The 144179-nt window shown below is 46.5% G+C and overlaps 1 protein-coding gene, 1 long non-coding RNA gene and 1 pseudogene across 8 annotated transcripts in view; 2 read left to right on the plus strand and 1 right to left on the minus strand.

Moving 5' to 3' along the window:
• The window catches only part of LOC100357271 (ret finger protein-like 3), a 9262-nt gene extending 5515 nt beyond the window's left edge, over positions 1 to 3747 (plus strand). The window contains exons 1-3 of one of the 2 annotated variants that reach the window (XM_089323492.1): positions 1114 to 1231; positions 1767 to 2057; positions 2816 to 3747. In XM_089323492.1, the coding sequence (XP_089179618.1) occupies positions 1772 to 2057; positions 2816 to 3396 (867 nt within the window). In that variant the 5' untranslated portion in view covers positions 1114 to 1231; positions 1767 to 1771 and the 3' untranslated portion in view covers positions 3397 to 3747. Of the gene's footprint in view, positions 1 to 1113; positions 1232 to 1766; positions 2058 to 2815 lie in introns of those variants that run through there. The other variant, XM_051835845.3, reaches the window with a different exon arrangement.
• A 5021-nt stretch (positions 3748 to 8768) lies between these two features.
• LOC138847421 (uncharacterized) lies at positions 8769 to 94677 on the plus strand. 6 transcript variants are annotated; one of them, XR_011385232.2, is made up of 5 exons: positions 8769 to 8920; positions 13064 to 13242; positions 59773 to 59873; positions 75042 to 75169; positions 94489 to 94677. It is a non-coding gene; the product is annotated as an uncharacterized LOC138847421 (long non-coding RNA). The 6 variants fall into 6 exon arrangements; XR_016227269.1 differs by lacking the exon at positions 59773 to 59873 and having other exon boundaries at positions 8771 to 8920; XR_016227271.1 differs by lacking the exons at positions 59773 to 59873; positions 75042 to 75169; positions 94489 to 94677 and adding an exon at positions 41513 to 41880 and having other exon boundaries at positions 8776 to 8920.
• A 4440-nt stretch (positions 94678 to 99117) lies between these two features.
• On the minus strand, positions 99118 to 99196 carry LOC127488130 (U2 spliceosomal RNA; annotated as a pseudogene).
• Between the last annotated feature and the right edge of the window lie 44983 nt (positions 99197 to 144179).

A 144179-nucleotide genomic window follows, 5' to 3' on the forward strand; every position in this document is an offset into this window, starting at 1 on the left:
TAAGCCTCCGCTTACGATGCTGGCATCCCATATGGGCATCAGTTCAAGATCTGGGTGCTCCATTTGTGATCCAGCTCCCTGCTGATGTGCCTGGGAAAGCAGCAGAGGATGGCCCAAATGCTTGGGCCCCTGTACCCATGTGAGAGACCCAGAAGAAGCTCCTGGCTTCAGCTTGGCCCAGCCCCAGCTGTTACGGCCATCTGGGGAGTGAACCAGTAGATGGAAGATCGCTCCCCTCTCTTTCCTCCTCTCTTTGTAACTCTGCCTTTCAAATTGAAAACATAGTAAATCTTTAAAAATAAAAGTTCTTGGGTCTCTGTCACTAGTTTGGGAGATCTTGATTTAATTCCCAGCTCCTAGCTTCAGCCCTGGTCCAGTCCTGGCCATTGTGGGCATTTGGTGAGTGAAGCAGCAGATGAAAATTTTCTCTCTCACAAATGAAATTATTATTTTTTAACATTCATGAAAAATAGAGTTAACAGATTTATTGTGGCACTTTTTTTTGAAATCCATGCATTCAAGTGGTTTTCAAAAAGTTCATGAAAATATATGAGAAAACCATGCATGAATTTCAAAAAATTCTTGTATGAAAATTACTTAATTCCATTTTCCACAAATGCTTTGAAGCTCCCTTGTATAAAACCATGGCAATTTAATCTTTTTTAAAAATATTTATTTATTTGAAAGACAGTTATAGAGAGAGGTAGAAACAGAGGTCTTCCATCCGCTGGTTCACTCCCCAGATGGCTGCAACAGCCGGAGCTGAGCCGATCCGAAGCCAGGAGCCAGGAGTTTCTTCCAGATCTCCCACATGGGTGCAGGGGCTCAAGGACTTGGGCCATCTTCTACTGCTATCCCAGGCCATAGCAGAGAGCTGGATCAGAAGAGGAGCAGCCAGGACTAGAACCGGCTCCCATATGGGATACCGGTGCTTCAGGCCAGGGCTCTGTGCCACAGCGCTGGCCCAGCAATTTAATCTTAATTTCATAGTAAAGAAATACCATACCATCAAGGTCAAGGATTTTATCAAGGTCACTGTCATCTCTTGGAGATAAAAGCCCCCTCCCTTCCATAACCAAATCAAAGTTGATGGGATTAACGGGAAGCTATCTGGGTGTGGCTAGGGAGGGGCGAGGGCTCCTACGCTTAAAAGGCACCGGTGCCTCCTTTCCCACCAGACCTGAGTCACTGTGGGAGCAGCAGAGGACGAGGTGAACCCAAAGCCCAGCAGGTGAGCCCATGCCTGTGCCGTGTGTCCGTCTGTCCTCCCTTGTCTGCAGGTGGCAGTCAGCCCAGGGGCTGGGGGGAGTCTGGTGACTGAGGAATTCAACAAGGGCTGTGAGTGCCCAGCCAGGGTTTGCCAATCCCTCAGCCCGGATTCTCCCAGCCCAGGAGTGGTGGGTGGGAGACCCGGTGTTCAGGGCCAAGGCTGCAGACAGGGTGCACTTTTGTTCATCCATCAGACGGTTGCTAGGGTCACTCTGGGGACAGCGCGATGACCTCCTCTGCGGCGTCTCACATAGATGCCGCCCTGTGAGGCGTCCAGGCACACAGGTGGTCCCTGCGGCGGGGTCCGGGTGAGCGGGGGCCCTGCCTCCTTCTCAGTGCAATGCCAGTGACGATCTGTGACGTCAGCTCTCTGATGACAGGCATCAAGGCCGCCGTCTCCTGGTCTTGCTCCAGGGTCACGATAACTCTGTGGCTGGACAGCTTGTCACTGCTGTCGGCCAGCAGTCACTCACTCCCGTGTGTGTTTCCCCCTGCAGCGGACATGGCTGAACTATTGCAAAAGATGTGCAGATGTCTCACCTGCCCGGCCTACCTTGAGCAACCCCTGAGCCTGGAGTGCGGCTGCAGCTTCTGCCCCGACTGCGTCCGCTCATTGCCGCAGGAGCCCCACGGGGAGGGCTTGGTCTGCAGCTTCTGCTCCAAGGTCTCGCGGAAGAACCACCTCAGGCCCAATCGGCATCTGGGGCAGCTGGTGTCGAAGGTGAAGGAGCTGGAGCCCCAGCTGAGAGCCGTCCTGCAGATGAATCCCCGGATGCGGAGGTTCCGAGGTAAGGCCCTGCCCACGCTGCCTCCCTCCCGCTAGGGGCTGGGAAATCCCCTGTGCACCCGGCGCTCCACTCCACACGCGGAGGAGCCGCTGTCTGCAGCCAAGAACTGCTCTCGGGCCTTGGCGGTTCTCAGCCCCCGCACCAAGTGGAATCACCTGGTGACTTCTGACAAAAAATACCGGCGTCTATGGCGCGGCTTAGACCGGGGCTCGCAAAACCCACGGAGCTCACGCAACCTGGGGACTTAGTTAGGACGCAGGTTCTGGGAGATTCGGCGTGCTGACATCGCTGGCGTGGGGTCTGGGCTCAGATTAGCGGGAATTTAGAGCAACTGTGTCTGAACCTGGAAAAAACATCCTGAAATTAGGCCCTAGATACCTAGAACTGGCGCAGGGAAACAATGAAACAGAAATGTAGCATTTACTGCGCCAGCTTGCATCGTCTTCACTGTTAATTTGTCTTCCTGGGTCCGTAGAGGAGGGGCCTGGCGGCTGCCTTGGGAGACCCTCTGGTCACCTGGGAGGAAGGTTCCAGGCTGTCGCCATAGTCTGTAATGTAACGTGACAGTGGGTTCCTGCTGGGAACCAGGGCCTCCAAACATTGGAGCCAGGGAGGAAGCCTGGGAAAGTTGCTTTATGAAAAGTTACAGGTTTGGGGAAAAGCAAAATGAGAGGGAGGGAAGGAAATGTGACATTTGGGGCAGGAAGTGCGGGCCTAGAACCTGTCTGTTAGCTGAGGTGCTTGCTTTTATTTCCCAGTGGACGTGACCTTGGACGCAGACACGGCCAACAACTTCCTCATCCTCTCAGATGACCTCAGGAGTGTCTGGTGCGGGCCCATCAGGCAGAATCGGCCAGCGCTCCCTTCGAGGTTCGACTTGTCCGTCTGCGTCCTGGGCACCCCTCAGTTCGTCTCCGGCCACCACTACTGGGAGGTGGACGTGGGGTCGAGCACAGAGTGGGACCTGGGGGTTTGCAGGGATTCTGTTTGCCGACAAGGGCGGATCCAGCTCTCCTCGGAGCAGGGCTTCTGGACTCTGAGTCGGAGGATCAGGTGCTGTTTCTCTGCCAGCACCCAGCCTCAGACGCCCCTCTGCCCAGACCCCATCGTACGCCGAGTGGGGATCTTCCTGGACGTGGACGTGGGGAACGTCTCCTTTTACTGCATCGAAAACGAAGCCCACATCTTTACCTTCACGGGACTTCCTGCGGGGGAGCCGCTGCGCCCGTTCTTTGCTCCCTCAATCCCACCTAATGGGGATCAGGGCGCCCTGAGCATCTGCCCTGCCATGCACCTGGGAGATGCCGGCCCCTCCGACCAGCAGAGGGAGGACAGATAAACCCCCACTGCGAAGGAGCCTGGATGGGGAAACCCTTGGCGGCTGGACCTCAGAACTTTCTGCTTGGTGCAAATTTCCCCAAGGTCACGGCAGAAAAGTATCGAGCTTTTCATGGCCATGACTAAGGTGATGAGATGAGATTCGTTAGCATATAATTAGTGACTACTGTCACCCCCAACTGGTTGGGTTTTATGTTTTGATTGCTAAATAAGTCCTGTATTCTCAGATCGATTTCCAATCTTTAACTTTTATTGCTGTTAAGTTCCACCTATGGTGTTATGGGGATTCTGAATTAAACAAACCTTTGTAGTTGATCGAATGGATTATGTTTTCCTAAATAAAGGTGTCAAACTCAGAAGTGGGAAAATGCCTTTACACTAGTCAGGACTGGAAAGACCATTTTTGACACTGCTACTCAGTGTGGCTAAGGGTTTTTTGGATGACAGCTCATCTGCACTAGTGGCAGTAACTTACCCACGGCCGAACGCACCGTTCTGTCTCAAATGGGAGTGTCAACAGCTGCAGCCATTGTGGAAGCCAGCATGGAAGTTCTTAAATAAATAGAAGGTGGAGGCTGGCACTGCAGCACCGTGACTTAGGCCACTGCTTGTGACAATGGCATGCTGTATCCATATTACATTGTGGCTGTTCTGCTTCCTAACCAGCTCCCTGCCAATGCCCTTGGAAGAGTAGCTGGTGATGGCCCATATGTTTGAACCCCTGACACTCGCATGGGAGACCTGGTCCCTTGGCTTCCACCTGGGCCAGCCCGAGCCATTGCAGCCATTTGGGGAGTGAACTAAGTGGCTGGAAGATTTCTCTGTCTGTCCCTCTCTTTCTGTCACCCTGACTTTCAAATAAATAAGTACATAAATAAATCTTCAGAAAATGGCACCACCCGTGTTCCAGAAACCCCACTGCTAGGTATATATATCCTAAAGGAAATGGAATCTGTGTTAAAGAGACATCTACACTCACATTCATTGCAGCACTACCCACAGTAGCCAAGATGCAGACACAAGCTAAGTGCCAGGCCACAGATGAGAGGATAGGGAAAGGGCGTTCTATGCACATGGGGAAATACCACTCACCCTTCAAACAAAAGAGGGAGTCCTGCCGTTGAAAACAACATGGGTGGGGCTGGTGCTGTGGTTCAGTAGGTTAATCCTCCGCCTTCGGCGCTGGCATCCCATATGGGCGCCAGTTCTAGTCACAGCTGCTCCTCTTCCAGTCGAGCTCTGCTGTGGCCCAGGAAGGCAGTGGAGGATGGCCCAACTCCTTGGGCCCCTGCACCCGCATGGGAGACCAGGAGAAGCACCTGGCTCCTGCCTTCGGATTGGCGTAGCTCTGGCTGCAGCGACCATTTGCAGAGTGAACCAATGGAAGGAAGACCTTTCTCTCTGTCTCTCTCTCTCTCACTGTCTGTAGCTCTACCTGTCAAATAAATAAAAAAGAAAAAAGAGACAACATGGGTGAACCTGGAGGACGCTATGCTACGAGCCACACCGCAGACAGAGAGAAATACTGCACCACTCCCTGTGTGGCCAAATTCAGAGGAGCAGAGAGTGGAAGGATGGGTGCCGGTGCTGGGGTGGGGTGGGGTGGTGGAGACGAGATGTTCAGCTCTGTGGGTTCTGAGTGTCAAGTGTAGAGGGTGGCGAGGTTCTGGAGGTGTAAGGGACACAGGTGACCATACTGTCCTACCCTTGACATTCTCAAGAGAGCAATCTTCAGTGTCTTAATCCCCCTCTCCCACCAATAAGAAAGCAGTAATTGTACAGGTGATGGACATGTGAGTTAGTTGCACCTTGGCCATCAATTCGCAATGCATGCTGCTATCAAAATGTCTCATGATATACCTTAAACAGAAGCCTTTTTTTTATTGGCTGACAGTAACCCACGAGCAGCATTTCCGGGGGGCGTGCTCGCAGTGTCGGGGGCGTGACTCCATTCGTGCCAAGGCCCCCCAAGCTGGCAGGCAGGAGAAGGGCATGCTGCGCCCCCTGCCGGCTGTCAAGGCGAACAACCCGGGACAGTCGCCCTCGAGTGCCCTCCTGGTACAAGGGCCAGGACACCGAGGCCAGCCGCAGGCGACCCTCCCCGCCACACTCATCCTGACCCCCCGGGTCAGGAACGCAGCCCGGGTCCCAGCCCAGCAGGACACAGCCGCCGTCGGTGGAACAAAGCCAGGCGCCCACAGCTGGGATCAGCGCCACGCAGTCCGTGAGCCGGCTCTGCCTCCGCACGCGCGGGGCCGTGGGCTGGCGCGGGCCTTCTCCGCAGGGCCCTGTGAGCTGGAGAGCCGCAGAGCAGACGACGCCCTGTCCGCCCTCTGGCTCCGCGTCCTGCCGTCTTCGTGGGCGGTTATTTCCGTCGTCCATCCTGGACTCCAGCTGACCTCTCTGGTCTCCCACGTGGTGGCAGGGACCCAGCTCTCTGAGCCCTGGCCTGCTGCTTCCAAGGGCATGTTTTATCAGAAAGCCGGAGTCAGCGGCCACAGCACACAATCCAGCTGATATGGGACCTGGGCATCTTAACTGCATGCCAAACACCTGCCCCTTCTGTTTCTCTGAAGGCTCAGACACATCGAATCAGGGAAACTGAGGGCCTGACAGATAAATAACCAGCGAGTTGCGGAAGATCCCGATCTGAGAGGGAGGCGTTCATCGGCCCATCTCTGGGGAGCTGAGACCCCTTTGCCTACCCTGGGCTGTGCTTTATCCCAGCTCCTCACGCTGTTGGGGCCCTGCCTACAAGCATCTGGACAAGTGTCACACGCAAGGGCCCCTAACAAAGTAGTTTTCACAGTGCTGATTACAGGTGTATTTATTTCAGTTTTCCTTTATCAGAATAGGACTTGAGAGTTGATGATCTGTCTTTGCTTTCATTGGAAACAATCAGTCAGCAGCATTTCTTGGCTACCAGGAAATGCAAAATGCAAAAGAATATAACCCAATCACAGAATTGCATAATCCAATCTCCTCCCCCCAACCACCACTTTCGATTTAAATTTTTCCTTTTCTTGAAACTCCAATCACCTGTGAATCATCTAAACTCATAAGAGAACTCTTTTGAAGATTTAAAAAGACAAAACAGAAATACATCTCCTTTTATATAAGTTGTGATTTAAGGAAATTAGTAAGAATGTAAAAATGATCATTCACTTTTTTTAAAAAAAAGATTTTATTTATTTATTTGAAAGTCAGAGTTATACAGAGAGGAGAGGCAGAGAGAGAGAGAGAGAGGTCTTCCATCTTCTGGTTCACTCCTCAATTGGCTGCAACAGCCAGAGCTGTGCTGATCTGAAGCCAGGAGCCAGGAGCTTCTTCAGGGTTTCCCATGTGAGTGCAGAGGCCCAAGGACTTGGGCCATCTTCTACTGCTTTCCCAGGCCACAGCAGAGAGCTGGATGGGAACTGGCACCCATATGGGATGCCGGCGCTTCAGGCCAGGGTGTTAACCCGCTGTGCCACTGTGCCGGCCCCGATCATTCACTTTTTTTTTTTTTTGACAGGCAGAGTGGACCATGAGAGAGAGAGACAGAGAGAAAGGTCTTCCTTTGCCGTTGGTTCACCCTCCAATGGCCGCTGTGGCCGGCGCACCGCGCCGATGGGATGGCAGGAGCCAGGTGCTTCTCCTGGTCTCCCATGCGGGTGCAGGGCCCAAGCACTTGGGCCATCCTCCACTGCACTCCCGGGCCACAGCAGAGAGCTGGCCTGGAAGAGGGGCAACCGGGACAGAATCCGGCGCCCTGACCGGGACTAGAACCCGGGGTGCCGGCGCCGCAATCGTTCACTTTTGATATGAAGACTCACAAGGAAGAACAATGAGGGCCTTGGATGGCTGACTGCAACAGGGCTTGGATCTGTTTACAGAAGTGCTCAATACCAGCCTCACAGCTGTGGAGGAAACCTCTTATGAAGGAGCAGCTGTGGGCTGGTGAGGGCGCGTCTTGAAAATCCATCAGGTTCAGTAATGTCCTTGATCTAATGATGAGGTTGTTTTTACATTGTGAGCAAAAGGTGTTTGAAGCACAAACATTAATATTTCCACCAAATATTTTGTTTCAAATGTTTCTGCCCAAATTCCAGGTCTTGTCCTACACGGACATGATATTGGAGAGCTAGGCTAGAATCACAAAGCGCAACTATCTACCATGCGCTCTGCCTTGCATGTGGAACTTCCCTCTTATCAGCAAAACAGTCCTTTATCGGATTGGATCAAAAGGGTGTGAATCAGGAGGGAGGCGGGGCCTTCTGTGCACTAAAGCCACTCAGGAGGAGCTCACTCCATGTCTGATTCCTGGAATTAACATTCCCGGAATTAAAATTCACAATATATAAAGAATTCCTACAACTCAACAACTACAAAATCCAACAACTCAATTTAAACATGGGCAAAGGTATTGAACAAGGAAGATACACGGGTGGCCAAAAAGCCCATGAAAAAGGTGCTTAACATAAGTGATTAAATACAAATCAAATCCACTAGGAGACATCACTTTATAGCCATTTGGATGTCTACTACATTAAAAAAAAAAAGCACAGAGAAGTGTTGGGATATGCGCAGTGGGCTGGGCTCTGAGAAACAGCATAGGATTCTGGGTCCCTGAGCAGGCCTTCTGGAAATGGAGTGCATGGTTTTGTGGTGCAGGGGGCAAGTTTTTTTTTTTTTTTTTTTTTTTTTTCCTTTTAAAGATTCATTTATTTGAAAGTCAGAGTTACACAGAGAGAGGAGAGGAAGAGAGAGGTCTTCCATCCGATGGTTCACTCCCCAGTTGGCTGCAACAGCTGGAGCTGTGTGGATCCGAAGCCAGGAGCCTCTTCCTGGTCTCCCACGTGGGTGCAGGGGCCCAAGGACTTGGGCCATCTTCCACTGCTTTCCCAGGCCATAGCAGAGAGCTGGATCGGAAGTGGAGCAGGCGGGTCTCGAACTGGTGCCCATATGGGATGCCGGCGCCTCAGGCCAGGGCTTTAACCCCTTGCGCCACAGCGCTGGCCCTGGGGCGGGGGCAAGTTTTAAGTGGAGCCAGGGGGCTGGATAAAGAGCTGGAGGGGCAGTGATTGGGCTCGGAATGGGCGAAGTTCCGGTAATTAGGTCTTCTGGGGAAATCTTCACGCAGCGAGGGGACGCGCCCCTGTAGAGCCTAGGGGTTCCGCGTGCAAAGCTCTAAGAACACGTCAAGAACACATCCAGAAGGGGTGGCATGGTTCCTTCCCTCCCGCGAATGACTTAAACCAATCACCAGATTGCAAGTGCTTGAGTACGGCTCACCTGGATCCCCTACCTGCATCACTCACCGCAGCCAGAGGGGGCGCTAGGGAGCGCGCAGCACAGGGTGGAGGGCGGGCTCACCCTCCCGGAAGTGGGCGTGGCTACTCCCTCCCTCCGGCCCTGGTTGGGCCCCGTGGAGCCGAGGGGCGGAGCCTGCCCTTCAGGCGCAGCTGGCGGCTTTCCTCACGGCTTCCCTTGGCAGGGGGCCCGGGTCTTCTCAGCCATGACGTCGCCTCAGACGCCTCGGCCCGGTAAGCTGGGCCGTCGCTGGAGGAGTTCGCGGGACGCGCTGGGGGAACAGTTTTCTTGAGTTTCCAGTCCCTCGAGGCCTTACTGACTAGAAAGTGCTGTGGCCCGGCCCTTGTGGCGGAGGACTGTCCGTGTGTGCGGGCAGCGTCCACCGGGCGTGTGGGTGTGTAGTCCCGCGCCGCGCGCTGGGATGCGCGGTGACACACGCGGTGGAGCGTAGTGACAGGTACAGCGACAGAGCAATGGTGGTGAGGTAGGAGGTGTAGTGGCGTGTTGACGACTGGTGACGGATACAGCGATACGATCGTTACCGGCCCACCGTGGACAGCCAGGTCACCGGGGGCGAGAGCTGTATGTATGGCATTGCATGTGTAGACATGTGTATCACTGTATGTTACTGTAGCCCTCTCCATATATGCGTGTGTGTGCATGTGTGTATATATGTGTGTATATATCATATATATAGTGTTTTGTGTGTGGTGTTTCCTGTTCTTTTTTTTTTTTTTTTGACAGAGTTAGTGAGAGAGAGAGAGAAAGGTCTTTTTTCCTTTGGTTCACCCCCAAAATGGCCGCTATGGCTGGTGCATTGCACCGATCCGAAGGCAGGAGCCAGGTGCTTCCTCCAGGTCTCCCATGCGGGTGCAGGGCCCAAGCACTTGGGCCATCCTCCACTGCACTCCCAGGCCACAGCAGAGAGCTGGCTTGGAAGAGGAGCAACTGGGACTAGAACCCAGGGTGCCAGCGCTGCAGGCGGAGGATTAGCCTAGTGAGCCGCGGTGCCGGCCCTCCTGTTCTTGAGCACATAATTCTCCATCTTACCCCTAAGAGTTTTTTTTTTTTTTTTTTTTTTTGACAGGCAGAGTGGACAGTGAGAGAGAGAGACAGAGAGAAAGGTCTTCCTTTTCCATTGGTTCACCCCCACAATGGCCGCTGCGGCAGGCTCATCACGCCGATCCGAAGCCAGGAGCCAGGTGCTTCTCCTGGTTTCCCACGCCGGTGCAGGGCCCAAGGACTTGGGCCATCCTCCACTGCCCTCCCGGGCCACAGCAGAGACCTGGATAGGAAGAGGGGCAACCAGGACAGAATCCAGTGCCCCAACTGGGACTAAAACCCGGGGTGCTGGTGCCACAGGCGGAGGATTAGCCTAGTGAGCCGCGGTGCCAGCCTAAGAGTTTTCAATCGGGAGTAAAGCTTGGGGATGAGCCATGCTTTCTGAGATTTGGCTCAGTATACTTCAATATTCACAATTGCTTTCTGTCTTTTTTTTTTTTTTTTTTTAATCCAGGCCTGGTGTCTGGGACAGCATTTAAGCTACCACTTGGGACACTCATATCTCATATCAGAGGGCCTGGGTTCAAGTCCTGCTTTCATTTTTAATTCCAGCTTCCTGCTAACGTGTGTGCCCTGGGAGGCAGCAGGTGATGGCTCAACTATTTGGATCCGTGCCAGTCAGTTCTGAAAGTTATTGGAACCATGGAAGTGTAACTGCCAGGCTTTTTAGTATAGAATTTCTCAGTAAACAGGAAAATGACCAAAATTGGCAACATTTCTAAGATTGAATCGAAATAGCTGGGGGAAAAATAAAGGACACGTAGCAACATTTATTCAGAATTATTTGGAGTCTGTTTTCCTTGGTGTTGTTATGCTCTGCAATAATCAGGCTCTGCTGCTCACTCCTGGACAGCCAGCTCACCAGAGAGGAGAGGCCGTAAGAGGAAGGCTTTATGTCAAGAAGCCAATAGTCTGGGGGAGAGAGTGATTTCCAGATCCAAAATGTGTTCTTTCCCTCCCAACAAGCCAGCAAAAAAGGGTTTTTCAAGGGAAAGGGTAGCTTCAGGTGGAGGTGAGGAAAAAATGAGGCCGATCGATAATTAAGCAGCTCTTCAGGCTTTGTTCTGGTGTTGGTCAGTCCAGGGGACCCAGGGCATTAGCCAGGTTCTTGATAAGGAGCTCGGCCATCTGTAGTTGATGGTTGTATCCTTCTCCTCAGCTGGGTGTGAGGTCGGCCATTCCTAGTCATTCCTTTCAGCAGGCTCCTGGAATTCTTATGCAAATATGATTTTTTAAAAATTATTTATTTGAAAGGCAGAGTTACAGAGAGGGAGAGAGAAGGAGAGAGAGGCCTTCCATATGCTGGTTCACTCCCCAGGTGGCCTCAACTGCTGGAGTTTTGCTGATTCGAAGCCAGGAGCTTCTTCTGGGTCTCCCACATGGGTGCAGGGGCCCAAGGACTTGGACCATCTTCTGCTGCTTTCCCAGGCCATAGCAGAGAGCTGGATCGGAAGAGGAGCAGCGGGGACTAGAATCGGCACCCACATAGGATGCTGGCACTGCAGGCGGCAGCTTTGCCTACTACACCATTGTGTCAGCCCTAACAAACATCATTTTTTAAAGTTGTTTTTTTTTTTTTTTTTTTTAGTTTTCAAAGATTTATTTGAAAGGCGGGTGGGGGAGGGGGAGAGGGATAGAGGGATGGAGGGATAGAGAGAGAGAGAAGAGATCTTGCATTTGCTGATTCACTTCTCAAATGGCTGCAATAGCTGGGGCTGGGCCAGGAGCCTGGCCAGGTCTCCCATGTGGATGGCAGTGGCCCAAGTACTTGGGCCATCTGCTGTTCTCCCAGGTGCATTAGTAGGAAGCTGGATAGAAGTGGAGCAGCTGGGACTCCAGTGGGTGCTCATATGGGATGCCAGTGTTACAAGTGCTATAATGCTAGCCCTGCAAATATTATTTACAAGATTAATCACAGGTAATTCACAATGTCAGTAATGGGTTTCTGTTATACTCTGAGATGGATTTTAGCAAGCCTTTTTCTTTTACTTCTGAAACAAGTTCATAAATCAAATCCAAGGGTACTTTTAAACATTCATGGAAAATGTAATTAAAAGATTATAAGTTTCGGGGCCAGCGCTGTGGAGCAGTGGGTTAATGCCCTAGCCTGAAGTGCCGGCATCCCATATGGGCGCCGATCGAGACCCGGCTGCTCCACTTCCAATCCAGCTCTCTGCTTTGGCCTGGGAAAGCAGCAGAAGATGGCCCAAGTCCTTGGGTCCCTGCACCCATGTGGGAGACCCGGAATAAGTTCCTGGCTTCAGATCGGCGCAGCTCTGGCTGTTGCGGCCAACTGGGGAGTGAACCATCTGATGGAAGACCTATCTCTCTCTTTCTCTCTCTTTGCCTCTCCTCTCTCTGTGTAACTCTGACTTGCAAATAAATAAATAAATCTTTAAAAAAAGATAATAAGTTTGCTTTATTTTGAAAAATCGGAAATCCATGCCTATGAGGGGGCTTCAAAAAGTTGATGAAACATGTATATTAAGAAAAAAAGTATACATGGATTTCAAATCATTTTTTTTCAAAGATTTTATTTATTTCAGAGGTCGAGTTACAGACAGTGAGAGGGAGAAACAGAGAGAAAGGTCTTCCTTCCGTTGGTTCACTCTGCAAATGGCCGCAAGCCAGGATCCAGGAGCTTCCTCTGGGTCTCCCACACGGGTGCAGGTCCCCAAGGAGTTGGGCCATCCTCCACTGCTTTCCCAGGCCACAGCAGAGAGCTGGACTGGAAGAGGAGCAGCTGTGACTAGAACTGGTGCCCATATGGGATGCCAGCGCCACAGGTGGAGGATTAACCTACTGAATCACAGCGCCAGCTGCTCAAATCGTTTTGCACCAAAATAAACATCCTTAAGTTTCTTGGGGAAAGGTTTAGAAACTTAAAAAACTTACCTCGTCAGGCTTAGGAAAAAGCCACGAAGCTGTGACCTGTAGGGGGTTTTCCTTAGCTTCTCATCTACCAGGGAACTTCCTGTTTTCCAGTTTTCTTATCTGTCAAAGGAAAGCTTTGGGGTTTGCTATCTTTGTTTTTCCCAAACTCTGGAGCACTAATTTGCGTTTATCCTTTCCTTTCATTTTCTCTGAAATGCAAAATGACACGGAGCTGACTTGGGAATTCGTCCTTTCTTTGTACCGCTTTCCCTGATGTACTTTGCAGGGTTCTCGGGGTATGTGCTGCTGATTTGGCTGCATTTTAGGGGAGCGGACAGAAGGCCAGGCCATTCGGTTTTCCCTCCTTGGAGCTTTCCATTTGTAAAGGTGAGTCTTTGAGCTTGGTGCATAATTCTAACGTACTTCCTGCCCTCCTGCAGACACGGTGAGGTGAGTGGTACCACAGAGCCAGTTTGGGCCCGTGTTTGGACAAGCGGTGAAAAATGAGCAGAGTTGTGATGACCTGTGTGCTTCTTACATGACCTGGGACGGTGGCTTTTGTGTTGCCACAATCAGAGAGGCGAGTGGAGGAGGCGCATTCCTTGTGCACTTTGCAAAGGTGAGTGGTTATCCTGCCAGACACCCCCTGAGAACCCGGTCTGCTCTCAGCAAACAGTTATCTTTAGAGATGGATCATTCACTAGAACTTTCTAGACTTTGACGTGGCTAAAGCTCAGTTCCACGCTCCTAGGTGCCCCCAGGGGTTTCCACGAGCGGTGACTCTGGGTAGGCCTGCCTGCCAAAGATTCCTGCAATTGTCTGAGTCCAAGCAGATCCAGGACTTCCATGATTTGGTTCACAGTCATCTACTTTTCACACAACTTTTAGAGGGTAGTTTTTAGAACTATCCTGTTTTAAAATGGGTAGAAATTTGTAAGATATATTTTTTGGAGAAGTCATGAGGGCTGTGGTTTAATTAATGTTTTTTTTTTTTTTTTTTGAAACACAAATGGCATAAGAGCTCAAGAAAGTGTCCCCAAACAGTACAAATAGTCAAGGTTGGACATCAGTAAACTTTGGCATAGGCTGTAAATGGTGTTAAGAAGTGGGAGACATAGAGGGTCTTTACAGAGAGTGAATCTCTGCAAACCCCAACTTGTGTGGCCTTTTCTTCTCCCAGACTTGCTCCAAGGCGGTGGAGAAGGTAGGAGATTTGTTCTTTGCTGACTGCAGTTGAATCCTGTAGATGGAAATCCTTACTTGCTTTAGCAGGAAGCCCACCCCTTCCTTCCCCGAAGGCTTGCAAAGCATTGTGACTAGGAACAGTTGTGTGCTGGTTGGCTTTTAGGAGGAGCCTGAGGTTGTGCGTCCTGACCTCCAAGACCAGGGCTTAGTGGTGATGAGAATGCAGGTGTTGAACTTCCATTCAGTGGAGGAGTGGATGCCCCTGTGTCTGAGCCATGCATATCAGGGGTACATCTTGCCATTGTGGCCCATGGGATTCTGAAAGTAGACACAATAAAGTGATATTTTTTGGGTCCAATTATGGGTTCCCACTTTACTTTGATGTGTTTTCCTGGGGAAATTTTCTTTTTAAAAATTTAATTGGAGAGTCAGGGAGATAGAGAGATAAAGAGAGAGAGATACAGAGAGAGAGAGAGAGAGAGAGAGAGAGAGGCAGGCAGGCAGGCAGGCAGAGAGCTTGTTCCCATCCACTGATTCACTCCTCAAGTGCCTACAACAGCCAGAGTTGAGCTGGGTACAGAGCCAGGAACTGAATCCAGGTCTTCCATGTGGGTGGAAGTGACTCAACTACCCAAGCCTCCTCTATGTCTCATAGGGTCTCCATTAACTTCTTTTTTTTTTTTTTTTTTTTTTTTTTTTGACAGGCAGAGTGGACAGTGAGAGAGAGAGACAGAGAGAAAGGTCTTCCTTTTGCCGTTGGTTCACCCTCCAATGGCCACTGCGGCCGGCGCACTGCGGCCGGCGCACTGTGCTGATCCAAAGGCAGGAGCCAGGTGCTTCTCTTGGTCTCCCATGTGGGTGCAGGGCCCAAGCACTTGGGCCATCCTCCACTGCACTCCCAGGCCACAGCAGAGAGCTGGCCTGGAAGAGGAGCAACTGGGACAGAATCTGGTGCCCCGACCGGGACTAGAACCCGGTGTGCCGCTGCTGCTAGGTGGAGGATTGGCCTATTGAGCCGCGGTGCCGGCCTCCATTAACTTCTAATTCTCCAATATTTTTCTGTCAAAGGCACTCATGACTGATTTTTCATAAAACGAAAATCTCTTATTTTTAGTTCAGGGACTGCATTGATAGAATATTACAAAATAAGACCATTTTGTTATTTAAGTTGGGAGAGGAACTTATTTGGGGAAGAGATTTGCTATGTGTTTCCAATGTACTTTAGTACTGGCAATGTTGATCAAACTATAATCACAGGGAGCGCACTTAGCCTCGTGTTTAAGGTGCCCATTGAGATGCATCCCATCAGAATACCTTGGTTCAATCCTGGCTCCAGCTCCTGATTCCAGCTTCCTGCTGATGCAGACCCTGGGAGACACTGGTGGTGACACAAGTAATTCAGTTCCTTCCACCCACATAGAAGACCTCAGTTATGCTCCTAGCTCCTGGTTTCAGCCCTGGCCCAGCCCCAGTTGACTGTGGGTGTTTGAAGAGTGAGTCAAATAAATAAAAAATAAAAATTGCATAAATAAAAATTTATGCCTGCTTGCCAGACGCACAGAGCAGACTGCCCCCTGCCAAGTTCCCACTCCCCAGCAGGGGGCACTATGGAGCAAAGCCTGCTCAGGTGATTGCCAAATTGGGCGAGGTCAGGTCTTTGCGGAAAGAAGCAAGGCTGGAGTTCTTGTCTGCTGACTCAGCCAAAGGCAGATCCCACAGATCGACTCGTTACTGGGAGATATTTGTGGAACATGAGATTCTCTGTGCTCAAAGATGGAGCAAGGGACGTAGCCTGGGGAGGAAGGGGTGGGTGTGGCGGGCACTCAGGGATGTATGCACAAGCCTGCGGCTTGGTTCTGGAACTCTCTGCTGCTGCTCGTGGTTGAAAGTGTTTGGCATGAGGGAGACAGGCTTATTGGGAGATTCAGCCGGCCTTCCCTCACGGGGGCCACTGCAGGATGGGGTCCCTTGAGGCAGAAGGGCAGGAAGTGCTGAGATGTCAGGCTAAGTTCCACAGGGCCTGCCCAAGGTGGCAGCTTTGGGGTCAGTGCCTGTCAGTCTTCTGCCCTTTGCCCAGGGTGCTGGGGAGGCCTCTTAGAAATAAAGCCCAGGGTGTTGAGGACCTTACAGGGTGGGGTCTCCAGTGAGGAGAGAGCAGCCTGGGACAAACCAACCATGGGACCCGGCAATCCTCTCACTAGGTCTTTACCCAAGAGAAATGAAACCTTGTGCATCAGTCGTCATTCACCCCAAACCTGTGAGTGTTCTTGGCTGCTCTGTCCCTGTCTCCTGGACTTAAGGTTTCCCAGTTGATCCATCTTGTCCTGATGTGTTTGGAACTGTTTTCAGGTAGTAGCTCTGAGAATAACAGTCTGTAAACCACACTTTTCAGTGTAATTAGAGTTGAGCCTTACCAACCACGTAACGTGTGGAAGCCTTGCACCTACATAAATCCACTTGCCTGGTGCTCTTAGGCTTGTCCAGTGTGCTCTCTCTGCGTGCTCTGATGCCCTCTCTCCAACAATGGTATGCTTTCTGTTTTCAAAAGTCATCGTCCAGAACCAGCTCACCATGGAAACAGAACCCACAGTGCTGCTGGATTCTCTGCGAGGGGACACGCACCTCGTCCTCCCAGTCCTCTTGGAGCTGGGAGTTGTGTCTCACAAAGGCATCCAGCCTTCCCCAGGGGTCTCACCAGGTCCTGATGGGCTCCATCTCTGCAAGGCCAGCTTGCACCTTGGAATAAATCCTTTCTGCTCTGCCCCACCCTGTAGCGGACACCTTCTCTTTCTCTAAGGGGCTGAAGTGCTGGAGAGAGGGACAGGGACAGAGAGAGACTCGTCCTCCTCTGCTCGGGGTGAGGGGGGCTGAAGCCCTTGTAGCAGCTTCTCACGTTGCTTCTCACTCCTGGGCTTCCTTATGTGGTCTGCAATCTGTGTTCATGGTAGATCATGTAGAAAATGCAGATAAATGAGAAGGACTCCATAAGTAGCATCCCGTAAAATACAATTCCAGACACAGGAACTCTTGCTGTTTATGTGTGGGTGCATGCCCCTCCAAGTGTTATTTCCGGGTGGGCCCTGCTCCCCATAATCTCATAGGAAAGAGGGAATGAATTCATCAAGGGCTGGAGGTTTCTTGCAACAACTTCATGGTGAAGCACAGTTTAGGGAAGACACATGGGATTTAAAATATCTCCCAGAGTGTGAGGACTGGGGCCTAAAGTGGTGACCCTGTGAAATCAAGAAAAGAAGAGTCAAACTGAACTCTGACTTCCTGGTTATGCCTTAGAAGACGGCCTTAACCTTGCATGCACAGATGGCGTTAGGCTTGAGTGTTTCCGCCACTGGAAAGAGTCACACGTGGCTATTTGGGAGGTCACAGATACACACCGATGAGATTAATAATAATAATAAAAAAAATCCCAATGCCGATGAATTCCTCACTGCAGTTTGTCAGGAACTTCATGGTTCAAAGAGTCCAGTCTCTCTGTCTACTGAGATGGAGAAGATGCTGAACCCCGGACACATGGCTTTGAAGATTCCAAACCTGCTTTGGAGATGAGAGAAACACCGGTGGGGGGGAAGCCTGGGGAGGTTGGAGGAGAACAAAAAGGGTTTCTATGCGTGAACTGGAAGCCTGCAGTGCTTGTGCGTCACTCGTACACATAAACAGATGCTCCTGTCTCAACCTGGAAGTCGACTATTGCAAGGCCACGCTTTCTTTAACAGTCTATACCGGCAGGATCACTCCAGCATTCTGGGAGGTAGTTTTTATCATGACGTTGGGGAAAGTGACTTTGATTTGGGCTCAGCTTGTATTTCACTGTTGTGCATATATTCATATTTTTCAAAATCTGGAGTGCTTTATACATATCCTGTAATCAACCTTTAAAATCCAATGTTTTATGTATGTGTATCTCAAACATCATAATTTGGGGATCCACATAATATACTACAGTATTGTTTTGCTGTGTTTTTATCCTTGTGAGTGTGTGTGTGTGTGTCTCTGTTCATGCATGCTTTGCTTCCTCTTCTCCATCCTCTCTGTCTCTTTCCACAACCTCCATGTCACAGATATGGCTGCCTGGGCTTGGGGACCTTTTTCAGAGGAGAGATCCAGAGAGAAGCTGCCTTAGGGTCCTGGCTTGTTTGGTCCTAATGGTGCCTGCTGGGCCAGTCGCTCCTCCTGTTGTGTTTTCTGTCATACCTGGAACATCACAGTTGCTGCCTCCTGTGTCTACACTTTGGCCCAGGTACATCTCTGCTCCAGCCTGGGAGAATCTTCCATCCCTGCACCAGGAGTGGCATGGCCAGGGGAGGGTTGGGGCCTGTGGCCAGGTCCTTCGTCCAGCCTGGGCCCAGCCCATGCTTGGTGCTGTAGGGAATGCAGCGGAACCCACACGATTGTGACTTCCGGGGCCCAGTAGATACTGTCCAAGGGGATCAGGACATTTAGAAGTTGCCTTAGGGGAAGGATTTTCTCCATCCCTGACTTTATTCCCACAAGTAAGTCCTCTGATCAGTGGTGGGTTGTTTATTTGCTTTGTGTTCTTGAGAGGCAGCATTGTGATTTGGGAAGAGCTGATTTCTGAGATACCTGAGTCCGAATTTTAGCTGTGTGACTCTGGGCAAGTCACTTTGATTCTTTGAGCCTCTGTCCAACAATCGGACTAGCAGTCCTTGCCTTAGAAGGCTGTGGCGATGAAGGCCGTGGATGGCGAGCTCTGGGAGACAGTAGGCATTCAATAAATGATGATGCTGTCAGAAAAGTGTGAGGCCTGGCTGCTGATGTGTGGCCCACAGCTGGGGAGGATGCCTTGGCTGTGCCCTGGGACAGAGCCCCTGACTGCCCTGGGGAGGACGCCTTGGCTGTGCCCTGGGACAGAGCCCCTGACTGCCCTGGGATCTGGAAGCAGCAGAGGCAGTACTCTTGGCTGAACCCAGGCAAATGAAGTACAACATGAGTGATGTGCCTCTGCACCCACAGGAGCTAGAGACCCAGCACCCAGGGAGGCAACAGAGAGGGAGCGAGACCCCTCTAACCCCCATTAGCACATGGGGGTCCTTGTTGTTGCCCTTGGAGCTCTTCTACCTCTTTATGGAGGCACCCAGCACCTGCAGCTCACCTTCCTGGCTTCTGTGCTAACCTGTGTCCCAGGCTTAACACTTTCTGCTACCAATGCCATTGTGTCACTTTGTCAATTTCCCTTCTCCTCCACTAGGTGCTGCTGTGCACCCACCCATGTCACTGCCATTTCTCATTGCTGAGAGCCTAGTGTGGTAGAGACAGACACGGGAGCAAGAAGTCCTGGGAACTGGGGCCAGCCAGTTCTGGAGAGTTCCCAGAAGGTGGAGTGCAGGCCACACTGTCCACCAGGGCTCTCTGACACTGATGCCAATGCCATCCCCTGTTGAACACCTACCATGCACCTGGCTCTTTTCACAAATTAACTGCTGTGACCCCCACAGGCCCCGATGATGTAGGTTCCTTTCCCGCATACAAGGAAACCAAGTTTGGAAGAGGTGATATGACCTGCTATGTGTCACACAGCATATACCTGGACAGGATGTGAACAAACAGAGACTTTTGTCTAATTCTAGATGCCAGAATAGATCCTGTGAGTGTTGTCATGTTACCCATAGAAGTTGCTGTTTGTTGAGCTCCTCCTGTGTGCTGGGCACTGGACACAACTTGGAGAAGACAGATGGGGCAACTCCATAGGTGGCTTGACCTGGACCCACTATCTGGGAACTCTGGGGCAGCTCTGGTCCCCAGCCCCCAGCACAGAGTAGGGCCTCAGTTAATGTTGGCTGGTTGAGTGATTGGCAACAGGTAATAAAAGGAGTCCTTTGTCCTGTGTCTTTTGAGTTCCACAAAAGATAGCTGGAGGACAAATACTGCTCCTTGTCCCATCATTGGCCCCACCTCTGTGTATGTTGGTCCAGCCACACTGAGCTGTCCCACAGGTCCCTTCTGCTGCTGCCTTGCTGTCATCTGTAGGTGGTGGTATAGGGTTATTGTTCCCAGGACTACTGCCTCTTCATTGACCTCAGTATTTCCTGGCGCCTTCAACATTGTGGAGAATGTGACGAATTCTACAGCAGACTGCTCCAGAGGAACACATCCATGCCTGTATTTCAGGGGCTTCCTTGACCCTAAGTTAAGAATCTCTGCTGTAGAGGAGTCTGTAAGACCCAAGAATTCAATCTCACCTGTGGAATCAAGGAAACAGTTTTTTTTTTTTTTTAAAGATTTATTTATTCATTTGAGAGGCAGAGAGAGAGGTCTTCCATTCACTGGTTCAATCCCCAAATGGCTGCAGTGACCGGAGCTGGGCTGATCTGAAGCCAGGAGCTTCTTCCAGGTCTCCCACGTGGGTGCAGGGATGCAAGCACCATCTTCCACTGCTTTCCCAGGCCATCAGCAAGAAGCTATATCAGAAGTGGAGCAGCCGATCTTCTGTATATTAAGATAATCGAAAATGAATCTTGATGTGAATGGAAGGGGAGAGGGAGTGGGAAAGGGGAGGGTAGTGGGTGGGAGGGACGGTATGTGGGGGAAGCCATTGTAATCCATAAATCATACTTTGGAAATTTATATTCATTAAATAAAAGTTAAAAAAAAAAAAAAAGAAGTGGAGCAGCCAAGACTCAAACCAGCACCCATATGGGATGCTGGCGCCACAGACGGAGGCTTAACTTACTATGCCACAGTTCTGGCCCCTCAAAGAAACAGTTCTTACTGAAATGCTACCAAGTACCACGTACAACCACAGCTTCCAGATGACTCAAGAGGGAGCCTGGGCAGCAGCAGGTCCAGTCAATGGCCTGGCAGCTCTCTGGCCACACCTGCTGACTGGGTGCTGGGTCCTCGGTGCACCTGCAACATTTTCTCCCTTCTGGTCGTCCTCTTGAGCACTGTTTTCAAGTTTATTTAAGAAAGTTATGGGTAATCCTTGTCTCTGACTAGCAGCCACATTATTTAAAAAAATAATTAATTTGAAAGGCAAGTTAGAGCAAGAGGGAGAGAGGTTTTTTTTTCTTTGTTTTGTTTTTTTTTTTTTTTACCAGGAGCTTCCTCCGGGTCTCCCATATGGGCGCAGGAACCCAAGGACCCAGGCCACCCTCCACTGCCCTCCCAGGCCACAGCAAAGAGCCGGACCGGAAGCGGGGCAGCTGGGACCTGAACCAGCACCTACATGGGATGCCAGCACCCCAGGCCAGGGCGTCAACCTGTTGCACCACAGCGCCAGCCCCCTCCTCCCCTTTTTTTAACCGAGAGAGAGATTTTTCATCTATTGGTTCACTCTCCAAATGGCCACAACAGCCAGGACTAGGCCAGGCTGAAGTCAGGAGCCCAGAACTCCATCCTTGTATCACACATGGGTGGCAGATACTCAACACTTGAGCCATCATCTGCTGGTTTCCCAGGTGTTCTAGCAGGGAGCTGGATTGGCAGTGGAGCAACCGGAGCTCAAGCCCTAGTGCCCATGTGGGATACTTAATGGCTTAACCTGCTGTGCCACGATGCTAGCCCCTGTGGCCACATGCTTTAGTGCTCGTGGTTTCCAGAATATAGCCTAGGGATGTACAGAACTGTGTGCTTTCATGGTTATACCCTTGGCACAAATTCACCCACAAACTGCCAGAAACATTATCTTCTCCCTTCTGGTAATAAATTTAAAAGATTGACCCATTCATTGGGAGCATACGTGTTGAGTGTTTGAGGGCTCCTGGGCCAATGGGGTGGAGAGAGAATTTCTTTGCAAGGAGTGTGGTGAGGGAGCAGGAGGATCTGAGAGCATGGGTCTAAGTATCAATCCCTGTTTTATGGGGTCTGCAACATCTGCAGGTTTATGACCTGCTTTAAGTGAAAAAATACAAATTATAAGAAAGTTTCAGTTCAAAAGTCAATGTTTATGTAGAATTAGAAAAGAAACTTCCCCAAACCAATTTAAGAAATCCAAGAAATATCACACTCACTGGCATCACAGGGCCAGATAATGAAACTCATATTAAATATGAGTTGTGCAGTTGGCCCTTCGTATCCCCATGACCTGCATCCACTCAGAGCCAACCTCAGATTAAAAATATTTGAAAAATAATTGCAACTGCATCAACATGTACAGACTGCTTTGCTATTATTCCCTAAACCAGAGGTGGGAAAGTCCGGCCCGGGGGCCATGTAAGGGCCACAGAATCACTGAGTTTGGTCCTGCCTAGGCAACTGCTGGCAGGGACTCAAAATTCGGTACATCTGTAGCAGACTAATTTTTAAGCTGGCAGTTCTGTATGGCCTGTGCATGACGTCATAACTGTCCAGATGGCCCTGAGCAGAAACAAGGTTCCCCACTCCCACACAGCATTCGCCTCGCACTGGGTGCAGTGGGGAATCCAGAGGTGATGTGTGCAGCTCGTCTGCCCGTGTGCCCTGGTGTGGGAGTGGCTTGAGCGTGTTCAGATTTGGTATCCTTGGGGAGTGCTGGAACTCTTGCTTCAGACACTAAGGGGCGATACTGTGTTTTCTTTCCAAGTTCATTATTTTTGTCTGTATAGGCTTCGATCATTTAGCTACGACAATAGTTGTATAATCTTTTGTATAGAAAGAGAAAAAAATATATTGCAATCTTTCCTCCATCCTAGTAGATGGAAATCTGTCACTCTTGATCACAGTTTAGGAAAAAACACCACAGTATTACCTGTTATTATTTGTAGTATGATGTCAGTTTTTGGGATTGTTTCAAATTTGACCAAGTCTTTATGAAGATTCCGACATATGTGAGCTGTGAGGTTTCTGGGGATTTTGTTTTGTGTGTTTACTGATTAAATACTTTTGGAAATGACACTCATTAACCAATTTGTTACTAATATGAATTTGTAGAGTTTTATGTTAAATTTTCATTTGATGTTAGAACTTTTTATAATCCTGCAATATGTCGATAAGATTTGTTTCCCTTCGTTAATTTAATTATTGAGCAATTCAAGAGCCTAATTTTTCTCTCTTTGAAATGAATCTCTTCATCTTTATGAATTTCTGCTTCAGATAGGAGACTTTTTGTTATAGTTCTCATTGTTTGGTGCATTGATCATTACATCCACTATGTTTTCAAATATATGGCAATAGGGAGAACTTCCGTTTGGACTGGGCACTGATGAGGTTAAAATCTGCCTTTTAGAATGTTTTTATACGAATTATGGGGGAAGCAAAAATGGAGCTGCTGGTGCTATTTGTTTCCAAATAGCTTTACTCCTCCACTGCACACACCTCTGGTGCCAGCGACACAGGCTGTGCTCATGTCAGGGGACAAAGCCCGGCCATGCAGCTTTGTGTCATGGTGTGGAAAAAGGCAGCATAGTCAATCGGGCTCCTGGAAGTTGTGACTGCTCTGGGAGAAGGAATAAGGACTGTTACAGAAGTGACTGATAACCACATCATCACAACGCACACAACACAATCTGTGCCTAACTCGGCTTCCTGTTACCACATAACACATGGAAAAGGAGTAAGGACTGTTACAGAAGTGACTGATAACCACATCATCACAACGCACACAACACAATCTGTGCCTAACTCGGCTTTCTCTTACCACATAACACATGGAGAATTAATCCACGGGAAATGTCAGAGTGCCAAGAAATAGATGATTGTGGGTGTTTGGGGGCACCTTCCAGCCTTGGGATGAGGACTTCAGTGGGAAGGGGCAGGGCATGCTTTCCATCTCTGTCTCTTGGTCCATGCACATAGCACTGCTGTGAATACACAAGGATCCTAATGTCTCTGGGGCTCAGTCTTCTCATCCATGAAATGGGGACAATTCCAGTATTCATGGGCAGGACTGAGTGAGAACATGCATCTGACTTGTTTATCCCATCATCTGGCAAACAGTAGGTACTCGTTCATGCCTACGTCCCTTCATTCTGTGAAGTTAGCCCACAATTTGCATGCAACTGTTATTGGTTCATTCCCAGTGCTGGGACCTTTTCTTACTTTTGAAAATTAAAACCAAGACCGTTTCTGGCCATGATTTTCAGGAAACGATGCTCAGTCTGTTTCCCATATGGAAATCTCCAACCTGGCCCTACAATTCTATCCACATATCAGTTCTTGATTTATTGTGGATCTCATTCTGCAAGGCAGAACAATAAGCCTCATTTTAGGACAAAATAAAGGAGAATATTTCATGATTGTATGGATGGGCAAACATTATGTAGCTGAGATAAAAGATGCTAACCACGCAGGAAAAACGTCTGGTTAAAACAAAGAACTTGTGTCCATCGGAAAACACCATTACTAGTTACATGGTAAGCCACAGAATGGAAAAGGCTTTAAAAATGCTCATATCCAACAGATGTATGTTGTTTCCTAGATATATATGTATATGTAGATATACATATATGCATATAGCACCAGCAGCTCCATTTATGCTTCCCCCATATATACATATATGTATATCTAGATATACATATATATCTAGGAAAAATCAGGAGAAAGTGGGCAAAAATGTGAATAGGTGCTTCGCAACAGCATGCTTCTCAAAAGCAAATGAAAGGTGCCCAGCCTCAGTCGTCTTCCGTGAATGTGACTCAAAAGCCCAACATCATGCAACTGCACTTTCACCAGGACTGCTGAAAATGCAAGTTATCAGTATCTAGTGTGGGGGATGTGGAGGCAGTGGTCGGATAAGTTGATCCCAGACTCTGACAGCCTGTGGCTTGATATCTCCCACCCTTTGGATTGATTACACCCACCCTTTGGATTTCACAGTTTATCTCTTCTGTGTAGTCCTGACATTGATGTGTACTGATGTCCATAACTACACAGGGACTGGAACGTTCAGAGCACCGTGTCTACAATAGTGGCCGATGTGAAACTGCTCAGTCATAGAACACTGAGCGATGTGTTCCCAGTGTGGAACACATTCCCAGCACTGGGAATGAACCAATAGCAGCTGCGTGCAAACTGTGGGCTAACTTCACAGAATGAAGGGACGTAGGCATGAACGAGTACCTACTGTTTGCCAGATGATGGGATAAACAAGTCAGATGCATGTTCTCACTCAGTCCTGCCCATGAATACTGGAATTGTCCCCATTTCATGGATGAGAAGACTGAGCCCCAGAGACATTAGGATCCTTGTGTATTCACAGCAGTGCTATGTGCATGGACCAAGAGACAGAGATGGAAAGCATGCCCTGCCCCTTCCCACTGAAGTCCTCATCTCAAGGCTGGAAGGTGCCCCCAAACTCTGGGGGGTCCCACTTCCTTCTCTCTAAATTTAGAAAAGGAAATCCCCTACCTCCTTGGGTTCAGAGCAAAAATTGGATTATGTCTGTGAAAGGGTACTTTTCTTTCTTCTTCTTCTTCTTCTTCTTCTTCTTTTTTTTTTTTTTTTTAGCAAAAAAATCTGTAGTTACCACCAAGTAGTAGAGAAAATTCTGTTCTCCATGGTGTTGTTCACTCTGATTTCCCTTTCCTGACTAGCATTCTAGAAAGAAATTGAAACGTGAACATGGGATAATTTGATATTTCTTGTTCTGAATGGGCAGGTGCAATCGCAATGCACAGGTTTACATCAGTAGACTGTGAGCAGTGAAGGCTTGGGGCTTCCTGAGGGGGCATTTAAGAGTGCGGTCACATCTCCCCTCCCCTCCCCTCCCGTTCCCTCTCCTCCTCTTCCCTCTCCTCCCCTCACCTCCCCTCTCCTCCTCTTCCCTCTTCTCCCCTCCCCTCCCCAGCACTGCAGGCAGAGGATTAAACTAGTGAGCCACAGTGCCGGCCCCTAAAATAAATATGATTTAACACCTGAACAGTAAGAAGGAAGTAACTTTGGGAAGAAAAAAACACAGTGACCTGGCCGTCTCCAGGTGGGTGGGTGATTGCCTTACAGAGATACTTTTGGCCCAGAAACCTTCTGACACTGGTGTATGGACTTGAATCTCATCTCCAGTACTCATCTCCAGTACTCCTGGCTGTACGATCTTGGATGAGCAACTTCACTTCCTTTCTGTCCCCTCGATGAGGTGGTTTTCGGGTGAAATGAAGCACTGACAGTGTCTGACCCCTTAGCACCTAACAAGGGTATTTCATCATGGTTGTCATTAGTGAGACAACAGTGCTGCTGCCCCGTGGCGACAGCGGAGCTGAGCCCTGCAGCGGTCAGAGCCATGGCAGGTGGTGAGGGGGAACTGCAGGCTGCAGTCCTGGCTGAGGCAGGCACGGGGAGCACAGCTGGATATACTCCTGGGGCTGTACCTGAGAGCAAAGCTTGTTTTTGGGGGAGATTCCATGACCTCTGGCCCTGGGCCTTGCTGGCTGCAGAGCTGCTTCCTGGGGCAGGGTGGGCAGTGGGATCCGGGTACAGGCATCTAATGAGCTGGGCTGAGGGTACAGTCACCGCTGATCTTGGCACTCCCTGAAAGAAGATCGGAATTGGGGGACTGTGGGTGATGGCAAAGCAGGGACAAAGCCAGCTCTGGGCTGTCCACAGCTCCGGCGGTGCCCTGGAGGAGCCAGGCCTCTGCTAAGGCGTGGTGGTGTTGAGGACGGAAGGTCCCCTTGCCCGAGAGATGCACTGGGAGCCTGTGAGGGACTCCGGGCTCTGGGGCTTTATCATTTGCTGAGAGTGTGACCTAGAGCAAGTCGTTATCTCCTTGACCTTGTTTCTGTGTCTAAACTGGGGGGAGAAAATTGTACCTGCCCATGGATCGGTTATGACTGTTCTGCAGCCTGAGATGCCCGCAGGGTCAGGCTGGCATCAGCAATGAGAGGAGTGGGCAGAGCAGGAGCCAGTGGTGATAGGAGCTGCAGTACCACCGGAGAGAAGCAGGGGTAGCTGCTGTCGGCCTCCTGGGACCCAGGGCACCCGGACTTCCAGTCCACGCTTGGACAGCCTCAGAGTCTTAGAGCCTGCTTCTTTGCGCAAGAGTCTGTGACTGGGGGGCTGTGGCACTGTTTGGCTCAGCTCTTCCAGGAGACTAGAAACAATTTGCAGTAAGGACAGTAGAAAGAAATGGCAAACCCAGTGTGTTTTCAGATATGCAAGAGAAGCAGGAAATTAGCTCTATCCCAAAATGCTGGCAATTAGGCAACATTTTAAAATCAGCATGTTGAAATCCAAACACAACTCCATGTTAGCTGTGTGACTTTTATTTATTTATGTATTTATTTTTTATTTTTAAATTTTTTTTGGCAGCCAGAGTAGACAGTGAGAGAGAGAGAGACAGAGAGAAACATCTTCCTTTACTGTTGGTTCACTCTCCAATGGCCGCTGTGGCTGGCGCGCTGTGCTGATCCAAAGCCAGGAGCCAGGTGCTTCCTCCTGGTCTCCCATGGGCTGCAGGGCCCAAGCACTTGGGCCATCCTCCCCTGCCTTCCCGGGCCACAGCAGAGAGCTGGCCTGGAAGAGGGGCAATCGGGACAGAATCCAGCGCCCCGACCGGGACTAGAACCCGGTGTGCCGGCGCCGCAGGCGGAGGATTAGCCTACTGAGCTGCGGCGCTGGCCAGCTGTGTGACTTTTAATCTCCCTGAGTTTCTTTCTTCCTGAGTAAGGTGGGTAGGAATACAAGTACGTTTGATCTCTGTGATTTCGATAAATTGCTTCGTGGAACGTTGATCTTTTTGTGATGATACCTATTATTCCCCACTCTACAGAGGAGGAAACCGAGGCACAGAATAGCTAAGCATCATGCCCCGTGTCTCTCAGCTCAGGGCAATGGCTGCTGTGAGGCTTTAGAATGGGGTAATGCCTGCACAGTGGTTACCCAGCGTTCATCATTACCATGAGTATTAGTTTTTTAAAAGATCTTATTTATTCAGTTGAGAAGTGGGGTTACAGAGAGAGGGATAGACCACTGGTGTGCCCCCCAAATTGCCATGTCTGCCAGAGCTGAGCTGATCTGAAGCCAGGAGCTTCCTCTGGGTCTCCCATGTGGGTGCAGGAGTCCAAGCACTTGGGCCATCCTCTAGTGCTTTCCCAGGCCATAGCAGGGAGCTGGATTGGAAGTGGAGCAGCTGGGACTGGAACCGGCACCCATACGGGATGCCAGCATCTCAGGTGGAGGCTTAGCCCACTACGCCACAGTGCTGGCCCCTATCATGAGTATTATTGAGAACAGAAATGGCTCAAGGCCACTCCTCTCAATTCTCTGGGCAGAGGAAACCACTGGACTTTGTCAGATACAGACCACGTGCCTCTCTCATCGATGTTGTTATGTGGCTTTGCAGGTAGCTCTTGGCTATTTAATATTTTTTCAGAAAGCCTTTTATATTCAAGATAATGATATTAAGAAGTAATTGGATATTACTTATTCTGGTTTCTGAACGCTTAACTGAGTTATGAGAAGAGAGGTCTGTGGTGACTCCCAGATGCTATCATGGCAGCAACACACAAAATCAAGCCTGTCCAAGATCAAGCATCACTGATGTTCCTCTTCTTTAAGCTCCCTGCCCCTCTGCTCTACACAGAGGAAGACTGACGACAATAACATCCTCTCACAAGTTTATCCTGTCACCTAGGGCACAGATACACCAACAGCTTCCTCTGTTTGCTAACAGACCCCACGGCAGCTAGCATCCCAGCCTCACAAAACATAAGGAACGACACGAAGGCTGCGGAACACCTGCTCTGTTGTTGTGCTCGGTTTTCTAATGACTTCACCTCAGAATGGCATAGCTAACACCCTCCAACCCTAGCGACAGTCTGGTGAGTCTGTTCAAGCAAGCAGCACTGAAATGTGGAAAAAATGAAGAAAGCTCCCTGGCCCTTCTCACAGCACTGACGGAGCAGGCTTCCCCTAAGTACCGTAGCACATGCACAGTCTCTACCCACTTCTTCTGAAGGCGAAGGCTTTCCCAGGTATCAGCTTCTACCCATTCTGGATGCTTGGGGGCCAGTTCTGCTGTGACAACTCAGTGGTGGGCAGGATGAGTCCTTTCTTCTTCTTTTTTAAAGATTTATTTATTTATTTGAAAGGCAGAGTTACATTATACAGAAGGAGAGGCAGAGAAAGAGAGAGGTCTTCCATCCACTGGTTCACTCCCCAACTGGCTGCAATGGCCGGAGCTGTGCCAATCCAAAGCCAGGACCCTGGAGCTTCCTCTGAGTCTCCCACATGGGTACAGGGGCCCAAGGACTTGGCCATCTTCTACTGCTTTCCCAGGCCATAACAGAGAGCTGGATCAGCAGTGGAGCATCCAAGATTCGAACCGGCATCCATATGGGATGCAGGCACTGCAGGCCATGGCTTTACCACTATGCCACAGCGCTGGCCCCAAGTCCTTTCTTCTTATACACATTGCCTACCAGAGAAATGATGCCTTTGACAACTTTATATTTTCCTGTCCCACTTATGTATTCCTTGGCCAGCTGAAACAGTCTGAGGCACATGTTGGTGATGGAGTTAAAAGAACCAGGAGAACCAGTTTTTTCTTCTCTGAGTTGGCCAAGGTAAGAACTTGAAGTTGTCGATCTAAATGGAAGACTCCATAACCTCCTGTGTTGTGTCTCTCCTGAGTTAGAGCCCTTTTTTTTTTTTAAGATTTATTTTTTATTTGAATGGCAGAGTTACAGAGAGCAGAGGCGAGGTAGGGGGTGGTCTTCCATCCACTAACTCACTCCCCAAATGGCCTCAATGGCCAGAGCTGAGCCAATCTGAAGCCAGGAGTCAGGAGCTTCTTCCAGGTCTCCAACATGGGTGCAGGGTCCCAAGGACCTGGACCATCTTCCACTGCTTTCCCAGGCCACAGCAGAGAGTTAGATTGGAAGTGGAGCAGCTGGGGCTCCAGTCGGCAGCCATATGCAGGCTGTGGCTTTACCCACCACAGCACAGTGCTGGGCCCAGATCCCATGTTTCTTGCTTTCCTTCCTAATTCCTCTGAAGCACTTCCTTAAGGAGCTTCATAATAAAGGGGATACGGGAGAGAAAGTCTGATTATGTCTTCATTCTTCCCTCAGTGATGACTAGCTTGAGGGAATCCTTTTCAATTCAATAATTTCCAATAGTTTTTGAAGTTATTTTCTCTTACAGTTATAGAGGTACTTCTTCATTGCTTCCTAGAACTCAACACTACTGTTGAAAAGTCTGACGCCATTCTGATTCTATTTCCTTTGTATGTAACCTGCATTTCCTTTCTGAAAGATATATAGAACGTTCTCTTATCCTTAGTGTTTGTAACAAAGGAAATTCTTCATATTGGAAATGTTTTGCAAGACAGGCTCCTGGAACCATTGCATCAGTTGTGTCAACAGTCTTCTCTAAGGTGGGCTAGAAAAGTAGCTTCATGTCCAAATTGTATTTCACACACTCACCTGTGGCCAGAGGCCACTTGTGGCCTGGAGACCAGTGAGGAGGAGTCGCTCTTGGCTGTTTTAAAAATCCCTTTCACATAGGCAGTGGGCAGCCTAGCCACTGGCTTTCCTGGGACTATAATTAGATTTAGGCTCCCAGTCCAGTCAATAGATTTTCATCTTAGGGGGACCAAGCTGATCATGACCAGTAATTTACAGCTTGAGTTGGTCTGAAATCAATACAGATTTGCTCTTCATTGAGAGGACTGTAAAACAAGGTGACAGGAGGCCCCCAAAAGCAGTTGACATGGGAGTAGAGAGCTTGGGGAGCCTGGAGAGAGGCCAGGCAATTAGAGAGATGAATCAGAGGGCAGGAGAGGCCAACTTCTGTCTTGTGGGCTGTGGTCAGAGCTGGCCAGAGCTCCCACTGGGGCCTGCTCAAGACAGAGTGGTGGTGAGAGAGTAGATTTGATTGACAGGTGTGGTAGAAAGGCAAGAGGTTTGGAGTCAGGTAAAACGGGATTTGTATTTCAGCTGTGTGATTTTCTACTCTGGGGAACTGAACTAAATTCCTTGAGACTTGATTTTCTCATCTATAAGATGGGCAAATATTAGAACATGTTACCCATATGGGGATGAAATGAGGCTGTATTTGCAAAGTGTTTGTTTCACTGTGATGTGGGGCTCTCAGGAGGAATTATTAAGGGGAAAAGCCTGTGGAATCAAGTGGACCTGGAGTCTAATCCTGCCTCTTTCACCTCTTAGCTGAGCAATCTTTGGCAAGTCAGTTTATCATTTTGAGCTTCAGTTTCCTTATATTGGCACACTAATAAAGCCCTGGTCCAGGGTGATGGTAATAATTAAATGATGCACACAAGGGTAAGTTAGCACAGTGCACAGCTCGTAGTGTGAGTTCAGCAGGAAGGCAGCAATATTTTGTCAATCCAGTTGTCATCTATCCTAAGCTGGGCACCCAAGAGGCTTTCACTGAACATGAACTCAATTGAAGAAGGAGTTAATGGGTTTCAGAAAAGAGACAACACCACCAGATTGAGCAGTTGTGCTGAGTTAAATTAAAAAAAAAGATACCCAAACATATTTAAATAATAAAAGAACCATTAAGATTATACATACAGAGGCTACTCGTGGATATGTGGATGGGGCATTGGAAATCCAGTGTGGGATCATGCTGGTTGCCAGGGCCATGCCTGTGGGGAGCCATTACCCTCATAGTGTAGATGTTCCTACACTTTTGTTTCTGAACCGTGTGACCTTGCAGTGGTTCCCAGTCGAGTAGGAAGAAAGAACATCCCCACTCATTTGTTTTGGTCTTGATCACGTGACTTGCATAGGTCAGAGGAATATGAAGTGGGAAGTGATGTGAGTAGAGGCAGGACTTGCCCTCTTATGCTTCTGTCTTGTTCCATGAGAGGAACGTGCTCTAGGTTTCTGATGTGCTTGAATGAGGATTCTTATAGAGCAGACTTGAACCCACCCAGCAGCCTGGACCTAGATCAGCCAAAGCAAACACTCAGCGATCCACTGAGATTTTGAAGTTGTTTGTAATGTCCTAAGAACTGCTTGCTACCCACCTCTAGATAAGAAGGGGCACAGGGAGGTGCAGTTCTTGTGTTGGGCTGCCTGACAGGAGTCGTGGTCTGCTATCTCCTGATGGTGTCACTCATTGGCTAAACTCAGCTGAAGCTGGAGGAGGAGGGAACCACTGATAGAGCCACTAAAGATTAGCCCCCAGGGCACAGCACTTGGTAAAGAGCGGAGAGGATGTAGGACAAATAGAAGCTACTCTGCACAATTCAGAAGGAAGGGTATGTGGGGTTCCTGTGTGTACAACATACTGTGCTTAGCTTTCTGCCCAAGGCATTGTATTGGCAGCCCTTCGGGCATCTTCTTTTGATCTCCTTGGTTTTCCTTTATTCTGGCTGGTGATTGGGAGCATTCTTTGGGACGTAAAGCTCAGTGGAGGTGGATAGCAGCACCCCCCCCACCCCACACACCTTGAACAACCCTATGTTGTTTGAAAAAACGTTGCCCCCTCCAATCCATCAGTCAAACCGGAGGTGTTCCCCAAATTACCATGGTTGATGGGATATTTGGGACTATCTTCTTTATTCTGTTCCCTTTGCTTTCTCCTTTTGCTGCATCCAATGTCCTGCAGAGGTTCTAGGATGTCACTCCAAGAGTCTCAGCTCCTTCTCGTCAAGAATACTGGACCTCTTTATCCTCCATCAGGAGCAATTTAGCAAAAAAAAGTGCACTGCAAGACTTCAAGTCAGATTGATGTAGTTGTAAAGCTCCTCTTTTTCTTCTAGCAGCTGGGTGACCTTGGGAGATGACCTCACCTAACTCCTGAACCAGTGGAGATAATATCAGCCCCAGGTCCTAGAGCCACTTTTAGAATGAAATGGAGCACACATTAATGCCTTTAACACAGGGCTCTGTTAATGCTCAATTAACTATTATTGTTGCTATACATGTCCTGAATTAAGTCAGAGGGAAGACTGACTCTGGAATGGCACTGGGGTGACCCAGAATGCTCCATGTGGTGCTGCAGCTCTCAGTGACCCACATCTGGTGTTGGGGGCAGGTTTGGTGCGGTTCTCTTGCCAGCAGGATTCCATCAATTCTTGCACAAGCAAAATTCTTCCTTCCCACAGCTCAGGCATCTTCTGCCTTTCTGGGCTCCTTGGCCTTCCAGGGTCTGGGCTGCAGCCTGTTGGTAGTCCTTGTTCTGGTACTGTCCACCCAGTAAGTATCCATCCTGCTCACTCCATTCTGGAGAAACAGATATTTTCCAATCCCTGTAATATTCTGGGATTTTTGAATTTTTAAATTTGAAAATACATCTAATAGGTAACAATTCATTGGTGAATTTTGGTCAACCTGATTCATAAATGAATGATATGTGTAATAAAGATGATTGCAGAAGCTACTCAGACTGGGAAGAAGATGTTTTCTTTCTACCCATTTTTCTTCAACACAGCCCAGCCACCTACTCATCCCACCAACCAATATCCATCCTATTTCTTTCCTACTACCCACCCTATCCTTCATCCATTCATTCTTCCATTCACCCTCTCCCACTTTGAACTCACATACCTGTTCCATTCATCCCCCCACCTACCCATCCATCAGCCTTGGAAGCTCCAGTCCATGTATCTATCCACCTATCTCACCTTCCACTTTCCTGTTCACTATACACCACCCAATCCACACAGCCCTTACACATTCATCCACATCCCACCCACATAGCTATCCACTAACCACACACTTTAGCCACAGCCTCATGCATTTGCCTCCATCCACCAACCCCCTACATAGGCACCTATTCTGTCCATCTACTCATCAAAACATTCACAACCCCCTTACTCCACCCATCCATTGAGAAGTTTATTCGTTACTCATTATGTGTCGCTTGTGCTATTGAGCTGGCACATACATGACTAGGAAGTGGTTCCTTTCCCCCAAAAGCCTCCATACCCAGTTTGGAAGAGATATGCTCTAAAATAAAAAAGATAAAATCGTTGTTTTAATAAGACATGACAAAAGGAGGCAGCATGTAAGCTTTAGGCCAGATCACTTTGACTTGATTCGGGCCCTGCCTCTTGCTAGAAGGAGCCCTCGTAGTCATCACAACACTTGGTTAGGACTCCGCTTCCTCATCTGCTGAGTAGGAACGGTAACTCCTGTACTGAAGAGGATCCTGGTAACACTAAGCAAGCTTGCATTAAGGAAGTTAACATGTGAGAGGAACACACAGCTCAGTACTGTGGAGAGCACTCTTAACTGACAAGAAAATGGGAACCTCAGTTCCACAATGACAAGGATCTGAATTCTGCTCATAACCAGGTGAGCTTTGAGGGGACCCCAAGCTCAGGAAGGAGCCTACTGACACCTCTATTGTGGGTCCTGAGAAGATCCAGCTAAGCAAGGCTTGTACTTCTGACTCACAGAAACACAGATACTGTGTGCTATTTGTGTACTAATTTTGAGACACCTTGTTAGGTGACAATAGACAACGAAGACATTAAGTTGCCCAAGGCTAAATCACTTGCTGACAGCAGAGGCTGGGTATAGAACAAGAGTGACCTACTGCACTGACCATAAGAAGGCCCATCGGAGGGCTTAAGAAGCCAGATTTTCTGATCAGCATTTAATTGACTGGAAAATCCAATTAATCAGAATCTCAAATTCCTGGACCTCATGATTAGTCAAGGTTTTCTGGATTTGAAATCAAGTTTTCCATGGCAGTTGTGGCGAATACCATGGCTGCCTTGATGCTGCTGGAGAAGTGTGGCGACCACAGGGCTGGGGTGTAAGACGAAGGCTTGATTCAGGTCATCTTGGTGCTGCTTTTTTGACAATATAAGGAAGGTTGTGTATTGAGAAACAACACTCTGATTTCATGCCTCTGCCACGTCCCTTCCTGCTGGACCCCATGGACTAAAGAAATTGGATCTGTAGACATAGGACTCACTCTTTTTAAAGAGAGGGAATGACTCCATGGGGACAGTGGTCTATTATCTTAGCCTGTTTCTGTGGCTGTCGAATTCTTGAGCCTGGATATATTTATAAAGAAAAGAACTGTATTTTGGCTCAAGGTTCTAAAGTTTAAGAGCATTGTGCTTGCATCTCCTTGGCCTCTGGGGAGGGCCATGTGCTGTGTCACCTCATGACAGAAAGCAGAAATGGCAGGCGAGCACGTGCAAAGAGAGACACGTGCAATTGCTAATCCGTCTCTGAGAGACCAGTGTTAGTCTGCTCATGAGGGCTCCATTCTTGGCCCAGACACTCCCCACTAGGCCCTTCCTCCCAACATTGCTACATTGAGGAATTAACCCTCAATGTGGGTTCTGGTGAGGGCAAACCATATTCAAACCCCTAGCATCCTTCAGTCAGACAGCTGCCACCACCACTACCAAGTAACAGTAGCACTACCGCCATCACCGTTGCCAAGTTAACATGGTGTTTCCGAATTTACAGCATTGAGGCCCCTGAGACCTGTGGTTTTCCTAGGCAGACTCATAATTTCCTAGGCAGACTCCTTTTTTTTTTTTTAAAAAGATTTATTTATTTATTTGAAAGGCAGAGGTAGAGAGAGGGAGATAGTCTATCTGCTGGTTCACTCCCCAAGTGGCCACAACGGCCGGAGCTGGGCTGATCTGAAGTCAGGAGCCAGCAGCTTCTTCCAGGTCTCCCACACGGGTTCAGGGGCCCAAGGACTTGGGACATCTTCCACTGCTTTCCCAGGCCATAGCAGAGAGCTGGATTGGAAGTGGAGCAGCTGGGACTTTAACCAGCACTCATATGGGATGCCAGGACCACAGGTGGTAGCTTTACCTGCTATACCACAGTGCTGGCCCCAGGCAGATTCTTTAATGTTTATTTATCACCTATTTGCTGGAGGTCAGGAAAACTAAGTTTCTGTGAGTAAAATGGCACCATTGCTTCAAATCTAGATGCTTCACTCAGCCACAGTAGAAATGGAAAGGCACGTCTACTCATCCTCACCCTGGGGCCAGCATGGATTCAGAGACCTGAAAATTTGGGTGAAAGAGCTCTCCCTTGTCTCTTCACCTTTATCACATCAGGTTCCCTTCGTGGCTTCTGAGGAGATGCATGATAAGGAGTGACATTTAGGTCATGGAGTAAATCTTCTTTCCCAGAAAGAGCTCTGTGCCATGCACACAGGCAGTTCAGGGTCCTCTGTGGGGCAGAGTTGAGGGCGGTGACCAGAGGCCTATACTTTTCACTTGCGTGAACCATCTGCTCCAAAGTGAGGGTGCAGAGTTGCTCTTTGCCAACTGTGAGTGTGTGCAAACCCAAGCTGACCAGCACCACCTCCTCCGTCTCCTCCAAGGGTGTGTTGGTGCACCTTGCATGACTGACTTGCTCTTTAACTTGTTAGTCTCTATGGAGTGTTTTCCAGGAAGCACCTCATCTTTTCTTCCTGAAGAAACTGAGGCTTGGAGAGGTGAGCAGTTTTGCTCAAGCTTAGACAGTTGTGAGATGGCAGAGCCTGGATTCGTACCCGGGACACTCTTCCTTCGGGCTGCCAGCTTCTATTCGTCATACTGTGTGTTCAGATTGAGCACTTGCTAGGTGCACCTGTGTTTCTATTGTTGGATGTCTATGAAGGGTCAGTCCCAGTGAAGCCAGCATGATTGCAGATGTGGCCTGCTTTGTTGGAATAAGCCGTACATGGGAAGTGGACACTCTCTACAGGCGACACACTTGCAGTTGATGAACTTGACTGTAACCCACCTGAGTTGGTTGATAGTTTTTTGTTTTCATACTATTCTTTCCTTCATCTAAATTTATTGAGAACTCACAATGACAAATGCTGTTTTGAGCACTGGGTGGTAAATCAGGCAAAGTCCCTACTCTCATGGCTTTCATTCTATAACAGAGGTAAAAAAATAAGAAAATCAATAGGTAAAATACTTTAATAAAATAGTAAGTAATGTGAAGATAACAATGGTGACATGACAGAGAACGCCACACTCAGGGAGGGGGCCAGTCTTGTGGCCTAACAGGTTGAGCTGCCATTAGCAATGCTGGAATGCCATTTTGGAGTGCTGGTTCAAGTCCTGGCTGCTCTACTTCCGATCCATCTCCCTGCTGTTGTGCATGGAAAGGCAGCAGATGATGGCCCAATTGCTTTGGCCTCTGCCACTCATGGGGGAGACCCAGATGGAGTTCCAGGCTCCTGGCTTTGGTCTGGCCCAGCCCTAGTTGTTGTAGCCATTTGAGGAGTGAATCAGTAGATGGAAGATCTCTCTCTCTCTCTGTCTCTTCCCCTCTCTGTCATTCCACCTTTCAAATAAATAAATCTTGAAAAATCACTCAGGGAGGACCCATCTAAGGAGGTGATGGCAGAACTGAGATGCAAATAGTAAAAAAAGAGGCAGCAAGACCTGGGCTTGGAGGAACAGCTTCCAGGCACACAGAAGGGCAGATGCAGAGCACCTGGGGTGAGGATAAACGTGGCACACATGAGGAAGTGAAAGGGTGCAGCTAGGTGGAAGCCCAGTGTGACTGTGTGGTGGAACCTGATGTGGCATGAGGCTGGAGATGTCAGCAGGGGTCAGTAGGGCATTTTATGAGAGGCAAGGAACTTGTACTTTATACTGATGGCAGTAGGGAGCCATTAAAGGGGCAGTAGGATCCAAGTTATGTTTTTCAATGATCTCTTTCATCACTGTGTAGAGAATGGAAAGAGAGGTCCATGAGTGGTTTTAAAGAGAATGGTAGATCGTTTCCTTCAGTTATTTAATAATGTTTATAAGATTTTTGCTATATCTTATTGATTTTTAAAGTTTAAGATTTATTCTAATAGTTAATCCTGAGCCGGCGCCGTGGCTCAATAGGCTAATCCTCCACCTTGCGGCGCCGGCACACCGGGTTCTAGTCCCGGTCGGGGTGCCGGATTCTGTCCCGGTTGCCCCTCTTCCAGGCCAGCTCTCTGCTATGGCCAGGGAGTGCAGTGGAGGATGGCCCAGGTGCTTGGGCCCTGCACCCCATGGGAGACCAGGAAAAGCACCTGGATCCTGGCTCCTGCCATCGGATCAGCGCGGTGCGCCGGCTGCAGCGGCAGCCATTGGAGGGTGAACCAACGGCAAAGGAAGACCTTTCTCTCTCTGTCTCTCTCTCTGACTGTCCACTCTGCCTGTCAAAAATTAAAAAAAAAAATAGTTAATCCTCTTTAGCCTTGTCCTAAGCCGTCATAGTTATGAAATAAATGGATTGAAGTGTTTTTTATTCTCTCCAAAGACACAATCCTAGCCTACCGACATCCAAGGACTTCCTTCCTTCCTTAAAAGATTATTCATTTATTTGAAAGGTAGAATTACAGACACACACAAAGAGAGGTCTTTCATCCTCTGTTTCACTCCCCAAGTGGCTACAATGGTCAGAGCTGGTCCAGTCCGGAGCCAGGAGCCTCATTCCAGGTCTCCTTCATGGGTGCAGGGGCCTAAGCACTTGGGCCATCTTTTACTGCTTTCTCAGGCCATAGCAGAGAGCTGGATCAGAAGAGGAACAGCTGGGACTTGAACCTGCACCCATATGGGATGCTGGTGCCACAGGTGGTGCCTTTACCCACAATGCCACAGCACTGACCCCCTGAGGGATTTCTTGTCTCATTGTACTCCAGCCACACTGAGGTCTTTGCTGGTCCCTTTCCATCTCTAGGCTTTTCCTGCTTCGGGATTTCTCACCTATGTTCCCTCAGCTGAAGTACTCTTTCAGCCCTTGTCTTTAGCAAACTCTCTCTTTCTTTCTTTAGTTCATCTTATCCCATGTCTCTTGGTAGAGGAAGCCTTCTCTGACCCCGCCTGGGCCAGGTGAGCGCTTCCTGATATTCACTCCTGTAGCATCTAGCTCTTTCTCTTGATAGCACCCAATGCACCCAGTGAGCTTGCAACCATTTGAACAAAGTCTGCCTTCTCATGCCTCCCTCTTTGTGAGCACAGAGGCCAGAATTGGTCATCACAGACCCATGCAGAAACCACGTGGAAGGCTCTTGGCGAATACTTCCCTCCTGACATGGTATTTTGTTGAGGTTGGTGGCAATGTGAGATTTATGATGCTGACCCTGAATAATTTTTAAGCAATTAAATAAGAGTCAGTCTTTCAAAGAAATGGTTTTTTGGAGCAATAATTATGATTGGCTGCATGCCTTTTATATGCTGGAAACAGCAATGAGCACAAGAAAAGCACTGGATCACTTAATCATCTCAGGAGTCATGTAAGATGGGAACATTCCTACCTGTTTTCAGATGGGAAACTGAGGACTTGCCCAAGGAGACATTCTCACTATGTGATGGAGATAGCAACCTGGATCTGTTTTGGATGCACATTCTGTTTGGGTTCATCAAACACCTGTGGTTTGGTACAATCATTCCTCTGACAAGTGTTGACCCAGCGTGAGCGTGGGTGGAGGGAGAGGGTAGTTCCCTGAATTAGCCAGAGTTCCTGCCCTTGTGGACATTGGCGTCTGGTAGCAGAGCTGAGACCTGGAGGGAAGTTTCTGTGTGATATTCACAGCTCAGGGATCCCTGCCACCCAGTCTGGAGAGCTGTTGACTTAAAAAAAAGTCTAAAAATCCCGGGAACAATGTCGTTGCAATTCACGCCCACGTTGTGTAGTTCTGCATGAAGGGGACTTAGAGCCTGTAGAGAGATTTCCTAAGCCTCCTTTCCCTCTGCCGCAGCTTCCCTCACGCAGCACAGCTGCTCCCAAGCCCAGGGACGATCCCTGCTTCACCCTCCAACCTCTTCTTGCACTCTTACCTGGTGCGCTTCTTTACCTTCGCCTTTCCTTCTCCCTTAGGACTCTGTGTCACAGGCACTCCAACCAGGTGACAAAATCCAAACCAGCCCTTTTGACAGTCTGATGAAAGTTCTGGACTTCCTCTCCAGCAATTGCTGAAGTATATGTGTATGGAGACAGACAGACAGATACACACACACACACACACACACACACACACACACACTGATTTCACTCGTCGCTCTATAATTCCAAGGATCTATAGACTTCCTAAATCTTACCCTGAGTTTCAGGATGAGAACACTTGCCACTGTTAATCTGAAAAGCCTTCAGTCTCTCAACATTTGCAAAATAAAATAGCTTTTCCTCTTTCTTTCAGTAGAGAAGTTCAGAAATTTAGTAAAAATAGATGTACCCCGAACCAACCAGAACCCATGTTCGCTGCTTCAGAAGCTTGTCTTTCTGCAGAGTTGCTAACCTGAGATGGCTTCATCTTCCAGGGAACAGGGAGTTCTGTCATCAGGGTAGCAGATGACAAAGGCCTTAGCACCCAACTCTTCCTGTGTAGAATCTGGGTTCAGGCTCCTGGTGCCCAGGGTGGTTTTAATTTAACCACATGGCACTGTTCTGAGGAAAACCTGTTCCTGGCCACTGCATTGTGTCACTGCTCAGTGGCCACCAGGTACCAGGGATATTAGAAAATAATTGGAACCATTCATTAGCTGCCAGAGTTGGAGAATTATAAAAAAAGGAATTTGGGGGCTTTCAGATTGATTCAGATTATCTGTATAGTGATGCTGTTTCCACACCCTTTTTTCAGATGTTTTTCTGTAGGTGGTGATGGGAGGAAGTAGACAGAGAAGGCCAACTGGGGAGTTCTGTATAACCCTAAGATGCTCACATGGCCCAATCTTACCTTCATAGTTCCTGATTCCTAAAAACCTTTAAAAATACTTTTTGTTAAACATTCCCCCTCATGTGTTTTATGTCATCATTTTCCTCTAATTATCAATAACATCTTCAAGATTTTTGCTGTATCTTTACTTACATTTCATTTTTTAAAGTTTAAGATTTGTTCTAATAGTCCATCCTCTTTAGCCTTGTCCTACGCAATAATGATCACAAAATCGATGGTTTGAAGTGTTTTTTTTTTTATCCCCCCCAGCCAAGACACATTAAAATAAGTGCAGAGGAGTAGGTGTTTCAGTGCAGTGAGTGAAGCTGCCCCTCAGGACGCCTGCATCCCATAATACATACCTGGCCACCCTGAGCTTCTGGTCCTGCTTCTTGCCAATGCATGTGGGAGGCAGCAGATGATGGCCCAGGTACTTCCATCCCATCCACTCGTGTGGGAGACCTGGATGAAGTTTCTGGCTCCTGGCTTTGGCCTGGCCCAGTCCTGGCTGTTGTGGGCATTTAGGGAGTGAACCAGTATGTGGAAGATCTCTGTGTCTGTCTCCCTCTCTGTCACTCTGTATTTCAAATAAATAAATCTTAAAAATAACAATCACTATCAACGTACCATCAACAATGATTCCCTATTCTCCCAGTGTTCTGCCTACCACACTTGGGGGATGCACTGTTCTATGACATGCCTTTATGAGGTGAACAAATTAACTTTGATCTGTTCATTCACTAGTAAATTCTGTTTGAAATCATCTATTAGGTGCTTGCTGTGTGCCAGGCACTGGCTGTGGCAGCTGCATGCTCATCATTGCATGTAACTCTTTTTTCTTTTTTCTTTTTTGACAGGCAGAGTGGACAGTGAGAGAGAGAGAGACAGAGAGAAAGGTCTTCCTTTGCCATTGGTTTACCCTCCAATGGCCGCCGCGGCCGGCGCACTGCGCTGATCCGAAGGCAGGAGCCAGGTGCTTCTCCTGGTCTCCCATGGGGTGCAGGGCCCAAGCACCTGGGCCATCCTCCCCTGCCTTCCCGGGCCACAGCAGAGAGCTGGCTTGGAAGAGGGGCAACCGGGACAGAATCTGGTGCCCCGACCAGGACTAGAACCCAGTGTGCTGGTGCTGTAGGCGGAGGATTAGCATATTGAGCCACGGCGCCGGCCTGCATGTAATTCTTCTAACAAATAAACCTTTGCAGCTGCTAATTGCTGTTCCCATTTTGCAGCTGGAGAAAAGGAGGCCCCGAGAAGTCTGACGGTCTTGCTGAAGGTCACACAGCCTGTGCTTGTTTACAGGAGAGAATCAGTTGTCTGCTTGTGGTGATGAGAAACTGTCCGTCCTGATGGGACATAGCTTGACCCCTTCAAGTACACAGGCACCAGGATTCTAAGGCAGCCTCATCTCCTCTAAACAGTGGAGCCACAGAGGGGACATTTGTTGGTGAAATATGTTGCTGTGTTCCAGCAGCCTAGGTTCTTTCCAAGAGTTTCTCAAAATCCAGTAGAATAAATATCAGATTTTTTATTGCCCACCACATAATAGGAATATAACTTATTACCATTGGAGCGCCAGGCTCTTGGCAGCCTCCATCAATCTGGCACTCCAATTGACTCCATATGCATTTAAGCAAAACCCAGCCCACGTAGGGGAACAGTGGATGTAATTGGAATATGGAATGGGGCTTTTGGATTAATCACATTCCGAATATTAACCATGCATTATGCTGATTTCCTTGTAAATATATTCAGGAGTCCCAGCATGTGTACCTGACTCGGGTTTATGCCATCAGAATAGCAAATGCCCTGAGTGTGGGTTTGAAAATGGTCCCAACTGCAGAGTATGAGGCCAAGCCTCGTTTCCTCTGAGGATAAGAGTATTTCCACGCTCCTGGAGCCCTTGAAACGCACTCTGTGGTTTTCTGACACCGGGAAGAAGCAGTGTTTGTTTTCGACTGCCTGGTTCAGAATGGATCTAGCCATTCTGTAGTGAATTCCTGGAGGATTTTCTGGCCCACAAATGTTTTAAGGAATGAGCCACTCTGTGGGGTTGTCTGTAGTGGGTGGAGGAGGTAGCAGGATCAGAAGGCAGTAGAGGAAGGAATAGGTTGTGAACAGTGTGATGAGGATTAAGGTTTAGAGGGGAAAATCGTGAATGACTCCAAGGGCATTGCTGGGGCTACCTTGCTGCATAGGCAGAGATAACATCCCAAATGAGTCACGTGATTCACCACTCAGAAGGCAAGGCTGGAACCTGCCAAATCTCATCCCACGCCACAGCAGCTCAGAGAGGTGGGCGTACCGACTCCCATCTCGCAGATGTAGAAACTGGGCTTGGATGGTTTTTTTCTTGAGCAAATGCGAATAAAGAAGCTGTGGGAGAAGGGTGTGTGCTGGGGGTGGGGAGGGGCGGGAGCACAAGCAAGACATTTGCTTTGGGCACTGTCTTGGCCTGTTTTTATGATGCTATGACAAAATACCTGGGTGGGTGGGTGGGTGGGGTTCTTTCTTTCTTTCTTTCTTTCTTTCTTTCTTTCTTTCTTTCTTTCTTTCTTTCTTTCTTTCTTTCTTTCTTTCTTTCTTTCTTTCTTTCTTTCTTTCTTTCTTTCTTTCTTTCTTTCTTTCTTTCTTTCTTTCTTTCTTTCTTTCTTTCTTTCTTTCTTTCTTTCTTTCTTTCTTTCTTTCTTTCTTTCTTTCTTTCTTTCTTTCTTTCTTTCTTTCTTTCTTTCTTTCTTTCTTTCTTTCTTTCTTTCTTTCTTTCTTTCTTTCTTTCTTTCTTTCTTTCTTTCTTTCTTTCTTTCTTTCTTTCTTTCTTTCTTTCTTTCTTTCTTTCTTTCTTTCTTTCTTTCTTTCTTTCTTTCTTTCTTTCTTTCTTTCTTTCTTTCTTTCTTTCTTTCTTTCTTTCTTTCTTTCTTTCTTTCTTTCTTTCTTTCTTTCTTTCTTTCTTTCTTTCTTTCTTTCTTTCTTTCTTTCTTTCTTTCTTTCTTTCTTTCTTTCTTTCTTTCTTTCTTTCTTTCTTTCTTTCTTTCTTTCTTTCTTTCTTTCTTTCTTTCTTTCTTTCTTTCTTTCTCTCACTTCCTCCCTCCCTCCCTCCCTTCCTTCCTTCCTTCCTTCCTTCCTTTTTTTACTTGAGAGGCAGACCGTCAGAGAGAGGGAGAGATAGTTAGATGGGGACAGAGAAAACTTCCACGATGGCCAGAGCTAACTCCATCCAGGTCTCCCATGTGGGCCGTCTTCTGCTGCCTTCCCAGGTGCATTAGCAGGGAGCTGAACAGGAGCAGAGCAGCTGGGACTCCAACCAGCACCCCAATGGTGCCAACTTCTGGCGAGTACCCCCTGGCTGTGTCACAGCATGGCAGATAAGTGAGGAGGTGCAGAAGGAGCACATGTAAGGGCCGGTGTTGTGGTACAGCAGGTTAAGCTGTTGCCTGTGGTGCTGGCATCCCATATGAGTGCAGGTTCAAGTGCGGCTGCTCCCCTTCTGATCTAGCTCCTTGCTAATGCACCTGGGAAAGCAGCTTGGGCTGCTGGTGTCCTTGGGCCCCTGTGATGGAACAAATAAATAAGCCTTAGCTATCCTCAGTCATTGCCCAAAAGATAGATAAATGTGGGAATTTATCCCTTGCCCTTGAATCTCAGTTGAGTCACACCCTATTGTCTTCACCCCCCCCCCCCCGTGGCCACCTGAAAGACCAGTTCTAGGAATTCCCCTCTGCCTGCTGCCCCCCACCTCTACCCCCACCCCTAGCCCTCCTAAAATATAAAAAGACTGGGCCCCTGGGGGCCATCATTATGCATGCTGGCAGTTGGTCACTACCTCTGTGAATTTATTTTCTCTGAATAAATTCGGTCTGGCTGTGAAGTTCATATGCTATCTCCTCTCTATTCTGCACCTCTTTTCCTAACAGCCTGTACCCATGTGGGAGACTTGGATGAAAATCTTGGCTCCTGGCTTTGGCCTGGTTCAGCTCTGGCTGATGTGGTCATTTGGGGAATGAATCAGCAGATGGAATCTCTCTCTCTCTCTTTCTGTCTCTGTTTCTCTCTCTCTCTTTAACTCTGCCTTCAAATAAATGGATAATTTTTTTTTTTTTTGACAGGCAGAGTGGATAGTGAGAGAGAGAGACAGAGAGAAAGGTCTTCCTTTGCCGTTGGTTCACCCTCCAATGGCTGCCGCGGCTGGCGTGCTGCGGCCGGCGCACCGCACTGATCCGAAGGCAGGAGCCAGGTGCTTCTCCTGGTCTCCCATAGGGTGCAGGGCCCAAGCACTTGGGCCATCCTCCACTGCCTTCCCAGGCCACAGCAGAGAGCTGGCCTGGAAGAGGGGCAACCAGGACAGAATCCGGCGCCCCGACCAGGACTAGAACCCAGTGTGCCGGCGCCGCTAGGTGGAGGATGATTAGCCTATTGAGCCGCGGCGCCAGCCAATCTTTTTTTTTTTTTTTTTTTTTTTTTTAATAGGGAGCACATGTAGGAGACAGCTGAAGTGAGGGAGCAGGATGAGAACATCAACCTCACTTTATTTAGAATAGCCCATTCTCCTGGGAATGAGTCTGTGAGCCCTGGCCTGACCATCATCCTTTCTGAGGATGGTGTCCCTACGACCCAGTCACCTTCCACGAGGCCCTACCCATCACCTCTCAATACTGTTCCAATACTGAGGACCAAGCTTTCTAGCATGTGAAACTTTGGGGGATCAACCATCACCCAACCACAGCAGGCAAAACCCTAAGGGGGTGCCAAAAACTCAGTGATCAAGAAGAATACTATTGTAGTACAATATATTCTTTTAATTATTGTAAAACATTCATAGGAACAGAATGTAAGTTTTTAAAGTAAAGGTTGGATTAGTTACCAGTGCTTGACCTATATTTTGCTTGAGGCAAAGAGAAAAATGAATAATACTGATCCTGTCTTGGTTTATCTGGATGATTGAGGGTTTTTTTTCTCACTTCCTTAAATTTTGTGTCTGATGTGAGTATCTCACCTAGCTTAACCCTGATTCTGGCCCTGCATGGGAGCCAAAATCATCTCCCTAAAACACCTATCTGTTCTTGCCAGGCTCTGTCACTTCCTGGAAAGAGCCCAGATATTCAGTCCTGGCTCCCAGAGTCCTCTGAAATTGAGAGAGCACAGATTGTGTGCCTGGTCTCTGGGGTTCACACACATCAGGTGGGCTCAGGCTTCAGGCTGCCTGGATTTGGGTCCTCCTCTAACGCACCTGTAACGTGACCTCGGGTGGTGAGCTTAAAGCTGCTGAACCTTATCTTCTCACTGAGTACAAGGAGATGGCAATCACACCCACCTTGTGGAGTTTCTGAGGTTGAATAACAGAAACAGAATAATAACACTGTTTATTAATTTTTTAACTTTTATTTAATAACTATAAATTTCCAAAGTACAGCTTTTGGATTACAGTGGCTCCCCCCGCCCCGTAACTTCCCTCCCACCCACAACCCTCCCATCCCCCGCTCCCTCTCCCATTCCATTCGCATCAAGATTCATTTTCAATTATCTTTATATATAGAAGATCAATTTAAGTAAAGATTTCAACAGTTTGCACCCACACAGAAACACAAAGTGTAAAATACTGTTTGAAGGCCGGTGCTGCGGCTCACTAGGCTAATCCTCTGCCTAGTGGCGCTGGCACACCGGGTTCTAGTCCCGGTTGGGGCGCCGGATTCTGTCCCGGTTGCCTCTCTTCCAGGCCAGCTCTCTGCTGCGGCCAGGGAGTGCAGTGGAGGATGGCCCAGGTGTTTGGGCCCTGCACCCCGTGGGAGACCAGGAAAAGCACCTGGATCCTGGCTCCTGCCATCGGATCAGCGCGGTGCGCTGGCCGCAGCACGCCGGCCGCGGCGGCCATTGGAGGGTGAGCCAACGGCAAAGGAAGACCTTTCTCTCTGTCTCTCTCTCTCACTGTCCACTCTGCCTGTCAAAAAAAAAAAATACTGTTTGAGTACTAGTTATAGCATTAATTCGCATTGTACAACACATTAAGGACAGAGATCCTACATGAGGAGTAAGTGCGCAGTGACTCCTGTTGTTGACTTAACAAGTTGACACTCTTGTTTATGGCATCAGTAATCACCCTAGGCTCTTGTTATGAGTTGCCAAGGCTATGGAAGCCTTTTGAGTTCGCCGACTCTGATCTTATTTAGACAAAGTCATAGTCAAAGTGGAAGTCCTCTCCTCCCTTCAGAGAAAGGTACCTCCTTCTTTGATGGCCTGAAGAACACTGTTTATTAAGTGCACATTTCCACAGCATCTAGTACACAGTAAGTGCTCAGCCCATTTGCTCAACAAATATTTATTGAGTACCTACTGTGTGCCAGGTTCACAGAGCTGGAGCTTTGATACTAAATAAATGCTAGCTGCTGTTAGTATTATTTAATCCTCACAGCAGCTTCTTGAAGTTGGATCACTGTTTTCATCCTTATTTTACAGAGGAAACTGAGGATCAAAGGGATTGGGCAACACGTCCCAGGTAAGACAACAGTTAAAGGCTCAGGACCCTCATAAGGGCTGGCTCCAAAATCAACAGAGGGGTTTGTGTGGTCTAATGAAGCCTTGCCTGAGCCCATGAGGCTGTGAGGGCTGTGAGGGCTGTGAGGGCTGACCTCTCACAGTGTGTGTGTCTCAGGCCTAGCAAGGAGCTTTGTACACAGTGAGTGCTCAACAGATTGCCAATAACATAAGCTGCTCACGATCTTGAAGACTTCTGTTTTATTTGAGAGGTAGAGAGAGGGAAAGAGAGAGCAAGAGTGAGAGAGAACACATCCCCGAACACTCCACTCCCTACATGCCTGTGATGGTCAGGGCTGGGCCTGGGCTGAAGCTGGGAGGTGGGAACTTAATCCCAGTCTCCCCTATGGGTGGCAGGAATTATTGGAGCCATTACGGCTACCTCCTGGAGTATGCCTTAGGAAGTTGGAATCAGAAGCCAGAGCCTGGGACAAGCCTAGGCACTCTGATGCGACACAGGCATCCTAACTATTGTCTTGACTGCTAGGCTAAACACCTGCCCCTGGAAGCTGCCTTGAATATGATATGTGGTTTGTGTCTGGGCATTTACCCCCAAAATGTGGCATGCATTTGGTGCTTCTCTGTACTAGTTCTTTTTGAGGAAAAGGAACTTGGCTTGGGTGGTAGAGGCAAGTGGGTGTCCAAAATGAAATTCATCTTTCTCCACCTACCTGCTCTTCCTGGAGGTTTCTGTCTCAGTAAACGGCACATTCCACTCACTGCTCACACAACACATGGCTTCCCTCCACCTCTGCTCCTTCCTGTACCTCTTCCCAACAGCCTTTCAGCTGCCACACGCAGGGGTTCCCTTCCCTTAAATGTTCTCCCCACCCTCCTTGCCACCAACTTGTCCACGCTGCTACCAGCTCTTGTTTGGATCCTCACTGCTCTGCCTTCTCCCCTACCAGTCCCTTGTCCCGTTCTGTTCTCTGCTGGAACCATCTTTTCAGACCACCTTCCTTATCTCAAACCTTGCATGGCTCTGATGAGCGATAGGCGTGTGCTCCAAAGTGAGGCATCCACAAACCAAGGTCAGTGAAGGTTGATCCTCATGGGTGTGTGCGGGAGAAAGTATTAGAAGTCCGATTTCTGTTTGGGATGTTGTCCTTTTACAGTCATGTCTCTGCATGTTTCATGATGTAGTGTCAGCTCGGGGTCCTCAGAGCCTAAGGCAGGGAGGTACAAGGGGCTTATAAGGGCATTCACTCAGGTGGAAGCCATGGGAGAATAGGGAAGCAGGATGGAGGTGAGGGAAGAGGTTAAGCAAGAACATGGCCTTTGGTGGAGTCCAGACTCAGCCTGGTTCAAAGGGAAGCTGTGGAGGGTGAACTGTACCACACACTGTCTGCCTGTGTCAGCAACGCAGCCCTAGGGGAGCAGGGAGTATTGACTCCCAAGCAAGCAGCTCCCTTTGGCCAAGGGCAAGTGTTCAAATCAGGGCAGCTGTGAGCCGTGAGCAGCAATGCTCCTGCAATGTGTGTGGCTGTGTGGGATGGGTGGTGGCTTGTTGGATGGCTTTACCTGTTCTTTGGGAAAAGATTTCCAAATTACAGGAGTCAATGCTTATTTTTTTTAAAGATTTATTTTATTTATTTGAAAGAGTTACAGAGAGGTCTTCCATCCACTGATTCACTCTCCAAATGGCTGTTATGGCTGGAGTGGAGCTGAGCCAATCTGAAGCCAGGAGCCAGGAGCTTCTTCTGGGTCTCCCATGTGGGTGCAGGGGCCCAAGCTCTTTGGCCATCCTCCACTCCTTTCCCAGGTACATTATCAGGGAGCTGGATCAGAAGTGGAACAGCTGGGATGGGAGCCAGCGCTGGTATGGGATGCCGCCAACACTGCAGGCCAGGATTTTAGCCTGCCGCACCACAGTGCTGGCCCATCAATGCTTATTTGATACTATTATTTGTACCAGTATTTTATCTTTTGGGGATGGCAATTGTGTGTCTACTGGATTTTATTTTTTTCCCTCTTCCGTATCTATCATTTTCCTTTTTATTCTTTATTTACTTCACTATTGTTTTTGCAAGTTTTCTTCTGTGTCTCTGGCTGCATGTTTAACTTTGCTTCCATTTTCACTGAACTTCTCCTGTTCAAATTAGACTCTCTGAGGATATATTTGATCTTTTGTGTCTTATAGTGTCCTCCTTACATGTGTTTGCTCTAGGTATTTAACTCTTTTTTAAAAAATATGTATTTACTTATTTGAAAGTTGTAGTTACACAGAGAGAAGGAGGGGCAGAGAGAGAGAGAGAGAGAGAGAGAGAGAGAGAGAGAGAGAGGTCTTCCATCCACTGGTTCACTCCCCAGTTGGCCGCAATGGCTGGAGCTGCGCCGATCTGAAGCCAGGAGCCAGGAGCTTCTCCCAAGTCTCCTGTGCAGGTGCAGGGGCCCAAGGACTTGGGCCATCTTCCCCTGCTTTCCCAGGCCATAGCAGAGAGCTGGATTGGAAGTGGAGCAGCCGGGACTCGAACTGGCACCCACGTGGGATGCTGGCACTGCAGGCAGCAGCTTTACCCGTTACGCCACAGCGTCGGCCCCAGGTGTTTAACTCCTGAGAGAAAGGCCTCATTAAGCATTTTAAATATTCTTTTTTTTTTTTTGACAGGAAGAGTGGACAGTGAGAGAGAGAGAGAGAAAGAGAGAAAGGCCTTCCTTTTGCCGTTGGTTCACCCTGCAGTGGCCGCTGCAGCTGATGTACTGCGGCCGGCGCACAGCGCCAATCCGATGGCAGGAGCCAGGTGCTTCTCCTGGTCTCCCATGGGGTGCAGCACCCACGGACTTGGGCCATCCTCCATTGCACTCCCAGGCCACAGCAGAGAGCTGGCCTGGAAGAGGAGCAACCGGGATAGAATCCAGCGCCCTGACTGGGACTAGAACCCAGTGTGCTGGCGCTGCAGGCGCCGGCTTAAATATTCTTTGTGACATATCTTGCCACAGTTATCTTAACTTTTTATTGTCAACATACATGAATATAGGCAGAGGTGGGCAGAATTGTATGCTGGAGGCCCAGGTTTGCATCCCACAGCTTTCACACACAGTTCCTCCTGGCTCAGGCCAAGTCTAGAAGCCAGAGGAAGGCAGGGAGGGATCAGGATGGGAGCTTCCATAGGCTGTTAATGGCAGGGATGTTAGGAGACATATTCTGGACGACTGGTGCTTCATGCTCAGACCGTGGAGGGAGCCTTGTCAGTCTTGTGCTCCAAAGCCCAGCCCAATAAATATTTGTAAATCTTGTGACCCATCTCAGCCCCTTCTTCCTCATGATGTCTTATTATTGGTGAAATTGCATGTAGTACTTAAAGCATACCCATTAACCCTTGCAAAAGCCTTGTGAATTAGATATTATCCTTAGTTCCAGGAAATCAGGGCACAGAGTGGTTAAGCCTCTTGCCTCAGGCTAGCCAAATGGTACCTGGCAGAGTGAGGATTCATACCCAGGCTGGGCCTGCTGGTATGCAAACCCTGCCTGAGCATGCCCCTGAGTTGCCTTGTCCGAAGGCAGAAGCTGGCAGAAGGAGTTGGGCAGTCCCTGTGGACGGCATCAGTGTCCAGACAGGAGAAGAACATCCGGGGGAATCAAGAGCAGGACTAGGGAGTGGCCAAGAGGCCAGCGTATGTGGCGAGGGAGGTGGGGAGGAGAGTGGTCCCTAAGCAGACGGGAATGGGGTGAAGCCCAGCTGCCTCTTCAGTGGAACTGCAGCCTTCTAATTTGTGAAAACGGGTCTTTCAGCCTAATCTGAGGGTTTCTGGTTGGCCTCTGGTTCCCCTCAATGGCTCCTCTCACCCACACACCGTTCCCTGGACAAGAGGAGCAGTGTTGCTTCTGGAACTTTGTTTAAACCTCTTGCAGTCAGAAGGTTTGGGCAGAATCAGGATATTTTTGTTTGAGAGAGGTTTGCTTAAGGATTCTGGGGTGCAGTGCAGGTGTTTGGGGGTTCATCTCTCAATGGGTGAAAGGGACATGAGGTTTGCTTCTCGTCAGCTTCCTGCGGGCGGGCAGCCAGTCTGATCTGCAGCAGGCAGGAGAGCATCGTGGCTGGCAGTGTCAGCTCTAGGTGCAGACTGGTCTGGATTAGAGCTTCAAGCCACCTACACACCTTGGTCAAGTGACTTCACCTCCCAGGGCCTCAGTTTTTTGTCTGTGAAATGGGGACAAACCTCTAGTCTAAGGGTTGAGGAAACACAGGTTGTGCAGCTTGCACAGTTCCCAGCACATGGTGGCATCTAATAAATGCACGCACACCAAATCCATCTGTGCATCAGGAAATGATTGTGAACGTTGCCAGTGTGTCCCTATCCTCACACAAATGGATGCAAATTTCCGCAGAGCTCTGCCCACAGCTGGGAGCTGCCTCTGGTCACGTAGGATAAGGTTTCCAGACACTGGCTAGGAATTTTACTTATGTTACCTAATTTCATTGTTACAACAATCCTGTGAGGTAGGTATCATGTTATTGCATTTTTCAGATGAAGAAACTGAGGCCTAGGGAGGTCAGGTGACTTTCCGGAAGTCACAAAGCTTGTAAGTCTCAGAGCGGAGCTTTAGATCCAGACCACTCAGCTCCAAAGCCAGTGCACGTAACCAAAATCTTATCCTGCCTTTCCAAAGCCAGTGAAACTCCGAGAGAGAAGGATGCAGTAGTTTCCCATCCTTTCATATTCCTCAAATAGCAGCTTGCTCAGCTGTGGGCTCAGGAGGGAGGAAAGGGCCCCTCAAGGGGTAGGAATTCTGAGCAGACTCAGAGATGTGTCGGCTACTGAGACTGCACTTCAGGCCTGAACTGATGTCTCTGGAGCGAGATGCAGAGGCAGCGAGATGTGCAGAGCTGGAGAGAACCCCCTGTGTCTTCAGCACAGCTGGGCATGCTTGGCTGGTTCAATTCTAAAGAATGAAATTTCCGGTGGTTTACTTCTCAGCACAATTTAAAAACATAAGCAGAATAGAAGAATGGCAGACATGCCAAGATTGTTAAACGGGAGAGTGGAGGGTGAATGAGGACAACCGGTGGAAACTGGGCAGGAAGTTGAAGGTGGGACCCATTAGAGTGGCAGTGGTGAAAGGGCAGGTGGATGAACTAGCCAGAGTAGCACCATTTTGCCTAACTCTGTAGTGTTATTTGGGGGAAGGAACTGGGATTCAGAATCAGAAAGTTTTGAACTTGACCTTTGCCACTACCTAGGTGAGTGACCTTGGCTAAATCCCCTTCCTTAGACGTCAGTTTTCCCTTCTGGGAGGAGGTAGTTTGCTAATCTTTGAGCCTCCTGATTTAACTCTTGTACTGTGGATGTCACCACAAAGATGCTAAGAGGACCCCCCTTAAGCCCTCTAGAACTAGACCAGACTGTGTCAATTCTGTGTCTATTAAATGTCCTTGCTTCTGCCAGCAATGCCTGAGATCAGTCCTCCTGGCATTGGATCCTGCTGGATAGCAGGTACCTGAACTAATGGGAGGCTTCCAAGATGCCTTGAGGTCTTGAGCCTGGGGCAGTGTATACAACAGACAAACTGTAGAAAGAGCAGGGGCAGCATCAGATCATGGACATGCCATAGAGCCCTGTGTCAGGTGTTGTGAAAGGTGCCCAAGTGCTGAGACCAGGCAAAGGCACCCATGGACAGCTCCCAGGGGACCATGTCTGCTGACGAGTTGTATCTGAAGCTTTGTCTAAGAGCAGCCAGCAAGCACCCAGAGCCTCTGTTTGTGCAAGTAAAAATTCCAGATAAATAGAGAGAAGATGGGTGCCTTGAGTCAGGCTAATATCCAAATGGCAACACCACTCTATGAAGCTGGAGGCCCACTTCTGCTTTGGAAGCTCTGGAATCCAGAGGAGAGATGTTCTCTGCTTGTAAGTCTTGCAGTAACTGCCCTTATCAACGATAAGAATCAATGAGAATAAATGACTTGTCTAGAGCTGTACAACTAGTAAGTGGTAGAGGTGGATTTCAGACTCAGCATCATCTCCTCAGCCTGTGCGTATTACTACTCTGCTAAGTTATGCTCTTGCTATTCATTCCTTCATTCACTCCTCCTTTCTACCCTCCTTCCTTAAATCTGTTGAGCATCCTACAATGTATGCCCAAATACTGATTCTTTCTTATAGTCACAAAAGCCTGACTTCTTTTATCCTTCTTTCTATCTTTTCTTCCATCTTCCCATCCATCTACTCATCCATTCATCCATCACAATTACTGAGCTCCATGCTGGGTTGCAGGTGTTGTGCTTGGCTTTGAGGCTATGACGATGAGCAACACAGCTGTGGCCTGCTCTGGTGAGTTTGCAGTCTACTGGGGAGAGACAAAAACCAAGGGAAGAAATGATTACAAATCATAACCCACGGGGCATGGATTGAGAAGAAAGACCTCTCTCTCCATGGAGGACATGCACATAAATGAAAAGCAGGGAGGAATTTGCGTGGCAACATGGGGGGAAGAAGGCTCTGGGTGGAGATGGCTGAGTCCCTGAGATGGAGAAGAGTGGAGGCCAGTGTGGCTGGAGCAGGAAAATTGGTGGGAGCAGAGGGTCCAGGAATGACATCAGAGAAGTGTACAGGGCCAGATGTGCAGGCCTGGGAGAAAAGGAAGCGTGGCAGGCAGTCAGAAGATGTTTTACCCAGGCAGAGTGATGTGAACTAAGTCGGAGGCTACTGTGCCATTCTCTTCTCACCTCAAGCTGTTCCACTTCGGGATTGGACACAGTCCAGTTGCCTTCAAGGGTGACACAGGAAATAAATACATGTTAGCCATCAGTTATTAAATGCTAACTATGTGTTTTATGTGGTTTCCTGCGGTAGTGCATTTACCCTTACAAGATCCTATAGGGCACGTACCATTATTATTTCCATCTACCAGGAAGGTTAATGAATTTGATCAGCGTTACACAGGTAGGAGGAGGATGAGGACCAAAGCTCCTGTTTATTTGACTTCCTTAGGAATACAGGTGAACTTGAATCCACATCCTGGTCCCCCAAACTATACAGCTGGATTCAAATCATCCGGGAAAACCAGAGTGGGCAGAGCAGGGATGCAGCTGAAGCAGCCACAGTGTAGACACTGGAAGGGCCTGGGCTTACTTAGCTTGGATTCCAGCGCTAGAATGCCGGGGCTTAGACTCTCCCGGCTGTCTCATGATTCGCTGTGAGTGTGAGGAGGGAAGTTTCACCAGAGGAGCCATTGCAGATGTTCTTAGAGGCTCTGATGATTAGGATCTTTTCCCTCTTCTGCTTTTGTCTCAGCCCTCAGTGGCTCTTCTGGATGCGGTGAGATTTACAGTCCATCTCATCTTTGGCCAAGCACAGCAGCCAGAGTGGAAAGTCCTTGGGACAAGGGGCCTAGAGGATGAAGGTGATTTGCCTCATTACACCAAGAGCCTTTTGCTTTGTGTCTTTGACACAAGTTACTGTGATCTGAGCAGCAGGGCCGGATGCTGGGAGATCTGAATTCAGCTCACATCTGGACTAGAGGTCAGTGAGAAAGGAGGGACTCAACCTCGACTAATTTGGCCAAGTACCAAACCTGACTAGTGGTGCGGCCTTGGACCACTTATGTGCTTTGTCTGCAGTCAAGGTCCTTATAAAATCTAGGTAGTTTCTCAAAGTTAAACCCCAGGCAGTGAGCTATGAACAGAAAGCTAATAATTGGTAATGATAATTGAGTCCTTGCTATATGGCCAGAACTGTGCTAAATTATACACACACACGCATCTGCAGTGTGTGTGTGTGTGTGTGTGTGTATATATATATATATATATATATGCATTCCAATTTAGTAAGCTGTTGGCTAATGGGGCACGGTGCCCTTATTTTACAGGTGAGGAAACAGGGTAAGAGAGGTTGAGGAGCCCACGCATCAAGTAGGTGATGGCAGTGAGGTTCTGTATCAGGACAGCGTAACTCTTCAGCACCCTGGTTCACTACCTCCTTACCCTCCTTTTCTTTTTTTTTTTTTTTTTTAACAGCCTAGGAATAATAGTCTACTATTTTATTTTTTTTTTATTTTTTGACAAGCAGAGTGGACAGTGAGAGAGAGAGACAGAGAGAAAGGTCTTCCTTTGCCGTTGGTTCACCCTCCAATGGCTGCCGCGGCTGCGAGCTGTGGCCGGCGCACCATGCTGATCTGATGGCAGGAGCCAGGTGCTTCTCCTGGTCTCCCATGGGGTGCAGGGCCCAAGCACTTGGGCCATCCTCCACTGCACTCCCTGGCCACAGCAGAGAGCTGGCCTGGAAGAGGGGCAACCGGGACAGAATCCGGTGCCCCAACCGGAACTAGAACCCAGTGTGCCGGCGCCGCAAGGCAGAGGATTAGCCTAGTGAGCCGCGGCGCCGGCTCCTTACCCTCCTTTTTTTAAGTCTCTGAGTTCAGACTCCTAACCCTTCTGAGATATCAGAGGCCCCACTTGCAGGCGTTTAGAAGTCATAATTAGAAGGCAGAAGTCATCTTTATTAAATTCCACGTTGTGGTCTGTTGGGGGCAGAAACCACACAATTCCAATGGTTTGAATATCTTCTTTATCCCTGTTGGTGCCTACCCTAAATTAAAATCCCCTGAAGGTATTGCTCTCTTAATTAACAGTTTGCCTTGTTAACACCATAAGCGTTTTCCTTGCTGTGGAACAGGTCGTGCCAATTAGAGGCAGAGATGCTGTTGAGCAGGAGGGCAGTGCACAGGAACCTGCCAAGGGGTGGAGCCTTCTCTTGCCTGCTGTGATCCCCACACTTGCCGGGAGGTCACTCGAGGCACAGGGTGCTGGAATGACAGCTCCTTCCATACAGAGGTCAGGAGCATGGGTTTGGGAGAGACTATGGAGACCTGGGTGTGCGTTCTCACCCTTCCCTGCCTCAGCTTCCTAGCAGGAACCTGGGGTGGTATAGTGCCTATCTCATGAGCCAAGCTGAGGCCTGAATGAAGGGATGCACGCAGAGCTACTCTGCACAGGGCTTGGCACTTAGTAATGAACTTCTCCTCTACCCATTCCATCTGCTCCAGTGAACATTGTCTATGCTTCCTGGCCAGCCAGAATCAATGCTCTTCATAAGCAGGAATATTTTCTCTTGCTGAGATTCCCACCTTCCCAAGGACAAAGCCAGATGCTCACTCTACCATCTCCCTTAAAATCTTGTGGGCCAATTCTAGGACCCAATCCAGAAGGCTTGCATTTTTATTTATTTATAAAAATATATTTATATAAAAATATATTTATAAATATAAATATTTATATATAAATGTAGTGAAGAATAGCACACAGGTAGAAGGAAAACACATAAAGTATACTGCTTAGCAAACATTGACAAATGACCACATTCCTGTTACCAATGCCTGAAACAAGAAACAGAACATTCCCAGCTCCCCCAAAGAACTCATTGAACCCCACTTGTCATTGTCCAACAAGAGTGTCTGCCACCTTGACTTTTCTTTTTTCTTATTTATTTTTTATTTTTTTGACAGGCAGAGTGGACAGTGAGAGAGACAGACAGAGAGAAAGGTCTTCCTTTGCTGTTGGTTCACCCTCCAATGGCTGCTGCGGCCGGTGCACTGCGCTGATCCTAAGCCAGGAGCCAGGTACTTATCCTGGTCTCCCATGGGGTGCAGGTCCCAAGGACTTGGGCCATCCTCCACTGCACTCCCTGGCCACAGCAGAGAGCTGGCTTGGAAGAGGGGCAACCAGGACAGAATCCGGCGCCCCGACCAGGACTAGAACCTGGTGTGCCGGTGCCACAAGGCAGAGGATTAGCCTAGTGAGCCACGGCGCCGGCCCATCTTGACTTTTAAGTCATAGTCTAGTTTTGTGAATTTTTGAACTTTGCATAAATGGAGCAAACAATTTCATCTGACTTCTTTCATTGCACATTTTGTGTCATGATTCGTGGCAAGTGTTGCATGCGGTTATGGCTCATTCATTCTGATTGTAGTGCAGCACTATTCCACTGTGTGAATCTACCAAAGTTTACTTTACCTCTTTTTTAAAAAAAAGATTTATTTATTTATTTGAAAGTCAGAGTTACACAGAGAAGGAGAGGCAGAGAGAGAGAGAGAGAGAGATCTTCTATCTACTGGTTCACTCCCCAAATGACTGCAATGGCCAGAGCTGAGCTGATCCAAAGCCAGGAGCCAGGAACTTCTTCCAGTCTCCCACTTGGGTGCAGGGGCCCAAGGACTTGGGCCATCCTCTCCTGCTCTCTTAGGCCAAAGCAGAGAGCTGGATTGGAAGTAGAGCAGCTGGATTTTGAACCAGCACCTTTATGGGATGCTGGCACTGCAGGCGCTGGCTTAACCTGCTACACCACAGCACCGACCCCTTTTACCTCTTTTTAAAAAAATATTTTTCTGGGCCGGTGCTGTGGTGTAATAGGCAAAGCTGCTAGCTGCAGTTCCAGCATCCCATATGGGTGCTGGTTCGATTCCCAGCTGCTTCACTTACTACCCAGCTCTCTGTTATGGCCTGGGAAAGCAGTAACAGATGGCCCAAGTCCTTGGACCCCTGCACCCATGTGGGAGACCTGGAAGAAGCTCCAGGCTTCTGGCTTCAGATTGGCCTGGCTCTAGCTATTGTGACCATCTGAGGAGTGAACCAGTGGATGGAAGACCTCTCTCTCTCTCTGCCTCTGCCTCTTTGTAACTCTGCCTTTCAAATAAATAAATAAATCTTAAATAAATTAAAAATTTACATTTAACTGTTGAAGAATATTTGGATTATTTTTAGTTTTCAGCTAATACAAGTAGGACTATATGAATGTTCTTATGCATGTTTATCAGTGAGCACATGTATGCATTTCTTTGGGTCATTTCTGTGGGAGTAGAATTGTTGAGTCATAGCTTACGTACATTATTGGCTTTAGCAGATACCATGAAGCCATTTTATAACAATTTATACTGTGTTTATACCAATTTATACTGTCACTTATAATATATGACAGATCTAGTTGTTGGTGTTGACTGCCGTACTAATTTTAGCCTATTATGGCAATGACAGGTATTCCTGGTAGTTTTAATTTGCATTTTCCTGATATCTAAGATATCACATGTGTATTATTAGCTGGTTGGATACCAACTCTTGCAAACATTTTCTCTTGGATTATCTCTTATTAATTTGTAGAGGTTCTTTTTATGCTTTGGATAAAAATCCTTTTTGATTTTGCAAATATTTATTTTACTGGTTTTCTTTTCATTCCCTTCATGATATCTTTTACTATCAACAGTTGTAGTTGAGTTTCAATTGTTACAGAATATATTCCTTTTATTTAGCATTTTTGACCTGTTTAGACTCTTATGAAACTGTAGTCTTCCTATTTTTTCCTTGTTGAATATTATGATAGTGGTGAATTAAATCTGTGAATATAGAATGGATTAAAATTATGGCTTTGCAAAAACTGGTGGAGAGAGGAGGGAGGGAAAGGGATTGGTGGGGAGCAGCGGAGTGAGGGAAGTGTGGTTGTCTTCTTGGAACTGTACCTATGGAATGCAAAAGTCTATTCTCTTTATATCAATAAAATTTTTTTAAAAGACAGAATTAAAAAATATTCAAAGAAAAGAAAAGTCTTTGCCTTCCCTAAGGTTATGAAGATATCTCATTTTTTGTCTAAAATTTTCATTGTCTTGCATTTAGAAGGTTCACCCACCTGGAACTGCTTTTTGTGTATGGTGCGAGGTAGGATTCAAAGTGATTTTACCCCTGTGGATATCCAGTTGACCTAGCACTGGTATTTGAAAGTAACATCGTTTCCTTTCTGCCTGCAGTGATATCTTTGTTATAAGTCAGGTGATTATATAAATGTGAGTCTATTTCTGGATTCCGATTGTGTTCCAATTGGTCTATATGTCTAACCTTTAGGAAATTTTCACTGGAGGTGAGGTTTATGAAGAAGGTGGGACCCCAAGGAACCCGTGTTTGGTCATGACTGTGAGAGAAGCAGGGAGAAGCCCACCCAGCTTCTGGAGGCAGCCAAGGCCGGGTTCCAGAGCCTCACCGTGTGTGTGTTACAGGGCCCAGTGCCTCGGTGGCACTGGCCATAGAGTCTCCCCTGGAGAAGTCCAGGGTATAAAATGGACACTGCCCTTGACCTTGTGGATGTGACACTTTAATTCTCTGCTCCTTCCGTAGGGCTGAAATATTTGAAATCTCTGTGTTTGCTTTCTCTGAAACCAATTTGCCTCTGCGTGCTCCTTCCCCAGTATGCTGTGAAATACAAGGTCTCCTTGTAATACTTTCATACACTGCTTACTGTAGTTTAATATATGAGCCACTGCATCATAGTCTGGAGGTTCAGAATTACCTCGAAGTAATCATTTCCTAGAGGGCTGGTAGTAAACATTCTGTCACACAGCTATAGATTGTCACCTGCCACCATCAGTCAGCCCCCAGGGAGATATTAGTGGGGGAAGATACAGGAGCAAATTGAGAACTAGTGAGTGTCTGCATGCGGCAGCCAGGTCTCTGAAGAGGGAAGCAGACTTGGTGGCCTGTGACAGGCTGGCTTTGTGGGGGGTGAGTTCCTTCTGCACCAAAGGGTCGGAGACTATGGATCTGAGCCCTCAGTGGTTTGTTGGCTCAATTGAGCTCCAGGTTCATGGCATCCTTGAACCATAACCTTGGCTCTCAGATGTCCCTCCTAAATGCTGTTCTTCAGCCCAAAGCCTTCACCTGCATTTGCAAAATAATAATTGCCATTTTTCAGCACTCTGCCCCAGGGAGTCTGCTGATCCTTTTCATGGATCATCTTACTAATCCTCAGAGTGACCCCATGTTAGCCCTTATTTAATAGCTGAGGAGGCTGAGGCTTGGAGATGCTGGGAAACTTGCAAAGGCCCACCACTGGTCAGTGGTGAGCCAGGCTTTGCACCCCAGGTGTCCTGCGTCCAGAGGCCAAGTGCTAGGTCACCAGGTACTGCCTCTGTCACACGGCTAGCTCTACACTAGGCGGGTTAGCTCATGTCCCCACTAAGCACTGAGATGCTGTTTTCCTTATCACGCAGATGGAGAAACTGAGGCTCCGACAAAGCAGCTGCTCATCTAGGTTCAGTGGCTTCACTCCAGGGCTCTCAGGAGACACAGAGCTTCTTCCTCGAAGAAGAATGTGAGTGAAATACATGCAAGATGTGAGCAACTTCATGAAGTAGACCTAATGGCTTGGTGAGCTTTGGCCTCATTCTCCAACAGGGGCAGATCAGGGTTTAGGGGGTCGGACCCTTATACAGTTTAGATGATCCCCTTAAAGATACAAAATTATTAATAAAACTTAGGTATAGAAGTATACATTTATTTACCAGATGTTTTCAAATGAGGAGTCCTGAAACTTATATTCCGTAAACTTCATGGTAAATTCTGCTGGTTCCTAGCCTCTTGTGGGTCTCACGTTGGATGTCAATCTTCAATGATCAGAAACCTTTTCCCACCCCAACTGGACTTAGGGAAATCTGAAATGGAAAGAAGCTGGGTGTGGCTGACTTGGGGATATGCAGCACCTCAGCATGTCTGTGGGTCCAGCCCGGCACTGGAGCAGGGGAGTCAGAGGGCCCTGCTTGACCCTAAGCTGGTGTTACTCAAAGTGTGGTCTCTGAGTTGTTCACCTGTGAGTAGTTTGCTGTCAGTCCAGGGCAAGGTCAATTAGATGCCTGGAACTGGGAATTGGAAACATTCATGGCAGTTTAGCACTGTGCTTTCCTGAGGGTGCAGGCTGGTTTGAGTATTGCTGAAACTTTGATGAGTTCCATGTGCTGCCAGCTGGTGATATCTAATCACGCACAGTAGAATGATTCATCAGTCCACGATGTCTTAGGAAAATGCAAGTCTGAGCCTCCATCATTGACAGTTTGAGAAGAGCTGGCTTAAGGCTTATTAAGAATGTTGCTGTTTTGAACACACCCAGGTATCAACATTTCATTTCACAAATGAGCAAACCTCAAACCAAACCAAGACAACAGCAGCAACAACAAACTTCCAAACTTAATCTGGTAATATTTTACTTGGGGTCTAGTTTGGCTTTTAACTGGTTAATCACATTGGTTTCCAATTTCACTCAGCCTTAGAGGAGATGATTCTGGTGTTTCTCAAAGAGTGGCTCTAGGGTACTCACTTATATTCCAATTGCCTGGGAATCTGCGTTATTTTTTTTTTTTTCAAAGATTTATTTATTTATTTGAAAGGCAGAGCTACTGAGAGGCAGAGGCAGAGGCAGAGAGAGAGAGAGAGTGAGAGGTCTTCCATTGCTGGTTCCCTCCCCAGGTGGCTGCAACAGCTGGAACTCAGCCAATCCAAAGCCAGGAGCCAGGAGCTTCTTCTAGGTCTCCCACTTGGGTGCAGGGGCCCAAGGACTTGGGCCATCTTCTACCGCTTTCCCAGGCTTTAGTAGAGAGCTGGATTGGAAGTGGAACAGCTGGGGCTCAAAGTGGCCCCATATGGGGCCACATGGCATGCTGGCACTGCAGGCAGTGGCTTTCCCTGCTATGCCACAGTGTTGGCCCCTCTGTGTTAGTTTCTATCTGTGTAACAAATCACCATGCACTCAATTAGTAAATTTTTTTTAAACTTTTATTTAATGCATATAAATTTCCAAAGTACAACTTATGGATTACAATGGCTTACCCCCCATACCGTCCCTCCCACCACAACCTTCCCCTTTCCCACTCCCTCTCCCCTTCCATTCACATCAAGATTCATTTTTGATTATCTTAATATACAGAAGATCAGCTTAGTATACATCAAGTATGGATTTCAACAGTTTGCTCCCACACAGAAACATAAAGTGAAAAATAATAGATGATTTTTTTAAATGATGATGAAATCAGAGCAGACCTATTGTCATGTTTAATCCCAGTGAGAGTCAATTGAAAGGCAGAGTTACAGAGAGAGAGAGAGAGAGAGAGAGAGAGAGAGATAAAGAGATTTTTCACCAGCTGGCTCATTCCCCAAATGGCTGTAATGGTCCAGACTGGCTCAGTCCAAAGGCAGGAGTCAAGAACTCCATCTAGGTCTCCCACGTAGGTGGCAGGGGCCCAAGCACTTGGGCTGTCTTCTGCGGGAGCTGGATTGGAAGTGGAACCTGAATCAGTGTTCCAATATTGGATGCCATCATCTCAGGTGGTAGCTTAACCTGCTGTTTCATAATACTGGCTACTCACACACTTAATTTAAAAAGCACAGATTTATTATCTCATCATTACCATGAGACAGGAGTCTGGACGTGGGGTAGCTTGGTCTAGTGCTCAGGATCTCCCCAGGGTGAGGGCATGGTGTTGACCACAGATGGAGCTTGGGGATCTCTTACACGTTGGTAGGTGGCAGAATTTAGTTTCTTGAGGTTGTAGGACTGAGACAATCAGTCTCCAGTGGCTGCACACCGCTCTCTGCTGTGTGGCTCTCTTCACAACATGAAGGTTTGATTTCTCAAGGCCAAGAACAGAGTGCCTCTGATACTTTGATCTCTCTGACACCTTCTGTCTCTGGCCTGTATATCTTCTAAACACCTCATCTGATTAGGGCCCACCCCAGAAAATTCCCTACTTGATCAATTTAAAGTCAACTGATTAGGGACCCTTATTACATCTACAAATACCTTCAATAAAGTATAAGCTTATCAGGACAGTGACAACCCTCCTGAACACCGGTCTCACCCATACTCAAGGTGAGAGAATTACACAGGGCATACACAGAGAGGGGCAGGGCTTATGGGGGTCATTTCAGAATCCTGCTTGTTCAGAAGTCAGTTCACCAAGTCAGTTCTTGGCTCCTACATTCAGAGGGATGACTTAGTAGGCGTAGTGGAGCCCCAGAATTCATACTTTAACACCTCTCCCAGCTACTTTGGAGCTTTCTGAGTCCTAAAGATTTGGGTTTGATTCCTACTGCTGCCACTTTCTGTGACCACTCCTTGTCTCCAACACTCGGTTTGTTCACTTGTAAAGTGGGGACAGTACGCCCTACCTCACATTGAAGAGAGGATTGAGATACTGCAGAACAGTGGTTTTCAATCCTGCCTGCACATTAGAATCATGGGAAGGTGCCCTGCTCACCTCTGATGAGTTGAGTCAGGATCTGCTGATGGCCTTAGACATCAGCACTTTTTGGAAGCTCCACAGATTATCCTGATGCATCATTGACATCAAACAAGTGAATCCTAAATCTCAGTGACCTGTGATAGCAGACATCTTCTCACTCATGTGTCTGCAGAGGGGTAGGGTTTGTTCAGTTGGGCTGTGCATGTCTTCTTTGTCTTGTTGTGGGACCAATAACTCTGGGCAATGCTCTCATTGTGGTGATGGCCGGGTGTGAGAGATTGGACGTACGTGCTACTCCTTGAGAACTGTCACTTCGTCCCACATTTCATTGGCCAAGGCAAATCACATGACTAAGCACAACCTCAGTGGGACAAGGAGGTAGGCTCCACCCACAGTGGGAAGCAGTCTCAAGACACGTGTTTAGGGAGGGTTTGGAGTTGGGAACAATAACCTGATTCAGGGCTGGCGCTGTGGCATAGCAGGTAGAGGTGCCGCCTGTGGTGCCAGCATCCCATATGGGTGCTGGTTTGAGGCCCAGCTGCTCCACTTCTGATCCAGATCCCTGCTATGGCCTGGGAAAGCAGTGGAGGATGGCCCAAGTCCTTGGGCCCCTGCACATGTGTGGGAGACCCAGAAGAAGCTCCTGGCTCCTGGCTTCAGATCAGCGCAGCTCTGGCCATTGCGGCCATCTGGGGAGTTAACCAGTGGATGGAAGACCTCTCTCTGTCTCTGCCTCGGCCTCTGCCTATCTGTAACTCTGTCTTTCAAATAAATAAATTTTTTTTTAAGAAAAAAAAATTCATCAGTTATCGAGCACTGACTCTGGCCAGTGGTGCTAGCACGTCACAGCCTGCCTGCAAGAGTAGGTACTCAGTAAACATTGTGTATTCTTCTAGAATGCAGGATTCCATTACTTCCTCTGAGGCTGTGGTGTAGGACACATTCTCCTTCCCTGAGTGCTTCCTTCCCACCCTGGCATTAAGTCAGTCTTCAGGGAGAGAGGAGCTTCCCAAAATGCACCACAGGCTTGGAGTTCCTAGGAAGAGGGAGCCCAATTGGAGGCCGCCAGAACTATTATTAGCTACTTAAGTGTCTATTTGCCCATCTACCACTCACAAAGCACTCTATTTATTTGCACACTCTGTAATATGGCAGTGGAGGGAGAATTCATTAAGGCAAATTGTGAGGGCAGCTTTCAAAAAAATTTCATCTCTTTGTTTTATGCAGCGCATAGTTCCCTGTTTAATGAGAACTTGGCAAGTCCATTTTCCTTAAGGGTTTAATAAAAGTATAATTTAAAAAATTAAGACAGATGGGGAAAGTGCCTAGAGAAGCTATTTCCACAGTGCTGCAAGATGGCTGGGAAGAAGAGACACTCCAGCAGCCACCAAGAGTCCTTTAAGGTAACACAAAGCTCCAGCCGGGGTTGATGTGGCCAAGGGATTCTTGCCAAATAGATAGGAATGAGATTTACTGGTTGAGTAATGGGACTGTTAGTAGCTGGCAGTTTAATTAATGCTGATATAAGAGCTTTGCTTTCTTTTAGAATTGGAACCACAGAGCCCTGGAGAAGGAGACATATTTTTAAAACTTTCTGAATAATTGTGACTGCCTTTGGAGGGAAGAGAACGGGATGTTGGGGGATGGGAAAGTCTTCGGGTAGTGGAACCAGTGTCCCGGTGGTTTTCAGCTCCGCACATGCAGCATATCCAGGGCAAACTGTCACCTGCAATTTGGTTTTCTTCCATTCTGCTGCTGACATTGGCTTCTTGAAGCAGGGCAGAACCTGAGAGTTATTTTCACAACACTATTAAAGAAAGTAAGACAGTATTGCTCTCATTTTTGAGTGTGTTTTTAAAATTCATGGTCACTGGGAAGCTGGTGGTCTTATCACCTTCCCCATTCACAGAGCAGGAAACCCAGCCTCAATCACTCAGAAAATGCAGGGCTGGGACTTGCTGAGCCCTGTGTCCATGTCTGAAACCTTATTCTACCCTTTATCTGTAATGCATGGGACAATCAAAGCCAGAAGTGGGGTGAAATTCTCAAGGTTGACTGATCAGGGGATGCAGAGTGGGGGCCTGGCTTTTTATCCAGTATTCGTTCCCATTACTGCTCTCAGATTTACTTATTTATTTTTTTTCAAAAAAGATTTATTTATTTGGAAGGCAGAATCAGAAAGCAGGAGAGAGAGAGAGAGAGATCCTCCATCCACTGGTTCACTCTTCAAATGGCTGTAACAGCTGAGACTGGGCCAGGCTAGAGCCAGGAGCTTCATCTGGGTCTCCCAAAAGGGTGTCAGGGGTCCTAGCATCTGGGCCATCTTATGCTGCTTTTCTAGCTGTATTATCATGGAGCTGGATTCGAAGTGGAGCAACTAGAACATGAACTGGTGCCTATATGGGATGCCAGCATCACAGGTGGTGGCTTGACCTGCTACGCCATGCCAGCCCTGCCAGCTCTCAGATTTAATGTGGGGATTCTGATTCACTTTAATGTTAGTCTGCATAATGTCCATTAAAAATATAGATATGTTCCCTCCTCATCGTGAATGCAGCAAGCAGAACTCACATTTGTTAGAGGGCTTACTACATTGCAGGTATTCCACTGAGTGCTTTGTGTTCATTATTTCATTTAATCCTCATAATAAATGCCAGGACAAAGGTATGTTACTAGCTCCACTTTATTATTATTTTTTATTTGAGTAGGAGAGAGAGAAAGAGCGAGTGAGAGAGTGAGCACTTCTGGCTGCTGGCACACTCCCCAAAATGCCTGCAATGGCTAGGAGTGGGCCAGTCGGAAACTCAGTGCAGGTCTCCCATGTGGGTAGCAGGAACCCAGTTACTTGAGCCATCCCAGGATCTGCATCAAGGAGCCAGAGCCAGTCATCCAACCCAGGTACTGGAATATGACATGGGAGGCTTCATTGCTAGGTTAAATGCCTGCCTCTCGCCACTTTCAACGTAAGGAATCTAAGGCTCTGGGAGGTGAACTGCCTGTACAAGTTCTCACAGCAGGAAATGGCCCAGACGGGATTCACACTCAGGTCTGCATGAGTCTCACAAGCCTTTCTACTGACTCTCAGGGCAAAACAGGAAGGATTGCTGGATTTTCTTCTACTTCCCTTTTAGTCATGTCCCAGGCTGTGTCTGGGATAATTGAGAGTAGTTAATGAATTCAGCCTGTGATGCCCTAGGAGTAATTTTTAGCAACTTCCTGCACAAATCCTTCTCCAGAGTGGGGAGAGTTTCCTTTGAGCATCCCCCTGATGGGCATGTTGTTTTATGATCTCCTTGATGTGAAAGATAAGGAAGCTCTTAGACCTTGCAGAGGTGGTTGGGTCCCTGAGTGCAGAGGGAGCAGTTCAGCTGTTTGGGAAACACTCTCTTCCCACGTGGATGGCAGGGGCCCAAGTACTTGTGCCATCTTCTGCTTCTCAGGCGCATTTGCTGGGAGCTGAATCAGAAGTAGGGCAGCCGGACTCGAATCTGCACTTACATGGGACGCCAGCATCACAGGTGTTGGCATAAGAATCTGTGCCATAATGCCAGCACCATGTCTTCCATTCTAAAGTAGTTAAGCACTTTTTTTGTTTGATTACCATGTTATCAAATACAGCTTGAACTGTTGGATAAAGGTCAGAAAACAGATGGTTTCCAGTGGATGGCGAGAATTATTTCTTAAATTCACATTCACATGATCTGGGTTGGTAACTCACTTGAATTGCTTTCTTCCTCTACCAAATAAAACAGGCAGGCATGTTTTGACCTAGCGAAATATTTGTGTTTTCCATTTAGGACTAGTAGAAGTGACTTAACATCAGTCAGCCTCTGTTCTCTGTTAGTAATGTCCATGCCAGACATCACTACTAACAGACCATGGCGCTATTGCCCGCTCAGACTAGTTGTGGTGTTAAAATCCTTCCCAGGATAAGGGTTCTGGGCAACCACTGCCCCTAATGAAAACTGGACTAGAAGATGAAATCTGTCGGCCGAGCTTGGCTGTTCTACACCCTTCGTGGGTCTAGAGACCCACGTTTTCCTATCAGACCTCCTCAGATACAGGCCAAACTGGATTAAATTAAGATGCTCATCAAGGTATCTGATGAAACAGCAGCTGGTGTTCCAGTTCTTCCCTGGAAGTGGAGGCTTAGGGAAGTGACTGTCTAAGCTCACTCAGCCAGTCAGCGAAGAGAGTGCAGCAGATCTGGGAGTCAGATAGGCCCAGGTTCATGTCCTGACTGCACCACTTCCTAATTCAGTGGTGTGGGCCAGGTTACTTCCCCTCTCCAGACTCAGTTTCTTCTTCTGTAAAATGAAAACAGAATGCTGCCGACCTCATTGAGGGATCGTGTGGGTTAAATGAAGTGGTACATACGCAATGCCTGGAAAGTAGAGGAAGTGTCTAATAAATGCTAACCATTATTTTTCCAGTTTTCTTAAAAATGTTATGCACAAAACCCTTAGAATACATGATTATGAAATCTGAAAAGTCTGTGAGGTGGGCACCACTCTCCACATTTTACAGATCATGAAATGAAGGCTCAGGGAAATAAGTTGGCCCTCCCTACTCACATTGAAAGCAAATAGCAGAGCCGGAATTCAAATCCCAGACATGGCAAGACATATTCCTCATCTCCCTCAAGTCCTGTTCAGACCTCACCATTTCCATGAGACTTACCCTGACTGTGCTGTGTCATTTCAATACCTCTCTGTGCCTCCTTACATGATTAGTGCTTGCTACTTTTTATTTTCCTCTCTAGAGCACTTTTTACCTTCTAACTTACTATCTTACTGTATAATTCACTTATTTATTTTGTTGCCTGCCTTCCTCCTACTTGACTATAAGCCCTACAGGGCAGGGAATTTTAATTATTTTGTTTACTATTATATTCTCTGGTGCCTGGCATATAGTAAGTGCTCAGTAAATATTTTCTGAATATCTGCCTGAAGTCTGCCTGGCTCACAAGCTTCCATTGCACATTATAACCTGAACAATTTAAGCTGGGGCTATAATTTGTTGAATGTCTGTCATCTAGAGCCTAGGCATTGTCGAGGCATCACAAAAACACACTCTTGTTAGATTTGACCAAACCTTTTGTAGAAGGGATGATTATCTAAGCCTTGCTATTGAGGGAAGATTTGATGCCCATCAGGTAGCTACTCAGGAGTGAGAGGGGAGCCATGTCCAGGCCAGCTGGTCTGCAGGTGCTGTTCTCCTTCCCCACCCCACATACTACAGGAGGTGTGCTTTATTCAGAGAGAGAATGATTCTCAATACTGTAGATGTGCGTAAGTTTGCATAATTATGTGCATGTACCACTCTAGTAAGGTAACATAGATGGTGTTAGTTTTCCAGCTACGATCACCATAGCAAATTACCACAAAGATGGCTTAAACAATGGAAATATATTGTATGCCAGTTCCAGAAGCTGAAAATGCAAAGTCAAGGTGTTGGCATGGTTGGTCCCTTCTGAGTCCTAGGGAAGGATCTGCTCAGGCCTCTTCCCTTGGCTTATCCATGGCTGTCTTCTCACTGAGTCCCTTTGTGTCATTCTATGTGTTTGTCTTTGAATTTACTTCCCCTTTTTATAAGGACATCGGTCATTTTGGATTAGGACCCACACTACATTCGGAATTTGGAATGGCCTTATTTCCAAATGAAGCTGCTGCATTCTGAGGTACTGGGAGGTTAGGACTTCAACACATGAATTTTTTTTTTTTTTTTTTTTTTTTTTTTTTTTTTTTTTTTACAGGCAGAGTGGATAGTGAGAGAGAGACAAAGGTCTTCCTTTACTGTTGGTTCACCCTCCAATGGCCGCTGTGACCGGCACGCTGCGGCCGGCACACCGCGCTGATCCGATGACAGGAGCCAGGTGCTTCTCCTGGTCTCCCATGGGGTGCAGGGCCCAAACACTTGGGCCATCCTCCACTGCACTCCCGGGCCACAGCAGAGAGCTGGCCTGGAAGAGGGGCAACCGGGATAGAATCTGGCGCCCGAACCGGGACTAGAACCCGGTGTGCTGGTGCCGCTAGGTGAAGGATTAGCCTATTGAGCCGCGGCGCTGGCTAACACATGAATTTTTGTGGAGAACCCATTTTGATCCTTAACATAGATTTTATGTGAAATATATAAAATGAAGTTTTAGAAGGATACATAGAAATATTCTAATGCTTTCCTCCCCCAATGGGTTTAAATTTTGATAGCTTTATTAAGATGTAATTCACATATCATAGGATTCATCCATTTCCAGTGTACACTTCAATGATTTTTAGTATATTCACAGAATTGTGCAACCATCACTATTAGATATTGGAACATTTTGGGGCCGGCGCCGTGGCTCACTTGGTTAATCCTCGACCTGTGGCACCAGCATCCCATATGGGCACTGGGTTCTAGTCCTCTTTCAGTCCAGCTCTCTGTTGTGGCCTGGGAGTGCAGTGGAGGATGGCCCAGGTGCTTGGGCCCCTGCACCTGCATGGGAGACCGGGAGGAAGCACCTGGCTCTTGGCTTAGGATTGGCGCAGCGTGGACCATGGAGGCCATTTGGGGAGCGAACCAACGGAGGGAAGACATTTCACTCTGTCTCTCTCTCTCACTGTCTGTAATTCTACCTCTCAAATTAAAGAAAAAAAAAAAAAGAAATTGGAACATTTTCACAATCCCCAACAGAATCTCCCTACCATTAGTGTCACTCTCCATTTTCCCTCAAATTCCCCCCATCCTCCAGGCAACCACTAACATACTTTTTGTCTCTATAGATTTGCCTATACATTTCACACAAATGAGATCCCTAATATGTGGTCCTTTGTGACTTGCTGCTTTCACTTAGCATAATATTTTCAAAGTTCATCCACATTAAAGCATGTATCAGTACTTAATTCCATTTCGTGGCTGAATATTCTATTGTGGATAGACCATATTCTATTTATCAGTTGATCAGTGGATTTTCATTTGAGTTTTTCCTACTTTGGGATCTTATGGATAGTAGTATAGTGAACATTTGTACACAAGTTTTTATGTGGACTTGTGTCTTTATTTCTCTTGATTGAATAAGTAAAAGTAGGATAACTAAGCTATAGATTAACTGATTAACTATTTTTAACCTTTTGAAGAACTGGAAAACTATTTTCCAAACTGGCTGCCTCATTTTACATTTCTATTAACAACGTCAGGGTTTTAGTATATCCGCATCCTCCTACCGTTTGTTATTATTCTTCTTAATTGTAGCTACTCCAGTGGGTATGAAATATGCCTTGTAGTTTTGCATTTTCCTAATGCAAATCATGTTGAGCATTTTTCACGTGTTTGTTGACCATTTGTAAATCTTTTTGGAGGAACGTCTATTCAGATACTTTGCCTGTTTTTAAAATTGGTTTGTTTGTAGTTCCATTACTGGATTACCACAGTTCTTCATATATTCTCAATATCTCATACATATTTCTCTCATTCTATGCTTGTATTTTCAGCTTCTTGATAGTATCATTTGAAACAAAATATTTTAATTCTGATGAAATCTAATTTATTCTCTTTTTCTTTTGTCATTTCTGCTTTTGGTGTCATATTTGAGACATCAAATATAAAGCCATAAGATCCTGTTTCCTTCTAATTTTATATCTTTAGCCCTTACATCTAAATATATTATACATTTTGATTTCATTTTTGTATATGCAAGAGTGGGGAACTTTCTTCTGCCAAGGGCCTTTGGATATTTATAACATCATTCATAGGCCGTGCAAAATTGCAACTTAAAAATTAGCCGGCTATAGATTTATTGAATTAACTGTGATTTCCTTGGCAGGTTTGCACCAGGTTCTTATAATACCTGTGGGCTGGACGTTCCCCACCCTTCTATAAGGAATAGGACCAACTTCATTCTCTTGTATGTGACTATCCAGTTGTTCCAGCACCATTTTTGAAAAAAAATTGTTGTTTGTCAGTTGAATAGTCTTGGTTCCCTTGTCAAAAAGCAACTGGCTCTTTTCCAGTGTACAATATATTGTTATTAACTGGTCACCATGATGTACAGTAGAGCTCCTGAACTTGCTCTAACCAGTCAATCAGCAATAAATTGGCCAAAATATAAGAGCTTCACAGTTTTAGTCCATTTATCTATATGTCTGTGTTACTCTACTGCAGTTTCAGTTCTATAGCTTTGTAGAAAGTTTTATCTTAACATGTGAGTCCTCCAACTTTGTCTTTTTTGAGAATCATTTTGCCTATTCTGGATTCTTCCAATTCCATATGAAACTTAGTGTCAGGTGGCCAAGTTCTGAACAAAAAAAAGCCAGCTGAGATTTTGATAAGAATTACTTTGAGTATGTAAATCAATTTGCAGATTATTGCCATTTTACAGATCTTATGTCAACATGGGATGTTGTTCCTTTTATTTAAGTCCTCTTTAGTTTCTTTCAGCAATGCATTGCAGTTAAGGGATTAGCTTTTGCATTCTGGCATAGAAGTTGCCTACCTTGATAATCTGTGGCTCAGGAATTTAGACACACTTATGAGGCCAGTGTAGGTCTTTGCTGTATGGTGTTTTATTTGGCCTTTTCCTTCTATAGACAGCAAATACAATCATTGTGGCGCTTGGTGAATAGGAGAATGAGCTGGGTCCTCTGCTGCATGTGATATTTCCTTATCTATCCCAAGTGATGATGAGAACCATGTTGATTTCTTTTTTATTTATTTAAACTTTTTATTTATTTATGGGACAGGTAGAGTTACAGAGGGAGAGACAGAGAGAAAGGTCTCTGTCTGCTGGTTCATTCCCTAAATGGCCACAACAGATGGAGCTGAGCCAATCTGAAGCCAGGAGCTTCTTCCAGGTCTCCTACGTGGGTACAGGGGCCAAGCACTTGGGCCATCTTCCACTGCTTTCCCAGGCCATAAGCAGAGTGCTGGATTGGAAGAAGAGCAGCCGGGACATGAACCAGTGCCCTTATGGGATACCGGTGCTACAGGTGGAGGCTTAGCCTTCTACACCACAGCACCAGCCCTGATGAATGTTTCTTTATCAATTACTTCATTGAATCTTCAAAATATCTCAGTGAAGTAAGACAGATAATTTCTGTCTTGCAGATGGAAAAGTTGAGATTCAAAAGGGCACACATCTAAAAAGGAACAGAGCATGTAGTTGAACCCAAATGTCTTTGATACCAAACTTTGATCACTTCCAGCCCACTCCACCATGGCATTTCCAAAAGTGTAGAATTTTCCTGATAAGCTGCTTTTATATTCTCCTTCACTTTGACTGAAGACCTTCTAGTTTTGGGTACAGTATTTATTTGCTAGAGTCCCCCTTTTAAATCACCAGAGCAGCAGTTGGCTTCAACCTTAGCAGCTACTTGATTTTCATCTTTGTATCACAATTTTTGAGAACCAGATACTTGGTCAACTCAAAAAACTCATCATACCTAGTGAGAGGATTCAATTGTACACTCAAGCTTTGGTGTCTGTGGGAGCTTGCTTCCAGTGTCTCACTGTGATACCAAAGTCTTCGGATGCTCAAAGGTCCAACATAAACCAGTGTAGTATTTCCACAAAACCTATGTAGCTCTTCCATATACTTTAAGTCATCTGTTGATTACTTACAATAATTAATTCAAGGTAAATGCTATTTGCATATTTGTTACCCTGTATTGTTTATGGAATAATGACAAAATAAAAAATCTTTACATGGTTAATACAGATGCAATTAAAAATATTTTTGACCTGTGGGTTAGTTGAATCTGGGGATGTGACACTTTTGGATACAGAGGGCCAATTGTATACATATCCCAGGACTGGAAGCTCCCAAGAAATTCTGCAACAGAATTCTTGGGGTCAGAAGAAGTTGTGGGGACTTTTTTTTTCTTATGAAGAATTCAATGTGATTTCTATTTCAGGTTAATCTTGATAATACTAGAGTAATGTCATCCACCCATCTACCCAGCCATTTATCCATCCATTGATCTATCCATCCATCCAACCATTCATCTACCCACCCACCCACCTATTTGTCCACCTATCCATGCTTCTACCATCCATCCATCCACCCCCCTACCCACCTATTTTTCCTTCCTTCCTTCCTCCCTCCTTTCCTCCCTTCCTCCCTCCCTCCAACTCACCCATCCACCCATCTCCTTAGCTTTCAAATAAGGATAATACCAGTGCCCCGTTTATGTGGTTGCTGTAAGAATTAAACAAGGGCACATGCAGGAAGTACTTAGACTAGTACTTCGCATGCCATAAGAGTTGATTAGGACCTATGTGAGCAACTTCTATAATCCTGGCTGTGTTCTGGTTATCAGAGATAACATCAGAAACAGACAGACGAGGCCTTGCCTTCCTGGTGACGACCATCTAGATGGAATGGGAACACATTTTGTCATTGGGTCAAACTTGCCTCTGCCCCTCACACTCACATGTGGACATGGACAAAAACTTAACCTTCCTGAATCTGCTTTCTCATGTGAGAAGTAGAGATAATGATAATTATTACATAATTATCAGAATTCAATCACGTAATATATGTAAAGCACTTTACTATCTGTGATGAGATCATTTAAATATGTTTATTTTTCTTTTAACATGGATACTTTTTTTCAGGAATAATCTTTATTTTTAAAGTTTTTATTTAATGAATGCATTTTTTTCATAGATACAACTTTAGAGAATATAGTGGTTCTTTCCCCCATGCCCCCCCCAACTCCCATCCCACCTCCCTCTCCCTCTCCCATCTTCTTCATTATGTTTCAATTTTAGTTTGACTTTATATACAGAGGACCAACTCCATGCTAAGCACAGACTTCAACAATTTGCACCCACTCTCACACACAACATATACAGCACAGTTTGGGAAGAAAATTTGTAGTTGATTCTCATAGTACAATTCATTAGAGACAGAGGTCCTACATGGGGAGCAAGTGCACAGTGACTTCTGTTGTTCCTTTAACAGTTAACACTCTTATTTATGACGTCAGTGATCAATGGATACTTTTTTTTTAAAGAAATCAACAATGCTGTCCTGATGAAGTAGGCAAATAATAATAATGATGATGATGGTTACCATACATTGAGTGCTTATTATATGCCAAGTCTTTACACTCATTCTCAATTTATGAGAATGAAAATAAGAAAGCAAATACTTACATGTGCCTATGACAGGCCAGGCATTGTTCTAAGCACATTATGATGTTAATTCACTCCTTTCACCCTCAGAACTACCATATGAAGTAGGTACAATTATCCTTATTTTATAATAGAAGAGGTAGAGGCTCAGAGAGGCAAAGAAACGTGCCTAAGCTCACATAGGTGGTAAGTGGTAGAACTGGGTTTTTAACCCAAATCTATTTGACTCTGGAGCTTTCATGTTTAAGTGCCAGGATTACTGGGCTTGTCATACAGACAGGTGGCTAAAAATCTCACAAGGAAGTGATGGAAGGGATTCTGGACCCAGTGAAGGCTTCACCCGCCACACCTGCAAACTGAGGTGCATTCCACTGGGCCCTGTGGAAATTCCCTTGTGTCAGCAGGAAGCCCGTGTTACACAGTTCCCCCTGATTTCACACACAGGCAGCCTTGCCAGATTCTCCTGTGACTATGAATCTGGAGGGTCCGTTGGAGAGATTTGGAGTTCTTTATTCTTGCTTGGCACAGAGGCATTTGGGAGACATGAAAGGTAGCAGTTATTTATTTCATGAATAGATAATGGCAAGCCATTTAGAGGGAGCAGTGGCAGGAAGATGAGAAAGCTATTAATACAGTGGGAAGCTCATTTCTTTCAGAGTGGTCAGCAGCAGTAGAGGGGACAAATGAGAAAATATTGCACTGGGTGCTCCTGACAACACAAATTGTTCAGGAGACATTAAAGTGTGTTCTTCACCATCATAAACATTTTTTTATGTTTATGAGATCTGTTCAAAGGCATCTTGATGGATGAAACTCAATAATATTCACTGGCATGTGTGTGTGTATGTGAACTTGTGTTTCTTTTGTTCTAGTATCCCTTGTAAATTATTTCTTGGAGTTGATACATCCAACAGTGGCAAGGCTGGGCCTTCCTACAGCAAAGTCAAGTCTGTTCCCCTTGATTCTCTGGGTGATTGTGCTGCTCTTGGTGTCTGTCACGAAGCAGGTGGGGCTCTGGGAAGCTGGGAGCTGATGTGAGGTGGGCTGATGGGGGCAGAAGAAATGCTCTGATTTGGAGAAGTGGGAAGCAAGGAGGAGCATGGAGATAAAAAGGAAGTGGCAATGTTTTCTTGCAGATGTTGGGAACTGTGTGTTCCTATCCAAAGAGGGGCACAAGGAGACAGCATTTGGAGTGGGGTATCCTTGCACCTCTGAGCCACATGGAATATTCAAAATGGATGGGATCCTGTTCAAACCTCTTAAGGTAAAACTATCCCCTTGACATGGCTTTGTTCCACTTGCCATAATTGCTGACCGTAGCATAACAGCTGCAATACCCTTACTTCCTTAGAGAATGCTTTCAGACATATAACTCTTAAAACCGAGAAAAGATGGTACAATTATTATCTCTATTATTTTCAATGAAATGGATTTGTCAATTTAACTAAGTACCTGACTGCATTAGACAATCTGCTGATTTGATACCTCTTCCCCTTTTTTCCCCGCCAAGAAATTGGTTTATTATTTGCTCTGGGACTCATACACATAGACAATGTAACTGTTAGTGATGAATTCATTTTTTAATCCTTTAAACAATTTTTCAGACTAATTAAAAACACAAGTATACGAGTCAAACACACCAGGGTTAAATGCTGGCACATTTGCGTCCTGGTGGTATGATTTTGGGGAAGTTACTGAACCTGTCTGTTTAAGCTTCAATCTCTTCATCTGTAGAATGGGAACAAGAAGAATTGAACTTATTTGTTTGGATTGTGGACACTCATTGCAACAATGCAGATAAAAAACAGTATGCGGCCGGCACCGCAGTTCACTAGGCTAATCCTCCACCTGTGGCGCTGGTACCCCATGTTTTAGTCCCGGTTGGGGTGCCAGATTCTGTCCTGGTTGCTCCTCTTCCAGTCCAGCTCTCTGCTGTGGCCTGGGAAGGCAGTGGAGGATGGCCCAAGTGCTTGGACCCTGCACCTGCATGGGAGACCAGGAGGAAACACCTGGCTCCTGGCTTCAGATCGGTGCAGCGCCAGCTGTAGCGACCATTTGGGGGGTGAACCAATGGAAGGAAGACCTTTCTCTCTGTCTCTCTCTCACTGTCTAACTGCCTGTCCAAAAAAAAAAAAAAAAAAAAAAAAAAAAAAAAAAAAAACCCAAACAAACAAAAAAAACAAAAAGCTTAGTACGCAGTTGGCACATAGTTGTCTTCTAGTGTTGGTTATTATTACATTCGTCATTGGTGTCACCACTGTTAGAAGGGAGGGGTTGGAGAGAACAGGTGGCCTAAGGTTTCCTTCCATTCTCAGGGAAGTTTGAGGAAATCTGGACTGTTTGTGATACAAACAGAAAGAGTGTGTCCATTAGAGGTAATCAGTGGCCTCGCTGGGTGGCTGTGCTTGTCACTAACCCACTGATGTCCCTGAGCACACCGAACTTGGCTACTGGGTTTTCATGTGCTGAGTAGTTACAGGTGGTTACATCCACTGTCATTTATGGAGCTGCGCTGAAGAATGGGAACCTGACATGCACCTCACCGGGCACTGTGTCTTTGGCAAGGGGACACACAGCTGCACTAGCTCTCATCTCTAAAGACCAAAATGCTGACTGGGGTGTTGGATGTTGGATTTGAGTGTTCAAGGCCCTCATGCTGTTGGTAGGCTGTCCTGCTCTTGGCTCTGTATACCTTTCCAAGTGCCTGGTAAGCCTGTCATGTCTGTGTTTCTGTGACAACCCAAGCCTCACTATTGGTTGAAAGCATCATGAAATTTGCAGATCTGCCTGGACTCAGATTAACATTGCCTTTTATTCATTGCATAATATTAGGCAAACTCCTTAATCTTTCTGAGCCTCAGCTTTCTCACCTGTAAAATGGGTTCATAGATTTGTGAATACTTAAATGAGATAATTAATTCCAAATTCCTAGAACAATGCTAGACTCAAAAACTGATCAATGACTGTATAAAACACCAAGTATTATGCCCTGTACTGGGTCTGGGTGAGAGAGTTTCCCCAGAAATCTCTCCTGCTCATTAGGGACCTGTGTAAGTTAGAAATCAACTCTACAGTGATAAAGTTGCCCCTTGGCTAGCATTTAGTTCTTCCTGGGCTCTGGCTAGGGAGTGTCTTAACTTCCAAGTAGAGCATGAGTTCTCTTAGGCCTGAGAAAGTCTAATTCATGCCTAATTCCTCTCCTCTAGTGTTTGGCAAAGTGCTGTAAACACTTACTGTACGACTGAAATGTAAAGCACACGTTAGGAAGCTGAAGGACTTCAGCCTGGACAATGTGATGATGTTAGGCAAAGAAGGCCAGGCAAAGGAGTTTAGCAATGGGGAGCCATGGAAGGCCTTTGAGCAGATGAGTGCTATGTTCGTATTTATATTATGCGTCTTTGTGATAATGTTGATTATAATGACAATGGTGCGAACAATGGCAAAATTTGAGCTTCTGTTTCATACCAAAAATTGTGCTTAGTGTTTTGCACTTGTTGTGGCACATCATTTTGACAGTGGCCCTGTGAGCTTAGAATATTGGATAATTGGCTCTGTGCTACATGGATTGAAGGACAGAATGACTACCGTCTTCTGAGATATGATATAGGCCTAAACATGGGAGGGCAATGAAAATGAAATTGACAAGCTTCTAAGCATATAGCATCCATTTGTCCAGTTTACAGGTCAAAGAGCTCCTTAGATGAGTGAAATGTCCACCCAAATCAATTTAATCCCTTATGTCACAGCAGCCAGAGTAGGCAGGGCTTGCTCAGAAAGAACCTTTTCCCTGAGGCGTAAGGGGATGATGTGACTCACTTGTAGCCGGGTCATCATGTTCCTTGAGAAGCACCTGTGACGGGAGTTTCATTGTGCAAAGCATGAAATAGCGGACTTGGGGCAGTGTTCTCTCAGCTCAAGGCGGTGCTTTCCTGACTTGAGGTTTCTCTTTTTCTTTAGCGAAAAGCTTCTGATGATTCTGAGAATTCTGGCTGCCTGTGGACTACGTAGTTTCTCATCCACACTTTCAGTTCCTCTTGTCGCTGCTATTCAGCCAGAAACAAGTGTCATTCTAGCAGCTCTCTCTGCCCGGTCTTAGCAATGCTTCTACTCACCAAATACGGTCCCCTAAGAGCTCGCTTGCTCTCTCTCCCTCTCTCTCTCTCTCTTTTTGACAGGCAGAGTTAGTGAGAAAGAGAGAGAGAAAAGTCTTCCTTCTGTTGGTTCACCCCCAAAATGGTACTACAGCTGGCATGCTGTGCCAATCCGAAGCCAAGAGCCAGGTGTTTCCTCCTGGTCTCCCATGCAGGTGCAGGGCCCAAGCACTTGGGCCATCCTCCACTGCCTTCCCGGGCCACAGCAGAGAGCTGGACTGGAAGAGGAACAACGGGGACAGAACCAGCACCCCGACTGGGACTAGAACCCAGGGTGCCGGCGCCGCCACAGGCGGAGGATTAGCCTAGTGAGCTGCGGCGCCGGCCCCCTGAGAGCTCTTAGCTCCACCCTCTTCTTCCTGTTCCCACTGCCACCACCACCCAGGGTGCCACTGCTGCTCATAGTAGGACTGAGACAGCCTCCTGGCTGGTCGTCCTGCCCCAAGACTTGCTCTCTAACCTGTTCCTCACAATGTGACTAGAATGTTCTTTCCAAGGTTCAGATCTGATCTGTGGTTCTCTTGCTTTAGAATCCAAACCCCATGTCCTGGCATTCAAAGCTGGACATGACCTGGTCCCTCCCCATCTCCCTTTCTGAAGCTCTTGCTCCTTGCAGATCCCAGCTGTGCTTCATGTTCACGTGGTCCCAAAGCTCCAGGCTCTCTTAGACTCTTCCAGGGAGCCCAGCCCTCCACCTGACACTGGAAAGCCCCCACAAGTGACCTCGTTTCTCCTCCCACTCCCTCCCTCATGCTCCCATCAGCATGTGGGGCCAGTAAATGAGGGCTGTATTTCCCCAGGAGCTCCTTCTAGGGCTGTATCTGCGGATCTCGCTCAGATTGATGAACTTTCAAATGATGAGGTTTCCGGGGGCATTTATTGGCATATAAATCAAAATCCAATTTATGTGGAGGAAAATCCCAGCTGGTTTACATGGCAGGATTTTGAAACAGTTTTTGCCTTGTGTGCGGCCTCTCATATGATGTAAAATGATTTTGTCTTCCACAAAGGAAGCTTGGCTTTTTAACTTTGCCAGCATTTTCCTGGGGTCACCCTGGCACAGAGTTCAGTTTGCACACCTTGTGAACACCTGAGGTTGTCAATGGACGATAGTGAGCTACTGGGGTGAGGAGAGGAAGCGGAATTTCTCAAGTGCTTCTGTATGTCAGGTACATCCCTGCAGTATCCTATTTTAGCTCTCGCAGTCGGTGGGGTGCTTGACGTCCTAATCAAAGCCCCTGGGCTCCATGTGACTCTTTCCATCCTCTTCCTTAGAGGGTCTATTAGTTATCAGTTGCTGCACCCCAAATGGACACACATTCCAAATACAACATATCCACACTTATTATTTCACAGTTTCTATGGGTCGATAATCTAGACATATAGTTTAACTAGGTTTTGGCTCAGGGTCTTTTCAAGATTGTGATCAAAATATTGGCCAAGGGGGCTGGCATTGTGGCATAGTGGGTAAAGCTGCTGCCTGCAACGTCAGTGTCCCATGTGGGCACCAGTTTGAGTCCGGACTGCTCCACTTCCAGTCCACTTTCCTGTGAAAGGCAGAGGAAGATGGTCCAAGTACTTGGGCTCCTGCCATGCAAATTGGAGGCCTGGATGAATATCCTGGTTCCTGGTGTCAGCCTGACTCAGCTCCATGGTGGCCATCTGGGGAATGAACCAGCAGATTGAAAGATCTGCCTTCCTCTCTGTCTCTCCCTCTTTCTCTGTAACTCTTTCAAATAAATAAATGAATCTTAAAAGAAAAAGGTATTGGCCACATCTGTGTTCTTATCTGAGATTCGACTGGGGGAGAATCTGATCCTAAGTTCATGTAGCTATTGGCAATGATCCTAGAGAACTGTAGAGTTGACAACTGTAGTTTCTTGTTGCCTGTTGGCCAGCGACATCATCCTTCTCAATGCCATGACTTATCTTCTTCCAAGCCAGGGAGAGAGTCCTCAGGCAAATTAAATATTATGTTCTTTGTAACACTATTACAGAAGTGATATCATTCCATCAGCTTTGTTCTAACAGTTCATGGAAAGTGGAAATAAAAGATAAGTTGATTGAGGTGCAAAAATTTTTGAAATCCAAGCAGTTTGTTTTATAATATGCATTTTCCAAAAACTTTTAAAAGTTCCTCAAATTTGTTTGATAAAAACTGGCACAAGACCCAGCCACACCCAAGGGGAGGGAATCATACACAGTGTGAGTGCCAGAAGGTGGGTGTCTGCCTTAGGGTCTCTCTGCCACAGAAGAATTAAGACACTGCAGGTCACTCAGCCCGTCAGTTATGGAGTTGGGATTTTACTTCAGAGGCCAGACTTTTTTTTTTAAGATTTACCTATTTATTTGATGAGGGGGGGGGGGGAGAGAGATATCTCCCATCCACTAGTTCACTCCTCAAATGCCTGCAACAGGCCAAAGCTAGGAGCCCAGGACTCCATCCAGGGTCTTCCACATGGGTGGCAAGGGCCCAAGCTGTTGGGTCATCTTTCACTGCTTTCCTAGGCACATTAGCAGGGAACTAGATCAGAAGTAGAGCAGTGGGGACATGAACTGGTACTCATCTGGGCTTAGCCTGTTGCACCACAACGCTGACCCCAGCCACACTGTTAACTTTATGTTGTTTTGCCAGCTGATTCCACAGCCTGTAAAAGCCAAAGCAAAGCTCCTCCTGGGAGCCTTACCCTGATTTCTGCAGCCTGGGTCATTTTTTTTCATTCCCAGGGTTTCTGTGGGTCATTAGCACCCAAATAATTAAAGGAGGGAAGGGAATTGAAGTGGTTCTTCAAAGGACAGCTGGGGTGCTGTGACCCCTAGTGTGGAAGGGGTCCTGAGAGTCCGGGATTCTGCCAGAAACAGGCCTCCAAGGGCCGACATTCTCTGCTGGAGCCAAGTGTCATGATCTGCTGTGACCTCTGGGAATGACTCAGGTGGCTGCTCAGGGATAAATGTCATCACAGGTCTCTCTCCTTGTGGTCACCCTTGCAAAGGAGGCCTGCATCATCTGGCTTACTTAACAGTCTTGGTGCTTTGCTTTTCACTTTTCCACTAATACTCACACCCACCAGTTGGATATTTGGAGCTCTTCCAATGCAAATTCCGAGCCAGATTTGCATGAACTCCTCCAGGGCTGTCATGTGCAGTTGTATGGGTTGTGTATTGCATAGGGGATGCCTACACATCGTGACTGCATCGTGTAAAAAGTCAACATTGAGACCTTGTTTCCAGTGGCAATGTACCAGAGTACTTCCCCTTCAGCATTGCTTCTCCTTTTGGCAACAACAGCCCAATTTTATTTTGTTTTAGGAGCCTTTTCCTCCTCTCTCAACATTCACACCCCTCATTAAGCCAGGGAGGGCTTTTCTGGCTGGGGGAACAGTCACCTTTTTCCAGTTTACCTACATACAAGCCCATCGAGGCTTGCAGCAACCTTGATGACAACTTTCAGGAAAAATAACCTTCTACTGCACAAAGGGTGGTGACATAATCTGCCCAGGCTGACTTTGACAGCAACCGACTCAACAGTTTTCAAAGCCAACCTACAGCTACCCAATTGTGGTGGGGACTCTGCTTTCAACATGCTGCACCTAAACTCCCAAGTCCATATGTAGAGTCATTTAGCTGAAGAATGTGCTACTCCAGCTGTCATGAGTCTTTAAATAAACCTTACAATCAACAGCCAAGATTGGACTCGATGCTGGTTTTCAGACGTAAAGGCTGTGCTAAGGGAATGGGTATAGAAAAACCACATTAAAAAATATGCAATCAACACCAGCTGTGGTCAAATTAAATTGAACCTATTACAAGTGTTTATAGAGATTGCACACACACACACACACACACACACATTGAATTACTTCCTTGAAATGTGGAGTTTGGGAAATGCAGCAGTGGTTTTCATGGTGGGGTCCATGGACCATTCACACCAGAATAAAGTCTGTAACAACAATGCAGAGTCTTGGTCTCCACCCTACACCTACTGAATCCAAGTATTTTGGGAGTGGAAGGGGGCAAGAATAATAATCCCAATTAGCATTCAAGCAAGGTGGCCCTAACATCTGGTGCCATTGAAGACCACAGGTATTCAAGACTGGGCAGCATTAGGACTTCCTGAAGTGCTGATACATGTTGTCCTTAACTCTCATGCTGGAGTCAACTGTTTTAACTAGACCATTCAAGGTCTTAGTGCCAGGGAAAGCCTCTATAGCTGTACTGAGCAGAGTGAGTCTTTTTCCCTCATGGTCATTTAGATACAAGAATGTGTTCCATTAAGAATTCATCAGGGTATTTTTACCCAGTTCCCTGACTATGCCTCCAGATAACTACACCAGGAGCTCTAAAATCCTCCAAGTTATCAGAACCTGGGCAACATTTAAAAGTGACTCCCACCTGGGCCTTAGATGTGAAATCAGTTGGCACAGGAGTTTGGATGCATGGTCATGAGTCATAGGAGACCGAACAGTGGTTCAAACTGTTGTAAGCACAGTGAACTCCATTAACAAGAGGACTGAAGGGAGGTGGTTCCAGGATTACCCAGGCATATGAAACACTGGATGGCTCTAGAATTTTCCTATCACTTTGCCTGCTGCATGTTTGTGAACTTCCTACATCAGCAGCATCAAATCTCATGGCCCCACACAACTGCTTTCAAATAGTAGGAAATAGAGGCTGGAAAATAGTAGAAAATCGAGCTCTGTGGCTCTCTTGGTTAATCCTCCGCTTGAGGTGCCGGCATCCCATATGGGCGCTGGGTTCTAGTCCTGGTTGTTCCTCTTCTGGTCCAGGAAGGCAGTGGAGGATGGCCCAAGTGCTTGGGCCCCTGCACCCATATGAGAGACTGGGAGGAGGCACCTGGCTCCTGGCTTTGGATCGGCATAGCTCTGGCCATAGCAGCTATTTAGGGGGTGAACCAATGGAAGGAAGACCTTTCTCTCTATCTCTCACTCTCTCACTGTCTAACTCTATCTCCCAAATAATAATAAAAAAATAGTAGGAAATAGAGGTTGATGGAGGCAAATGGGAGGTAAATGCTATGGTGCTAAGAAAGCTCCTCTGAGTCAGCCTGTCTCTGTCTCTCTCTGTGTTTCTCTCCCCTGTTTTCCCCCGTTTTACGAGGGGGGAAATTTTACCCATGGAATAGAGAGCAGTCTACACTCTATGCCTGGAGGAACTGTTTCACATCACTCTCCTAGCTGCAAGGGAGTCTGGGACAGTGGGTGTTGAAGAGATATGTCTGATTTATCAAACATGCTTCATCTACTGGGGCATAAGAAAATTGTTTTGAAAGAAAAAGGAAAATAGAATGCCCCAGCTGGAATAGAGCTGATAAACAGCAAGAAAACACAGAGAATGACTGCTTTAAATGCCATACATGTTTCAAGGCCCAAGTCAGAATACCATCTTTTCCATGATGTTTCTACTAGATTGTGCAAGCTGAAAGTTCTCTTTCTGTTTGCCATTCTCCTACCAGACTTCTTCACAATCTCAGCTACATACTAGATCCATTTGAAAAAAAAAATCCATTCTTAGAACCTACCCAAGATCAGTTTAATTGGAATCCTTAGGGATGGGAACAGGAACATTTGTTTTTGGAAATTTTCCCAAAGGATTTGAATGTGCAGCCAGAATTAAGAGCCATTGTCCCAAATGTCCTATCTCATCTCTTACTAATGCTCTGGAGCCAGCATTGTGGTCCAGAAGGTTAAGGCACCGTTTGTGACACTGGCATCCCATATCCGAGTACCAGTTCATGTCCTGACTGCTTTGCTTCTGATCTAGCTCCCAAAGCAGTGGGAGATAGCCCAAGTCCTTGGGCCCCTGCCACTCCTGTGGGAAACTCACGAAGAATGCCTGGCTCCTGGATTTGGCTTGGCCCAGGCCTGGCTGCTGCAACCTTTTGGGGAATGAACCAGCAATGTAAGATTTCTCTCCCTGTCTCCCCACTGCCCTGTCACTTTGCCTTTCAAATAAATAAAAAAAATTTTTTAAATGTTCTATTTGGTAAAATTAGGTTATACAACTACAACAAAAATCCCCCAAATTCAGTGGCTTAACACTCGAATATTTGTTTCTTGCTTGTGCTACCTGGGTTGGCTTGTGTGTGGTGCTTTGGTAGTCACTGGCGGACTCAGATGACAGAGCTTTACCTTTGTGTGTGCTTCTGTAACCTCCCCAACTAAGGATGAAAAGCTTGGCATTGAGTACAGGCAATGAAATTCTCTCCCAGAAGTGACAGTTCACTTTCACCACCATCTCATTGGTCAAATAAAATCTCATGGGGACCCCTAGCTTCACAGAAATAAGAAAATGCAACCCTACCAATGAGCCAGGAAGGCAGAAAGCACTAATGACCACAACCATAAAGCCTATGAAATATAAATATGGATTTTATGACTCACTTTCAAGAATGTATCCACATAACATGTAATTCACAAGGAAAATCAGGAAAAGTGAGTAATATGCACTCATTACAACAAGTCAGTTGTGTAGCAGTGTGAAAAGTAAAAAATGTAATCTGTTTTCTGTCATTTCTCCCGTCATCGGCCTTTCCTTCTCTTAATGACTATGATTTTTTCCCGGTAGCTGATGTATATCCTTTCATTGATTTTCTATGTATATTAACCCATGTACGCACACAGTTTTCTTTTTTCCAGAAACATAGGGTTGTCCATGACTGTTCTCTATGTTTTGACAAGGACCCAGTCATTCTAATGTACAACCACATGAGATTTATGATAAATGTGAGCAGGACTTGAGTTTCTTCCTACCTCAAAGTGTGCCACCAAATGAGTTTCTCTCAGCAGACACAAGTGATCTAGCCTGTAGTGAAGTGAGAGAGCTATTGTATATGGCTATGCATTGTAATTGCTTAATGAGAAATTAAAATGAGTAAGTATAAAGTAACTGACACAGAATTAGAGCATACAAGATAGATAAGACTAACATAAGACAATTAGAATCCCAATACCATTAATAGCATGTGCATCTTGCACAAAGAGTGACACATGGGAAGTGCCCCCAAATATTTAGGTGGAGGGAAGAAAGGAAGGAAAGAAAGAGAAAGGGAGAGTGGGGAGGGAAAGAGAAAGAAGGAAAGACTTAGTCCAGACAGCAGGGTTAGTATAGATGCTCACTGGTGTGAGTTGTAAGATTATAAAAACTTTCCTAAAAGGGAAAGGGGTAGCAAAACAAAGGCAAGTGGATCATGAACTTGATCTTGATCTTGAGTGATATACTTATTTTTTAAAAGACTTATTTTATTTATTTGAAAGAGTTACAGAGAGAAGTAGAGACATAGAGAGACAGGTCTTCCATCCTCTGGTTCACTCCCCATATGGCTGCAACAGCAGGATCTGAGCTGATCCGAAGCCAGGAGCCAAGAGCTTCTTCCTTGTCTCCCATGTGGGTGTAGGGGCCCAAGGGCTTGGGCCATCCTCTGCTGCTTTCCCAGGCACATTAGCAGGGAGCTGGACTGGAAGTGGAGCAGCCGAGACTCGAACCAGTGCCCATATGGGATGCTGGTGCTGCAGGCCAGTGCTTTAACCCACTACACCACAGCACTGGCCCCTTAAGTGATATATTTAAATGGAGATAGATTTCAGGTAAGGAAAACTATATGGGTGTGGAGCCAGGAGGTGAAGTTACTAGTACTACAAAGAAAGTGGCTAGTTTATAGTAGCAGCTAGTTAGCGTGAAGCAAAAAGAGAAAACAACTTTAATCTTATGTGTGGGAACAAATAGAGAAGGATTATGCTAATTGGACACATTAAATGCATATTCAAATTTAACTTCTTCACTCTTCAGAGTCTGGTGGCAGGAAATAGAATTTTTTACTTTCGTAAGAAATACACACTGAAGATTATAATCTCAGAAAAAACTATCTTTATTGATTGGGATACGATTTACTCTTGTATTGACTAAACTAATCATTTTAATGTGATGCTTTACCTTGATCTGTATGCACAGCAAACAAAATATAGTAAAATGGTATATCTATATTGACTATTCCATATCATACATTTTATGTAAGGAGGTCAGGTAGAGTCTACAGTCAAGCAAAGTGATTTTGCTTAACCCAACTCACTGACCTGGAGTAAGTTACTTAACCTCTCTGTTTCTCAGCTGAAAATGGTGAGGAGAATAGTGACAGAACCTATTTTATGGGGTGACTGAGATGAATGAGAAAGATGAGATCTGTAAAACCCTTGCTATAGGGCCTGGCATAGAGTTAAGTGCTTAGTAGACACTAACACATTGATTCTCAGTAAATTTCCCCATTGACAACTGAAATCTCACGGGCAGCACCCATCATGAGTTTGCTTCATGTCTGTGCCTGATACAGACATTAGTTACTGCTCATATTTACTTCTCATTCATATTCCAGAAAGTCACAGAATTGGAAATGATTTTCTCTTCCACCTATCCTAGAAATAGGAATGGGGTCTTTCTATTCTTTCTCTAAGAGTCCCCTCAAGTGTGACTTATTCTCAGAAGGTGCTACTCAGTTTTTTTGGTTTAGCTTGTTTTATTTACTCATTCAATCAACTATTTAAGTCAGAGTCTGTGCTAGAAACAAAGAGTTGAAAGAAAGAGCCTCTGCCTTCTAGAACTTGTAGTCTAGTGTTGGGAGGTGGGGAGAGAAAAACAGTGATAACTCAGTGAGACCACGGGATTCTGTAGTGCACTTAGGGATCACAGAAGAGATATTCCTACTACCTCACATGGCCTGGGGATCAGGAAAGGGAATTATGACACTTAAGGTATGTCCTAAAAAGACTAATGGAAAAAGCCAAGCAACAGGATAGGAAGTAGAGACTATTGCAGCCCACGAATGTCCCAGACCTGAGGAACTAAGAAATGTTCAATGTTGCAGTGAAAACAGAGAGAAGTGAGGGAGGAAAGTCAGCAGAGGGCACACACAGACAAGAAACCCTGTTGAGGATTCTGATCCTGAAGACAATGGGAAGCCATCAGTGGCTAGCAGAGGAGTAGAACTCAAACTGCTGTTTTGACAAGATCACACTGACTGCTCTGAAGAGAATAGATTAATTGACTAGTTTAGGAAGTTGATAAGGTCACTCAAGTCCAAACTAAGGTGGTGACAAGAAGTGAATAGATATATTAAGGGGCATAAACAATAGGACATAAGACTGAGTGAGGGATGGGGGAGGTTGGATGTTAAGAATGATTCTAGATAATTTGGCAGGTGGTGGATGAAATTTTTTTGTGCGGCAGGAAGTGTGTAGTAGATATATTTCCCTATTAACTAACTCTTCCTTTAAAGCAGTTTTAAAATTATTTGGGAGATAGGGAGAGAGAAAATAAGTGGGAGAAGGAAGAGGGGAGAAGAGGATGGGGAGGGGAAAGAGAGCATTGTCATGCCCACTCGATTGCTTCCCAAATGCCCACAATGACTGGACTTGGGCTAAGGATAAAGCCAGGAGCTGGGAACTCAATCTATATCTCCCATGTGGTCAGGCACCCAATTACTTGAGTCATCATCACTATCTCCCAAGCAGGAATCTGGAATCAGGATCTGGAGCTAGGACCTGAACCCAGGAATACTGATGTGGGATGTGGGCATCTTAAATGGTGTTCACCACTAGGCTGAACAAGCTGGCCTTTCTTAACTAGGTCACACATTACTTTAGGTCAAATTCATGACGTTTTGTTGATCTTGTCAGTCATTCTTACTGAAGCTTGAACCAGGGTAATAGTTCCTCCAGATGGCAAATTTAGCAAATTTCTCTGCAACCATTCTCTTGATTTTTCTGTGTGATTTACAAACTCAATACAATGAGATTTATTCACCACCTGCTTTATGTCATTTTCTATGCCAATTGGGTGGAACCAGATAAGCATGATTCCTGTCCTCATGATACTTATTTCCTAATATATAATTCTAGAGTCTTCTCATGTAAATGCTAAATCCTTCTGAGTTCTAGGGATGCCTAAACAAGAATGAGAGTGTGTCAGTTAACTATCACTGTATAAAAGAATGTCTCAATGACTAGTGGCTCAAAATAGCAAACATCTATTGAGGTTAAAATTCTGCTGTTGTCAACTTAGGCTTTGCTCAGTTGGGCGGTTCTTCTGTTCTTAGCTGGGCACATTCTTGCATCTGTGTTAAGTTCAGGTTGGGTAGGCAGTGTCATATATTTATTTATTTTTAAAGATTTATTTATTTATTTGAGTAAGTTACACAGAAAGAGGGGAAGGGGACTGGAGAGAGAGAGAGAGAGAGAGAGAGAGAGATATTACAGATCTTCCATCCACTGGTTCACTCCCCAGATGGCCACAATGGCTGAGGGGGGGCCAGGCCGAAGCCAGGAGCCAGGAACTTCTCCTGGGTATCCCATATAGATGGCAGGGGCCCAAACACTTGGGCCATGTTTTGCTACTTTTCCAGGATATTAGCAAGAAGCTGGATCAGAAGTAGAGCAGCTGGGATTCCAAACAGTGCCCATATGGGATGCCAGCATTGTAGGAGGTGGCTTAACCTGTTACACCATAACACTGGCCCCTAGGAAGCTTTGTTGATCCTGGTTGGAATCTCACATGTTTGAGGACCTCAGCAGAGATAACTGTTCTGAAATGACTCTGTTCTGCATGTCTCTCTTCCTCTCATAGGCTACCTAAGCTTGTTCATGTAGCAGCTGGGAAAGTTTCCCAGAGAGTAGAAATACACATAGTCTCTTGAGGCATGCTATCACTTCTTCCAAGTTCCATTGGCCAAAGCTAGTCATGTGGTCCAGTCCAGATTCAAAGAGTGAGGAAATAGGCTCCAGTCCTTGATGGGAGCAGAGTCTTATTGCAGTGGGTGTGGGCACTTGCAAAAGGGGGAAGAATTTTGGCGATCTACTTCAAGGGCTCATCTACTGATTCTTTCAATTGTAAAAGTTACCCCAAAAGAGAGTTCTACTGTGTAGATGATGGCAACAGACCCATTTCCTACCTTTCAAGCTAAACAGGAACCTCACTGAGACCTGCCCTTTCCCATGAGGGAATTCACTATGTTCCTTTTGGTTGCTGGGTCAGTCAACTTTTTCTCTTTTAGAGTTCTGACTATGGCCATCCTCTCGTTTTCATCCCCTAGGACAACAGCCTAGGATTCTCTGCAGATGTCAAAGAAATAAAATGTCAGCAGAGTTCACTGCGCCCTGCAGGCTGTTGCCCTCCCCCTCACTCTCACTCTCCCATCTCCTCCTCAGAGTCGCCTTTGGCAGGGCCGGTCTGCACTATTAATAAACCTTCCCCTCAGCACTTTGTCTCCAGGGAGCAGTATCAGATAGGCTCCATCTATCTCTCAGCCTCACTCCCGCAAGGCTGCAGAGGTCTTCTGACGTGGAGATAAGAAATCTCAGACATCACTGCCATGTAGAGGAAGCTCGGGGTTCCATTTTCCTTATGAAAGGTCAAATCAGTTCTTTTGCAGTCTTTGGAAAGAAAAGAGCTAACACAATATGCTTTCTAAATGCCAATGGTTTTGACATCCCGATAAAGAGAAGTCAAGAAGAGAATGGCTCAGGAGGAGAGCTGACTTCTAAGTGCCAGAAGGAGAAGTAAAGCATTTTAATAACTCATGTTAAAGTCTGTGGTTAATTTGATCCTGGGTTAGAGTAATGCAATTATTGCTACTTTAAAAAAATTCCTGCCTTGTTGCATTGAATATAAGCAACAGTAATAGATACCCTCGCAAGATGCTTAGGAGGCAAGCAGGCAGTCTCAAACTGGCCTTTACCAACATTCCACACATCCATTCATGTGTTCGTTCTTTCATGGCTAATCTATTCCCTGGCCACTATGTGCGGGAAACTGCTTGGCATAGAGGGTGAAGGTGGGGTAAACAGCCCAGCATTTGAATGTTAAGGAATTCAGAGAGCCTGACAAGTCAACAGATAACAGCTATGGCAGTCTACTCTAGGAAATGCAGGTATTGTGGAAGCATTCCCATGGGAGGGTTGGGGCCTATCACCTCCTGAAGTTCCTTCCCCCAGGAAGTTATGGGCCAAGTATGTCATATTCACCACTGTATCCCCAGTGCTTTGCAGATGCTCATTTTAATTTAGTGTTTTACTTGTTGGTATGAATGTATTCTTGCTCAATGGGGCCATCAGCCCTACTGTAAACATTCCATGCATTCTTTTTTTTTTTTAAGATTTATTTATTTGAAAGGCAGCATTACAGAGAGGCAGAGGCAGAGGGAGAGAGAAAGTTTCTTCAATTAGCTGGTTCACTCTCCGAATAGCCATAACAGCCAGAGCTGGACCGATGCGAAGCCAGGAGCCAGGAGCTTCCTCCAGGTCCCCCCTGTGACTGCAAGGGCCCAAAGTCTTGGGCCATCTTCTACTGCTTTCTCAGGTGATAGCAGAGAGTTGGATCAGAAGTGGAGCAGCCGGGACTTGAACTAGTGCCTGTATAGGATGCTAGTACTGCAGGTGGCAGCTTTACCCACTATGCCACAGCACCAACTCCTCCATACATTCTTATAACTATGTGTCCAGGAAAATACATTTCTTCCTGTCTGGAATCTTGTTCTCATCACTTGGCACCTGGAAAGTCTTATGTACCCTTCAAGACCCAGACCAAATTCCTTGCAAAAACATCTTCTGAAAAAATCTTTCCAAATCAATTGAGTAGAACATATCTGCTTCATGATGCTGCTAAGTAACTTACTTATATACCAAATGTGGTTCTTGTAAGACTGTGGGGAACCATTGACCAAAATATACCAGGCCTCTACTCCTTGGTCAGGCATGGTGGCAGGTGTGTGCTTTATGTGATGGTTTTCACAATGAATTTTGGAAAGACCTGTGAGCTGCGTTTGAAATATTTTCAGAATTTCAACACTTCTCATCATCTCTGCTGATATTCCTCCAGTCTAAGTCATCATCATATCTTGCTCAGGTGGTTGTAATAGATCCATAACTGGTCTCTCTATTTCTACCCATGCTTCCACCTCCACCTTGCCTCCTTCTAGTCTAACATAAACCCAACAGCAAGGGTGATATTATGAAAATCACATCCCTCGTTGGCTCAAAACCCTCCCATACTTTCCATTTCTCCCAGAGGGAAGATCACCGACTTTATGATGGTCCTGAAGGCTCTACAGGATCAACCCTTCTCCTCATCTCCCAACCTCAGCTCTGATCAACTCTTCTCCTCATCTCTCAACCTCAGCTCTGACAGTCTCCTTCTTCTTTCACTTTGCTTTAGCTACATGGATCTTTGTGCTGTTCTTCCATCATGCCAAGCATGCTCCTGCCTTGCCCTAGCTACTCCCTCTGAAGGATGATTCTCCTTTAGATGTCTACATGGCTCATTCTCTCACTTCCTTTAGATATTTGCCCAATGTCATCTAACCAGAAAAGCCTTTCCTAGGCCTCCTATGTAAAAAAGCACACACCATAATCCCAGGAATTCCTGTTCTCTTATTCTGCCTGAATTTTCTATATATCACAGACATATGTATCTTTCCCTGTGTTCTTGCCTGTCTCTGCCTGCTTGGTTTATGAAAGTAGAAGCTTTTGTCATGTCTGTCCACTTTCATGTCTCTAGTGTCTGAAATAATACCTGTCATGCAGAAGGCACTCAGTATGTGCTAAATGAATCAATGCACGCACAGATGAGCTCAGCAGCTCTGTGAAGGGGACATCAGGATGATTACTCTTTTCTTAGATGAGACGGTGGAGGTTCTGAGAAGGGAGAAGCTTGTTGAATCTTCTCTTTTACTCCAGAGAATGTTGGGCTTCCAGGACTGCAGAGGACAGTCCTCAAAGGCTGGCTGAAGCAAGCAGCAGGACTTTACAGGGTGGGGGTGGGCCTACATTCCTTATAGAGCCTCTAGAAGAATGGAAGCAGACTGTGGAAGGCTGTCAGATTGCAGGGCAGGGCTGGCACTAGGGTTGTGGGTCCCAGGGCAGATGGTTACTGCGGATCTCCTATGTGTAAACAATCTGAGTCAGGCCAGAGGAGAATGTTGGCACCGTCTGTAAATCAGTTGAAATACTACAGTGGCTCATAGGAACCTTCAGCTCACCAGGACCCCCACCCCAGGCCAACCCCAATCTTAGGACATCTCACTGACCCAGCACATAGGGTAAAAGATCAAAGAGAACCCTGCAGGGAGGAGCAGAGACAGAGGTTCATTTACTTGCTCATTTGGATGAGGTGCCCCACCTGGATGGTACTGCCAACCACGGAAGGTGCCAGCCCCCAAGGAAGAGGCTTAGAAAATTTCCAGAAAGGCAAGAAGGCACTCCAAAGTGCAGATTCTCCTGGGGTGCTGGACCTGGGCAGGAGCCTTGTTATCCCTGGTCTAAGGGGTATGTGTCTGTTTTGTTGCTGTTAGCTCTGTCACATGGTCCTTGGGCCCTGGGAAGCTGCCATGTCATTCTTCTCCCTCAATCTGTCTGCAAACCAGAAAAGACACACGTTTTCCCTTTTGGTGTACTTCAGGCCTTATCTTCCCAGTTTACACCAGTATCAATGCAGAACAGGCTGACCAATGTCTCTCAGTCTGGATCTCCAACCTTCTGGGAGGGACAGTCTGATTGGCCCATCTTTAGTCAAGTGTATGTACTTGTCCCTGTCACCAGTGTCAGAGAGGCAGGGGAGTAGAATAATAGAGCACAGCATCGTTTCAGTTCTCAGAGGAGGGGGGGTCATGAGGAGAAATGTCCTCAAAATATTGACTACAGCTTTTGCTGACCAGAGGGAAAGCAAGGCCTCACCTCGGATGCCCCAGCATCCAAAGTCTTCATCCAAAGTCTTCATCTGAATGCCACCCTTCTTAGATCCGCTTGAGAGGTTGAAGGACCACAGGATCTAGTGGCAGCAGGGTGGACGGTATATGAAGGGAAGCCTACACATTGGGCTGGATTGAGAGTCCTCTCTACCTATTTCTTATGAGCTGGAATGCAGGCCCCAGAAAAAGTAGGAGCGTTCTGCCTGCAGACAAGCTGATATGAACAGCAGGCTACCCTAGGGACACTCAGGTGCTGAGTGCATGAGCATGCACATTCATAAAAACTGGCAAATTACATTGGGGTGAGATCAGGTTAATTGGGTTATTTGGTCCCCTGGGCCTACTCAGGGCACTTTCTTGCAGACTGTAACGGGGCAGGACTTGGGACTGCTTGGAGCTGTACATCCAGGTGCAGCCATTAGCTCGAGCTTCCATCTCAGCAATTTTACTTCCTTTGCTATAGGACACCTGAGGCTCAACCAGGATGTGCTGATGCAGTACAGATGGAGGGAGTCCCAGGCCTGACTGAGAAGTGAGCAGGTGGAGAAAGGATGGCTTGGGGGAGATGAGAGTAGACTTTAATGGTCTGAAGGGCCGTTATGTGGCAAAGGCAGCAGAACTAGGAGTAGAGGATGATGGTTACAAGAGAGCAGATTGAATCTGACACAAGTAGTGTTTTCAGAAGCTGGGTCCAATGAGACCAGACAATATTACTCCCTGACACTTGCGAGCATGGTTTCAGACTGAAGTAGGAGCAGTAATTTTATTTGTCCTACAGCTATGAAAAGTGCCAAATTTTTTAATCAGAATAGAAGATAAAACAACATCAACAGCAAAACAACTCCTGAATGCATTGACATGATCTCTCCAATGGCCATGCCTAACTCCTGCCACCTCTAGCAGGCTGTTGTCCTGCATGCCTGCCTCTAATGCCCTTTCTTTCCTTCTATCTCTTCCTTACCTTCTATACCCTTAAACTTCTTTCCTAATCTGACTCAGATGTTCTGGGCCAGCTTGGATGTGGTCACCATGGTCCCAGTGCTAGAAGGAAAACTGCTCAATGACTGTTAAGGACTGTTAAGGACCATGGACAGCGACAGCATTTGCTCCTCTGTCAGCATCTCAAGTTTGGCTACCTCCAGGTTGTCAGGTTTCACATTAAAAATAAATAAGTAAATAAATAAATATATATATATATATTTACTGAAATGATGCAGAGTTACAGAGAAGGAGGGAGAGAGGAGGAGGGAGGAAGGGAGGGAGAGAGGGGGAGATAGAGACAGAGAGACAGAGACAGAGACTGATTGATTGATTTTCCATCTGTTGGTTCACTCCCCAAATGGCACAGCAGCTGGGGATGAACCAGGCTGAAGCCAGGAGCCTGGAACTCTCTTTGGGTTTCCCACGTGAGTGGCAGGTAACCAAGCACTTGGACCATCTTCTGCTGTTTTCCCAGGCACATTAACTGGAAGCTTGATTGGAAGTAGAGCAGCTGAGACTTGAGTTGGTGCTCATATGGGATGCTGGTGTTGCAGGTAGTGCTTTAACTTGTCTTTTCCACATGCTGGCCTCATGGACCACATTTAAACAGAAACTGTGCAGTCATCTGCCAGAGTTGTTGCACTTGGATTCCTATATAACCATTCACCCCATTTATTTACTCATTCTGTTGTATGGTTCCAGGGAGAGGAAAAAGAGATTGAAGGTTGGAGAACATACTTACCTGATGACTGCTGATTCCCACAAAGTCCACTGGTGGGATTCATGAAATTCCCCTGTGTTCATCTGTTTCTCTGCTTTTACCTGAGTCAATCTGAGGAGATTTTTATTTTTTGCAGCTAAATGATTCCTAATAAAGATAGCATTGTTGGATTAGAATCCCTTATCCAAAAAGTGACCAGTCTTATCCTGCTGGCTTCCATAGGACTTTGGGTTTAGCAGGCTTCCTGGTCAAAATGTTGATATTTTGGATGAAGAACAGAGCTTGGGGCAGGTGCTCACGAGACGTATGTCTTCTTCTCTGCTGGAAGTAGGCTTGTGCTCCTGCCCACATTGGCTGCACTTCGGGGAGGCAGATGTCAAGCAACACCAGTAAGTTAGACCCCAGTGGTGCTTACTTTACTGATGCACTCAGCCAAGTGAGTCTCCCTTTGACACACAGAATTCTACTTACTGCATCAGCAAATGTGACCTGTTTGGTGTGAATAATTCAGTGGTTTGCAGGGATTCTGACTTCCACTGAGAATGCAGCACTGTCAAAGATTGTTAACTAATCCTATGGAGCAGAACTGAGCTGTGGTTCACCTCTGAGCCGGGAAACACTTGGGAAAACAGTAAAAAGAGAATAAAAAAGGAAGATCGTTCTCTCAACTAACAACAGAGACCACGCTCCCCCAAGCTCTGCTACCACACACACATCAGTGAGCGGCTCTTCCTGCCTCAAAGCCTCGGACTGTGTCTCAGGAGACTTTGGTTCAAAAGGAAATTCTGAAGGTACATTTTTCTTGCTAAACGAGGAATTTTAAATGGAAAAGCCCAGCTCTGAATGAGTATATGGGCTGTCCCTAAAGGGAAGGGAAATGAGACAAGCCTGGGCACCCATAGCTTGGAAAGAGAAAGGGTGCTTCATTTCTCTTCCTATCTGTATAATCTCAGGCAGGTCACTTGCTCTCTCTCAGCATCTTTGTAAAGCTTGGAATTTATTCTTTTCTTAAAGATTTATTTTATTTATTTGAAAGGCAGAGTTACAGAGAGAGGTAGAGACAGAGAGGGAGAGATCCTTCATCTGCTGGTTCACTCCCCAAATGGCCGCAGCAACTGGGGCTGGGCCAGGTGGAAGCCAGGATCTAGGAGCTTCTTCGGATCTCCCATGTAGGTACAGGGGCCCAAGCACCTGGGTTATGCGCCACTGCCTTCCCAGGTGCATCAGCGGGGAGTTGGATTGGAAGAGGAGCAGCCGGGACTCACATGGGATGCTGGCACCACAGGCTGGGGCTTTAACCCACTGCGCTACAGCCCCAGCCCCAAAGCTTGAACTTTAGATTAGAAATCAGAAGTTCTTAACTCAGACTCTGGGGTGGTCTATATGTGGTCACTGAAATCTCTGAAATATGGTGAAAATTTTGTTTGCATGTACATCTGGGGAAAGGAAAAGTCCTGATAGCTTCTATCAGATTCTCAAAAGTGTCCACATAACACCAAAGCTGGAGAACTCTTGGGCTAGACAATTTTTTTAAAATTTATTTGACAGGTAGAGTTATAGATAGTGATAGAGAGAGACAGAGAGAAAGGTCTTCCTTCCATTGGTTCACTCCCCAAATGGCCGCTATGGCCAGCACTATGCCAATCAGAAACCAGGAGCCAGGTGCTTCCTCCTGGTCTCCCATGCAGGTGCAGGGGCCCAAACACTTGGGCCATCCTCCACTGCCTTCCTGGGCCACAGCAGACAGCTGGACTGGAAGAGGAGCAACCGGGACTAGAATCTGGCGCCCATATGGGATGCCGGCAATGCAGGAGGAGGATTAACCAAGTGGGCCATGGCGCTGGCCCAACAATTTCTAAATCTCAGTTCAGCCCTAGATCAGGCTGATGTCTTCTGTGAGTCTGAGTAGTTGTGTTTTGGCACCTGGACTGCTCGCTATGGAGGCTGAGGGGAGCTGTGAGAACTTCCACCTTTCAAGCTTGGAAGGGGTCCAAACCATTGAATCCAGCAAGTGTGTGTGTTGCAGGGGGAGGGGCTTCTTTCAGGAAGAGCATGTTCCTTCTTTCCTTCATTCCATACATCTTTGTTTGTGTGTGCCAGCCCCCCTGTTAACCACTGCCCTCCTGGAGCTCACTCTCTTGGAGACAGACAATGGGCAAATGATCATAAATGACTGTGATTACAAAGTGTGACAAGGGCTCTGAAGGGTCACTAGGCATTTTGGTGGGAGGTTGTAGGAGAGGACCTCTTTTTCCTTTACTGCCACATCCCATACATCCAAGGAGTGGTTGCTCAAAAAAATAGCTCACGTCTCCAGTTCCCACTGCTGTCACCCTAGTCCACGCTCCTATCACATTGCACCTGAATCCCTGAAACCTTTTTCTCCTTGCTTGTGTTTCTGGTCATTAACTGAAGGGAGGAGACTCTGAAAGGGGAGGGTGGTAGTAAACAGGCACCAAGCATGTGCCACGCATATGGCTGTAAAATCAAGCCGCACAACCCCTGCCCTGGAAGACCCCTCAGGCTCTCAGGGAAGAGAGCCATAGGAGGAATGCTACATGGCTGCTCCAGGTACTCAAGGCAGAATGAGAGGGAAAGCATTTAACCATCTCAAGGTGAGAATTTTGAAGGACAATGCACACTTTGATGTGTAACTTAACAGTATTTTAAAAAATCATTCATTTGGCATCACACCTGGTGTTGCACAGAACAAAGCATAAAAGAGCTCATGCACTTATAGCCCAGGCTGTTGATTCTCACCCCCATAACAGGACCCAAAACAGTCCAATGAAGCAAGCTAGCAAATCCAAACCCAGGAACCAGGCAGATTAGGGGTGATCACATCCATTTGTGCTTCAGAAGCACTCTGATTTACCAAGGACTCTCTTTAAACAGCATCTTTGGAGTGCTTGCAGCACTGCAGCTGTGGGTGGGGAGGGAAGCCCAAAACACAAGCTGTAGAATTCCTGCCCAGTTGAAGGTCTTTCTGAGGAGTGTGCTACTTGATTTAAAGCTGTAAACATGGAAGAACCCAGCTGTGCTATGCAGAGAAGCACACCTGCAACGTGAATCCTGGGGAGCAGACTGAGTTTAGGTACTTGCCTGAGAAAATGCACCTGGAAGGTGTGTATGCACAAGACACATGTTAAGTGCTCAGTAGGTGCTAGCCATCATCATCATTCCCTAAGTTCAAACATTAGCTGGGTGTCCTGCAGTTCAGTTCAACTCAGTTTTGGACACTAACTTCCTAGGGTTAGCACAGATTCCATAAGTTAAGGAACTCTTCCTATAAGGCTATCCCTACTTAAGACAGTAACTGCAAATTCCAGGTGTCCCCAAGTCACTCACACTTAGTCCAGTTCAGTTACTAATTTGGGGATTCCTACAATCCCCCCATTCTGTTTTAATAATTTACAAGAATGGTTCTAAAGCATTATACTTAACAAAAAAAATTTTGTTAAATAAAGATTTATTTTATTTCTTTGAAAGGCAGAGTTTACTGAGAAAGGGAGAGACAGAGAAAGGTCCTCCATCTGCTGCTTCACTCCCCAAATGGCTGCAACAGCCAGAGCTGTGCCAGTCTGCAGCCAGAAGTTTGGAGATACCTCCAGGTCTCCCATGTGGGTGGCAGGGGCCCAAATACTTGGACCATCTTCTGAGGCTTTCCCAGGCACATTAATAGAGAGCTGGGTTGGAATTGGAGCAGCCAGGGCTTGAACAAGCATCCACAAGGGATGCTGGGATTGCAGGCAGCAGCTTTGCCCAATACGTTGAAATGCTGGCCCTCCAACAATAATAGTTTTATTATGAAGGATACAACTCAGGAGTAGGCACATGGAGAGATGCAGATATCAAGGTCTTGGGGAGCACAGAGCTTTCATATCCTCTCCCATGGAATCGGGGGGTCATCACTTCCTAGGACGTCAATATCCATCAACCTGGAAGCTCCTCCAAGTCTTGATGTCCAAGAGTTTTTATGGAAGCTCCATTATGTAGGCATGATTGATCAGATACTTAACTGGCCATGTGATTGAATTCAGTCTCCAGCCCCTCTCCCCTCCACAGAAGAGGAGTATGGGACTGAAAGATCCGACTCCCTAATTATGTGGTTGGTTCTTGTAGCAACTAGCCCCATCCTAAAGCTATTTAACTCTCATTTTTCCTAAGTAAATTACCCTATTCACCTAAATTCCGTTGTAGTCAAAAGGCACTTGTTACGAAGAACAAGATGTTTGTGTTTCTGTCACTCAGGGAATTCCGAGCGTTTTCTTCCTTCTTTCTGCTGATTCTTTTATTTATTTATTTTTTAAATTAAACATTTCTAATTTGTTTTTAATATATTCAGTGTGATTTGTGAATACCGTTCTAAGAACATATTGATATTCTCGCCCTCCCCACCTCCTTCTGACCTTCCTTCTTTCTCCTTTTCTTTTTAGTGTTTGAGACAATATATTTTAAATTTACATTACAGTAAAAAGGCTTCATACTTCACTGAATAAGAAGTTTAACATATAAAAAGCAAAAAGATTGCAGTTTAGTGGGAATATAGACAATGGCTGTAAACAATAACTGAATGGAAAAATGACCATTTCACCCATATACAGTAAATTTTAAAGTAATCATAGATCATTAAAATTGTAGTAGTATAACATTCTACACTTGATCTTAGCCAAAAGGCCAAGAAGCAATTAGTATAACATTCTTAACCATTGTTTCAACAAAGGTATAAGACAAAGTTTTATAAAACTCCATTTGTAGCAACACTGATACACACAGACATTTCCTTTTTCTTTCTTTATTTTAAAAACTTTAGTTCCCACATATAAGGGAGAACATGTGGTATTTGTCTTTCTGGATCCGACTTATTTCATTCACTATATTGTCCTCTAATTGCATCCATATTGCTGCTAATGGTAGGATTTCATTCTTTTTTATAGCTGCATAATATTCCATTGTGTATATATACCACATTTTCTTTATTCAGGTGATGATGGACAGCTTGGTGTGATTCCAATTTTTGACTATTGTGAACAGTGCTGCTATAATCATGGTGGTCCAGGTATCTCTTTGATACATTGTATACAATTATTTTGAATATATACCCGGTATGGGATTGCTGTACCATATGGCAAGCTGTCCTTTAAAAAGCAAAGAAGAAATAAAGTATTTTTCAGGTAAGCAAAAACTGAGAGAATTTACCACTACCAGACCAGCCTTACCAGAAATTCTGAAGGGCATCCTGCATTAGAAATAAACATGAAAACATGTGACACCACCAAATTCACTAACAGAGCAGATAGAAATATTATCCAATCAACAAAATGACAGGGCTTAGTTCTTACCTATCAATACTAACCTTGAATGTAAATGGATTAAATTCACCAACCAAAAGACTTAGGTTGGCTGGAATGGATAAAAAACCACAACTCCCGTTGTTTGCTGCTACAAGAAACTCATTTCACAAAGATACACACGGACTGAAAGTGAGGGGTTGGAAAAGATACAAGGCAAAGGAAGGCTTTTTAAAGATACAAGGCTATTCAGATATCAGATAAAACAGATTTTAAGTCAAAAGCCATAAAAAGAGATAAAGAAGGACATTATATTTTGATAAAAGGCTTGATTCAACAAGAAGACATAATAAATAAATATACACCCAACACAAGACTACCCTGATATATACAGCAAATATTGTTAGACTTAAAGGGAGAGATGGACTTCAATGCAATAATAGTGGGTGACTTTAACATGCCACTCTCATCGATAGACAGATCACCCAGACAACAAAACCAATAAAGATACAACGGAGTTCAAACATGCTATCTAACAAATGGACCTAACCATTACAGGACATCCTGTCTAACAACTACAGAATATACGTTCAGCACAAGAAACTTTTTCTGGGATAGACCATGTATCAGGCCACAAATCAAGTCTCAGTTAATTTAAAAAGATTGAAATCAAGGCCGGCGCCGTGGCTCACTAGGCTAATCCTCCGCCTTGCGGCGCTGGCACACCAGGTTCTAGTCTCGGTCGGGGCGCCAGATTCTGTCCCGGTTGCCCCTCTTCCAGGCCAGCTCTCTGCTGTGGCCCGGGAGTGCAATGGAGGATGGCCCAAGTACTTGGGCCCTGCACCACATGGGAGACCTCCCTCGGGTCAGCATGGCGTGCCGACTGCAGTGCGCCGGCCACGGCAGCCATTGGAGGGTGAACCAATGGCAAAGGAAGACCTTTCTCTGTCTCTCTCTCTCACTGTCCACTCTGCCTGTCAAGAAAAAGAAAGAAAGAAAAAAAAAAAGAAATCATGCCACGTATGTTCTCAGACCATAAAGAATAAAAATAGAAATCAGCAGTAAGAACAATAAAACACTCATAAATACTTGGAAATTAAATAACATGCTACTGGGTGATCAGTGGGTCATTGATTAAAAAGGAAATCAAAACTTTCTTGAAATAAATGAAAATGAAAACACAACATTTCAAAACCTGTGGGATACAGTAAAAGCAGTATCGAGAGGGAAGTTTATAGCATTAAATGCTTGCATTGAAAAAGAGAAATGTCTCAAAGAGCTCATTATGCATCTTGAAGATTTTGGAAAAACAAGAACAAACCAAACTCCAAATCAGCAGGAGGCAAGAAATAATAAGGATCAGACCAGAAATAAATGAAATTGAAACTAAAAAAAAATCAAAACAACAAAAAGTTGGTTTTTTGAGAAGATAAACAAAATAGGTAAACCTCTAGCCAGAATAACAAACAAAAAAAGAGAAAAAACTCAAATATAATTAGTGATGAAAAAGGAGACATTATAGCCAACATCACTGAAGTACAAGGGATCATAAGAAAGTACTATAGGCTGGCACCGTGGCTCACTAGGCTAATCCTCCGCCTGCAGCGCTGGCACTCCGGGTTCTAGTCCCTGTTGGGATGCCAAGGTCTGTCTCTGTTGCTCCTCTTCCAGTCCAGCTCTCTGCTGTGGCACAGGAAGGCAGTGGAAGATGGCCCAAGTGCTTGGGCCCTGCACCCGCATGGGAGACCAGAAGGAAGCACCTGGCTCCTGGCTTCGGATCATCGCAGCACACCCGGCTGTAGCAGCCACTTGGGGAGTGAACCAACGGAAGGAAGACCTTTCTCTCTGTCTTTCTCAGTCTAACTCTGCCTGTCAAAAAATTAAAAAAAAAAGTACTATAAAGGACTATATAGGCCAGTGCCGTGGCTCACCAGGCTAATCCTCTGCCTTGCGGTGCTGGCACACGGGGTTCTAGTCCCAGTCGGGGCGCCGGATTCTGTCCCGGTTGCCCCTCTTCCAGGCCAGCTCTCTGCTGTGGCCCGGGAGTGCAGTGGAGGATGGCCCAAGTGCTTGGGCCCTGCACCCCATGGGAGACCAGGAGAAGCACCTGGCTCCTGGCTTTGGATCAGCGCAGTGTGCCGGCCACAGCGTGCCAGCCGCGGCGGCCATTGGAGGGTGAACCAATGGCAAAAGGAAGACCTTTCTCTCTGTCTCTCTCTCTCACTGTCCAATCTGCCTGTCCAAAAAAAAAAAAAAAAGGACTATATAATAATAAGCTGGAAAACCTTGAATAGTTTATCAAGGATAAATTCCTAGATTCATATAACCTACCAAGATTAAGTCAAGAAGATACAGACAACCTAAACAGACCCATAACAAGCCATGAAATTGAAGCAGTAATCAAGTCTTCCATCAAGGAAAAGTCCAGGACCTGATGCTTTACTACTGAATTCTACAAAACATTCAAAGAGGAAGTAACTCCAATGCCCTGCAAATTAGTCCAAAATATTGAACAGGATAGAACTCTGCCAAACACTTTTTATGAGGCCAACATTACTTTGATACCAAAACCAAATAAAGACACAACACAAAAAGAAAGCTACTAATATATATCCTTAATGAACATTGAAGCAAAGATTCTCAATAAAACACTAGCAAATCAAATCCAAAAACACATTAAAAAGATCATCCATCACAATGAAATGGGATTTATCCCTGAAATTCAAGGGTGATTCAACATTTTTAAATCAATAAATGTCATAAATCACATCAATAGAATGAAGAACAAAAACCAGGTGGGCAGCAGAGAAAGCATTTAATAAGATTCAACACCTCTTCATGATAAAAATCCTCCACACATTAGGTATAGAAGGAACATTCCTCAAAATTATAAAGGCTATCTACGACAAACCAACAGCCAATATCATACTGACTGGGGAAAAGCTGGAAGTATTTCTTCTCAGACCTGGAAGAAGACAAGGATGTACACTTTTGCCATTCTAATTCAATGTAGTACTAGAAGTTTTAGCAAGAGCAATTAAGGAGGAGAAAGAAATGGCATCAAAACTGGAAAAGAGGAAATCAAATTATCCGTGTTTGCAGATGACATGATGTTGAACACAGAAAAACCTAAACACTCCACTAAAAAGCTTTTAGAATTGATAAACCAATTCAGTGAAGGTCCAGGTTACAAAATAAACATACAAAAAGTGGTAGCTTTTTTGTATGCTAATGATGAATCAAAGAAATGAAGAAATTCTAGTCACAATAGCCACAAAATCAAATATTTAGGAGTAAATTTAACTAAACAAATGAAAGATCTACAATGAAAATTATCAAACATTGATGATAGCAAACAAGGACACAAAAAATGGAAGGATATTCTTTGTTAGTAGATCAGAAGAATCCATATCATTAAAATGTCTTTACTACCTAAAACAATCTACAGATTCAATGCAGTCCCTATCAAAATACCAGTGACATTCTTTGCAGGATTAGAAAAGGCAATCCTAAAATTCATATGGAATCACAAAAGACCTAGAATACCCAAAGTGATCCTGAACAAAAAAAAGTCAAGCTGGAGGCATCACAATACCTGACTTCAAAGCATACTACAAAGCTATGGTAGTTAAAGCAGCATGATACTGGCATAAAAATAGATACATATATCAATGGAACAGAATAGAGGGCCCAGAAATTAATCCACATCCATACAGCTAACTGATTTTTGACAAAAGTTCTCAGGCCATACAATGGAGTAAGGATAATCTCTTCAACAAATGGTGCTGGCAAAACTGAATGTATATATGTAGAAGAATGAAATTAGATCTATACCTCTTACCATATACAAAAATCAACTCAAGACTGACATAAATATAAGACCTGAAACTATGAAGTTGCTGGAAGAAAATATAGGGGAAACACTCCAAGACACTTGTGTTGTGGGCAACTTGGATAAGACCACCAAAGTACAGGCAACAAAAGCAAAGCTAAGCCTTTGGGACTATATCAAACTCAGAAGCTTTGCACAGCAAAGGAAACAATCAGTAGAGTGAAGAGACAACCAATAGAATGGGAAAAATATTTGTAAACCACCTATCTGACAAAGGATTAATATCCCTAATATATCAGCAACTTAAAAAAAAAAAAACTCAACCACAGGAAAACAACCAATCCAGTTGAGAAATGAGCAAAGCACTTTAACAGATCTCAAAAAGATTAATAGAAATGGCCAACAAAATTATGAAAAACTTGCTCAATATCAATAGCCATCAGGGAAGTGCAAATCAAAACAACAGTAAGATATTACCTCACATATCAGAGTGACTTAAATCCAAAACAGAGAGTGACAAACACTGGCACAGATGTGGAGAAAGGGGGAAACTTACATTGTTGGTGGGAATGTAAATTAGTGCAGCTTCCATGGAAAACAGTATGGAGATTTCTTAAAAAACTAGGATCCTGAGAGTTTTTGAAACATTGTGCTAGGAGTGGTGAACAAAGCAGATACATTCTTTATTCTATCAGACTCTCTCTTCCATGGTATTTCTGCAGGGGGTCTTGAGAGGTCAAACAGACCATCCCTCTGCCTCCAGGTGAAACCTGTACTTTAATCACTGAAGACAGCTGCTTAGAATTCATTCTCTCTCTCTCTCTCTCTCTCTCTCTCTCTCTTTTTTTTGACAGGCAGAGTGGACAGTGAGAGAGAGAGAGAGACAGAGAGAAAGGCCTTCCTTTGCCGTTGGTTCACCCTCCAATGGCTGCCACGGCTGGCGCGCTGCGGCCGGCGTACCGCGCTGATCCGATGGCAGGAGCCAGGTACTTCTCCTGGTCTCCCATGGGGTGCAGGGCCCAAGGACTTGGGCCATCCTCCACTGCACTCCTGGCCACAGCAGAGAGCTGGCCTAGAAGAGGGGCAACCGGGACAGAATCCGGCGCCCCGACTGGGACTAGAACCCGGTGTGCTAGCGCCGCAAGGCGGAGGATTAGCCTAGTGAGCCGTGGCGCTGGTCAGAATTCATTCTCTCTCCCTCCTTCTCTCCCTCTCTCTCTCTTCCTCCCTCCCTCCCTCTCTTCCCCCTCTTTCCCCCTCTCCCACTCTCCTCCTCTCTCCCTGCCCCTTACACACACACACACACACACACACACACACAAACCAAAATTTCTCAGGCTGGAAGAGTCTCCAGTTAGCCCACTGTGGCCATGCATTTCAATTCTTAAGGAGACCCCTAGAAGGGACACTTTACTCAGGGACTGGTTGTCTTGCTCCCCCAACTCTTCCCACTGCTCTTCTTAACCCCCTCAAATCTCCCTCATAGCCAGAAAGAGTGCTGACATCAAAGGGTTAACTCTTCAGATCCATTCTAGATAGAAGGAAAGGTGGTTCCGAGGAGGTCCACACTGGTTGTACCCCACTGTGTGTGCTTTTGGCTGTTCCCAAGATACTTCAGATCCATACAGGTCTGTGTCTGGAAGGGTTTTCGGATTTATTACTTTTTTTTTTTTTTTTTTTGACAGGCTGAGTTAGACAGTGAGAGAGAGAGAGAGACAGAGAGAAAGGTCTTCCTTCTGTTGGTTCACTCCCCAAATAGCCGCCACGGCCGGCGCGCTGCATCGATCCGAAGCTAGGAGCCAGGTGCTTCCTCCTGGTCTCCCATGCAGGTGCAGGGCCCAAGCACTTGGGCCATCCTCCACTGCCCTCCCAGACCACAGCAGAGAGCTGGACTGGAAGAGGGGCAACCAGGACAGAACCGGTGCCCCGACCGGGACTAGAACCCGGGGTACCGGTGCCGCAGGTGGAGGATTAGCCTGGTGAGCCGTGGCGCCGGCCTGGATTTATTATTTCTGCTGAATGAGTCTCCAAGTACTTGGATGCTCTGCATCTCCTTTCCCTGCAGTTACTCTGAAGCCCCATGGCCAGCAGCGCATAGAAGCACAGCGCTGTGGTCACAGACCCCTGTCCACATGCTCAAAGGGCTTCCCCTTTAGGACCTTGCAAAGATGACGCTGCTCCCTCTCACTGGGCATGTTTTTTTCTTGCAGAATCTTCTTATGTTGTCTTATTTATCCATTCACTTTACATTTATCCACTTACTTTTGCATTTCATTGGATTGTTCTGGTAAATTGCTCCTCATCCTGTTTGATCTGGCTTAGATGTCACTTCCTCTGAGAAGCCTTCCTTGATTATCTTCATGTCTCTCTCATGCTGTATATCTGATGTAGACATTGATCTTGCACCTAACAGTCTGTTATGATAACTTGATTACATGTCTGATCAGTTCTGCTAGACTGAAAATCCATTAGGGTAGGAGCTGTACCTAGTTCTTGTCTGATTCCACAGCACCAATCATGACATCTGGCACTGTGTAACTGAGGAACCCGTGTTGAGTGAGTATATACGTGAATATGATAAGCACTGCCCATCCCTTCTGCAGAGGATCCCTGATTTCTTATGTAACAGCTGCTGCGTCCTTTTTTCTTACCAACAAAACCTCAACTTGGATCCATACTGGGCACTCCTGTGCCTCCAGGCCACTTTCCCAACCCCTGGTGGTGAATGTTGGTGATTTCAATATAATCATAGTAATTTGGTAGCCCTTACCAGCAATCTTCTTAAGCATGTGGCTATGTGCAACCCTGGCCAGTGAGATATAAGGCAGATGTTGGATGGGTGGGTGGGAGGATTTAGGGAAAAGATGTTCTTTATTGATCAAAAGTATTGCAAAAAAATGCCTTTTGCTTTTCGGTGAAATTTGGGGAGGCCAAGGTGTTAAGCAAGAGCAGCCATCCCAAGGTCTTGCAAAAGGTAGCAGCAAGCACCTGGGGCTATGGTGACACTCTTGTGCCTCTAGGCTATCTAGCCTGGGTCCACCTTAATAGGAGGACTTGTCTGAATTTGATCACTCCCTGGAAGGGGGACCTTTAGGTATCTGCAGAAAGGAAAGGGGTTATCAAGAGCTTCCCAAGACCTGAAAAATCATGCACTTATTTCATAAAAGCCAGTGATCTTAGGTGAATGGATTCCCTGTGGCAACAGTGCACAAAATTTCTTAGATTAATTCTTACAGAGCTGTATTCTCCACCTAATGTTCATCCTAGAGTGGTCAGTGCCCTACATATGGTTTAGTTGTTTTCTGGCACAAGGGGAAAATATTTAGTCATATCCCATTATCCTTTGGGTCTATTTTCTTTTTTAAAAAAATTTATTTATTTTATTGGAAAGTCAGAGTTACACAGAGAGAGAAAAAGAGGCAGAGAGAGAGAGAGGTCTTCCATATGCTGGTTCACTCCCCAATTGGCTGCAACGGCCGAAGCTACGCTGATCTGAAACCAGGAGCCAGGAGCTTCCTCCAGGTCTCCCACATGGGTGCAGGGGCCCAAGGACTTGGACCATCTTCTACTGCTTTCCCAGGCCATAGCAGAGAGCTGGATCAGAAGTGGAGCAGCTGGGACTCGAACCAATGTCCATATGGGATGCCGGCACTGCATGCGGCAGGTTTACCCACTACACCACAGCGCCAGCCCTCATTGGGTCTATTTTCTAAGAACCCCGGTAGGTAGTTGAAACCATGGATAGTTTCAAGCTTTGTATATACTACATTTTTACATATAAATACATCCCAGTGATAAAGTTTAATTTATAAATTGGGCATGGCCGGTGCCGCAGCTCACTAGGCTAATCCTCCGCCTTGTGGCGCCGGCACACCGGGTTCTAGTCCCGGTTGGGGTGCCGGATTCTGTCCTGGTTGCCCCTCTTCCAGGCCAGCTCTCTGCTGTGGCCAGGAGTGCAGTGGAGGATGGCCCAGGTGCTTGGGCCCTGCACCCCATGGGAGACCAGGAAAAGCACCTGGCTCCTGGCTCCTGCCATCGGATCAGCACGGTGCGCCTGCCGCAGCGCGCCAGCCGCGGCGGCCATTGGAGGGTGAACCAACGGCAAAGGAAGACCTTTCTCTCTGTCTCTCTCTCTCTCACTGTCCACTCTGCCTGTCAAAAAAAAAAAAATTGGGCACAAGAAAAGAGTAACAATAATAATGCAGAACAATTATAACAACATACTAGAATAAAATTTGTTAGTGTAGTTTGTTTTTCTCTTTCAGTATCATATTGTACTATACTCACTTTTTAAAAAAGGTTTATTTATTTGAGAGGCAGAGTTATAGACATAAAGGGAGAGATGGAGAGAAAGGTCTTCCATCCGCTGTTTCACTCCCCTAGTGGCAGCAACAGCTGGAGCTGGGCCAATCTGAAGCCAGGAGCCAGGAGCCAGGAGCTTCTTCTGGGTCTCCCATGCAGGTGCAGGGGCCCAAGCACTTGGGCCATCTTCCACTGCTTTGCCAGGCCATAGCAGAGAGCTGGATCTGAAGAGGAGTAGCCGGGACCAGAACTGGCGCCCATATAGGATGCTGGCACCGAGAGGCGGAGGTTCAGCCTACTATGCCACTATACTTTTATTCTTGTGATGATGTGAGGTGATACAATGCCTAGGTGATGAGATGAAGTTAAGTGAATGACTAAGCACTTGTCATGCATTATTGCTGTGATGTTTGTAGTTTGAGGTATGGCAGCAAAATTAGCATGGATTTCTTTTTCCTTTTTCACAGTTTCACAGAAGGAAGATTTGTTCTTAACATAGGTCTTAGAAATGTCATCATGAAATAGTTTTTCTTTCTTTATTGAGTTGAGGACTTTCATATTTTCAATGAAAGGATGCATTTCATAGCTTCCCTTTGGCATATCTCAAACACATATCACGATTCTCGCACAGGTAATGTATACAGCATGGATACGATGGACAAGGGGATGAGGCACATCCAGGGCACAATGGAATGGATCAGTGTGAGATTTCATCATGCTACTCACAAAGGTGTGCGATTTTTTTTTTTTTTTGGACAGGCAGAGTTAGACAGTGAGAGAGAAAGACAGAGAGAAATGTCTTCCTTCCGTTGGCTCACCCCCCAAATGGCCGCTATGGCCGGTGCGCTGCGTTGATCCAAAGCCAGGAGCCAGGTGCTTCCTCCTGGTCTCCCATGCGGGTGCAGAGCCCAGGCACTTGGGCCATCCTCCACTGCCTTCCCAGGCCACAGCAGAGAGCTGGACTGGAAGAGGAGCAACCGGGACTAGAACCCGGCACCCATTTAATATTTTCTGACTGTGGATAACTGAAACCAGGGAAAGTGAAACTGTGGGTAAGGGGGGAACTACTGTGCTTTCCAGTGCCTTGCCATGTGACTGACTAATGAATGAAGTATAAGCAGAAACAATGTGTGTCCCTTCTCTGGTATTGAAGGGTGATGTGCCACTTACACAGAGCGTAAGGGAGAGAGCCTCCCTTCCTGCTGCCTGAACTTTCCATACTGCATGTGCTAGGTGGCACAGTCCCAGATGGGTAGGAGAAAGCCTGTATTCAACTTTGAATTTGCAAAAGAAAAGCACTTCTGTTGGCCTACTTTTTTAAAAAGATTTTATTTATTTGAGAGGTGGAGTTACAGACAGAGAGAGGGAGAGACAGAGAGAAAGATCTTCCATCTGCTGGTTCACTTTCCAAATGGCCACAATGGCCAGAGCTAGGCCAATCCGAAGCCAGGAGCCAAGAGCTTCTTCCAGGTCTTCCATGTGGGTGCAGAGGCCCAAGAACTTGTGCCAAGTTCTACTGCTTTCCCAGGCCATAGCAGAGAAGTGTATTGGAAGAGGAGCAGCCGGGACTTGAATCAGCACCCATATGGGATGCCGGTGCCACAGGTGGAGGCTTAGCCCACTATGCCACAGTGCCGGCCCCTGTTAATCTATTGAGTTGAAGTTTATTATATTCTCATTTGACTTATCATGACTAACACACAGAGTCATCTATTTGGAGAATACAAACAAGTACAAAGAAGGACCTACACTTCTTGACCTCAGACAACCATGAAGCACCACCCTAGGATGATTGCTGTAGGATGACATCTTTACCCAGTCTTCCGGTTACTTCCTCCTGATGTCAACCAGACAGGTAGCCAGAGTCTCTAGAAGAGGCAGAGGAGAGGGGGACCCTGGAGAGCCATGCAAGGAGGAGCCCTCCTCCCATACAATCACGTCATTGACAATTGCCGTCCCCATGGAGAACTTGAGGCAAACTGGAAATCCATATCTGTGTTATTTTCTGCTTCATGGAACTGTCTCCAAAAGTTTCCACATCCTTTCCCATTAGAGAGAATTTTCATTTTTCCATCTTTCCATCAATGACATAATACATTACCACTCAAAGATAATCCTGTTTGTGACATTGATTTCCTGCATTTTGTCTATTTTTCATAACTGAATTTCCACAATTACATTTTAAGCCATAGTATTTGTCCTATATTTATAAAAGTGGAATTCTATTGCTAGTGCATTTCCATAGCCTGTTTTTAAACGTAAAGGGCTATGAGCATCTTTCTACGCCATTAAACCTCCTTCTACAGCATCCATGCTAACGACTGCCCCAAATCCCAACATCTGGATGAATCTTCATTTGTTTGACAAACCCCCTGCTGCCGGAGGTTTAGGATGTTTCCAATTTTTCAGCACTGAAAAAAGAAATTCTAGTGGCTTGTCTTTTCCAGAATTCATTATTTTTCCTTTAGAATAAATCCCTTAAAGTGGATTTCTCCAAAGGGTGTGCCTTTGAGAGACTTCTGACCCATGTTGGTAACTTGCCTTTTTCTAGAAAGATGATATCAGCCTACACATGTGTCAGAGTGGCCTTTCTTACTCACCTGTATCGCATCCTTAAAACCAGTAGGTAGAACGTGCACAGGTACATAATGCTCACTACGTAATCTTCTTCATGCAGGCTCTGTGTCTTACGTTGATGCTCAGTAGCCATGGGTTGGTTCTATTTTCATTATTTTTTCAAACATAAATTCAGATAACCTCAATAAGATTTTTAAGTAGATCTCAAGCATTTATTTTTATGGTTTTAATTCTTAGTTGCATCTTCTGACTCCTATGGGGGCTTGATTTCTTTATGTGTTTTATAATTTTTAACTGTGAGCTCATCTTCAGAGGTTTTTTTTGTTTTTTTTTTCCATTGAGATGTCCAGGGGGCCAAGACTGAAGAAGCTCATGGTATAGGCTTGATATTTAAATTTCTCTCAGTGGATCTCCTTTTGCCTGTGGTCTGGGTTGGTCCGATTGGTCAACCGGCTTGTCTGCCATGAATGGGTCGAGCTTCCTAGTGCCCCTTGAATGAATGGAAAGCCTCTGTGGGTTCCTGCTTTGGGCTTTATAACTTCCTTCCTGCGGCTGCGACTCTGCTCTTCAGGCCTTGGTGCTCTGCCTGTCTAGGTATGTGAAATCCTGATACGTAGGGACCATTTGACTCATTTAGTTTTCTCTCCCTTCCTGATACCTGGGATTCTCTTTTCCTTTAATTTTATTTTTGATCCAAGTTATATATTTGAAACTTTTGATGTTATATTTTATCTAGCTTTCCTATGTGTTCAGGTTGTGAGAGGACTCTGAAGTCAGCACAGCTACTCTATTAGCTGGAAGCCTCTGAGCTTTGCCTACAGCCTTAGGGGTGATGTGGCACTCTTTGATGGTGGCCAGAGGCAGAAGAGCAGTTGAAGCAACAATTGCTGTGATTGCTAACAAGCCAATACAAGTGGAACATTTGAGACCACATGGATTCATGTATATATGCTTTATTTGCAAGAGTCACAGTTATTGGGAGAAGAAAAGAAACATGCTGTATACCAAGAAGTTAATCTTGAACTCTTGGTTCAGTGCATCCTTTTAAAACCACAACCGTATGAACAAAAACTACAGTTTACACAGCTACCCATCATTGAGCCCCAGACAGGGCTGTTAGCAGATTGCATAATTAACCCCTTTATTCATCACAAAAGAGATGGAAATTGTTAAGACCAGAAATTATTGTCACTCTCATTTTACAAATGAAGAGACTGGCCCTGGGATGTTGAACTAAGTGCCTGAGGTCGCCCATGAAGCAGTGGAGAAGAGGTTTGAACACCTCCGGGTAGCAGTGAGTCCTGACCACTGTACCGTAGGTGTGGTCATTCCTGTCATATGCAAAATGTCCCTCCAAACTCCCCTCTGTAGCCTTCTTTCTCTGCAGATGTCCTTGGCGTTCAGTCTCTACTTTCTTATCCCTATGCTTTTTCATCTATTTCTGTTGTACCCACACACATTATTGCTACCAACAAGAATCAGCAATCACGTGATTCTACCCGTCTTCTCTGTTTGCTTTCTTTCTTTCTCTTTTTTATTTTTTAAGATTTTATTTATTCATTTGAGAGGTAGAGTTACAGACAGTGAGAGGGAGAGACAGAAAGAAAGGTCTTCCTTCTGTTGGTTCACTTCCCAAATGGCTGAAGCCAGGAGCCAGGAGCTTCTTCCAGGTCTCCCATGCAGGTGCAGGGCCCCAAGGACTTGGGCCATCCTCCACTGCTTTCCCAGGCCATAGCAGAGAGCTGGACTGGAAGAGGAGCAGCTGGGACCAGAACCGGCGCCCATATAGGATGCCGGCACCGCAGGCAGAGGATCAACCTACCGTGCCATGGTGCCGGCCCCTCTTTCTTTCTCTTCCTCTCTCTCTCGCACAGAACTACATTCAAGGTACATTTACCATGCCTAGTTAAATTGGTGCATTCTCCCTTTGTAATATGTTAATTCTACCTCCGAGCAGTATCATCTTCAAACTCTCTGTGGCATCTGGCTGAATCTCAACAGGTACATTAGGCAGATTTTCCAGGTGTTCTGGGTCCTGACTATTCTATAAAAAATACTGACACCATGTGTTTCAACTGTGTCTGAACAGAGCAATCACACAGGGAGGCTGAAAAAATATATATACATGGTTTTCTCTCCAGAGATTCTGGTTTAATTGGCCTGGCATGTGGCCTGGGCATCAGAAGTTTGAAAAGCTTTCCAGGTGATTCTGTGCAGCCAGGGCTGAGAAATACTAAGACAAAATAGGTTATCTTTCCCAGGATTTGGTCATGGTTGCCTTCTGGTTGGATTTGGGCAAATACCCTGCCTACTTGCATGACCCATACAACCTGAGAACTTGAACACGTGTAGGATCATCAGGAGGACTTGATAAAACACAGACTCCTGAGACCTACCCCACAGTTTCTGATTTGGTAGGTCTGGAGTAGAGCCTGGAAGTGTGTATTTCCACATGCTGTTGATCCAAGGGTCACTGTCTTCGAACTATTCTTGCTCTTTCAATGCCCACTGCATGGCTTGGAATTTCATGCTTCCCTGTCCCTATCTTCCTAACTTGCTTTTTTTTTTTTTTTTTTTGACAGGTAGAGTGGACAGTGAGAGAGAGAGAGACAGAGAGAAAGGTCTTCCTTTTGCCGTTGGTTCACCCTCCAATGGCCGCCGCGGCCGGCACGCTGCGGCCGGTGCACCGTGATGATCCGAAAGCAGGAGCCAGGTGCTTCTCCTGGTCTCCCATGGGGTGCAGGGCCCAAGCACTTGGGCCATCCCCCACTGCACTCCCGGGCCACAGCAGAGACCTGGCCTGGAGGAGGGGCAACCGGGACAGAATCCGGCGCCCTGACCGGGACTAGAACCCGGTGTGCCGGCGCCGCAAGGCGGAGGATTAGCCTAGTGAGCCGCGGTGCCGGCCTCCTTAACTTGCTTTTCAAAGTCATGTTCAAATCCTTCCTCCCGTAGGTCTTCCGGGAGTAGCCCAGCTATGCAGCATTCCCTTCCATACACTCCTGGAGGCTTCTTCTCTTATGTACACTATGATTATTAGTTACATGTCGTGGACTTTAGAGAGAGCAAAATGCTTGAACTCTATCAAGTTAAAACTTTACCTTTAAACTTTATCTTTGAAATGAAATCTTATTCCAAGTAGTAATTAATGTTAATAATACATAGACGAGATATGGGGTCTTGAGGCGCCATAGCAATCCATTTGGTTCTGGGAAGTGTAATTTGGAAACCACCAAAGTCCTTTGCCTTATGGATGAGGAAACAGGATAAGTGACATCCTTGTGCATCCATTCAACATATTGATCACCAACTCTGTGCCAGGCCTGGTACCAAGTCCTGGGGATGGTGAACAAGATAGACCAGCGCCTGCCCTCATGAACTTTTGTTTTGGTGGAGAGACAGGCAGTCAGCATGTAAATACACTGGAAAAATGATCATTCTGATACACTAGAGTCGCATGAGTTCAAGGAAGAAATCAGCTCCGTGAAGATCCGGGTGGCCTTGTTTGTGGGCCACAGTGAAATGCTGGGATTTTATTTTCAGTGGGATGGAAAGCTAGTGGGGGTGGGGGGCTAATCAGAGAATGATAAGAACTGACTTTGTTCCTCTGGTTATTTGTCTCCTAAAGATGTGGATGGGTATGAGTCTTTGTATTGTTTCTGCACAGTAGGTACGGAGTAGGTACTGAAAATGCATGTTGATTGCTGATTGCATGGAGTCAGGGCTTATAAACCATCTTCTGTGTAGCTCCCTGTCTTCTAGAACAGTGTGCTCCTTTTGAAAAAAAGAAGTTATTTATTTTCATTTACGCAGAGAGGGCGAGGGAGGGAGTGGGGAGGGAGAAGTAAGGAGAGGGAGAGGGAGAGATGCACAACATAGATCCAAATGCCTGCAGCAGCGAGGGCTGGGCTGGTCTGAAGCCAGGAGTCTGGAACTCCATCCTGGTCTCCTACATGACTGGCAGGGGCCCAAGCACTTGAGCCATCATCTGCTGCCTCCCAGGATGCATCAGCAGGAAGCTGGATCAGAAGTGGAGTGTCTGTGATTTGCACTGGCGCTCGGATAGGGGCTGCTGGTGTCTCAAGCACCTGCCTAACCCTCTGAACACCACACCTGCCCCAGGCCAGTTTCTTTTAACCCATTTTGGATTCTGAATCCCTTCAAGTGTATCAGAGCTATGTACCTTTCCTTAGAAGATATTCCCATGCACACGTGTGCACCCTGTCTTGCATAATAACTCATAATGCCCTGAAGGCCACTTCAGGACTTTGTACCAAAGCCCTTGCTGTAGAAGCTGCTGTCTTTTTTTAAAATTTATTTATTTATTATTTATTTGAAAGGCACAGTTACAGAGAGGGAGAGAGGGAGAGAAGGAGAGACAGAGATCTATGGCCAGCATTGTGGCATAGCAGGAAAAAGCCACTGCCAACTATACCAGCATCCCATGTGGGTGCTAGTTCAAGTCCTGGCTGCTCCATTTCTGATCCAGCTCCCTGCTAATGCACCTGGGAAAGCAGCAGAAGTTGGCCCGAGTGCTTGGCCCCTGCACCCATGTGGGAGACCCAGAAGAAGCTCCTGGCTTTGGCCTGGCCCAGCCCCAGCCATTGCAGCAATTTGCAGAGTGAACCAGGGATGGATGTATTTCTCTCTCTCTCTGTCTCTGTCTCTGGCTCTTTCTTTTCCCCTCTCCTTCCCTCCCTCCCTCTCTCGCTCCTTCTCTCTATAGCTCTGCCTTTCAAATAAATAAGATAAATCTTTAAAAAAATAGAGAGATTTTCCATCTGCTGGTTCACTCCCCAAATGGCTGCAATAACTGAAGCTAGGCTGATCCGAAGCCAGGAACCAAAAGCTTCTTCTGGGTCTTTCATATGGGTGCAGGGGCTCAAATACTTGAGCCACCCTTTGCTGCTTTTCCAGGTGCATTGACAGGGAGCTAGATTGGAAGTGGAGGAGCTGGGACTAGAACCAGTGTTCATATGGAACGCCGGTGCCACAGGTGGCAGCTTTACCTGCTAAGCCACAGCACTGGCCCTGAAGCTGCTGTCTTGACATGTCCTCTGGAGATCCCTTGTTTGGATGGAGTCAGGTTATCTTAATGTTTTTAAGACCCAGCCATTCTGCCTGTAAGATGAGCAAACGTATATGCCAAAGGGAGACTTTAATAATTAAATGAGATAATGGATAATGGTCCCCAGTGCAGGAGTGCACAGTAGATATTAATTATTTACCCTCTCTTTTTAGAGAGAAAGTATCTCCTGGTGGAAGAGAATTGCACACTTGTTTAGAAGTTGACTCTGGTGATGGGTAGGTGAGAACCGAATCCTAGTTCTTTCTCTTGCTGAAGCTGCTCATCTGTGGAATGGGGTTACATAGGTAAAAATGCTTAGTCTTGTGCCTGGCACCTGGCAAGAACAGTGCTAATTGATTTCTGACAATTCTGATAATAATGATGATACTGGTATTGTCTACTCTTTGCCACTGTAAGCCTAGCCAGATGAGGAATAGGAAGGATGCATTATTGGATAATTGAAGACACAGATTTGACTCTAAGGAGGTCAGGCTTTGGGGAGGTCGTGCAGTCTGGAAAGCCTTCTGGATGGTGGCCTCCTGGGAGCCACCGTGGCTGATGTCAATCTGAGGCTCAGGAAATCCGTTTCCCTTGCACAAGTGACTCTGCCACCTTTCTGAATCCAGGCAAATCAGAACAGAGAATGGAATTCCTCAGGTATGAGAGAGAAAACTGCCTTCCTCTGGGGACACTTGGTAAACAGAAAGGCTGCAACACTGAGAGCGCGAGCAAAAAGACCAATGAAATGAGGCCAATGCATAATGCAGTAGGCTGCTTTCTCCCCAACTTAATTCTATTTTGTTAAGTAATGACGGAATAAAAATTCAGGATGGTGGAAGATGAGATTTGCAGCCCTATTTGATCAAATGCCTATCGCTGTCGCTTCTAGCTAAACGGGTCGCTTCATAAACAGATAAATAAATCAGACGTCAATGGGAAATGGAAAGTCATGGCCAAGAATGAAATGAGACAGAAATCCTTCCCAGCTGGGATGTTCATCTGGGGCATCTCTGATGGGGAAGTCACACACAGGCTGCAGCGACAATCCCCAAGTGGCTGGTGGAGGATTATCCCAGAGTGGAGACTCAGCCCAGCTTTAGGGAGCACCACCTGCATAAGCCAGGTCGTCCCGACAATTGATCCTCCACCATTAATGCTCCATTTGTGGAATTAACTGGGCTGTGAGGGTAATAATTTATGGGGAATCATTAACCTAATGATATTGGTTCTATATAAGCTGCTTAGTCTGTCTGAGGGAAAATGGATTTCATAAATCTGCTGGAAAATTCTGGGTGACTCATGGAAGGCCTGTCAGGGGGTGGGGATGGGTCACCCATCGGTGAAAATCTACCCTTGGCTGAGTTGAAGGGCCTTGAAGGTTGTACCTCCATTTCCTTTTATTTGCCAACACAAATGGTCATTCAGATTGGAGCAGGAAGTACCCAGGGTTGGAAAGCATAAATCAGAGAAACACGTGTTGACTCTTCTTGTCTTGAGTTTTAGACCTCACATGTTACCTGCTCTGTAGATTCTGACGAAGGGGACCAAGTTGGCATTCCCGTGGAGTGGGAAAGGAGGGAGCAGTTCCTGGGCTTCAGATATCCTATCTTTCCTCATCTGGAAAAGAGTCTACCTAAATGCCTGAAACAAGTTGGCTTCTTGGGGCTGGCACTGTGGCACAGCAGGTTAATGCCCTGGCCTGAAGTGCCGGCATTCCATATGGGTACCAGTTTGAGACTGGCTGCTCCACTTCCAATCTGGCTCTCTGCTATGGCCTGGGAAAGCAGTAAAGGATGGCCCAAGTGCTTGGGCCCCTGCTCCCACATGGGAGACCAGGAAGAAGCTCCTGGCTCCTGGCTTTGGATCAGCGCAACTCCAGTCGTTGCAGCCAACTGGGGAATGAACCAGAGGATGGGAGACCTCTCTTTCTCTCTCTCTGCCTCTCCTCTCTCTGTGTAACTTTGACTTTCAAATAAAAAAAAAGAAGTTGGCTTCTGCATCTGTCACGTGCCAGGTTGGGTGAAGGTATTGATATCCAGAAGAAGCATTTGATTCTCAGTCCCCTGGGGTGATCTCTGACTCCCAACAACACAAGGGACAGCCACTTTATTTATTTATATTTATATTTTTAAAGATTTATTAATTTGAGAGGCAGAGTTACAGAGAGAGGGAGAAACAGAGATCTTTTATCTGCTGGTTCACTCCCCAAATGTCTGCAATGAATAGGGTGGGTCCAGGCCAAAGCCACAAGCCTAGAACTCGATACTTGATCCAGGTCTCCCATGTGAGTGCAGGGGCCCAATTTCTTGGGTCATCTTCCTCTGTTTCCTAGGTGCATTAACAGGGAGCTGGATCAGAAGTGGAGCAGCTGGGTCTTGAACTGGTACCTATATAGGATGCCAGTATCACAGGCAGCGGTTTAACCTACTGTTCCACGACGCCACCTAGTGGCGAAACAGAGCGTTGGGTTGGGAAAGCCAGAGGGAGTCTGTGTTTCATCAGTGTGCAGAGCACAAATAGCATCTTGGCATTTCTCCAGATACTGTCAGGGGTTGGTTTCCGTGGCAGTCCAGCTCAGGACGATAGAGACGCTGCAGTGTTGCCCGCCAGATGCGTGGGTGGCAGGTGTCTTCCCCACTGAGGAGCTTCCTTATGGAGGGTTCTCCCTCAGCTTCATATAGGGAAATGGAAGCAGCATAACAGTAAGGGGAAAATCCACCTGGGGTTGAGTCCTAACTGCCATGTCCTAGCCATCTGACTCGAGCAAGCCACTCACCTCTTCCAAGTCTGTTTTTTTTTTAAAAATATTTATTTATTTATTTGAAAGTCAGAGTTACACAGAGAGGAGAGGTAGGGAGAGAGAGAGAGAGGGAGAGAGAGAGGGAGGGAGAGAGAGAGAGGTCTTCCATCCACTGGTTCACTCCCCAGATGGCTGCAACATTCAGAACTGCGCCGATCTGAAACCAGGAGCTTCTTCCCAGCCTCCCACGCGGGTGCAGGGGCCCAAGGACTTGGGCCATCTTCTACTGCTTTCCCAGGTCATAGCAGAGAGCTGGATCGGAAGTGGAGCAGCCAGGACTAGAACTGGCACCTATATGGGATGCCGGCGCTTTAGGCCAGGGCATTAACCTAGTGTGCCACAGCGCTGGCCCCAAGCAAGTCTATTTCTTTATCTGAAATGTGAGGCTAATATAGCAACGGTTCATTGGACATTGTTAAGTAAGAGAAATGTAAAACACGTGGTTCTTGCTAGTTTAAATTCTTCCTGTCTGCAGCATAGGGTGCTAATAGTTTCTCATTATCCGTTCTATCTGTCTTCTGTAATAAGAGAATCTCTGGTTTTGAAACTGGGGATAAAGGCTCCCTTGTAGCTGGATGTGGCCATGTAAGTCAGGGCCAATAAGATGTAAAATGCAGTGGGGTCCAGCACTTCCAGGGTGCATCTTTCCTCTCCTTCTTTCTGAGGGCTAGAAAGTGAGTGTGACGACTGGAGCTGGAGCACCCATTTTGAACCTCGAGGAGGAAGCTTCATGTTGAGATGGTGGAGCAAGAGACTAGAGGGAGCCTGGGTCTCGGAACTTTTTTTTTTTCCTTCAGCTTTTGATTCTGTGTGAGAGAAATAAACTGCCATCTTGTCTAAACCATCCTCAAATGTTGGGTTTTCTTCTCTGAGAAGAATTCACCCTAGCATACAAGTTGTGTGCAAACTTGAGTCCATTTTCTTAACCTTTTCTAAGCCTCAATAACCTTATTACAAAAATTTATACAAATTCCCAGAGCAGGCCTGGTGGCGCAGTGTTCGCAGGTTCAAGTCCCGGCCGCACTGCTTCTGATCCAGCTCCCTGGGAAGGCCACAGGGCCCCTGCGCTCACGTGGGAGATCCAGGCTCCTGGCTTCTGCTGGACCCAGCCCCTGTTGTGGCCATTTGGGGAGTAACCAGTGGATGGAAGATTTCTCTCTCTGTCTCTCCCTCTCGCTCTCTTTTTCACTCTGCCTTCCTCATAAATAAATCTAAAAAAAGTTGTTGTTTTTTTTTTTCCCCCAGTTTCTCAGAAGTGATGTGAGTTTAAGGACACTGTGTGGCACTGGCTTTCTGCTGCCTCAGAAGTGTGCTGTGATGCTGTGGAAACGCAGATCCTCAGATCCCACACCAAGGCATCTGAGCACCAGATCTCAGGATGTGGCCGATGAACGTGGTCTTGTCAAGGCCCCGGGTTCTGTGACACCCAGCCAGGTCCCTCCCTGCCTGGTTTCAAAGTACGCGTGAACATTGAGACACATAGTCTGCATGTGTCTCCCAAGGGGCTCACCCCCTCTGAGGGGGCCTCCCCGTGTCCCCAGCCTGCACTGGCCACTCTGCTGTTTATACCCTCAGCCCACTCGCCTCAGGACCAGTGCTTTCCTGGGCTTGTGTCTCCCACAGCCGCCAGCTGCATCATCCCATCTGAACGGCTTACTCTGAAATTCTGTTTAAAATGCCGCAGCGTCTGTGGATTATGGCTTGCTGGTTTACATGCTTGTGATAGATATTTTAATCTAATTAAGGGAAGGCAAGATTTTCCTGTGGTGCTTTTAGCAGTAGAGAGTCTGATTTTTAAGCATAGTGTATTGGCTAAAAGCATTTATGTTAGAGTCAGAAAAACTAGGGCTCTAATGCTTGCTGTATGACCTTGGAGGAATCACTTAACCTCTCTGAAGAGGCAGCTTCCACCTCTGTGAGCCAGGCTTTGGGCCAAGCCCTTGGCATACATAGAAAGAGCTCCCCACCAACCTCATGAGGCAGGCATCATCATTATGCCTACTTTATAAAGAAACAGGCTCAGAGAAGTTAATTAAATTGCCCCATCACACAGCTAGTAAATGAGTTTGATAAAAGAATAATACGTGATGGTGGACTGTTCCAACGTAGAACTAGTTGAGGGACTCCAGGGAGTTCAGCAGGGGTGTTTCCCAGGAGGGCACCACGGAGGGCTGTAACCATGCTACTACGATGGCCGTCACTGTTATGTGGTTGCCATCAGTGGAGGCTGCGTGGGAACCTGGGAGCACGGGCCAGGCCATGAAAAGCAGTGTTGCTTCTGCAGATGGGAGAACCCAGGAGGCAGAACAAGACCAGTGGGTGGGTTTTCCAGGTTCCACAAACTCATCTGTCATGGTGCAGATATGGGCTTAGGTCTCAGAGAGCATGGGCACCTCATTAGATGCTGTCTTTTGACACTAAAAGTCTTGGTGTTACAGACTGTGGTTTCATTGGTGACCACCTCTGTTTCCTTGTTGATCTTATTCCAGCCGCGCTGGATCCCTGAATGAGCCTGAAGCCAGATCTGTGTACTTTCTTCTCCCTGCTGCTTCCCTTCTGGCTGGGAGTCCCAGGGGAGGGAACCAGCAGGATAGAGTAGAGGCTACAAGCTCGTAGGTACAGGGTTTTCCCCTTGATATGCCATTATGAAAAATTTTAAAGTTCAGAGAAAATGACAATGAGCAAGTGACTGTAAACCCACCACCTCATGACCACTCTTAGCATTTCGCCGTCTGCATCCAAGGGGTCTGCACCTGCGGATTCACCCAACTGCAGATGGAAAGTACTTTTTGTTGTTGTTGTTGTTGTTTGTTAGGCAGAGTTAGAGAGAGAGAGAGAGAAAGATCTTCCTTTTTCTGTTGGTTCACCCCCCCAAATGGCCGCCATGGCTGGTGCGCTGCACCAATCTGAAGCCAGGAGCCAGGCGCTTCCTGCTGGCCTCCCATGCTGGTGCAGGGCCCAAGTACTTGGGCCATCCTCCACTGCCCTCGTGGGCCACAGCAGAGAGCTGGACTGGAAGAGGAGCAACTGGGACAGAATCCGGTGCCCCAACCGGGACTAGAACCCGGGGTGCTGGCGCTGCAGGCAGAGGATTAGCCTAGTGAGCCGCAGCGCCGGCCTTAAAAGTACTTTTTGAAAAATGCATCTGTCCTGAACATGTACCAGATTTTTTCTTGTCCACATTCCCCAAACAACACATATAACAAGTATGTACATAGCATCTGCGTTATATTTGGTATTGTAAGTAATCTAGACACGATTTAAAGTATGTGCGAGGATGTACATAGGTTATGTGCAAACACCACATCATTTGATATGAGGGACTTAGGTATCTGCGGATGCTGGTACCCATGGGAGGTCCTGGAACCAATCCAGATGCTGAAGGATGGTAGCATCTGCTTGTTGCATGTCTCCATCTATGATGCACTTCAAAGTACATTTCAGACATCATCATTAAACCTTTAGCATTTTTTTTTAAACTTCAAAATCATTTGTACCACTGAAGCCTGTCCTGGTAGCTCAGAGTGTGTCTTCCTGAGAGATGCAGATTCCTTGAGGTGGAAGTGAAGGTGAGAATCTGGGCCAATGAATCCCACAACCACCTTCTCAACTGAGCGATCCCCAAGACCTTGAGCCTTCTAAAAGTGTAGTTTGAAAAGTCATTGCTATTTTATAGGGGGGAGGTGAGGTGGGGACACTTACCCCAAGTTATTAATTAATTGATCAGTGTTTGTTAAGCATTGACTCCAGGATTCCTACGCATACCTCTTCATAATTTGATAAATGGGGTAGAACTCTCACCAGAAAAATGTACTGATTGCTTGGATGTCGCTCCCCCTCTTCGTGGAGGAGCAACACAAGACCCTGCCTAGGCTTCATATCCGAGTCACGGCACCATTATGTCGCTCCCCGTCTTCGTGGAGGAACGACACAGGACCCTGCGCTGTTCTTTCGTCTGCTCGGCCCTCCCCGGGTTTGCTGCTGGTTCTTCCCGGGTTGGCTACTATCCCTTCCACCTCCGTGGAAGGGCAGTTCCCCCTGGCCACATTCCCCACTTCCGCAGGGAAGCGGCACACCGCCGGCCGGCTTTCTCGGGGGCTGCACGGGTGTTCCCCTTAGATGTTCCCCTTAGATGTTCCCCATAGATGTTCCTGGTGCATGCCGTCTCTCTCCTCCTTTATAGTCCTCCTCCGCCAATCCTAACTTGGCTGCCCACACGCCGAGTACGCTGCTCTCCAATCAGGAGCAAGTCCTACAGTTTATTGGTTGAACTGGAGGCAGCTGTGCGGAAGCTGTTTACTTCTCTTCCAGCGCCATATTGTGGGAGAGCAGATGCATAGAATAAGTCTTAATTCCAGTAACTCAGTCTAGTCCGGTTTGCTCCCCACACTTGGACACAATGTAGCACTTTGCTGAAGAAAATGTGATATGAGAAAGATGGAGAGATGAGAGGGAACAGGAGAGAGAGAGAGAGACAGAGAGAGAGAGAGACAAAGAGACAAAGAGAGAGAACGAAGAGAGTGGAGAGAGGAAGCCTCCATCCCTTGGGAGTCTTGGCCCGCAAGGAGGAGCAGGGCTCACTTGGAAAGCAGCTGTGCTGTGGGCCCTGCCCTTTGGCAGCCTTCTGAACTGCCAGCTCCCTGCAATGCTAAAGCAAATATTCTCAGTTGAGAGCTTAGAGCCTAGAATAAGGCAAGGAGCCATTTCCAGCTATGACAGGTCTCAAGAACATCATCAATTTCACTACCTTTCCCCTCTCCTCTCTCCTGCACCCACTTTGAATCTAGATGTCCCTGTGGTGAGTGAGCTTCGCAGCAGGACACTGGTCTGACTCTGCTTTATCGGCCAAGATCCAGAACAGCAGGAGCTCCTGTAAAGCCTCGAGTGACCTCACAGAGTGACAGGATCAGGGTAGAGTGATACATGATCCCAGAGAGTGGGACCAGGCCCCAAAACCCAGAAGAGCAAGATAAGCAGCAGGTCTCTTATCTGGGTTCATTTGCCTACAAAATCTTCAGCGCACAAGGAAGGCGAGAGAAGGAGATAGAAGTTGAAAGACAGTAAGACCACAAGAAGAGCAGCCATTGTGGTGCAGTAGTTAAGATACCGCTTAGGTGGCCGGTGCCACAGCTCACTAGGCTAATCCTCTGCCTTGCGGCGCCGGCACACCGGATTCTAGTCCCGGTCGGGGCACCGGATTCTGTCCCGGTTGCCCCTCTTCCAGGCCAGCTCTCTGCTGTGGCCAGGGAGTGCAGTGGAGGATGGCCCAAGTACTTGGGCCCTGCACCCCATGGGAGACCAGGAGAACTACCTGGCTCCTGCCATCGGATCAGCGCGGTGTGCCGGCCGCGGTGGCCATTGGAGGGTGAACCAACGGCAAAAGGAAGACCTTTCTCTCTGTCTCTCTCTCTAGATCTCATATTGGAATACCTGGGGTTGAGTGGCTGCCGAGTTTGTGATCCAGTTTCTTGCTAATGTACACCCTGGGAAGGTAGCAGTGGTGGCTCAAGAACTTGAGTCCCTGCCATCCATGTGGGGGAGAGATTGAGTTCTGAGCTCTTGGCTTCCAGCTGGCTCAGCCGTTGTGGCATTTGAGGAGTGAACCAGCAGAAGGAAGATTCTCTCTGTCTTTTTTTTTTTTATCTCTGTCTTTCTCTCTGTTGCTCTGCCTTTCAACTAAATAAAATGAATAAATAAGTAAATAAAAATTTAAAAAGTACAAGAGAGTAAGGAAATATCATGAAAGTCAGAGAAGTTGTTAAGAGCTTGATCTGTGAGTGCCTCCCTCCAACAACCTACCCATCATCTACTCACCTACCATTTCTTCCTTCCTTACATCCATCCATCCATCTGTCCATCCATCCAGTCATCATCCATCCATCCATCCATCCACTTGTTCATCATCTACTCATCCATTCACTATTACATCCCCCCATCCATCCACCCACTGAGATGTGTCTGTCTCTGTCTGTCTCTCTCCAAACATATACCCATCAGATATTCATGGAACATCTGTCATGTGCCTTCTGTGTGCGAAGTACCCAGAATATGGTAGCAAGCATGACTAAATAAGCCCCTGTCCATAAAGACCTAATATTCTAGAATGGAGATACTCAGTAATCAAGTAAATAATAAGAAATCAGATAGTGATAAAGATTTTAATGAGAATAAAACAGTGTGTTTGATGGAGATTGAGAAGCTTTTTAAATTAATTTTTGAATAGGAAATGTACATCCATAGTTTAGGCTTCTAAATATACAATTTTGTCTCACATAAAGATAATGTATGAACATAGTTTATAAATTTAAATAGTGAAAAAAAGATTTATACTTGCATACAGAGGGAGAGAGATGGATGAATGGATGGATCAAAGGAAGGAAGGAAGGAAAGATGGGTGAATGAACAGGTAGATGGTCAACCTTCCTGAACCTGACTCAGTCTCTCTCTCTCTCCTCCCTCCTGTCCCCATACGAGGCAGGGGGAGATGGAGATGAGATTGAGAGAGAGAGAGAGAGAGAGTGAGTGAGTTAGTTTTGTTTGTCCTCATGCTCAAAAGCCCTTTGAAATCTAGATTACCCACTCTTTTGAAAGGATTTCCAGCCCTGAGTAGTTGCTATTTGTTCTCTGTTATCCCTACCTTGATGGAGGGGTATGTAGAGTAGTAAGCAGAGCCTCCTCTTCTACCTGAACAGTACCACCTGTGATGCTCAGGGAAAACCTGCAGAGCTGTGTCCTACTGTACTTACCTGATGGGCAAATGCTATCAAGAACAACACTTGGATCTGTGGATCCAAGCAGTTTTACATGTTCTTACTTGATGCCCACAACAACACTGTGAGGTAGGAATTATTAGCTCCATTTGACAGATAAGGAAACGGAGGCCCAGGCAAGTGAAATAGATCTCATAAAGTCACATTCTTAGGATATCTCTGAATTGAGTCCTTTGTGCCTTGGCTTTTCTATGGGCTATATGCAAATTGTAGAACTCATGATTAATTCTAAGGAAATGATCTTGGGTGTGTGCAGAGATTTTTGTCACAAGAATGTTCATCATAGTGTTTATATTATCAGCAAATGGACAAGAACCTAAATATCTACCCAGCAGGGATTTGTTAAATACAGAGGCATAGGGAATTACTGGGCATAATCCTGCCAATCTGTATACCTACCTGCCTACCTGCCTACCTACCTACCTACAGCTTTACTGAAGCCTCTCAAAGAATAGTATGCTTAACTTATTTTGCCTCCTAAAGACACAAAACCCAAAAAAACCCTCTCCCCATTCTTGTTTGGTCACATCCCAGTAGTTTCCTTCGTATTTTTCTTTGAGCTACTCTTGGTACTGACATGCAGCCATCTTAGGATCTTGTCTTTCCTTCCCCTCCCCATTTCTAACTCCCTTTACCCTCTTTTATCTTTCAAGAATGAGAACCCCCTTATCCTCACTTATCTACTTCTTCCTATGCCAAAGTTTGCACCATAAAGTTCAGGGACTCAAATGATTAGGCCAGAATTCTGTCTACCAGGAGAAGAGGGAATGTCAAACAGAAAACTATAGAATTATCTTTGGCTGGTGGGGGAGGACAAAAAGATGTAAGCAGTCAAATGTTCAATGTTTTTTCTGCATCACACTTACATCTTAAAAGCTTTGTTATTTTTAGACAAAGTACCTTTCAGAAAATACATGCCAACTGACAGCCCCGAGAGAGTGTTGGGAATTCTCTCAGATTGCGAAGGGCCTCAGGATGATGGTTCTGAACTAAAGAAGGAATTCTAGACAAATTCAAAGTCAGGGTCAGGTGTTGCACCATGGCCACTGGCCTTCAGAGAGGCAGAAAAAGCCATGCTCCAGTGGTTGCTCCCCCTCTGAAGAACTGGGTGGGAGGCAATTTCCTGGTTCTGGGCTCTAGAAGAGTGAAAATAAATTGTTTTCCTTTGGCACCTATTTCAGGAGAGAGGGACTCCACAGTCTTGCTGCTACTCAGAATCAGTTTCACAAGGTATTGACATCCTGGGCTGAGGGAAGAGGCAAGAGACAGGTCCACTGGGCAGGCTCTAAGGAAAGGTGGAGTTTATTTTTAAGTGGTTGCTGGCAAATGGTGTTCACCGGGTTCATCCACCTCTGTCTGGGGAAGGTCTGCAAGGTGGAGCTGTAGATGTGCCATGCTGGAAACTTCCCAGGAGAGGCAGAGAGCGATAGAGAGAGAGGTCTTCCATCCTCTGGTTCATTCCCCAATTGTCTGCAACAGCCGGAGCTGCACCAATCCCAAGCCAGGAGCCAGGAGCTTCTTCCAGGTCTCCCACGCAGGTGCAGTGGCCCAAGGACTCAGGCCATCTTCCACTGCTTTCCCAGGCTATAGCAGAGAGCTGGACTGGAAGTGGAGCAGCCGGGACTTGAACAGGCACCCATATGGGATGCTGGCACTGCAGGTGAGGGCTTTATCCACTATGCCAGAGTGCTGGCCCCTAACTTGATCTTCTTGATCCTGCTATATCTGAATCCCAAACTCTGGGATTTTCCATTTAATGAACCAGTATATTCCATTTTTGCTGAAGCTAGTTTGTGTTGCATATCTATCATGTGCAATGCAAAAGAATTTTGACTAATTCAGGTTCAATATACATTTTATGTGGTCTGTCTGAGCCATCATCTCAGCCTCTACTTACACTGTGTCAAAAGTTTAATTCAATTCAATTTCATTCCATTTGACTCCGTTTGATTCTGTTGACTCTATTAGATTCAATTCAATTCATCCAAGTTTTTTTGAGCACATGGTATATACTTGACATTTCCCTAGTTTCTAGGAATGCGAAGATGAACAAGTGCCCATCTTTAACCCTAAGGAGATGAATGTGGCTTTTGCACAGTCAGTGACCAATAGGATAAATATTCTCATGAGCGGCGTCCAGTGGGGTCACAAAGATGGGTTCTCTAATCTGCGTTGCTGTTGTTATTTTTGTGATGGAAGCCAGTGTGATTTTGTAGTCAAGAGCAAAGGCTTTGCAGTTGGACAGATTCATCTTGTACAGTTTTTAAGCTGAATGAGTTCCAGTCAAGAGGCTTTACCTCTCTCAGCCTTACTTTCCTCATCTATGAAATGGGGATGACGATAGACTGTGTAGGTGTGTGATGAAAACTCAATGGGAGGAATAACAGGTTAGTTTCCTGGCACACAGTAGGTGCTCAATAAGTGATCGTCTCCTCTGTTTGCTGGGCAGCGATGTTGGCAGGCAGTGTGGGGGTCAGCAACACAACTATGCACCTCCTTGGGTGCTGCAGCCCTAGGACTTCCTGGTTTATCTATCAAAGGTGCTTACAGCAGATTTAAAAATTATGCATTGAATCAAAAGTCCTTTGTCTTTTGTAGACTTGCACAGCTGAAAGCAATCTGAGAGGCCCGAGAACTCAGCAGTTTCAGAATTTTTCTCTGGGTGGGGTTAAGGGTGCAGTTTGCCCAGAACCATGGACTGGGGTTACCCAAGGTTCAGATAATGTTAATTTATATTACCCAATGGAAGCAGGTGATGGGGGGTTCTTTCAGTCTCTCCTTAGAGCTCAGAGACTTTCTGATTGCTTAGAGGGCCAAGCGACAAGGAGCAGAGGTAACAACAGAAGGGGAAACTGAGGCACAGAGAATCTTGTCTGTGGTGATCAATCAGGTTGATAGTAGAGCCAGCAAGGACCCAATTGTCTTGACACTCTTCCACCCCACCCCCACTAGGGGACTCCTCTGAGAGCTCATTTTATCTGTTCTGGAGAAGGACAGCTTGAGAGGGTCTTCTGCCCTCTGCCAGGCCTTTTCTCTGCTCTCCTGAGGGCAACCTCCCCACCTGCACATTCCCCAGGGGCACTCCCTTTGCTGTCAGCCTCTGAATGGTCTGTGGGTCATTGCTGAGTTCCCTGTCTCTTCCTCCAGTGCCTCTGTTCACCTCACAGCCTTGCCCTCTCCAAACCAGGGGACCACGACTCAGGTTTTCACAGGTGACAGGCCCCTAGCAGATGAGGGAGCCAGGCGCTGTCAGTAGGGAATGGTGGGGACTGTGACAAGGCAGAGCATCTCTGCCTGTTTGATGGGCAGCTGCTGCTAAGCGCACATCCTGGCTGCCACGCAGAGAGACAGGGGCTTGGTGTGGGCACATCCTGCTTTTTCCAGGAGAAGCCAGAAACAGAGAAGTGTGTGTGTGTGTGTGTGTGATTTCCTGTTTACAAAGACAACACATCTGCTAGGGAAAACGCTGGTGGCCCTCAACTGACAACTCTCCGTGGTGTCTCCTACCTGTCCTTGACCGAGCGTGGAGATCAACCCCATGAACAGACTGGGAAAGAGGGAGGGAGCCGGCAGAGGCCCTGATGTGAAGCCAGCAGCTGAGAGGAAGGGGCCTCCACAAAGTTGCTGAGTTTCTGAAATCCCAGGCACTCTGCGGTGTGATTTTTTTTCCTCCTGCTATGCATAACAGCCCTCTGTCAGGCTCCCGGATGCCCAAGATGTGGAACTTACTTTGAAATGCTAATGATGGGGAAAAAGTGATATGGATGTTGCCCACCTATTAAAGGCTGGCCTGGTTTACACTTTGGAGGGCTCCTGCCTGTCTCTGCCTGTTTCCCGCAGTTGCCAGGGAGGACACTATTTTTATTAAATTGGCGAAATGAATCAAATGGCTTAAGTGGACGGGGAAGGCGGAGGGTGGAATCACAGTGGCGTGGAGACCTGTGAATTCTTCACAACTCATTTACAGAGGCGGCGAGGACACGGGTCTCAGAACATTAGCCCCGGAGCCATCTCCCTGCCAGGGTCACTGATGGCGGTGAGGGGATGGTGTAATGGGTCGGGCAACAGGGACTGGCTTTATTGGAATTGAAAGCGGCGCAAGCAGACTGATTAGAGTGGTCAGCTGTGATTTACGGGAGACCTCGTTCGCAGACTCTCTCTGCAGGGTCTGAGTTATGCTTGGAGACTGTCCAGAATTAGTAACTGCCAAGACAGCCAGCGTTCACAGGCCCTGAAGGTCGGCACCCTGGCAGGCAGGGAAGAAGGGGCTCAGGGCCATCTCCCCAACTGCCTGCACAGAATTTACCGGCCTCTGGATCCTTCCTAACAGCTCATGCTTCATGCAGGCTGAGCGCATGATGCTCTCCTTGTTTCCATTTTACAGATAAGGAAACTGAGACCTAGAGGGAGTCACAAAGCCAGTGAGCAAAGATGGGTTTCGGACTCAGTCTGACCCCAGGGTTCAAAGATTTAGCTTCTTGGCTAGATCTTGGCAAACTTCTGTACATTGTGCCTCAATGATTTCAGGGCCCAGCATGGAGAAGGCCTGTTGCTTGAAGGAATATGTGAAGCAAAAGACATACATTTAAAAACAAAACAAAACAAAACAAAACTGCAAGGGGCCAGTGCTGTGGCGTAGCAGGTTAATGTTCTGGCCTGAAGCGCCGGCATCCCATATGAGCACAGGTCCTAGTCTTGGCTGCTCCTCTTCCAATCCAGCTCTCTGCTATGGCCCAAGTGGAGTGGAGGATGGCCCAAGTCCTTGGGCCCCTGCACCTATGTGGGAAACTTGAAGGAAGCTCCTGGCTCTTGGCTTCGAATTAGCACAACTCTGGCTGTTGCAGCCATCTTGGGAGTGAACCATCGGACAGAAGACCTCTCTCTCTTTGTCTGCCTCTCTTCTCTCTGTGTAACTCTGAATTTCAAATAAATAAATAAATCTTTAAAAAAAACTGCAAAAGAGGTCTCTGACCTTGTGATAAGGTGTATGGTTTGGACTCTAGAACATAGGAAATGTTTGCAGCCCCTAGTGAACCAGGCCTCCTAATATTTACAGCTTTGAGTCCAGGCTGGCACTGGAACTCACTGTAATGCACAGCCTTTGGCAAAAGTGATGCTGTGCCATCACTTTTTTTTGTGTTGAGAGTCCTGAGATGCAGTGTAAGATATCTGGCTACCCTGCTGGAGAGGACACATGGAAAAGAAGAAATCTACAGAGGGAGAGGGAGAGGGAGAGGGAGAGGGAGAGGGAGAGGGAGAGAGATGTTGATTGATGTTAATCACCCCACATCCCAGCTGAGCTGAGTCCTGGCTGTCCTTGCTGACACTGGACATACAAGTGCTTCTGTCTTGGATGTCTGAACCCTACTGAGCTCCCAGACTGCAGCCTCAGCCGACCTCATGTGTAATAAAAAAGAAAACCCCAGCTGAGTCCAATCAGCCCATAAAACCTTGAGAGATAACACAATGCTTGTCCTTGGAAGCCACTGCATACTGGGGTTTGTCAAGCAAGCAGCAAGATAATGGAACAAATGCTGTAGACCTTGTTTTAAAAAGGGAGAGGTGGGGCCAGCACTGTGGCATAGCAGGTAAAGCCACTGCCTGCAATGCTGGCATCCCATATGGGTGCTGGTTTGGGTCCTGGCTGTTCCACTTTCCATTCAGTTCTCCGCTATGGCCTGGGAAAGCAGTGGAAGATAGCCCAAGTGTTTGGGTCCCTGCACCTGTGTGGGAGACCCAGAAGAGGCTCCTGGGGCCATTGGATAGAAGATTTCTCTCTCTCTCTCTCTGCCTCAATCTCTCTGTAACTCTGCTTTTCAAATAAAATAAATTTTTTTTAAAAAAGGGAGGGGATCCTGGAAGTGGGGAGGGAGCCTGTGCATTTATAGAGCTGTGAGGCCATGAACCCGAGCAGGAGAGAGGGCTGAGGCTGGGCAGGCCAAGGCCAAATCAAAGGGGCTTTAAGAGCCAGTCAGATATGGGCACAACATGGCAGTACTAAGTGCTTTCAGGGCAGAGGGTGAGTAGATAATCCTGAAATTGATCCATCAAGAAGCTCAGGTGGTGTCTGCCATGGAGGGCTGGGAAGGCAAGCACCACGGGAGCTGAAAGTCATAGGAAATGCCTCTGGTGGTGAGGGAAGAGAGTTCTGCGTCCAAGCATAAGCTTTTCTGTACTGTTTTGTTTACTTTGTGGGCATATCACTCATACAATTTTCAAAAAGTTAAATGCACACACAGCTGATTTTTTCTCTCCACACTGCCTGCGGGTTTTCTCTCACCAGCTGCCTGCTGCTCTTTCCTACTTCACATTGACCTTTAAACTCCTTGAAGTCAGGGACCCCATCTTTCCATTGCCTTCTCATGCCCAGAACTGTGCTTGGCACACTCCATGTGTTTTTCCAAAGACAAAGATGAGGGATGCCCAAGTCTTCAAAATAAGGGCATGGCCTTGATCTGTATCTCTTAATGGTATTTCATAATTTCCCCCATATCTGGAATAAGAGAGGGAGTTCGGCACATGCTCACTTGGACTTACCCCTAAGAGTAAAGCTAGAAACTTGCCATGGACTCCAAATCCCATTAAATTGGTAGGTACCAATGCCATCTTACTAGTTAAAGTGATCAGTTTAAGTTCATAATTGATCATAAAGATAGGAATAAGTGTCAAAGAGATCACATAAATAAGACCAGTGTCTGCTAATAATAATTGATACAATTAAAAAGGAGAGAACAATCCAACATGGGAAGCAGGGTATACAGCAGACTTATAGAATGGCAAATGCTCAAAACAGCACTCTGGCCTCAGAATCAGCCCTTCAGGCATTCGGATCTGGCTGAAGAGCCCATGAGAGTATTTTAGGCATGGAAAGCTAAGACACTGTGGCAAAAAATGACCTAAATGAAAGATCTCTGTGAATGAGATCCTATTGGAAAGAATGGGCCATCAAAAAAGAAGGTACCTTTCTCTGAAGGGAGGAAAGAACTTCCGGTTTGATTATGGCCTGGTCTAAATAAGGTTGGAGTTTGTGAACTCAAGAGGCTTCCATAGCCTTGGCAGCTCATGACAAGAGCCTGGGGTGATTACTGACATCATAAACAAGAACGTCAATTGTTAAATCGACAATAGGAGTCCCTGTGCATTTACTCCCCATGTAGGATCTCTGTCCTTAATATTTTGTACTATGAGAATTAACGGTAAAACTAGTATTCAAACAGTACTTTATACTTTGTCTATGTGGATGCAAACTGTTGAGGTCTTTATTCAGTATATACTAAGTTGATCTTCTGTATATAAAGATAATTAAAAATGAATCTTAATGAAGAATGGGATGGGAGAGGGAGTAGGAGATGGGATGGTTTGCGGGTGGGAGGGTGGTTATGGGGGGGGGAAGCCGTTATAATCCAAAAGTTGTATTTTTTTAAACTTTTATTTAATAAATATAGATTTCCAAAGTACAGCTTATGGATTACAATGGCTCCCCCCCATAACTTCCTTCCCACCCGCAACCCTCCCATCTCCCGCTCCCTCTCCCATTCCACTCACATCGATTCATTTTCAATTCTCTTTATATATAGAAGATCAATTTAGTATATATTAAGTAAAGATTTCAACAGTTTGCACCCACACAGAAACATAAAGTGTAAAATACTGTTTGAGTACTAGTTATAGCATTACTTCACATTGTACAACACATTAAGGACAGAGATCCTACAGGAGGAGTAAGAGCACAGTGACTCCTGTTGCTGACTTAACAAACTGACACTCTTGTTTATGGTGTCAGTAATCTCCCTAGGCCCTTGTCATGAGTTGCCAAGGCTATGGAAGCCTTTTGAGTTCGCCAACTCCGATCTTATTTGGACAAGGTCATAGTCAAAGTGGAAGTTCTCTCCTCCCTTCAGAGAAAGGTACCTCCTTCTTTGATGGCCCGTTCAAAAGTTGTACTTTTGAAATTTATATTTATTAAATAAAATTTTTCTAAAAAATAATTTCCCCCACATCTCTACCACCTAAATTAGCACTAGTCAGTGTTTTTCTTTGTGATAATTCATTTCCTGGTTACTTAAATACATTTACAGGTATCCATTGGTCTCCTCAGGGGATTGGTTCCAGTTGTAAGGAAAGGAATGCAGATTGGTGCCTCCTCACACAGGCACCAAAATGTAAGGAAAAGAGATGCAGAACAGAGAGGAGGCAGGGCACGAATGTACAGCCGGGCCAAATTTATTCAGAGAAAATGAATCTGCAGAAGTGGGTGACCCACCGCCGGTGTATACTTGATGGAATATGCAGCAGCAGGCCCAAAAGGTGGGTGACCAGCTGCCGGCTTGCACAGACTGAACACATGGCAGAGGGCCCAGACACCAGCAGGCTGGGCCTTTTTGTATCTTGGGAGAGCTAGGGGTGGGGGTCGTGGTAGGGGGCAGCAGCTGAATTCCTCCATACAGGTCTTTCAAGTGCCCCCAGAGCTTCCAAGCCTGGGGAAGAATGGGGGGGGGGCGGCTGTATAAAGACAATAGAGTGTGAGACCAAATTGAGATTCAGGGACAAGGGATAAATGTTATCTATCTTTTGGGCAATGAGTGAGAGTGGCTGAGGCTTTTGTCTCACTCAGTTCCATCACCAGGGTCCCCTGCAGATACCAAAATTCATGAATTTTCAAGTCCCTTTCATAAAGCAGCATCATGCTCACATTTGCATATAACCTGCACACATCCTCCCATATACTTTATGTCAACTCCAGATTACTTACTGGTACCTAATACAGTGTCAGTGCTGTATAAATAGTTGTTGTACCATGTTGTTTAAGGAATAAGGACATACTGTATATGTTCAATATTTAAGCAATTTTAGGGGACTGTTTTCCATCTGCGGTTGGTTGAATCTGGGGATGTGGACCCAAGGACAGAAATGGTCAACTGTATTTAAAAAGAAAACTCAGTTCCCATGAGTGGGAGGTGATTACCATTACACAGACAAGAGGGAAAATAGAGAGAGTTGCTGGACTCTGGTAGAGACCATTGTGTGCCTTAGGTCTTCCCTGGGGCCTGATGACTCCATGTTAAGCCTGGACAGATTAGCAAGCACTAGGTGTTAAAGACCTAAACAAAAGGATTAAAAGGACCTGAAAAGGAAATGCGTTTCTCACTAGTGTTTAAGAGAATGGCTCTCTCTGGGTGTTATTTAGCGCCCTGCCCTTGAGCCAGCTGGGTGTTAGCACTGCACTTTGAGAAGTACTGGCTCTGGTGACTCACGGGTTTCCTATAAATTCTGTCCCATTGTGGAGTGTCGCATCCTTTCAGGAATGACTCCCTCCAATGTCCCTGACTGTCAGGGACCCCGAGAAGGACACAGTCTGTCCCTCATCTGAACCGTCCATCTGGAATTCCATGCCTTCCTGCAGGACATCTGGTCAGGTGGTAGCAAGCAGTATTTATGGCTCAGTGACCAGATGGAGCCGAGTGCCTATGTCTGCACGTAGCGGTGAGTGAAAAGTCAGCGGTGCTCAGGCCAGGGTCTATCAAGTCTGGTAGGATTGCAGTTTCTTTCTCTTGTCCCAGAAGGGACATTTCAATTTTGTGCTAATCACGTCGGTTTCCTGTTAATGCACCCACTGGGCCCTGTGGGCAGAAAGGTAATTGGTTGCAGAGAGAGGAGTGCACTCATGCCATTTTCAAACCAGGAACATAATTCAGCCAACCACAACCGCTTGCAAAGGATGTGGGCATGTGGGTTCTGGGGCCCCTCCTTCCTTATCCTCTGATTCCTGACAATTTTCTCTTGAAATTACATACAAGATATTAATGACGAGGCTGATTGTTCCCCTGCCTTCCTGCTGCTTGGGCCAGAGACCTTTTTTGCTCTCAGCAGTAGGAAAGATGTTCGCTCCAAATGGAATTTTAATCTTGAAGCATCAGAAGATTGGCTTTTCAGGGCCATTAGGGATATGCTAAGGGTCTGACTTCCCCTCGCGTTGGTCATGCCTTGTATTGATTAGTAACTTCTTTTCCTGTGAAAAAAGAAAACCCATTCATGCCCACATGGGATTTCATTCAGTTGAAAAGTAGGGATCTCTGCTTGAGCCTGGTCTGGCTTCTCTGCCATTTATAGTCTCAAAGGAAGCCTTCAGGGAGAGAGTTCACCCCAAGGGAAGAGGTTGTGTGGCAAGATGAGACTTCTCTGACAGCAGAGCCTGCGTTGTGCTGTTGTAGTGGAGTGGGGATTCTGAATGCAGTATGGTGCCTGCTAACCAGCTGGGGACCAGATTCTTGAAAGCTCCGTCACACCTCCCTGTCCGAGCAGCAGTACCCAATCACCCAATCTCTGTGATAACAGAGGTGTAACACAGAAGGGAGATGTCCATTAACAGCCAACTCTTCAGTCTGGACCATAGGGCGACGTCAGCCCAGGGAATGTTCAGGAGATTGGAGAGGGCTCCTGTGGGGGCACCAAGAGAGCTGATGGTGCCCAGAGAAGACTGGATGTAGTGCCTAGCATCCATTGTGCCCAGTGGAGCAATGTAGGGCAATTGCCATGCCTGGTAGGGAACTTCTGGGCATGCTGATATTTCCACAGCAGCCCTGAACTGGTCAGAGGGGCTATGTGACTGTCCAGTGACCTGGATATTTGACTACGCTCAGAGGAGAAGAAAGAAGAATGATGAGGAAGCTTTGGAAGAAAGTGTCCATGAATCAGAAGGAGGGTGTGCTGCTCAAAGTCGTGAGACTGCAGTAGCCAGAGAGAAACACATCAAAGGGATTGAGAGAGACCAAGAAGCCAAAGCTTGCCTGCAGGGAGCAGCCAAGTAAGGGTGTGCGTGTGTGTGTGTGTGTGTGTGTGTGTGTGTGTTTTAACCTGGGAGGTTGAGGCCCGATGAACAACCATTGCTCCTTCTGGACACTGACCCAGACCACAAACCAGAAAGACAGAAACCAGCTCCAAGGGGCCATTGGTCACTAGGCTGCAGGCGTGTCAGGGGCAGTGACTGTTACCTGGTCCTCAGGTGACTACCTCTGGTGAGCAGCCCAGAGAGCACAGCATTTCTCTCCTAGGAATGAGGGCTCCTTCAAAGAGGGCCTCCCATCCAGGTGTGGGGGACTAGAGGTGGAGAATTAGAGGAGGAGCCTAGCTTATAGCTGGAGGTGACAGAGAAAAAGTTCTCAGTGAGCAATGAGACTGTGCAGCAAAAATTGTGTGCCCTGGTCCAGTCTGTGTCAGAATGTTAGTTTCTTGCACCCAAATCCAGCCCCCCCACCCCCCCACCGCCAAGTCAAGGAACACTGAAGACAGCCAGTAGGAGACAATCCCACAAGGAAGATGTGGACCTTTAGATCATTGTTCAGCACATGTACACTTCCCATTTCCAGGGAAGAAGTGTGCCTCCCCACTGCTTGACTTGGGCTCTGTCATGTGGCTTGCTTTGGCCAATAGGATATGAATGGACATGCAAACAGAGTTTGCACAGGTGGACTTTCCTTCTCATCCTATTGCCCTTGACATGAGTAGAACCTGTCTCTCGTGTCAGATTGCCCATCCAAGCATGAGGGACTTTGTAGAACAGCTGTGAATCCAACATGACGTGAGCTGAGCCCAGCCGAGGTCAGCCAAACCCCAGCTGACTCACAGATGTGTGAGAAATAGAGGCTTAGGTGTCTAAGGGAGAACTTGTGCTAGCTCCAGGCAGCAAGTGCTCGTTTCTGCTGCTCCACCCACAGCCACACTGGACTCAAGTAGGCAGTCCTAGAGCTTCATCTGTTTTCTGTTGCTGTAACTGAATACCACAGACTGAGCAATTTGAAATACAAAGGTTTGTTTGGCTCCTGGCTCTGGAGGCTGGGAAACCCAAAAGCGGGGCACTGGCACTTGCTTGGCATCTGGTGAGGGCCTTCTTGCCGCATCATAGTATGGTCAAAGAGAAAAAGTGTGTGAACCCTGGTCTCCTCCTCTTCTTACAGAGTCACTAATCCAATCATGGGGCCTTGCCCCCATGACCACATCTAGCTGTAATCACCCCCGACCAAGGGCACCACCTCCAAATACCTTCAACTTATGATTTTAACAATTGAGTTTCCCACATGAACTTTGGGAGAGCACACTCAAAACATACAGCCCCCTTCTTCCTGAAGCTGGTGATTAAGAGTCAGTGCTGCCTGGCTTCATATTCTCATTTCATCTCTTTTTTTTTTTAGATTTATTTATTTATTTATTTGAAAGTCAGAGTTACACAGAGAGAGGAGAGGCAGAGAGGTAGAGAGAGAGAGACGGAGGGAGGGAGGGAGAGAGAAAGAGATCTTCCATCCGTTGGTTCACTCCCCAGATGGCCACAACAGCCGGAACTGTGCTGATCTGAAGCCAGGAGCCAGGAGCTTCTTCCAGGTCTCCCATGCAGGTGCAGGGGCCCAAGGACTTGGGCCATCCTCTACTGCTTTCCCAGGCCATATCAAAGAGCTGGATGGGAAGAGGAGCAGCTGGGACTAGAACCGGCACCCATATGGGATGCCAGCACTTCATGCCAGGGTGTTAACCTACTGAGCCTCAGCGCCGGCCCCCTCATTTCAACTCTTTTTTTTTTTATTTGACAGGTAGAGTTATAGACAGTGAGAGAGAGACAGAGAGAAAGGTCTTTCTTCTGTTGGTTCACTCCCCAAATGGCTGCCATGGCCAGCGCTGCACTGATCCGAAGCCAGGAGCCAGGTGCTTCTTCCTGGTCTTTTATGTGGGTGCAGGGGCCCAAGCACTTGGGCCATCCTCCACTGCCCTCCCAGGCCACAGCAGAGAGCTGGACTGGAAGAGGAGCAACCAGGTGCTCATATGGGATGCCAGCACCCAGGTGGAGGATTAATCAAGTGAGCCATGGCGCCGGCCCCTCAACTCTTTCTAACATGGTTTTGAGCCTCGGTCTCCTCACCTGTAAAATGGTACTCTTGATGACCTACCTCAAAGGGCTATGAGATTTAAATTAGATAATTCTTATAAAGCATTTTGAATGTTACCCAGCACATTGTAGACACACTTCCAATAAATAGTGGTAGATAATTTTCTGGTGGCTGGAACTCATTATGCAATACACTCATGGATTTTACTCATGATTCATTCAGATATTGGGGCTTGAATGCTTTGATTCATATCTCTTTGTTGCTCATCTCCACCCAGGTCCTCAGCTTTTATCTCTGGACAGCAGGAGGGCACCGTTCTGAAATGCCCACACACTTTGAGATTCCAATGGAGAGGCCTCAGCAGTTTTGGGGGAGGTCGGTGTCACAAGTTGAGAAATAGGGCATGGATCGTGGCTATCCAAGGAGACTAAAATTTAGGCTCCAGACAGTTGCCAAAGACCAGAGAGGGGGAATGGGGTTCTGAGCGCTTTGTGAAGCTGATTCTTTCTTGCATTAATGAGTCCAAACCCTGTAGACTGCACATCAAGAGCCTCATCGGCTGTCCCGGTATATAAACATCAACCTCAAACGTCCACCTCCTCCCTCCATGCTGCCTGCTGTGGCCTCAGTGAGGAGAGGGCTCCCCCTCACCTTGCTCAGTGACCTTGGCACTCTGTCTAAAGTGAAGAGATTGTGGGGGTTCTGTTGGGGTCTGTGCTCTGGGATGGGGGGGTGCTTAGGAAGAGCTGCTTTCCTGAAGCACAGGAATGTCCCATTGAGAGTGTAATTGAGAAAAAACAATTTATCTGTAAACGGCAGTTATCAGTGCTGATATGCACATTCCCTCCCATATTTTAACATCTCTCAAGTCAGGATGTTTATTACCATCAACTGACATGAAAGTGTTGTGAAATAGAATAACTGGCACTGTTTTCTCCTTTTTAGTGGTTCTTACAACCAGTGGGGTCATAGATTTGGAAAATGCTGTCCTTTTAAAGGATAGCTAGGTAGATTTGCTCTACGATAAATTCTGTGGTTAGCACCTTACAGGGACGGTCTCATCATTAAGATGCATGAAATAACTTGGATGTCTCTTTGCAGACAACCAAGAAAGGTGAGGACATTTGCCCAGGGTCACACAGCAATGGAGTGTGACTGCTAGGATTCAAGTCAGCAGTGTGCCTCCAGAGTCCTCTTCTAAATAGTCTGTACTGAGTGAGGCAAAGTTCGTGTAATGATTGAAAGAGAACTTCTTTAAACTTAGCAAGAGTTATCAATGAGCACAGGCACAAGCCCCCAGCCACCATGTGCCAACATCACCAGAATCCCTTTGGTTTGTACAGCCTGTGTGAAAGCACACTCACCACACAGCCTGCAGTGCCCCACTGGTCACACCCACCTTTGAAGTTTAGATCCATAGCCAAAGAGCAATTGGGAGACAATCGGCTGACAAAGTTGATGTGCTAAGTTGACCTCAACCCTCACAGAGTCAAAAAAAATAAAAATAAAAATCCTACTGCATTAGGAAATACTAAGAAATTAAATCAGAGTGATCTGAAAAGGCCACATGCGGTCCCTTCATCCTCTACCAAAAATGGCCAGGATGTTTCTACCTGGAAAGATGAAGGTTGAGGGAGGAGGCTACCAGAGGCCAAAGAACTAGGAGACATGGGACATAGGAATCTTGAATTCCAGGAAAGTGCTGCCTCTCTGTGTCAATATGCCTTGGGGTTGGTGGGCTCTGACCCACAAGCTGCATTCCTCCTGCCCAGTCTGGGTCCCCCACGGTCCCCTTGACTACAGGATTGGTCACACCTTTCTGTGGTTCCCTGCCTTCATCCTGTGATCTTGAAGATAGGGCATGTGATGGTCAGCCCTGTGGGTGTTGCAGGGGCTCCGTCAATGTCTTGACCATGTAAATGCCCAGTGCAGAGATGAATGAAACCCAACCCTTGTTCCTAAAAGATGACATTTCGGGACCAATGATGGGAAGCATTGCATCAAGGTTAAAAGCAGGAGGACCGTGTTACTCTGTGTGTAGCACAGTTCTCAACATGTAGTAGGTTCTTGACAAATGTTTTTGGATCGAATTAAAAATGTGTTAATTTAGGCAGCAATGGGAGTAGGGCTTTCCAAAGAGTTTATTTCACAGGATTTTATCATGCCCAGAGATAAAAATCAACATCAGCACCAGCTTCTTCTGTCCCTGGTATGGTATCCTGGGCCCTTCTAAGTTTAGGAAGAAGGAGGGACTTGACTTGCACAAAACCTCCTTGGATCTACTCAGTGAATTTGGTCCTATTATTGTCATTATTTTACAGATAAAGAAAATGAGGTTCAGAGAGAGAAAATAACATGTCAACATTACGCAGCTTGTCAGTGGGTGGTAGAGACGTGGAGCCAGGTCTGTCTCTAAAACTCATCACCCCTTGTAATAGTCCCCATAAGGAAACTCCTTGCCTGCTGAAACAAAACCCTACATCCACCAGCGTGTCCCACCGTCATTCCACAGGGATGGGTCAGGGTTAGCAATCCCTTCCAAATGCTGTTTTGTGATGTGATAGGACAGAAGTATGTGAATGGGGTCACTTTCCTACACTTCAGTCCCTGATAGCCTCTTTCATTTTTTAAAAAGATTTATTTATTTTATTTATTTGAGAGGTAGAGCTACAGACAGAGAGAGGGAGAGACAGAGGGGGGGGGGGCTTTCATCCGCTTTTCCCTTTCCCAAATAGCCACAACGTCTGGAGGTGGGCCCATCTGAAGGCTGGAGTTAGGGGCTTCTGGGTCTCCCACATGGTGCAGGAATTCAAGTGCTTGGGCCGTCCTCCATTGCTTTCCCAGGCACTGTTTCCCAAGCCAATAGCAGAGAGCTAGTTTGGAAGTGGAGCATCCGGGACTTGAGCTGCCGCCCATATGGGATACCAGCACCGCTGGAGGAGGCTTAACTTACTATGTCATAGCACTGGCCCCAACAGCTGCTTTCATACCACAGAAGAAGGAGTTGCTTCTGATTGGTCAGTGACTGGGATACTCAGTGGGCTGCATTTTACTGGTGGGAGTGGTTATTGCTCCTTAAAGGTAAAACCCAACTCCACTTTTCTCTTGTCTGAAGACCTGAATCCATCTTTCTGTAGTCTATGCTCTCTGACACTGTTTGTCAGTAAGTAAGATCAGGACTTATTCTGAGGACCTCAGTCAATCAATCAATCTCTGTCGCTCTCTTCCTCCCCCTCCCTCTTTCTCTGTCCTCCCCCATTCTCCTTTCCTCCTTATCTCTCTCCTGTCCTTCCTCATTTCTTCCTCTCTTCCTCCCTTCCTTTTTCTCCTTCCACAAATGCCTGTAGAGTTCGGTAATTTGCAAGTACTTGGTCCCCAAACCTAGATCACTCCTTACAAATTGATTTCATCTGCTTAATCAAAACACAGTTATGGGCTATCTATTATCATCAAGATCTTTGAAGAAGTTACTCTGTGTGATTAAGAGGTGAATAAGTCTGGTTGGCCTTCCACGTATGTGTATTATGCATTAGGGGATTCAACCAACAGTGGACAGAAAATATTTGAAAAAAATTGCACTTGTACTGAACATATATGGACTTGTAGTGCTGAGTACTACACTATAACCATTTACATAGCATTTCTGTTGTATTAGGTGTTGTAAATAATCTGGAGGTGATATACAGTACACAGGAAGATGTGCATAGATTATATGTGAATATTATGCCGTTTTATATAAGGGACTTGAGCATCTGCAGATTTTGGAGTCCATAGTGGCACCTGGAACCACTCCCTTGTGGATGTTGAAGATGACTGTCTATCTCTTGACTTAATCCAATTTTCAATCTCAAATTGTATAAAACTTTTGGTTTTCATAGGCCAATTAAAAGTTAATTTTAAAATGAGCTAGGAGGGGCTAGCATTGCAACGCAGTGGGTTAAACTACTACTTGCGACTCCAGCATCCCATATTGGAGCACTGGCTTGAGTTCTGGCTGCTCTGCTTCCAATCTGCCTCCCTGCTAATGCATCTGGCAAGGCAGTGGAGGATGGCCCAAGTGCTTGGGTCCCTGTTACGCACATAGGAGACCCAGATGGAGACTGATAGGTCTAAGAGTCAAAGGGATCACACAAACAAGTCTAGTGTCTGCTAATACTAGCTGATAGAATCAAAAAGGGAGAGAATGATCCATCATGGGAAGCGGGATACACAGTAGACTCATAGAATGGCAGATGTCCTAAATAGCACTCTGGCCTCAGAATCAGCCCTTAAGGCATTCGGATCTGGCTGAAGAGCCCATGAGAGTATTTTAGGCATGGAAAGTCAAGACACCCTGGGGAAAAAAAAAAGAAGACCTAAATGGAAGATCTCTGCGAGTGAGATCCCCATGGAAAGAACGGGGCCATCAAAGAAGGAGGTACCTTTCTCTGAAGGGAGGAGAGAACTTCCACTTTGACTATGACCCTGTCAGAATAAGATTGAAGTCGGCAAACTCAAAAGGCTTCCATAGCCTTGGCAACTCATGACTAGAGCCTAGGGAGATTACTGACGCCATAAACAAGAGTGTCAAATTGTTAAGTCAACAACAGGAGTCACTGTGTACTTACTTCTCATGTGGGATCTGTCCTTAGTGTGTTGTCCAAAGTGAAGCAATGCTATAACTAGTACTGAAACAGTATTTTACACTTTGTGTTTCTGTGTGGGTGCAAACTGATGAAATCTTTACTTAATATATACTGAACTGATCTTCTGTATATAAAGATAATTGAAAACGAATCTTGATGTGAATGGAATGGGAGAGGGAGCAGGAGATGGGAGGGGTGTGAGTGGGAGGGAAATTATGGGGGGGAGCCATTGTAATCCATTAACTGTACTTTGAAAATTTATATTTACTAAATAAAAAATAAATAAAAATTCATGCTTTGTTAAGAAAAAAATTTATATATTTATTTGAATGGAGAGTTAGAGAGAGAGAGAGAGAGAGAGGTCTTCCATCTTCCAGTTTACTCCCCAGGTGGCTGCAACAACCAGCACTAGGCCAGGCTGAATCCAGGAGCCAGATACTTGGGCCATCTTCTACTGCTGCCCCAGGTTCATTAGCAGGGACCTGGATTGAAAGTGGAGCAGCTGGGAATCAAACGGGTGCCCATATGGGATGTGAACACTGCAGGCGGCGGCTTGACCTGCTACACCATAGCTCTGGCCCCCAGATGGAGTTCTTGGCTCCTGACTTTAGCCTGACCCAGCTCTGGTTGTCACAGCTATTTGGGAATAGATCAGCAGATGGAAGATCTCTCTCTCTCTCTCTTTTTCTCTTTGTTTCTCTCCCTCTCTCTGTCACTGTTTCAAATACGCAAATAAATCTGTAAAAAATAAATAAATAAAATGCCCTGGGAAAATCTATGAATCAAAAAACTGGTGCACTGCACCATTCTACTTCCAAGCATATAACAGGTTTCCCTGCCTGACACTCACAAACATGTAAGACCCTCACTGGGCTTAGCAGAGGCTGGCAAAGCTCTCCTAACTAGAAGATTTCTGCCAGGCAAGTGGTAGGGGATTTAAATACCACTGGGGCAAGCTGATCTTTTGTTCTGGAAAAACCACCTGAACAGGGCCTTTAGCTACACACCTGCAAAGCAAGAGGATGCCAGTTATTTCAGGGAGAGCGGTGAATTTTCAGTTACCCTGAATACAGATGGCTGGGCCATACACCTCCTCTGGAGACTGTTTCATTTGGGGTGACTAGAAGGTTCTTTTTTTCTTGTATGGTTTTAGGCAGCACTATGCCTGATGGGTGGGAGCAGGCTGGGGCTGGGATCCCACCGCTTGTCTTTAGAAACTGTTGTGTGCTGGTGAATGGAGCTTTGATGGGAAATTTGTGGCTGCAGGAAGTCCAGCTTACCAAGAACTAGTCTGCTGTGGGAGAGCCCAGGGCAGACTCTGTAGTTGAGATCACGTGTATGGTGTCATACACACACACACACACACACACTCTACAGGGCTAAAGAAAAGTGAAAATATACCATCGAGTCTACTAATTTGTCAAGCAAAAGAATGCCAGTGAGGAATTCCATTGGTAGGCCATTAATAAAGAAGGTGGAGTCAGGAGTTTTAGTTCTAGAAAGGGATTTACATGGCACTAATTAAGGCTGGA

Source organism: Oryctolagus cuniculus, chromosome 21 (assembly GCF_051225735.1).
Source record: "Oryctolagus cuniculus isolate XC-2025 breed Fujian yellow rabbit chromosome 21, ASM5122573v1, whole genome shotgun sequence".
Classification (NCBI taxonomy): Eukaryota; Metazoa; Chordata; class Mammalia; order Lagomorpha; family Leporidae; genus Oryctolagus; species Oryctolagus cuniculus.